The sequence below is a fragment of the Drosophila miranda genome, assembly GCF_003369915.1.
Source record: "Drosophila miranda strain MSH22 chromosome Y unlocalized genomic scaffold, D.miranda_PacBio2.1 Contig_Y2_pilon, whole genome shotgun sequence".
Classification (NCBI taxonomy): Eukaryota; Metazoa; Arthropoda; class Insecta; order Diptera; family Drosophilidae; genus Drosophila; species Drosophila miranda.
The window spans coordinates 8,467,437-8,611,007 of record NW_022881614.1 but is presented as its reverse complement, the minus strand read 5'-3'; the positions used below and the strand labels follow the sequence as shown (position 1 = coordinate 8,611,007).

The window sequence follows — 143,571 nt, the reverse complement described above, 5'->3', positions numbered from 1 at the left end:
CCCTCAGTAGAAACGCTGGTATCGCCCAGCCCAGCACAAGTGCAGACGATTGAGTTCTCCTAAGCTGAAGCTGCTGGGCGAACCTGGATGTGACGAGATGCAGCTGCGATCCTGAATCTAAGATGGCACGACAAGGAACTAAAACGCCAGACCGATTCTTTACGAGAACCACGGCTGTAGTCAGAAGCACGACATCAGAGTGAAGACCTTGGGCAGCAAGAGAGGTAGACGAAGGTAGAGACGAGCTGCTAGCAGAATTTTGAGCAACGGAAAGAGTGTCCGGTTGAACGGCCAGATCGGGAAGAGTAATACTTGGGCCGCCTTGTGTTGTGGGCTGCATACTATCGAAGTGCAACAAACTATGATGCCTACCGCCGCATACTCGACATTTTCCACTATTGTCCGGTGCCCCGGCTTTAGGCAATTGAAGCATAGGGAAAGCTTCTTCACTTCTTTGTGGCGCAGCAACGGTGAGAGATTTCCGAATATCTTGCACGAGTATATTCCATGGCCCGCTGAGTGGCAAAAGACGCATACAGACGGGTCGGCGGAAGAGTTGGAAGCTACAAACGTTTTCTTAACCTTCGTATAGGAATGGTTTTTTCCCACCTGATCGCTACTAGCTTGTGTCGCTGTAGCATATTCCAACCGCTCCATTTTCTGGCAGCGTTGCTGCAAGAACTCGAAGAATTCCTCTGCGGTAGGTATAGCATCCGACGATGTGTGCTCCTCCCATTTGGTTTGCGTCTTCGAATCCAACTTCTGCAGCAGCATGTTGATGACCATGAATCCTGAAATCTCCTCAGCAGTTCCCAATGTCTGCAACGCTCGCATGTGTAAATTGACTGCATCCGAAAACTCCCGAAGCCTTTTAGCAGAAGGCGAGTCTACCCTCTTTAGCCCAAGAATCTTCTTGATGTGTGCCTGGAAAACAAGTCTTTTTTTATTAAAGCGTTTATTAAGTATATCAAGAGCCGCACGATAATTGGCACTGGAGAGCTCTAACGATCGAACCGAATCCAAAGCCGTATCAGCGAGGCAAGAGCGAAGGTGCTGGAATTTCTCGATGTCACTGAGATCCGCATCCGCTTCAATCACCGATTTGAACATTGCCATAAAATCCGAGAACTCGACGTATCCACCAGAAAATTTAGGCACCTTCAGCTCAGGAAGTCGCTGCTTGTGGGCCATGATGATGGTACTATGTCCGGAATGGCTTGGCAGAGTCGTAGAATGGGCAGCGGCGTGTGACTGGCTTACTTCAACAGCAGCCAGCAACTCAGCTTTCAACGATATGAAAAGAGTATCGAAGATTTCGCGCAGCTCACTCCCAATCTCGTTTTGATCGAGAGCCTCCAACTCAGTATGGGCCTTATTAAATTCCTCTCGAATTTCTGCCAACATATCAAGGCGCACCTCGACTTCCGCGGCGGTCAGCTTATCGATTTTATTCCCCGCGAAGGATTCGCCAAGCCTGTGCAATCGATCATATAATGACTGACTTTTACGCTTATACAGATTCAGTCTGGAATCAGCCACCACAATATTTCCGACCGCGCCTGTATTCGGATCGTTGTCCATGTTAACCGTTGTGCAATTCGACACAATAACGGAAAATGAAATACCGCTTAAGCGACGATGTATAGACGCGAGAGCGAGAATGCAAGACACGAAAAGGCAAGAACCGCGGCTGCAGCTGCGCAGAGAATGAGAGATTCGACGCTTAAAGTACCGGAATTTGTCTATAAATATTCCAGCCGCACTCTCACTGAATTTGCACTTTAAACTGTTTTTCAACGTGCACCCAAATGTATTTGTTGGTAGTTAAACTACCCAACAAAATATTGTATAAATAATAAGTGTTTTAACGGAACGCGATTAAGCAATGGTTTTATATCACGTCGGGGGGTCACCAATGTTTGAGATGCCAAGCTTTTTTGGCACCTATGTGTTTCAAAAATGAAAAGAGATTTTGGGTTAAACTTTATAATTCGTATTTAATCTTGGTGGCTTAGCGGAAGCCGATTGCTTGCTATTGCCAGATAAACCTTATGCGAGATCGATATGCAACCAATGCGCAGAGGGGTTAGCATATAACTAAACTATAGACGACGGCGTTAGATCAAAGTGATTGCCGAAGTGGCGGCAGCAGATCAAAGTAGTTGCCGAAGTGGCGGCGGCAGAGAGCCCCTTAAGCGGGAGAGCGCAGCAGCTCTGCAGAACGTCAACGTTTTACAACATAGGCGGCTCTCTCTGCTCATACAATAATAATGTTAAAGTTACGGTTATTCTTCAGCGGCTGGCCCGAACAATGTGGATGCCACAGATTTTCGTCCTTCGTGGGGGCGGAAGTGGGCGGGGCAAAGTTTTGAAATATTTTTGAAGCAGTAACATATCACAGAAGTCTGGATCCAAAACATCGTTGCTCTAGGTCTTATAGTCTTTGAGCACTAGGCGCTGAAGGGGACGGACAGACGGACGGACGGACAGACGGACAGACGGACAGACAGACAGACAGACAGGGCTCAATCGACTCGGTTATTGATGCTGATAAAGAATATATATACTTTATGGGGTCGGAAACGATTCCTTCTGGACGTTACGCACATCCACTTTCAACACAAATCTAATATACCCCAATACTCATTTTGAGTATCGGGTATAACGAGGTGGAACGTTGTGAGTTGCTGCGGACACCGCAACTCTACAGTTATACCCGATACTAAGTCAGTATGGCTCTCTCCGGCAGACGCCGCTAATATTGAACGACAGGACAAAGAGTGCGTGCGAGAGAGACAGAAAATCAGTCTGAGCGTGACGTCGGGGGCTGCGTAGCCACTGCAAATTGATTTGTTCCTTTTGGCTACAAAAATGATCCGATCTGATCCAGATTCAGCAATCTGATAGATATGGTCGTTATCTATGATTCTGCTTTTTTAGTTTTCTCGAATGTGCAATATTGTGGATGCAACAGATTTTCGTCTTTTGTGGGGCGGAAGGGGGTGGGGCGAAATTCTGAGATAAACGTTTTATAGTGAGATCTAACAGAAGTGCGGATACGAAATTTGGTTACTCTAGCCTTAATTGTCTCTGAGATTTGTGGATGCCCCAGATTTTCGTCCTTTGCGTGGGCGGAAGGGGGTGTGGCGAAATTTTGACACGAAACGGTCAAGGTCCGATATCACAGAAGTGTGGATACCAAATTTGGTTGCTCTGGCTCTTATAGGTTCTGAGATCCTTGAACTCATATTTTGCAATTGGTAAAACCGACCATGAAACCTGTGTGTTAGAGAGAGACAGAGCGAGAAAGAATGAAATTGTTTTCTTGATTCTGGCTATAAAAATTATACGATCTGGTTCAGATTTTGCACTCTAGAAGATATAGTGATCTTCTACGATTCTGCGTTTTTGGTTTTATCGTATCTTTAAAAATGTAGATGCCACAGATTTTCGTTTTTTGTGGGGGCGGAAGTGGGCGGGGCGAAGTTTTGAAATATTTTTGTAGCAGTGACATATCACAGAAATCTGGATCCAAAACATCGTTGCTCTAGCTCTTATAGTCTTTGAGCACTAGGAGCTGAAGGGGACGGACGGACAGACAGACAGGGCTCAATCGACTCGGCTAGTGATGCTGATCAAGAATATATATACTTTATGGGGTCGGAAACGATTCCTTCTGGACGTTACACACATCCACTTTTACCACAAATCTAATATACCCCAATACTCATTTTGAGTATCGGGTATAATTATCTGATCTGGTCCAGATTCAGCAATCTGATAGATATGGTCGTTATCTATGATTCTGCGTTTTTAGTTTTCTCGAATGTGCAATATTGTGGATGCAACAGATTTTCGTTCTTTGTGAGGGCGGAAGGGGGTGAGGCGAAATTATGAGATATACGTTTTATAGTGAGATCTAACAGAAGTGCGGATACCAAATTTGGTTACTCTAGCCTTAATAGTCTCTGAGATTTGTGGATGCCCCAGATTTTCGTCCTTTGCGGGGGCGGAAGGGGGTGTGGCGAAATTTGGACACGAAACGGTCAAGGTCCGATATCACAGGAATGTGGATACCAAATTTGGTTGCTCTGGCTCTTATAGGTTCTGAGATCCTTGAACTCATATTTTGCAATTGGTAAAACCGACCATGAAACCTGTGTGTTAGAGAGAGACAGAGCGAGAAAGAATGAAATTGTTTTCTTGATTCTGGCTATAATAATTATACGATCTGGTTCAGATTTTGCACTCTAGAAGATATAGTCATCTTCTACGATTCTGCGTTTTTAGTTATATACTGTCTTTAAAAATGTAGATGCCACAGATTTTCGTCCTTTGTGGGGGCGGAAGTGGGCGGGGCGAAGTTTTGAAATATTTTTGTAGCAGCGACATATCACAGAAGTCTGGATCCAAAACATCGTTGCTCTAGCTCTTATAGTCTTTGAGCACTAGGCGCTGAAGGGGACGGACAGACGGACAGACGGACGGACGGACAGACGGACAGGCGGACAGACAGACATGGCTCAATCGACTCGGCTATTGATGCTGATCAAGAATATATATGCTTTATGGGGTCGGAAACGATTCCTTCTGGACGTTACACACATCCACTTTTACCACATATCTAATATACCCCAATACTCATTTTGAGTATCGGGTATAATTAATAAATGAAATTAATGCCGGCGACACTTCGCAAGGCATTGGCCAGCCAGCGCGGAAGCGAAGCTGAAGATGTTGCCAAGGCTTTCTTTGACTTGCCTCTGTTTACATCAAAAACATTTTCGTTTGAAATATTAAGCGCCTAAAAAGTCGATAATGCTTTTTTCTTGCCTGTGACAGCTGCGTCGCATGAATTTAATTACTGCCACCCCAAATTTCCCTACAGAGGCAACACTTTTTCTTGGCCACGAGTCCAAGTCCAAGTCTAACGCAATTAACCGCCCATCCCGGCCAAGACGAAAGTAAAAACTTTTACGAAAAAAAATCTCTGAAAATTCATCTTTGTCGTTGCCGGTGATTAATCACAAGCAGGAGCCGCGGTAAGAGCCGCGGAATACTGAAAGAGAACTACGTGCTCTGACCCATTGAACAGGTGTAATGTTGGAGAAGTGTGTGTGTGTGCTCCTTTAAACTGTCCCATTAAACTGTACACATTTTAAAACTTTTAGCTTAATATGCAAAAACAGGGCAAGCTTCGTGGCGGATTAAAAAGTTTTCCCAGCTTCTCCAAAAGCCTCCACCAGCAAATGGAGTAGGGCATTAAGCGCTCTAAGGCAAATTAGCGTGTGGCAAGGCTGAGCCGACTGTACCTCCGAAGACTGGTACACGCAAGAGTATTGGTTTGATTTGTGTGGAATATTCACGATTTAAAATTGGAAATTAAAAATAGGACTACTCCGATTTCTAACATACAGTATTTTATAATTTAATGCATTAAATACAATACTACAATACAAGAAGATGTTTGCCACGTCGGGAAGGAAGAGCCCCCGACCCTATGAAGTATCACTAATCACTAGAGCGGCTAAAAAGAATCCAAATCGGAGCACAATATCATATAGCATAGCATATGTACTATATTATTTCCATAAATCTTGACAAACTTAGTTTTCATTGGTATTTCAATATCAAGGATGATCTAAAATACTACCAGCAGGGTTTTTCGATGCAAATGGCGGCTCAAATATGGATGGACCGAGTCCCGCTGAGGGTGAGGGAAAAGAAATCGGATTAATAATAGTCCTTCCAGGCGGGAACATTTCATCAAAGGTAGCGGTATCCAGGATTTCGTTGGCCACATCCAAAAACTTTTTAGATAGACCACGCTCCAGACCAGGAATAATTTCATTCAGATATAATTCCTGATTGCTATTGATGAGGGTGTTTCCCACTTCTCCCAAAATACGATCGCCGTTGAAAAGGTTTTCTAAGTTCAACTTAAAGTCCTTAAATTGTATGCGCATGGTCATCTTGGTGAACTTTACGTACTCTTGCCCGTCTCGCAGATAGCGAGTGCCACGCATCCTGACAAAAGCCTTAGCGTTTTCTATTTGATGGGTATCGTTTATATTGTAACAGGGGTTCTTTCCGTTTACTGAATGTTCGAACTCACCGGCGTATCCATGCATGTTTCCTCTTCCCTTAATATCCAAAAGCAGCAGATTAAGATGCATAGAATACTTGCCCTTAAAGTCTATGCGCGGCAGAGTTATCCAAAGATCGTAGGATATCTGTGCTGGTTTGGCACTTCAAAGAGAAAATATATTAATTGATGGACTCTTGATTAGCCATTAGCTCTACCTACATAAGACGATCAATAATAAAGTTGCTGCCTCCACTAGCCTCGAGGTGTGTAAACACAGCCTGGAACTGACTACTTTGGCCGAGTTCTATGTTATCCAAAGAAAGAGGCTCCAATGGTGGCGTTTTATAACCGTCTCCCAGATCCCCATGCATAAGTCGCGGCTTTATCTGGTACACTGCATTAATGATGTATCGTTCTAGCTGAGGATCATCACGGGCACATCGTTTTATAGACGAAGCTGTGGACGATTTAATACAAAAACGAGGGGGAACGTTGTGAGTTGCTGCGGAGACCGCAACTCTACATTTATACCCGATACTTAGTCAGTATGGCTCTCCTCCGGCAGACGCCGCTAATATTAAACGACACGACAAAGAGTGCGTGCGAGAGAGACAGAAAATCAGTCTGAGCGTGACGTCGCCGCTGCGTGGCCACTGCAAATTGATTTCTTGCTTTTGGCCACAACAATGATCCGATCTCTTCCAGATTCAGCAATCTGATAGATATGGTCATTATCTATGATTCTGCGTTTCTCGAATGTGCAATATTGTGGATGCAACAGATTTTCGTCCTTTGTGGTGGCGGAAAGGGGTGGGGCGAAATTCTGAGATATACGTTTTATAGTGAGATCTAACAGAAGTGCGGATACCAAATTTGGTTACTCTAGCCTTAATAGTCTCTGAGATTTGTGGATGCCCCAGATTTTCGTCCTTTGCGGGGGCGGAAGGGGGTGTGGCGAAATTTGGACACGAAACGGTCAAGGTCCGATATCACAGGAGTGTGGATACCAAATTTGGTTGCTCTGGCTCTTATAGGTTCTGAGATCCTTGAACTCATATTTTGCAATTGGCAAAACCGACCATGAAACCTGTGAGTTAGAAAGAGACAGAGCGAGAAAAAATTACATTGTTTTCTTGATTCTGGCTATAAAAATTATACGATCTGGTTGAGATTTTACATTCTAGAACATATAGTCACCTTCTACGATTCTGCGTTTTTGGTTTTATCGTATCTTTAAAAATCTGGATGCCACAGATTTTCGTCCTTTGTGGGGGCTTTGTAGTCCTTTGTAGATAACGACCATATCTATCAGATTGCTGAATCTGGACCAGATCAGATAATTTGTATAGCCAAAAGGAACAAATCAATTTGCACTGGCTACGCAGCGCCCGACGTCACGCTCAGACTGATTTTCTGTCTCTCTCGCACGCACTCTTTGTCGTGTCGTTTAATATTAGCAGCGTCTGCCGGAGAAGAGCAATACTGACTTAGTATCGGGTATAACTGTAGAGTTGCGGTGTCCGCAGCAACTCACAACGTTCCCCCTCGTTTAATTAATGGAATAGTTTTAAATTAATTTTTTTGTTTTTTTGCTATAAATCAACTTTGTGGGTGTCAACAAACGGTAATTATATGCAAGTCAGGGGCTATCGACGCATTGCCCGACCAAACTGTTACGTGCGGCACAACAAAGACTTTTTCAAGGACATTGAATAAAATTTGTGACGTTAGTCGCTTCTATCGGAGAAGTACCCCAATCAAATCACACTTTCCGACCCAATCCGCACAGCTTGACACTTACGTAACTTGGCGCCAGTCCAAGGACACATGGCCAACGACATCAGCAGCAACAGCAAACTGTTGTAAGACCAACCGGAGATCATCTTGGGACGAGCTGCTATAAAGCACTGCGAGTAGATCTGGTAATTGAAAGAACCGTTATCGTTGCGCTCGACCGATCGACTAACTATTCGTCAAGTCTCACACTGTGCTTTTCATTGAATTAAGCGAGGTAAACTAAACTCTCTCTGGCCGGGCGACAGTCTCGGCGCTTTTAAGGGGCGGCCGGCGGAAAGAAGCCAGAGCCGCGCGTAAAGTCGTAGATATATTTGTATTTATTGGAAATTAAGTTCACATCCCACCAGCACAGGGGATCAGGGGCACGTGAGTTGTCGCCTCGCATGTAAAGTTGAATTTATGTAGTTTTAAGTGAATTAAAACAAAAAACTTAAGTTGCTGCTGTAATGCTTAATAATAAATTCATGCAAATCAGCTGCGGAAATTTGAATAATAAATTTGACTACCCTCCTCTGGGGGCGAAACACTTGACGCTCAACTTGTTAAATATGCGCAAATATAGCACAGAACTAGATTGAGAATCGCATCTACATCAATCACAAAAAATACAAAATGTTTATATTTTTCGATGCAAATGCTCAGTTTGCAAACGAAGCAAACAAGAGCAAGACAAAAGGTGCTGATGACGATGAGAGGAATCCTAAGGCTACATCCAACTACACTCTTTACACCCAGTAAAAAAATGATGAATACATGAACAGAGAGGTTGAACTTTATTTTTATACCCGATACTCAAACTGAGTATTGGGGTATATTAGATTTGTGGTAAAAGTGGATGTGTGTAACGTCCAGAATGAATCGTTTCCGACCCCATAAAGTATATATATTCTTGATCAGCATCAATAGCCGAGTCGATTGAGCCATGTCTATCTGTCCGTCCGTCCGTCTGTCCGTCTGTCCGTCCCCTTCAGCGCCTAGTGCTCAAAGACTATAAGAGCTAGAGCAACGATGTTTTGGATCCAGACTTCTGTGATATGTCACTGCTACAAAAATATTTCAAAACTTCGCCCCGCCCACTTCCGCCCCCACAAAGGACGAAAATCTGTGGCATCCACAATTTTAAAGATATGAGAAAACCAAAAACGTAGAATTGTAGAGAATGACCATATCTTTAAGACTGCGGAATGAATTGGATCGTACTATTATTATAGCCAGCATCAAGAAAACAATTTCATTTTTTCTCGCCCTGTCTCTCTCTAACACACACGTAGCATAGGCGGCTTTGCTTAGAGTAAAACATTAGCGCCTAGATCTCAGAGACTACAAAAGCTAGAGCAACCAAATTTGGTATCCACGCTCCTAATATATCGGACCGAGACGAGTTTGTTTCAAAATTGCGCCACACCCCCTTCCGCCCCCGCAAAGGACGAAAATCTGGGGATATTCAAAAATCTCAGAGACTATTAAGGCTAGAGTAACCAAATTTGGTATCCGCACTCCTGTTAGATCTTACTATAAAACGTGTATCTCAAAATTTCGCCCCACCCCTTTCCGCCCACACAAAGGACGAAAATCTGTTGCATCCACAATATTGCACATTCGAGAAAACTAAAAACGCAGAATCATAGATAATGACCATATCTATCAGATTGCTGAATCTGGATCAGATCAGATCATTTTTATAGCCAATAGGAACAAATCAATTTGCAGTGGCTACGCAGCGCTCGACGTCACGCTCAGACTGATTTTCTGTCTCTCTCGCACGCACTCTTTGTCGTGTCGTTTAATATTAGCGGCGTCTGCCGGAGGAGAGCCATACTGACTTAGTATCGGGTATAACCGTAGAGTTGCGGTGTTCGCAGCAACTCACAACGTTCTCCCTCGTTTTGTTTTGCACTTTGCTACAAACTAATAATACTAATAAATTAATAATAATAATGCTTCGAATGCATATTGAGTTTTAATATTGAAAGCAATAAAAGCTTAAATAAATATGTATCGGAATTTAAATTCAATGTATTTTTATTGGGAAGCCCATCAAATGGGCAAAACTAAATTAATTTCCTTCGGACATTCAAGCACAGGGAACCTTGGCACCCAGTGCTCGTCAGAACTGCTGGCACTATGAATGTATGTATGTTATGTATGTTTTCGAGTTCTTAAACTGCAATGTTAACGAGGGGGAACGTTGTGAGTTGCTGTGGAACCGCAACTCTACATTTATACCCGATACTTAGTCAGTATGGCTCTCCTCCGGCAGACGCCGCTAATATTAAACGACACGACAAAGAGTGCGTGCGAGAGAGACGGAAAATCAGTCTGAGCGTGACGTCGGGCGCTGCGTAGCCACTGCAAATTGATTTGTTCCTATTAGATAGATATGGTCATTATCTATGATTCTGCGTTTTTAGTTTTCTCGTATCCTTAATATTGTGGATGCAACAGATTTTCGTCCTTTGTTTGGGCGGAAGGGGGTGAGGCGAAATTTTGAGATATATGTTTTATAGTGAGATCTAACAGGAGTGCGGATAGTAAATTTGGTTACTCTAGCGTTAATAGTCTCTGAGATTTGTGGATGCCCCAGATTTTCGTTCTTTGCGGGGTCGGAAGGGGGTGTTTAAAAATCTTGACACGAAACGGTCAAGGTCCGATATCTTAGGAGTGTGGACACCAAATTTGGTTGCTCTAGCTCTTATGGGTTCTGAGATCCTTGAACTCATATTTTGCAATTGGCAAAACCGACCATGAAACCTGTGTGTTAGAGATAGACAGAGAGCGAGAAAGAATGAAATTGTTTTCTTGATTCTGGCTATAATAATTATACGATCCAATTCAGATTCTGCAGTCTAAAAGATGTGGTCATTCTCTACGATTCTGCGTTTTTGGTTTTATCGTATCTTTAAAATTGTGGATGCCACAGATTTTCGTCCTTTGTGGGGGCGGGGCAAAGTTTTGAAATATTTTTGTAGCAGTGACATATCACAGAAGTCTGGATCCAAAACATCGTTGCTCTAGCTTTTATAGTCTTTGAGCACTAGGCGCTGAAGGGGACGGACAGACGGACGGTCGGTCAGACGGACGGACGGACAGACAGACAGGGCTCAATCGACTCGGCTATTGATGCTGATCAAGAATATATATACTTTATGGGGTCGGAAACGATTCCTTCTGGACGTTACACACATCCATTTTCACCACAAATCTAATATACCCCAATACTCATTTTGAGTATCGGGTATAAAAATGAATGTAAACAGAAACTAAGAGCTTCGTTTAGTCGATAATCCGAGGGAAAGCCTACAGTAAGTGCGCACCCTCTCAGCTCAAATCAAAAGTTACCTGGTCATAAAACCTGCCACGCATTTCGATGATGGACCCATGGAAAAAAAAAAAGAAAACAGTTGGCAGACCATCAGAAAAAGCAGGTCCACCTACCATCCCCTATCATACAGCTTTTCTTTTATTTATGCCGTTTTCAAGAAAATAGAAACACACCAAATTTGTAACAAATTACATTTGATGCGTGTAATAAAAATCTCGCACAGCTGGCAAACGAAAATATTCTCTCTTGCACAGAAACAGGCGTTCACACCGCATTTTGGCCTAATTAAGTTTTCAAGTGCAATAAAATGATGGCTGGACCCTGCTATGATGTTGAGGGTGGGGTGAGTGGGCGGCAAAGTCTCTATTGCGTGCGGGCATCAAATTTGCGCACAAGTACATAAAACACAAGTTAAAAACTTAAATGGATTTACCTCAAAATGACGAAAAACAGTGATGAAGAATATGATGGTCACAGTACACGCGTTGAGAGTATCCTCTCATGTCATGATTCAGTCAGAAATCATTTATGTATTTCTTTCCAGAACGTAACAAACCGAGCCTACGCGGCTTTACCCCCGTATCGCGTTCCTGTGATTTACGCATGTCTTTTGTGCGCTGCTCGGTTGGACCTCTTTCCTCAGCTGACTCCTCCTCATTCGAAAGGCGAGTGGACTTTTTTGTTTGGCGCTTTTTATACCCGATACTCAAAATGAGTATTGGGGTATATTAGATTTGTGGTAAAAGTGGATGTGTGTAACGTCCAGAAGGAATCGTTTCCGACCCCATAAAGTATATATATTCTTGATCAGCATCAATAGCCGAGTCGATTGAGCCTTGTCTGTCTGTCCGTCTGTCCGTCCCCTTCAGCGCCTAGTGCTCAAAGACTATAAGAGCTAGAGCAACGATGTTTTGGATCCAGACTTCTGTGATATGTCACTGCTACAAAAATATTTCAAAACTTCGCCCCGCCCACTTCCGCCCCCACAAAGGACGAAAATCTGTGGCATCCACAATTTTAAAGATATGAGAAAACCAAAAACGTAGAATTGTAGAGAATGACCATATCTTTAAGACTGCGGAATCTCATTGGATCGTATTATTATTATAGCCAGCATCAAAAAAACAATTTCATTTTTTCTCGCCCTGTCTCTCTCTAACACACACGTAGCATAGGCGGCTTTGCTTAGAGTAAAACATTAGCGCCTAGATCTCAGAGACTACAAAAGCTAGAGCAACCAAATTTGGTATCCACACTCCTAATATATCGGACCGAGACGAGTTTGTTTCAAAATTTCGCCACACCCCCTTCCGCCCCCGCAAAGGACGAAAATCTGGGGATATTCAAAAATCTCAGAGACTATTAAGGCTAGAGTAACCAAATTTGGTATCCGCACTCCTGTTAGATCTTACTATAAAACGTGTATCTCAAAATTTCGCCCCACCCCTTTCCGCCCACACAAAGGACGAAAATCTGTACGAAAAACGTACCCCAATACTCATTCGAGCAAACAAGAGCAAGACAAAAGGTGCTGATGACGATGAGAGGAATCCTAAGGCTACATCCTACTACACTCTTTACACCCAGTAAAAAAATGATGAATACATGAACAGAGAGGTTGAACTTTATTTTTATACCCGATACTCAAAATGAGTATTGGGGTATATTAGATTTGTGGTAAAAGTGGATGTGTGTAACATCCAGAAGGAATCGTTTCCGACACCATAAAGTATATATATTCTTGATCAGCATCAATAGCCGAGTCGATTGAGCCATGTCTGTCTGTCCGTCCGTCCGTCTGTCCGTCTGTCCGTCCCCTTCAGCGCATAGTGCTCAAAGACTATAAGAGCTAGAGCAACGATGTTTTGGATCCAGACTTCTGTGATATGCCACTGCTACAAAAATATTTCAAAACTTCGCCCCGCCCACTTCCGCCCCCACAAAGGACGAAAATCTGTGGCATCCACAATTTTAAAGATATGAGAAAACCAAAAACGTAGAATTGTAGAGAATGACCATATCTTTAAGACTGCGGAATCTGAATTGGATCGTATTATTATTATAGCCAGCATCAAGAAAACAATTTCATTTTTTCTCGCCCTGTCTCTCTCTAACACACACGTAGCATAGGCGGCTTTGCTTAGAGTAAAACATTAGCGCCTAGATCTCAGAGACTCAAAGACTATAAGAGCTAGAGCAACGATGTTTTGGATCCAGACTTCTGTGATATGTCACTGCTACAAAAATATTTCAAAACTTTGCCCCGCCCACTTCCGCCCCCACAAAGGACGAAAATCTGTGGCATCCACAATTTTAAAGATATGAGAAAACCAAAAACGTAGAATTGTAGAGAATGACCATATCTTTAAGACTGCGGAATCTGATTGGATCGTATTATTATTATAGCCAGCATCAAGAAAACAATTTCATTTTAAACATTAGCGCCTAGATCTCAGAGACTACAAAAGCTAGAGCAACCAAATTTGGTATCCACACTCCTAATATATCGGACCGAGACGAGTTTGTTTCAAAATTTCGTCACACCCCCCTCCGCCCACGCAAAGGACGAAAATCTGGGGATATTCAAAAATCTCAGAGACTATTAAGGCTAGAGTAACCAAATTTGGTATCCGCACTCCTGTTAGATCTTACTATAAGACGTGTATCTCAAAATTTCGCCCCACCCCTTTCCGCCCACACAAAGGACGAAAATCTGTACGAAAAACGTACCCCAATACTCATTCGATCAAACAAGAGCAAGACAAAAGGTGCTGATGACGATGAGAGGAATCCTAAGGCTACATCCTACTACACTCTTTACACCCAGTAAAAAAATGATGAATACATGAACAGCGAGGTTGAACTTTATTTTTATACCCGATACTCAAAATGAGTATTGGGGTATATTAGATTTGTGGTAAAAGTGGATGTGTGTAACATCCAGAAGGAATCGTTTCCGACCCCATAAAGTATATATATTCTTGATCAGCATCAGTAGCCGAGTCGATTGAGCCATGTCTGTCTGTCCGTCCGTCCGTCTGTCCGTCCCCTTCAGCGCCTAGTGCTCAAAGACTATAAGAGCTAGAGCAACGATGTTTTGGATCCAGACTTCTGTGATATGTCACTGCTACAAAAATATTTCAAAACTTCGCCCCGCCCACTTCCGCCCCCACAAAGGACGAAAATCTGTGGCATCCCCAATTTTAAAGATATGAGAAAACCAAAAACGTAGAATTGTAGAGAATGACCATATCTTTAAGACTGCGGAATCTGAATTGGATCGTATTATTATTATAGCCAGCATCAAGAAAACAATTTCATTTTTTCTCGCCCTGTCTCTCTCTAACACACACGTAGCATAGGCGGCTTTGCTTAGAGTAAAACATTAGCGCCTAGATCTCAGAGACTACAAAAGCTAGAGCAACCAAATTTGGTATCCACACTCCTAATATATCGGACCGAGACGAATTTGTTTCAAAATTTCGCCACACCCCCTTCCGCCACCGCAAAGGACGAAAATCTGGGGATATTCAGAAATCTCAGAGACTATTAAGGCTAGAAGAACCAAATTTGGTATCCGCAGTCCTGTTAGATCTTACTATAAAACGTGTATCTCAAAATTTCGCCCCACCCCTTTCCGCCCACACAAAAGACGAAAATCTGTTGCATCCACAATATTGCACATTCGAGAAAACTAAAAACGCAGAATCATAGATAATGACCATATCTATTAGATTGCTGAATCTGGATCAGATCAGATCATTTTTATAGCCAATAGGAACAAATCAATTTGCAGTGGCTACGCAGCGCTCGACGTCACGCTCAGACTGATTTTCTGTCTCTCTCGCACGCGCTCTTTGTCGTGTCGTTTAATATTAGCGGAGTCTGCCGGAGGAGAGCCAAATTTGGTTGCTCTAGCTTTTGTAGTCTCTGAGATCTAGGCGGTAATGTTTTACTCTAAGCAAAGCCGCCTATGCTACGTGTGTGTTAGAGAGAGACAGGGCGAGAAAAAATGAAATTGTTTTCTTGATGCTGGCTATAATAATAATACGATCCAATTCAGATTCCGCAGTCTTAAAGATATGGTCATTCTCTACAATTCTACGTTTTTGGTTTTCTCATATCGTTAAAATTGTGGATGCCACAGATTTTCGTCCTTTGTGGGGGCGGAAGTGGGCGGGGCGAAGTTTTGAAATATTTTTGTAGCAGTGACATATCACAGAAGTCTGGATCCAAAACATCGTTGCTCTATCTCTTATAGTCTTTGAGCACTAGGCGCTGAAGGGGACGGACAGACGGACAGACGGACGGACGGACAGACGGACAGACGGACGGACAGACAGATAGACAGGGCTCAATCGACTCGGCTATTGATGCTGATCAAGAATATATATACTTTATGGGGTCGGAAACGATTCCTTCTGGACGTTACACACATCCACTTTTACCACAAATCTAATATACCCCAATACTCATTTTGAGTATCGGGTATAATAATAATAATGCTTCGAATGCATATTGAGTTCTAATATTGAAAGCAATAAAAGCTTAAATAAATATGTATCGGAATTTAAATTCAATGTATTTCTATTGGGAAGCCCATCAAATGGGCAAAACTAAATTAATTTCCTTCGGACATTCAAGCACAGGGAACCTTGGCACCCAGTGCTCGTCAAAACTGCTGGCACTATGAATGTATGTATACTATGTATGTATATACATAGTACATAAGACATAAGTACATAGACATAAGTATGTATACTTAGTCAGTATGGCTCTCCTCCGGCAGACGCCGCTAATATTAAACGACACGACAAAGAGTGCGTGCGAGAGAGACAGAAAATCAGTCTGAGCGTGACGTCGACCGCTGCGTAGCCACTGCAAATTGATTTGTTCCTATTGGCTATTAAAAAGATCTGATCTGATCCAGATTCAGCAGTCTGATAGATATGGTCATTATCTATGATTCTGCGTTTTTAGTTTTCTCGAATGTGCAATATTGTGGATGCAACAGATTCTCGTCCTTTGTGGGGGCGGAAGGGGGTGGGGCGAAATTCTAAGATATACGTTTTGTAGTAAGATCTAACAGAAGTGCGGATACCAAATTTGGTTACTCTAGCCTTAATAGTCTCTGAGATTTGTGGATGCCCCAGATTTTCGTCCTTTGCGGGGGCGGAAGGGGGTGTGGCGAAATTTGGACACGAAACGGTCAAGGTCCGATATACCAAATAATAATATACGATATAATAATTATACGATCTGGTTGAGATTTTACACTCTAGAGTATATAGTCATCCTCTACGATTCTGCGTTTTTGGTTTTATCGTATCTTTAAAAATGTAGTTGCCACAGATTTTCGTCCTTTGTGGGGGCGGAAGTGGGCGGGGCGAAGTCTTGAAATATTTTTGTAGCAGTGACATATCACAGAAGTCTGGATACAAAACATCGTAGCTCTAGCTCTTATAGTCTTTGAGCACTAGGCTATTGATGCTGATCAAGAATATATATACTTTATGGGGTCGGAAACGATTCCTTCTGGACGTTACACACATCCACTTTTACCACAAATCTAATATACCCCAATACTCATTTTGAGTATCGGGTATAAAAATAAAGTTCAACCACTCTGTTCATGTATTCATCATTTTTTTACTGGGTGTAAAGAGTGTAGTAGGATGTAGCCTTAGGATTCCTCTCATCGTCATCAGCACCGGAGGAGAACCATACTGACTTAGTATCGGGTATAACCGTAGAGTTGCGGTGTCCGCAGCAACTCACAACGTTCCCCCTCGTTTTGTTTTGCACTTTGCTACAAACTAATAATACTAATAAATTAATAATAATAATGCTTCGAATGCATATTGAGTTCTAATATTGAAAGCAATAAAAGCTTAAATAAATATGTATCGGAATTTAAATTCAATGTATTTTTATTGGGAAGCCCATCAAATGGGCAAAACTAAATTGTGGATTGTGGATTGTGGATGCAACAGATTTTCGTCCTTTGTGTGGGCGGAAAGGGGTGGGGCGAAATTTTGAGATACACGTTTTATAGTAAGATCTAACAGGAGTGCGGATACCAAATTTGGTTACTCTAGCCTTAATAGTCTCTGAGATTTGTGAATGCCCCAGATTTTCGTCCTTTGCGGGGGCGGAAGGGGGTGTGGCGAAATTTGGACACGAAACGGTGTGGATACCAAATTTGGTTGCTCTGGCTCTTATAGGTTCTGAGATCCTTGAACTCATATTTTACAATTGGCAAAACCGACTTTGAAACCTGTGTGTTAGAGAGAGACAGAGCGAGAAAGAATGAAACTGTTTTCTTGATTCTGGCTATAATAATTATACGATCTGGTTGAGATTTTACACTCTATAGTATATAGTCATCCTTTACGATTCTGCGTTTTTGGTTTTATCGTATCTTTAAAAATGTAGATGCCACAGATTTTCGTCCTTTGTGGGGGCGGAAGTGGGCGGGGCGAAGTTTTGAAATATTTTTGTAGCAGTGACATATCACAGAAGTCTGGATACAAAACATCGTTGCTCTAGCTCTTATAGTCTTTGAGCACTAGGCGCTGAAGGGGACGGACAGACGGACGGACGGACAGACAGACATGGCTCAATCGACTCGGCTATTGATGCTGATCAAGAATATATATACTTTATGGGGTCGGAAACGATTCCTTCTGGACGTTACACACATCCACTTTTACCACAAATCTAATATACCACAATACTCATTTTGAGTATCGGGTATAAAAATAAAGTTCAACCTCTCTGTTCATGTATTCATCATTTTTTTCAGTAATCTGATAGATATGGTCATTATCTATGATTCTGCGTTTTTAGTTTTCTCGAATGTGCAATATTGTGGATGCAACAGATTTTCGTTCTTTGTGGGGGCGGAAGGGGGTGGGGCGAAATTCTGAGATATACGTTTTGTAGTGAGATCTAACAGAAGTGCGGATACCAGATTTGGTTACTCTAGCCTTAATAGTCTCTGAGATTTGTGGATGGCCCAGATTTTCGTCCTTTGCGGGGGCGGAAGGGGGTGTGGCGAAATTTGGACACGAAACGGTCAAGGTCCGATACCACAGGAGTGTGGATACCAAATTTGGTTGCTCTGGCTCTTATAGGTTCTGAGATCCTTGAACTCATATTTTGCAATTGGCAAAACCGACTTTGAAACCTGTGTGTTAGAGAGAGACAGAGCGAGAAAGAATGAAATTGTTTTCTTGATTCTGGCTATAATAATTATACGATCTGGTTGAGATTTTACACTCTAGAGTATATAGTCTTCCTCTACGATTCTGCGTTTTTGGTTTTATCGTATCTTTAAAAATGTAGATGCCACAGATTTTCGTCCTTTGTGGGGGCGGAAGTGGGCGGGGCGAAGTTTTGAAATATTTTTGTAGCAGTGACATATCACAGAAGTCTGGATACAAAACATCGTTGCTCTAGCTCTTATAGTCTTTGAGCACTAGGCGCTGAAGGGGACGGACGGACGGACGGACGGGCAGACGGACAGACAGACAGGGCTCAATCGACTCGGCTATTGATGCTGATCAAGAATATATATACTTTATGGGGTCGGAAAATAATTCCTTCTGGACGTTACACACATCCACTTTTACCACAAATCTAATATACCCCAATACTCATTCGAAGCAAACAAGAGCAAGACAAAAGGTGCTGATGACGATGAGAGGAATCCTAAGGCTACATCCTACTACACTATTTACACCCAGTAAAAAAATGATGAATACATGAACAGAGAGGTTGAACTTCTTGATACTCAAAATGAGTGTTCGGAGCAGAACCCAGCCGATTAGCTGCTTGCCAAATAGCACCTAATCCTTGGCCCTCAGCCGCTTATTTTGTTTGTTACTTATGTCTATGTCACTCATTTGTTTGTTAAAGCTTTGCGCTTGCTTGCCCTGCTAAACGCTCTCTGCCAGCTCGCTCTTCGCTATCTCCGCTTTGCGTCTGCCTACCGACGTCGGCCGAGCGAAGCTGCGCTTAGCGATCGGAGCGGCAATGTAAAGGGCAGGCAAGCCACACTTGCAATTTGGATGTCACGCATTAAAGAACATATAGTAATTTTTATTCTGCGCCGAGTTTTGTTTAATTCGAAATAATTAGTCGGCCGATTGGGGATAAAAAACATTATCTCCACAATGAGTATTGGGGTATATTAGATTTGTGGTAAAAGTTGATGTGTGTAACGTCCAGAAGGAATCGTTTCCGACCCCATAAAGTATATATATTCTTGATCAGCATCAATAGCCGAGTCGATTGAGCCATGTCTGTCTGTCCGTCCGTCCGTCTGTCCGTCTGTCCGTCCCCTTCAGCGCCTAGTGCTCAAAGACTATAAGAGCTAGAGCAACGATGTTTTGGATCCAGACTTCTGTGATATGTCACTGCTACAAAAATATTTCAAAACTTCGCCCCGCCCACTTTCGCCCCCACAAAGGACCAAAATCTGTGGCATCCACAATTTTAAAGATATGAGAAAACCAAAAACGTAGAATTGTAGAGAATGACCATATCTTTAAGACTGCGGAATCTGAATTGGATCGTATTATTATTATAGCCAGCATCAAGAAAACAATTTCATTTTTTCTCGCCCTGTCTCTCTCTAACACACACGTAGCATAGGCGGCTTTGCTTAGAGTAAAACATTAGCGCCTAGATCTCAGAGACTACAAAAGGTAGAGCAACCAAATTTGGTGTCCACACTCCTAAGATATCGGACCTTGACCGTTTTGTGTCAAAATTTCGAAACACCCCCTTCCGCCCCCGCAAAGAACGAAAATCTGGGGCATCCACAAATCTCAGAGACTATTAACGCTAGAGTAACCAAATTTAGTATCCGCACTCCTGTTAGATCTCACTATAAAACGTATATCTCAAAATTCCGCCTCACCCCCTTCCGCCCAAACAAAGGACGAAAATCTGTTGCATCCACAATATTAAGGACACGAGAAAACTAAAAACGCAGAATCATAGATAATGACCATATCTATCTAAAGGAACAAATCAATTTGCAGTGGCTACGCAGCGCCCGACGTCACGCTCAGACTGATTTTCCGTCTCTCTCGCACGCACTCTTTGTCGTGTCGTTTAATATTAGCGGCGTCTGCCGGAGGAGAGCCATACTGACTAAGTATCGGGTATAAATGTAGAGTTGCGGTTCCACAGCAACTCACAACGTCCCCCCTCGTTAACATTGCAGTTTAAGAACTCGAACACATACATAACATCCGTCCGTCCGTCCGTCCGTCCGTCCGTCCGTCCGTCCGTCCGTCCGTCCGTCCGTCCGTCCGTCCCCTTCAGCGCCTAGTGCTCAAAGACTATAAGATCTAGAGCAACGATGTTTTGGATCCAGACTTCTGTGATATGTCACTGCTACAAAAATATTTTAAAACTTCGCCCCGCCCACTTCCGCCCCCACAAAGGACGAAAATCTGTGGCATCCACATTTTTAAAGATACGATAAAACCAAAAATCGTAGAGGATGACTATATGTTCTAGAGTGTAAAATCTCAACCAGATCGTATAATTATTATAGCCAGAATCAAGAAAACAATTTCATTCTTTCTCGCTCTGTCTCTCTCTAACACACAGGTTTCATGGTCTGTTTTGCCAATTGCAAAATATGAGTTCAAGGATCTCAGAACCTATAAGAGCCATAGCAACCAAATTTGGTATCCACACTCCTGTGATATCGGACCTTGACCGTTTCGTGTCCAAATTTCGCCACACCCCCTTCCGCCCCCGCAAAGGACGAAAATCTGTTGCATCCAGAATATTGCACATTTAAGAAAACTAAAAACGCAGAATCATAGATAATGACTATATCTATCAGATAGCTGAATCTGGATCAGATCGGATCATTTTTGTAGCCAAAAGCAAGATATCAATTTGCAGTGGCTACGCAGCGCCCGACGTCACGCTCAGACTGATTTTCTGTCTCTCTCGCACGCACTCTTTGTCGTGTCGTTTAATATTAGCGGCGTCTGCCGGAGAAGAGCCATACTGACTAAGTATCGGCAGCAACTCACAACGTTCCCCCCCGTTAGTTCTGTTACGCAGCTACGTTGTCTGAACGGTTTCCCGTTGCTCAACATTGCTTTCCTGCTCATCATTGCTTTGTGGTTTGGCACTCTGTACTTCTTTCGCTTTTCGACCCCGTCTACGCTTTGGTTGCGATTCCTCCGTATCACTGATAGGAGCTCGTCTCTGTCGTTGTCTCTTGTTAGGGGCTTGTATTATTTCCGTCTCTGCCTCTTCTTCCTCATCATTGCTTGGATCATTAGAGTGATCAATATCCTCCATATCCTCTGTCAGTCATCTTCAGCGACCTCATGGGTGTCCGTTAAACTACGTTCTATTGCCGCTTTGAGATCAGTTGATTTGATATCAAAGTCCCGCATGGTTCCAAGATGCAGATAATCTGTTAGTCTATTAAAGGTTTTGGTCTTCTTAGACAATAGAATTATGTGCTTGTTGAAGTCCTCAATAACCATTATTACTTTGGGAATAAGGCGAGTCTCTCTCAGAACTTTTGCGCGCTGTGCTTGTACGTTGCGTGTCTTCAGATGCTGATTGTCCTCATCGAGAGTATTAGCTTCTATGTAAGTAATAAGTTCATAGACATTGGCCGGCAGTTGCTTTCCTACTTCCCGTAGTAGCAGCTCGAATCTGTAAGGAGTGAATATAATAGTCGTACAATAATAAATATTTCCATACTGGACTTACTTGGTGCTTCGCATGTTAGCGTTCCTGACGTCTGATGTGCAGCAGGACAAATAGTGCCTTGTCAGTAGTGTTGGGTAATCATTGCTCATTTTGGGGAACATGTTCACTTGTTCTTTTTTAGTAAGTGAGTCAACTCACTCATATTGCTCACTTGTTCACCTAGATTGCTCAGTTGCTTATTGCTCACTAAGATTGCTCACTTGCTCACTTAGATTGCTCAGTTGCTCACTTGGTCGCTGTTCACGCACAGATCACTAAGCACCACAGATTTTGACACAAATAAAATACGTTACATTTCAGTTTTAATCAAACATTTAAAACTAAAACGAGGGGGAACGTTGTGAGTTGCTGCGGACACCGCAACTCTACAGTTATACCCGATACTAAGTCAGTATGGCTCTCCTCCGGCAGACGCCGCTAATATTAAACGACACGACAAAGAGTGTGTGCGAGAGAGACAGAAAATCAGTCTGAGCGTGACGTCGGGCGCTGCGTAGCCACTGCAAATTGATTTGTTCCTATTGGCTATAAAAATGATCTGATCTGATCCAGATTCAGCTATCTGATAGATATGGTCATTATCTATGATTCTGCGTTTTTAGTTTTCTCGAATGTGCAATATTGTGGATGCAACAGATTTTCGTCCTTTGTGTGGGCGGAAGGGGGGGGGCGAAATTTTGAGATACACGTTTTATAGTAAGATCTAACAGGAGTGCGGATACCAAATTTGGTTACTCTAGCCTTAATAGTCTCTGAGATTTTTTAATATCCCCAGATTTTCGTCCTTTGCGGGGGCGGAAGGGGGTGTGGCGAAATTTTGAAACAAACTCGTCTCGGTCCGATATATTAGGAGTGTGGATACCAAATTTGGTTGCTCTAGCTTTTGTAGTCTCTGAGATCTTGGCGCTAATGTTTTACTCTAAGCAAAGCCGCCTATGCTACGTGTGTTAGAGAGAGACAGGGCGAGAAAAAATGAAATTGTTTTCTTGATGCTGGCTATAATAATAATACGATCCAATTCAGATTCCGCAGTCTTAAAGATATGGTCATTCTCTACAATTCTACGTTTTTGGTTTTCTCATATCTTTAAAATTGTGGATGCCACAGATTTTCGTCCTTTGTGGGGGCGGAAGTGGGCGGGGCGAAGTTTTGAAATATTTTTGTAGCAGTGACATATCACAGAAGTCTGGATCCAAAACATCGTTGCTCTAGCTCTTATAGTCTTTGAGCACTAGGCGCTGAAGGGGACGGACAGACGGACAGACGGACGGACAGACGGACAGACGGACGGACGGACAAACAGACAGGGCTCAATCGACTCGGCTATTGATGCTGATCAAGAATATATATACTTTATGGGGTCGGAAACGATTCCTTCTGGACGTTACACACATCCACTTTTACAACAAATCTAATATACCCCAATACTCATTTTGAGTATCGGGTATAAAAAACGAGGGGGATCGTTGTGAGTTGTTGCGGACACCGCAACTCTACAGTTATACCCGATACTAAGTCAGTATGGCTCTCCTCCGGCAGACGCCGCTAATATTAAACGACACGACAAGGAGTGCGTGCGAGAGAGACAGAAAATCAGTCTGAGCGTGACGTCGGGTGCTGCGTAGCCAGTGCAAATTGATTTGTTCCTTTGTCTATAAAAATGATCTTATCTGATCCAGATTCAGCAATCTGATAGATATGGTCATTATCTATGATTCTGCGTTTTTAGTTTTCTCGTATCCTCAATATTGTGGATGCAACAGATTTTCGTCCTTTGTGGGGGCGGAAAGGGGTGGGGCGAAATTTTGAGATATACGTTTTATAGTGAGATCTAACAGGAGTGCGGATACTAAATTTGGTTACTCTAGCCTTAATAGTCTCTGAGATTTGTGCATATCCCCAGATTTTCATCCTTTGCGTGGGAGGAAGGGGGTGTGGCGAAATTTTGAAACAAACTCGTCTCGGTCCGATATATTAGGAGTGTGGATACCAAATATGGTTGCTCTAGCTTTTATAGTCTCTGAGATCTAGGCGCTAATGTTTTACTCTAAGCAAAGCCGGCTATGCTACGTGTGTGTTAGAGAGAGACAGGGCGAGAAAAAATTAAATTGTTTTCTTGATTCTGGCTATAATAATAATACGATCCAATTCAGATTCCGCAGTCTAAAAGATATGGTTATTCTCTACGATTCTTCATTTTTGGTTTTATCGTATCTTTAAAAATGTGGATGCCACAGATTTCCGTCCTTTGTGGGGGCGGAAGTGGGCGGGGCGAAGTTTTGAAATATTTTTGTAGCAGTGACATATCACAGAAGTCTGGATCCAAAACATCGTTGCTCTAGCTCTTATAGTCTTTGAGCACTAGGCGCTGAAGGGGACGGACAGACGGACAGACGGACGGACGGACAGACGGACAGACGGACAGACAGACAGACAGACAGGGCTCAATCGACTCGGTTATTGATGCTGATCAAGAATATATATACTTTATGGGGTCGGAAACGATTCCTTCTGGACGTTACACACATCGACTTTCACCACAAATCTAATATACCCCAATACTCATTTTGAGTATCGGGTATAAAAATTGCAATGATTCCAAATTTCACTATACTTTCGAAGTATCGAATATACTTCGAATTAGCGACATACTGAATTTTCAAAAGATTAAACAGTTTTGCCGGTAATACAAAAAGTGTGAAGTAAAAGCAAATATGAGCAACAACTGCCAGAACGCAAAATGCCCTTCGAGGAGCAAAATTGCGCAAAAAGTGAGTAGAGATCAAGTGAGCAAAAATGAACAAGTGAACAACAAAGAACAAGTGAGCAAAAAAGAACAAGTGAACATGTTCAGTTGCTCATTTAAGTGAACAACTCTTTTTTGTTCACTCACTCATGAGCAACACAACACTACTTGTCAGGTTCTTCAGGCATATATAGTGCTGTACCAACAATTTCATTAGTCCATCCATAGACGATCCCAGAGGAATGCAGACATTGGTGAGAGCCAGTAGCGTGCGCGTAATATGAATTATTTGAGTGCAAATAGAACGCTCCATGACATCTAGATTTCCATGCCAATAACTTTGATCTGATTCAGGCACTAGCTGACATTTGTAGCTTAAATTGTTGGCCTTTACGACGAAATATTCTACATTTAGGAGCTGCTTCTGGGCGGCAACATGGAGATGCTGCAAGCAACTCTCAGCGGTGATTGTGCTTATCGACTTTAGACCTGGATCTGGGAGATCTATTGATATGTCATCATTAAGAGCGCCAAGCACATGCACCAATTGTCTGGCATTGTTTTCAAAAAAGGGTCCCGAGTGCGTTTTCTGACGCTGTATAAATAGAAGGTTATGCACTAAGCCCATTTCGGGATTAACCAACTCGTGAGTACGACAAAAATTGAGGAGCCAAGTATAGGACCCAGTTGCCGCACGTTCTCCATAATCTATATGGTCAAAGACAATTTCCAATGACTCCAGAAGGTATACCGGCAATTTCGCGATAAAGGTATCTTTGTTGAGTGAGTCATCACTGGCATACTCTTTCATAAACTCGTCCACCACATCCTGGATAACGTACGTCACTGCTTTGCTTCTGTTCAGGGATGCCATATCTACGATTAATAAAACTTTATTAGTTTATAAGAGTTCTGTTTCAAAAATAGTTTTTTCATTTGACTTACCAAATCCCTTCACAAATTCTTTGAACTTCTTGCTATAGGTTTCGTGGGCTGTTCGTAGGCACTCAACAAAACATTGAGCTACCAGAGAGGATGTCTGCATGTCACAGTCTCGCCACAGCTCAGGCAACCGTCGAATGCAGCGCTCGTAAATAATCTTGGTGATGTCTGTTAACTGCTTAAAGGTACGTTTGCTGTAAGCTAGTTGCTTGTAATCAGGTTCAAGCCGAATGTTTTTCACTTTTTCGGCGGTAATCTAAACAACATAACGAACCAGGGACTCGTTGGACCGCAACTGAATGGTTTTCTCAGACGCGGCAAATGGAACGACGTCACTGAAAAGTAATTTTCAAAACATTTACATTGGAATCGGCGAAGTCGAAATGGCACTCACTCGAGGAGTAGATTAAGAAGCTTATCCAATATAGACAAGTCCCATATATTCTCAGGTTGTGTGCACATGCTCTTCATTTGGATACCATTTACAGTAAGATTGAAAATGGAAGTTGTGGTATTATTGCTGACAGTTTTCTTTGATTGTTTCTGTAGCTTCTTGGAGGAGCCAGCCAAAGTCTTAAGATCGACTAATAACTTGCAATGCTGCTTAAATAGGGGCAGAACTTGACATATGTCATCGTTGTTTGGCTTGGAGCTGAGCAATAAGTGGGAAACGATTCCTTCAATAAGATTGAGTTGTTGCAGAACTAGAGCGCATTTCAGGTGGGTGGCTGGAGGGGACTGGGAAAATGTGTATGTATGTATTAGTTGAATATATGAGTTATGAGACAACGCCCAAACTTACAACGTCGTCTATTGGCAATCTATCGGCCACCATTCGTTGCACGCATAAGGCCAGGAGACGACTTATCTCACGTGTGTCATAGCCCGACGGAGCACGCTCAAAGGTTACCAAGCAGTTAGCCACGAATTAAACCAACTTTCCCAGGTTATCTTTCAGCTGAATTTCCATATGTTGTTGATCGCTGGCAGTAACCAGCTGATCGTAGCGTATACGAAATACTGTGTCTAAATCGTCGCCAGCCTCCTCTGCAGAGGGAGTGTCAAAAAAGCTTCGAAAATGCCAATCAATTACTTGCAACACGTGAGGCACAAGCTTTGCATTTAGCTCCACGGCCCGTTGCAGATCTGTGAGAGGTACATTCCAAAATAATCAAAAGATTATCGGCTGTATGCACTTCGGTTACTTACTTTCATAAAGCGTACATCGTACATGTCGTACATGTCGAAATTGCGCTGCGGATTGCTTCGACTTCCTAGGCTATTTTGTGTCATCATTGAATACCCGGAAATGCTCTGCTGAGTACAGAAGCTGGTTGCACTGGAGGTCTGGAGGTCATCCGACGTTTTTGCATGCCGCTAGATATTATTAGGTTACAAATGACAAAGGCTATAAAATATATAACGATTTTTGATTGATTGGGTCTGGTACCCACCTAGAACCCATTGCTTTGCCCAGCACATCAATCAGGGCATCCCGAACTCGATTCGAAGTCTTCAGCAGGGGCAAAAGAAAGTTCATCATGCGCATGGCTTGTTCTACAGGCAGCTTTAACAAAATGAATAATTTGTTAATAGAAGAAAAAATATATACATGTATTTGAATGACTTGCCCATAGCATATGCTCCATAACTGTTTGGATGGTTTTAGTGCATTCTGAGACGGTGTACGTGTCAGCTACACTTAATAGTGTTAAACATTCTAGAAAAAATACATAGTTATTTAAGAATTATTATGGGGAATCCAATACCAACCCGAAAACTGGTTTTGATCTTGATGTACAATTATCCACTCAGAGAGGAGTCTAATGATGCCTTGCCCAAAGATGAAACGTTTGCGAATGAACTTTGTTAAAAAAAGTAATTGCTAGAGTATGCATTTTGGGCGAATGCGATTTAAGCAGAAAAAAAACTAGGTGGACTAGTCCTGGTGTGATCACATCTTTTCCATCTTTGTTCTGATCTATGAGCACCGTTAAGACCTGCTGCAAGTCGACTTGTTTGCGCTGTAACGAATCACGATACCAAACGGAATAGTCTGCCAAAGTTATCTCTTCTTCATTATTCTTTATGACATTTCGCAAGAATGGCAGCAAAATGGATCGAGAGATGCGCGCAGATTCTGGATCACGATTCACACTTGTCATCGAAATAATGGCGCTGAGCATGAATGGCGTGAGAATGACATCGGGCAAATGCGAGAAGTTCTGCAAATACAAACTAACATTAGAGTTCATTCAATTTAGGAGAGCCCATATTCACCCTCAACATTACAGCCAGATGTTTCTCAGTTGGCTTATACATAGTACAGTAATTCAAATGATGAAGTATAGTCTCTTCGGCCTCCCGCAGCTCTTTGTCCGAAAATGGATCTGATGGTAAAAATGAACAAATTATAGAAAGAGACACACAGTAAATTATTGAAATAATTAGGCGAACCTATGCTGTCGAAGTCTGTAGAATTGCTGCTCATGTCTGAGAACAAGCGCTTATAGTAATTGCGTTGAAAATACTTCTCTAATGCCAGCAGCGGTACAATCAGTTGTGAGGCATTTTGGCACATGGAAAAGAGCTGGAAGCACAGAGCTGGTAGCTCCATTGGCGATAGCTCCTGCAGAGCCCCGGAGAATTTATTTAATACGGTCAAAATTTCTCCGTTGCCGAGATTTATGGCCCTAAACAAATGGAAATTTTAGTAGAATTTTTTAGCATTTTATGGGCGCAACTTACTTGAACATGTCAGCAATAGGGGTCAGGATTAAAGACGGCCATCGCATGGTACATATGCTTTTCACTGTATTGTTTCTATACTCGGTTCCATCGGTTCCCACCCCAGTTAGTATAAAACGTGGAGTTGCCGAAAGCAGAGCCAGTGAATATGGCAACAAATCCTTCTAACCAACGCACTTGGCGTCTCCCTGTCGCATGCCATCCACACAGTGCTCAATAATCCAGGCCAGTTCATCAGCAGAGAAGGTGGGCAAGTCCTGGGCCAATCGTGTGATCAAATCGAAGGATTGTTTATAGTTCAGCTCTACACTACGCAGCCCATCCATAAAACATTGGACGAGCGCGAAACGTTTTTTCTTGGACTCCTCGCTCTCAGTGTCGCAGGCGAGCAGAAAGTAGTTCCAGAAATTGATACCTTCACTTCGGGATATCGTGGCATTCAGAGTGTCTGTTAACTGATGAAACAATATTAGTCGATGGGGAGCATGCCAGACGCGGTGCTGGTTAAATGCACGGAGGCAGCACAAACGTCTATGGTAAGGACGACTTGTTGATGCCTTGCACACACAATTTGAGACCTACCTGTTTTACTGAAGGGGGTGGGGCGAAATTCTGAGATATACGTTTTATAGTGAGATCTAACAGAAGTGCGGATACCAAATTTGGTTACTCTAGCCTTAATAGTCTCTGAGATTTGTGGATGCCCCAGGTTTTCGTCTTTTGCGGGGGCGGAAGGGGGTGTGGCGAAATTTGGACACGAAACGGTCAAGGTCCGATATCACAGGAGTGTAGATACCAAATTTGGTTGCTCTGGCTCTTATAGGTTCTGAGATCCTTGAACTCATACTTTGCAATTGGCAAAACCGACCATGAAACCTGTGTGTTAGAGAGAGACAGAGCGAGAAAGGATGAAATTGTTTTCTTGATTCTGGCTATAATAATTATACGATCTGGTTGAGATCTTACATTCTAAAACATATAGTCATCCTCTACGATTCTGCGTTCTTGGTTTTATCGTATCTTTAAAAATGTGGATGCCACAGATTTTCGTCCTTTGTGGGGGCGGAAGTGGGCGGGGCGAAGTTTTGAAATATTTTTGTAGCAGTGACATATCACAGAAGTCTGGATACAAAACATCGTTGCTCTAGCTCTTATAGTCTTTGAGCACTAGGCGCTGAAGGGGACGGACGGACGGACAGACGGACAGACGGACAGACAGACATGGCTCAATCGACTCGGCTATTGATGCTGATCAAGAATATATATACTTTATGGGGTCGGAAACGATTCCTTCTGGACGTTACACACATCCACTTTTACCACAAATCTAATATACCCCAATACTCATTTTGAGTATCGGGTATAAAAATGAAATCCGCGCCAGCGGGCTTGCTCAGAAATATACCGAAATACACTTCACAGTTTCAAAAAATACCAATAATATACCAAACCCATCATGCTCCTCGTTTTCTATATTCGGTTCAATATTACTAGCTAGCTGGGACCACCTTCCTTGGAAAAATAATTGTATCCGATTGATGAATCTACTCTCAACCAGATTGGTTAATTCTAAGGACACCTTTTATTTTATTGCTTATAAAATTAAAATTTGTACATTGCTGCATTGGACAAGAGGGTGACTCCAAAGCGCGTCTTGAAAAATACTGGAAAATACTACAAAAAGCATACAAATTTGCAAGGTGTGTGAGCTAGACATGGTGTTTAAAATAAATTATAGAATTAAATATATTTAAAAATAGTAAAATCGTGACATATAGAGGCTCATATTTATGTTAATGCGCTTAAATTATATATGTGCAACTATATATATATGAACTTTATTTCATTTTGCAAGCCTAACTAGCAATACTATAAAAGCAGCTTATTTAAGAATTGTATAGTTCATAGTCAGTAAAGCATAATTTTACCATTCATATGCTCATCAATAATTGTATTCGTGAGCCTCTGACCCGGAAACCGTTGAACGAAAGACCCAGAAACGATATTGGGATTAAAAAACAGTACACTACACAATTTTGACAAGAAAATTCAATTCAAAAGGTTCCCGCCAAAACCAACTGCGTGTCTGTTGAGTATCAAAATATTTGCCAAAGCAAACAAATTGTTTATTTTATCGTTTGTCCAATCGACGTTTCACATCTCTCAAAAATGCCCATGGTTCCCCATTATGCGCCTAGTTTACATTAATTATAATAATCTTAAATGTTTGAAAATGTGGACAGATCTTTCTTTCCTGTTCAAACATTAGGTCTTGAGGGACACTTTCAATATTTTCTTTAGCAAACCATAATTAAAATAGTGGAACTAGTTAGTCGGTTGTTTCGATTTTGAGAACAAATTTCTCCATTATAGCATTGACGCTTGCGCTCCTTGAGCTGTTGCTGCATTAGGTCTGAGATCTGTGTGCCTAGATCCAAAAGCGCGTCCGTATTGGCTTATGTGCGCCAAGCGCACATAAGCCATGTCCCGCATGTCAAGCGAGTTTGTCTATTCATGTCCCGCAGCTCCTTTAAATGTCCATTAGCATCGGCACCGTGCTCTCGTGTTCAATTTCCAATTCATTTACATCATTTTGAACCAGCTTGCGCTTTTTGGCAGATGGAGTTTGCGAAGTGCTAGTGCGCTCCAATTTCACGCCAGTTTGCGGCTTGATATTTTTGTCTTACCGTCATCTGTGGCTGTGACCTCGTCGTGGTCGGTCTTGATGTCCTGCAGTTGCAAACGGTTGGAAATTTCAGGACGTGCCTTTGGACGAGATTCGACTACTCTGTCGGGCTTATCATACAAGTCACAGATCACGACCACTGCATCCTCTAGAGCAGGGAGTGTATCCTGATACAGCGAGCCTTTGCCGCAGGCATTTGAATCTTCCAGCATGTTATTGTTAATCTTTTTACGAATGCAGCTTTTCCAGTCTTTCCATACCTATCAAGAGCCAAGTGAGATGACGGAACATAGCGCAATTGCTCGGCACTTACTCTTTTCCACTCACAAACTTCTTTGACAGGCGGACCCACGCTATTTAACTCCTTTGAAAGCCGCTTCCAGGCGGCTTCAGCTGCCAGCTTATCACCCTTGAGGTAGTTTTTGGCTATCATTGGGTGTCTCTCCATAAATGCGATGAATATGGCATCTTGCTGCGCAGTTCTGTGTTTGCCCCTGTATACAATGAGGTGGTAAGTATACATTTTTACGAACATTTTCAACATTATTTACATGTTCCGTGGTTTTTTGTTTGACTGATTGGTCAGTTTGGCCTTTGGATTCGTTGTCACAAATCTGTGTTTTTGTATCTATTAGCAGGAGTTGGACCCACTTTTACGCCCACTATCTCCACCACGCCAAGCAGCACAGCATGCAGCGCACGGGGAGAGGACAATCCGGCGTTCACTTCAGCAGTAGCAGGGACTTGAATCTCTCCAGATTTACATAAATCGGATCTATTAATTTATTTATTTACGAAATATTTATTTACCTTATCAGTGTTACCGTGAACTTATCGATCAAATATACGGTCGGACTCTTAGAAATATACCAAAATACACCGTCTCATTTTAAAAATATACCGTAAATATACTGACCTTTTATTAAGACCTTTATTATTAAGACCTTTTCTCAAATTGATATGTTTTTGACTTATTCATGTGTATTATTAGTATCTTGTATATATTTATCTCGATCCTGATACCTACTGAGCCTTGGAAGACAAACATATTCACAAATCTATAACATCCAATTTCCCCCAGGTTATGTGTGCATGGAATTAGCAGCATGTTTGTGTATGGAATGAGACTCATTATTCCAAAAGCGAAACTGCGGCAAATCGGGTATTGCCTATATTTCAAGCTATATAGATGCCCACTTAGCTTTATCCCATAGATAAATACATTTTTTACAAGATTGCCTCTTTTAATTACCTTAATGTATTTTATTTTGACTAAAATACGGTTTTCAAGGAAATGTTGCCGCAACAGTGTGTATGGAATAGGACTCATTGTTGCTAAAGCGAACTGTGGCGAACTCAAATTCGATTCAAAAAACGACCAGTTCTTTGTTCCGTTAAATAATACTATCTATATAGAACATTTAGCCATGCCCACTCAATTTTGTACGATTGATGAATCAATTCTATACATGATTGGCCTATTCGAAATACTTGCTTTTATTGGATTTCTGTATAGCATTGAAAATTAAATTAATAGATTGATGAAATTGACAAAAATACCATGGGAGCGCGACGAAAACCAGTATTTCTACAGTATGACCCTCAGAACAGCACCGAAATATACCGCCTCATTTTAAAAATATACCGTAAATATACTGACGAATTCAAGTTCTATTTTACATATTCCTCGTTTTTAATATTCCGACGAATATTACTAGCTATATAGAACATTTAGCCATGCCCACATAGTTTTATACGCTTTATCAATCAATTTTTTACTTAACTGGCTTATTTTTAATACTTGCTTTTATTGGATTTTGCGTAAAAAGAGGTTTTAGCGAAATAAGTCAAACAAAAAACAAGTAGCGAAATAGGTCTATCAAAACAAACGAAAAAAGAAATTGCTCAATTTTGATATTCCCTTGAATAATGCTGACTAACTAAATCTCTCAGCAATGCCCACATAGTTTTATCCTGTTGATGAATAAATTTTCTACAAGATTGGATAGTTTTTAATCCTTGCTTTTATTGTATTTATTGTAAAAAAAGGTTAAAACGAAAAAGTTCACCAAAAAAAAGAGTCGCTATATTGCGTGTAAGCCGTAGTATAGGCCTTTGTACACACTATTTTGTTAATTTTATATGAAAGTATAAATATTGATATGAAGATAAAACGTAACTAATAAAGACCTTTTCTCAAATTTACATTTTTTTAGACATATTCATGTATATGATGAGTGTTTTGTATATATATCTCGATCCTGATACCTATTCTTGTAGGGACCAAGAAGACAATAAGCTTTAAAATATCGTTGAAATATTGAAAATAATATTAAATAATATTGAATAATATTAAAATATATTGAAAATAAATTGTTTTTGCCTGGGATGACAAACATATTCACAATTCTAGAACATCCATTTCCCCAGGGTATCCAAAATGTTGCATGAGTCTGGCCCATACAAATTGAATGTTGGGACACTGTTGAGCTGAAAAAGGACATTGTGGCGAGGAATAAACCCATCAGAGGAAATCCCAAAAAAATCCCACCAAACTTAAGCGCCAAATAGAAATTGGTTTTTGGTTTTCTCGTATCTTTAAAATTGTGGATGCCGCAGATTTTCGTCCGTTGTGGGGGCGAAAGTGGGCGGGGCGAAGTTTTGAAATATTTTTGTAGCAGTGACATATCACAGAAGTCTGGATACAAAACATCGTTGCTCTAGCTCTTATAGTCTTTGAGCACTAGGCGCTGAAGGGGACGGACAGACGGACGGACGGACAGACGGACAGACAGACATGGCTCAATCGACTCGGCTATTGATGCTGATCAAGAATATATATACTTTATGGGGTCGGAAACGATTCCTTCTGGACGTTACACACATCCACTTTTACCACAAATCTAATATACCCCAATACTCATTTTGAGTATCGGGTATAAAAATGAAATCCGCGCCAGCTGGCTTGCTCAGAAATATACCGAAATACACTTCACAGTTTCAAAAAATACCAATAATATACCAAACCCATCATGCTCCTCGTTTTCTATATTCGGTTCAATATTACTAGCCAGCTGGGACCCCTTCCTTGGAAAAATAATTGTATCCGATTGATGAATCTACCCTCAACAAGATTGGTTAATTCTAAGGACACCTTTTATTTTATTGCTTATAAAATTAAAATTTGTACATTGCTGCATTGGACAAGAGGGTGACTCCAAAGCGCGTCTTGAAAAATACTGGAAAATACTACTAAAAGCATACAAATTTGCAAGGTGTGTGAGCTAGACATGGTGTTTAAAATAAATTATAGAATTAAATATATTTAAAAATAGTAAAATCGTGACATATAGAGGCTCATATTTATGTTAATGAGCTTAAATTATATATGTGCAACTATATATATATGAACTTTATTTCATTTTGCAAGCCTAACTAGCAATACTATAAAAGCAGCTTATTTAAGAATTGTATAGTTCATAGTCATTAATGTGTAAACTTTTAATAGCACGGTTTTATTATATGTTCTTCTTTCTTGATCGGCGTATTCGAATGAATGTGTGTTGGCATATCGATACTTGTCGAGGACAAGTATCGATATATCGAGTACATTGGTATTTCTTATAATACTATCGATGAGTAAATCTTAAACTAATATTCAAATCTTATAAACTAATATTCATATCTTACATTCGGGCAACCTGACTACAGATCGCCCACGATCTACACACTAAGGCATACAGCTGGTTAAACTTTTCTTATTCGGTATTGTCTTACTTAACATACTATTTCATCGATTAACAACATGAGACCATAGTTTTATCCTTGCACTCTACCCAGGGTTTAAGCCTTGCTGGTTCTAATATACTTCGGAATGGCATTTGCGTCAACTGACAGTCCTCAATGTCGACAACCTCATAACGATCATTATCCAATACTCTATTGATCCTGTACGGTCCTCGATACTTTGGTGCGAACTTCTTATTGATCCCCGGTGTTGTGTCCACATGCCGGACTGCTACATAGTCACCAGGTTCATACTTGAATGGGGCTCTATGTTTATGGGCATACATCTTCTCATTTCTTTTCTGCGACAACCGTATGTTCTCACTTGCTATTTCTCTTATAGTTTCCAACTCTCTAAGTTCTGACGCTAACTTCTCCTCTAGGTATTCGGTTAATTCATCTACAACGGGTCCTTTCTGGGGTATTCCAAATAACAATGTGCTAGGTGTCTTTTTCGTACTGCTGTTAACCGAGTTATTAATGGCGTGCTCTACCTTGCTCATCAACCTATACCAATCGGCTTGCTCAAGGGGCTCTGACAGTTTTCCTAACATAGGAGTAAGAACACGATTCACCCGCTCCACTTGGCCATTCGCCTGCGGTGCACCTGTAGCTACCTTAATGTGCTCTATCCCGCTCTCATGCAGAAAACTAGAGAACTCTAACGAGGTGAAACAGGTCCCACGATCTGATATTATCCTAGTAGGGCGACTATAGAAATCAAAATATTTACTTAAGGCATCCTTCGCTTCCCGCGTGCTGGTACTATTAACCGGGAACAATTTGACAAACTTAGTGAATGCATCTATTACCACAAGGAGGTGTTTTCGCTTAGATCTAATACTCGGCAACGGACCCAAATGATCAACATGTAGGGTATGAAAAGGAACACACGACTTTGGGATACTATGGAGCGTTCTGTTATGGATTGTTTTAGGCATCGCGAGTAGTATACACGGTAGACAGTTTCTGATGAAACTTGCCACTTTACTTCTCATTGACGGAAACCAGTAGGTCCTCAAAAGGGCACTCAAGCACTTCTCTGCGGCCAGATGTCCTAGTTTTTCGTGTGACCGCCTTATCAACTGCTCTTCCATACACATTGGTACATAGAAACATAGTTTGTTTTCACAACTCCTCTTGTAAACAATACCATCTATCATTTCAAAATCTACTTCAATTCCATCCTCTAGCATTTTTCGAATCCTAACTACTTCCTTGTCTCGCATCTGTTCTGTTTGCAATATCAAATCAACATCTTCTGGCGTTGCACCTACTACCCCAACTATCAATGATTTTAGTAATCTTACCTCCTGAAACTCTAACTTGTCCCTCTCTACTGTATCCTCAACACATTTTTTCTCTTTATCTGAATTCCTACTACTAATGTACTTTACTCCCCCCACCACATCGTTAACGCTTCCTCTACATTGGCTCAAATCTCTAATTTCAATCTTCCATCCATCCTTTTCCCTATATTCACTATTCTCTATGTTATCTCTACAATCACCACCAAGGTTCTCTCTATCTTCAGACTTCCACCTATTTCCCAATCTTTTTCCTACTGCACTTGATTCTCCACACTCAATCGCAGGGTTCTGTACGGTACTACTACGCTCTCTACTGATATTTAATTCTCTACACTTAATCAAAGGGTTCTCTACGGTACCTCTATGCTCACTACCAGTGTTGTCTCTACTTACACTATTCCTTGTATATTGCTTTCTACTCTCATCTTTTTCTAAATTAGACTTTTCTAAACCGTATTTGACTCTATAACCATCCTCTAACATATTCGTCACTTGATCTTGTCTGCTCAGCGCATCAACGTGCGCCATACTGGCCCCAGGTCTGTGCATAATGGAGTAATCATAGTTCTCTAACTCTAGGGACCACCGTGCTATCTTAGGACTAATTGACTTTCTGGTTAACGTCTGTACTAACGAATTACAATCCGTGATGATTTTGAAGGACCTATGCTCCAAATATGCTCTAAAACGCCTCAATGCATAAATTATAGCCAATGTCTCTAGTTCGAAACTATGATAACGTGATTCTCTTTCTGTTGTTTTGCCGGAATAATAGGACACAGGGTGCATCTTCCCATCATCTTGTCTTTGCATCAGTATTGCGCCATAACCGTATGAACTTGCGTCTGTATGTAATTCCGTTTCTCTATTTGGGCTAAAAATGGCTAATACCGGAGGATTTGCCAACGCATTCTTAAGAGTTTCAAACGTCTTCACCTGTTCTCTATTCATGGGAAACGGACCACCTTCTTTTAACAACTGCACCAAGGGCTTAGCTGTCGTCGCGAATGACAACATGAAACGTCGAAAATACGAAAAGAATCCCAAGCATGAGTGCAGTGCTTTTACATTTTGAGGGACTGGGTATTTTTTCAAGGCCTCAATATGGGAATCACTAGGAACTATTCCGTTTTGATTAACTTTATACCCCAGGAAATCGATGTTTCGATTGACAAACCTACACTTTTTTAGATTTATCTCTAAATTTTGCTCGCTAAACCGAATGCATAGTCTTTTTAATATATCCATGTGTTCTTCAACTGTTTTAGTCGCTACTAATATATCATCCATGTACACTACAATGCTTTTGTTCCTAATAAAGTCTCTCAAGAGCTCCGAAATAAATCTCTGAAAAATAGCGGATCCATTTTTTAACCCAAAGGGCATTCTCAAGTACTCATACTGTCCTTGCGGTGTCACAAACGATGTATACGGAACTGATTTTTCTTCTACGCCTATTTGATGATACCCACTTTTCAAATCCATAATGGAAAAACAGCACTTGTTTTCTAAAAACTCAAGACAGTCCTCAATAAGGGGCAATGGGAAATTATCTTTAACAATTCGTTTGTTCAGACCACGGTAATCGACACACATTCGAAGTTCTCCTGATTTTTTTTTTACTAGGACCAACGGGGAAGCATAAGGAGACTCACTATGACGGATTACTTTCTTTTCTAACAGATCATCTACTATTTCAGCTACTTTCTCTCTCTCATGGTAGGATAAACGACGCGGAGTACAATGAAATGGTGTTGTTTCTGTTACACGAATCTGCATCTGATACTTTGGTGGTGCTTTAAAGTCAAATTCTTTGTGTAAATAGTATGTCTTAATAACTTCCCTACACTTTTCTGCAAGAGTGAGGCCAAATTCGAAACCTACGTTAATATGTTCCTCTTCATCAATCTCTACCGACGCACAAAAGTTACTGAATTCGTCGCCTTGATTCATATTCTCGATGGCCATTTTGTCATTCCTTGAGTTTTCTTGTGTCTGATTTTTAAATGGATTAGAACGTTTGATTAGCTCGCTTCTTTCTGATTGATTACCATCTAACTTATCATATAGTCTTATGTTAATATTATTTTTACGTTCGGTGAATAAAGACGCGCAGGTTAAACTAATAGCTTTTTGCTTTAACGAACTTAATGATGTGTGTTGCTTCGCATTGATATTTTTCTTATGAACTAATTTTACTTCAATAACTTTAAGGGCATCGCGTCCCAACAATACCGGCAAAGGCAGCATGTTATCATCTACGATGTTTAATAAAACGATATATTTCTTTGTGCAAAATTCAATATGGCACTTAAATTTTCCCCATATGGGAATTGGTTGTCCTCCTAGTCCATAGTATTTCCTAACTTCATTATAGGCTTCAACTATAGCCGACTTCGGTATCAAAGACTTTTGAATAAAACTTACAGGGCTTCCTGTATCAAATAGACTAAAAATACTGACGCCTCTTTGTTCACCAAACGGAAGTCATAAAGTGATTAACTGGACAGCCGCTAAATCGTCGTTGTTTTTTTCTCCTGGTCGCTCCTCATCTTGAACTGCAGCTACCCTAGTGGCCATCTTTCGTTTCGGGCACTGCGAATATAGGTGGCTGGTACTCCAACAGTTAAAACATGCCCCATCCGGTCTCTTTGGCTGACTGCATTCCTTCATAACGTGCCCAAATTGCCGACAGTTGTAGCAACGCATTGCGCCACCACCTTGCTGCTGCCCAACTGCCATACTCACATTTAGTTTTCCCTTTGTCATACCTTCGCTACGAATTGCTACGACGCCAGGAGCTCTTCTGACCTTATCATAGGTGACCATCTTGTCACGCAACTCGTTGAGTGTGCTGCAATATAGCATGGATGCTGCCATGCCCGTCTTGTCCTGCAGTTCCTCTACGATGAATTTGACCACATCGCTCGTGGCCATGTCTGCTTGCGCCGCTATGCTGCACATTGCGACGAAATATTGCAATGCGCTTTCATTATTTGCAATTTTCTGTGCCTCCAGTCGCTTTCCAATGTCCCACGCTGTCACTTTCTGCTCAAAGACGTTGAGCAATTCTGCTCGCATCAATTGCCAAGTCAAAGGCGCCACATGGTCGATGTACGCCTTCGCCGATCCGCCTAGCAGCCGCTTCGCTAATATCCAGCATTTGGACTCGGATACACCACGGAAATTCATAATGTCCTCAAAGTTACTTATCCAACTGGTTACAGCCTGGTCGTCATCTCCAGAAAATGGACGCATCAACGCCTCAATGTGTGTCAAGTCGATGCAATCTCTCGGCGTTTCCAACTCCATAGCCTCTTTCTCCGTTTTCAATATGCTTAATTTGAGATCAGCTAAGCGCTTGCGAGAAACGTACAATTGTTCCAACTGCTGCAAACGGCGCGATTCTTCTTCGTGTTCATCTGATCGCATGGTCAATTTCGAACAAGCGTTGTCTTGTCGCGGCATGAATGCTTCTCGAGCCTTCTGCACATTTTCACCATATTCTTCTGGCGCCGCTTTTACTGCGTGTTGTGCACTACGGTTGTCTCTATCTATCTCGCGCTCAACCGGGACTGCAAAAATGTCTGCCTGCATAGTCTCGTCTGCGCTTGGCGCCGTATTTCCTAGCTCATGCGTGTCTTCCATGATTTTTTTCACTGCTGTACGTAATTGGTGTATGTTAGCATCTTGATCAAAATATACGTTATGTCGCTACGCAATATGTCGCTAAGTTCACTTTTGGTTTTCGCTCTTATGTCTGCATTGTTCATCGCAGAGTTTTTTTTTTTTTTTTTTTTTTTGGGCAAACCCCACACCTGATTTCTTGATCGGCGTATTCGAATGAATGTGTGTTGGCATATCGATACTTGTGGAGGACAAGTATCGATATATCGAGTACATTGGTATTTCTTATAATACTATCGATGAGTAAATCTTAAACTAATATTCAAATCTTATAAACTAATATTCATATCTTACAAATGCATAATTTTCCCATTCATATGCTCATCAATAATTGTATTCGTGAGCCTCTGACCCAGAAACGATATTGGGATTAAAAAACAGTAAACTACACAATTTTGACAAGAAAATTCAATTCAAAAGGTTCCCGCCAAAACCAACTGCGTGTCTGTTGAGTATCAAAATATTTGCCAAAGCAAACAAATTGTTTATTTTATCGTTTGTCCAATCGACGTTTCACATCTCTCAAAAATGCCCATGGTTCCCCATTATGCGCCTAGTTTACATTAATTATAATAATCTTAAATGTTTGAAAAAGTGGACAGATCTTTCTTTCCTGGTCAAACATTAGGTCTTGAGGGACACTTTCAATATTTTCTTTAGCAAACCATAATTAAAATAGTGGAACTAGTTAGTCGGTTGTTTCGATTTTGAGAAAAAATTTCTCCATTATAGCATTAAGACGCTTGCGCTCCTTGAGCTGTTGCTGCATTAGGTCTGAGATCTGTGTGCCTAGAGCCAAAAGCGCGTCCGTATTGGCTTCTGTGCGCTGGGCGTTCAAGCGAGTTTGTCTATTCATGTCCCGCATCTCCTTTGCAATGTCCATTAGCATCGGCACCGTGCTCTCGTGTTCAATTTCTAATTCATTTACATCATTTTGAACCAGCTTGCGTTTTTTGGCAGATGGAGTTTGCGAAGTGCTAGTGCGCTCCAATTTCACGCCCATATGTCTGTCATTGATCCGGCTGGAGCAGTCATCTTCTTCCTCATCATCTTTACATAAAAAAAAATAGTACATACATTTTTTGCGGCTTGATATTTTTGTCTTACCGTCATCTGTGGCTGTGACCTCGTCGTGGTCGGTCTTGATGTCCTGCAGTTGCAAACGGTTGGAAATTTCAGGACGTGCCTTTGGACGAGATTCGACTACTCTGTCGGGCTTATCATACAAGTCACAGATCACGGCCACTGCATCCTCTAGAGCAGGGAGTGTATCCTGATACAGCGAGCCTTTGCCGCAGGCATTTGAATCTTCCAGCCTGTTATTGTTAATCTTTTTACGAATGCAGCTTTTCCAGTCTTTCCATACCTATCAAGAGCCAAGTGAGATGACGGAACGCAATTGCTCGGCACTTACTCTTTTCCACTCACAAACTTCTTTGACAGGCGGACCCACGCTATTTAACTCCTTTGAAAGCCGCTTCCAGGCGGCTTCAGCTGCCAGCTTATCACCCTTGAGGTAGTTTTTGACTATCATTGGGTGTCTCTACATAAATGCGATGAATATGGCATCTTTCTGCGCAGTTCTGTGTTTGCCCCTGTATACAATGAGGTGGTAAGTATAAATTTTTACGAACATTTTCAACATTATTTACATGTTCCGTGGTTTTTTGTTTGACTGATTGGTCAGTTTGGTCTTTGGATTCGTTGTCACAAATCTGTGTTTTTGTATATATTAGCAGGAGTTGGACCCACTTTTACGCCCACTATCTCCACCACGCCAAGCAGCACAGCCTGCAGCGCACGGGGAGAGGACAATCCGGCGTTCACTTCAGCAGTAGCAGGGACTTGAATCTCTCCAGATTTACATAAATCGGATCTATTAATTTATTTATTTACGAAATATTTATTTACCTTATCAGTGTTACCGTGAACTTATCGATCAAATATACGGTCGGACTCTTAGAAATATACCAAAATACACCGTCTCATTTTAAAAATATACCGTAAATATACTGACGAATTCAAGTTCTATTTTATATATTCCTCGTTTTTGATATTCCGTCGAATATTACTAGCTATATAGAACATTTAGCCGTGCCCACATAATTTTAGCTCATTGATGAATACATTTTCTACACAATTGGTTAGTTTTTAGTCCTTGCTTTTATTGTATTTTGACTAAAACAAGGTTTAAACAAAATAGTTCAACAAAATAAACAGTCGCAATGTTGCTAGTATTTGAAGACATGATACGTGTATAGGCCTTTGTGCACCCTATTTCGTTGATTTTATATGTAGATCAACCGCAATTTATTAAGACCTTTTCTCAAATTTATATGTTTTTGACTTATTCATGTGTATTATTAGTATCTTGTATATATTTATCTCGATCCTGATACCTACTGAGCCTTGGAAGACAAACATATTCACAAATCTATAACATCCAATTTCCCCCAGGTTATGTGTGCATAGAATTAGCAGCATGTTTGTGTATGGAATGAGACTCATTATTGCAAAAGCGAAACTGCGGCGAATCGGGTATTGCCTATATTTCAAGCTATATAGATGCCCACTTAGCTTTATCCCATAGATAAATACATTTTTTATAAGATTGCTTCTTTTAATTACCTTAATGTATTTTATTTTGACTGAAATACGGTTTTCAAGGAAATGTTGCCGCAACAGTGTGTATGGAATAGGACTCATTGTTGCTAAAGCGAACTGTGGCGAACTCAAATTCGATTCAAAAAACGACCAGTTCTTTGTTCCGTTGAATAATACTATCTATATAGAACATTTAGCCATGCCCACTCAATTTTGTACGATTTATGAATCAATTCTATACATGATTGGCCTATTCGAAATACTTGCTTTTATTGGATTTCTATATAGCATTGAAAATTAAATTAATAGATTGATGAAATTGACAAAAATACCATGGGAGCGCGGCGAAAACCAGTATTTCTACAGTATGACCCTCAGAACAGCACCGAAATATACCGCCTCATTTTAAAAATATACCGTAAATATACCGACGAATTCAAGTTCTATTTTACATATTCCTCGTTTTTGATATTCCGACGAATATTACTAGCTATATAGAACATTTAGCCATGCCCACATAATTTTATACGCTTTATCAATAAATTTTTTACTTAACTGGCTAATTCTTAATACTTGCTTTTATTGGATTTTGCGAAAAAAGAGGTTTTAGCGATGTTCGGAGCAGAACCCAGCCGATTAGGTGCTTGCCAAATAGCACCTAATCTTGGCCCTCAGCCGCTTATTTTGTTTGTTACTTATGTCTATGTCACTCATTTGTTTGTTAAAGCTCTGCGCTTGCTTGCCCTGCTAAACGCTCTCTGCCAGCTCGCTCTTCGCTATCTCCGCTTTGCGTCTGCCTACCGACGTCGGCCAAGCGAAGCTGCGCTTAGCGATCGGAGCGGCAATGTAAAGGGCAGGCAAGCCACACTTGCAATTTGGATGTCACGCATTAAAGAACATATCGTAATTTTATTTCTGCGCCGAGTTTTATTTAATTCGAAATAATTAGTCGGCCGATTGGGGATAAAAAACATTATCTCCACAAGCGAAATAAGTCAAACAAAAAACAAGTAGCGAAATAGGTCTATCAAAACAAACGAAAAAGGAAATTGCTCAATTTTGATATTCCCTTGAATAATGCTGACTAACTAAATCTCTCAGCAATGCCCACATAGTTTTATCCTGTTGATAAATAAATTTTCTACAAGATTGGATAGTTTTTAATCCTTGCTTTTATTGTATTTATTGTAAAAAAAGGTTAAAACGAAAAAGTTCACCAAAAAAAAGAGTCGCTATATTGCGTGTAAGCCGTAGTATAGGCCTTTGTACACACTCTTTTGTTAATTTTATATGAAAGTATAAATATTGATATGAAGATAAAACGTAACTAATAAAGACCTTTTCTCAAATTTACATTTTTTTAGACATATTCATGTATATGATGAGTGTTTTGTATATATATCTCGATTCTGATACCTATTCTTGTAGGGACCAAGAAGACAATAAGCTTTAAAATATCGTTGAAATATTGAAAATAATATTAAATAATATTGAATAATATTAAAATATATTGAAAATAAATTGTTTTTGCCTGGGATGACAAACATATTCACAATTCTAGAACATCCATTTCCCCAGGGTATCCAAAATGTTGCATGAGTCTCGCCCATACAAATTGAATGTTGGGACACTGTTGAGCTGAAAAAGGACATTGTGGCGAGGAAAAATCCCATCAGAGGAAATCCCAAAAAAATCCCACCAAACTTAAGCGCCAAATAGAAATTGGTTTTTGGTTTTCTCGTATCTTTAAAATTGTGGATGCCACAGATTTTCGTCCTTTCTGGGGGCGGAAGTGGGCGGGGCAAAGTTTTGAAATATTCTTGTAGCAGTGACATATCACAGAAGTCTGGATCCAAAACATCGTTGCTCTAGCTTTTATAGTCTTTGAGCACTAGGCGCTGAAGGGGACGGACAGACGGACGGACGGACAGACAGGGCTCAATCGACTCGGCTATTGATGCTGATCAAGAATATATATACTTTATGGGGTCGGAAACGATTCCTTCTGGACGTTACACACATCCACTTTTACCACAAATCTAATATACCCCAATACTCATTCGAAGCAAACAAGAGCAAGACAAAAGGTGCTGATGACGATGAGAGGAATCCTAAGGCTACATCCTACTACACTCTTTACACCCAGTAAAAAAATGATGAATACATGAACAGAGAGGTTGAACTTTATTTTTATACCCGATACTCAAAATGAGTATTGGGGTATATTAGATTTGTGGTAAAAGTGGATGTGTGTAACGTCCAGAAGGAATCGTTTCCGACCCCATAAAGTATATATATTCTTGATCAGCATCAATAGCCGAGTCGATTGAGCCATGTCTGTCTGTCCGTCCGTCCGTCTGTCCGTCTGTCCGTCCCCTTCAGCGCCTAGTACTCAAAGACTATAAGAGCTAGAGCAACGATGTTTTGTATCCAGACTTCTGTGATATGTCACTGCTACAAAAATATTTCAAAACTTCGCCCCGCCCACTTCCGCCCCCACAAATGACGAAAATCTGTGGCATCTACATTTTTAAAGATACGATAAAACCAAAAACGCAGAATCGTAGAGGATGACTATATACTCTAGAGTGTAAAATCTCAACCAGATCGTATAATTATTATAGCCAGAATCAAGAAAACAATTTCATTCTTTCTCGCTCTGTCTCTCTCTAACATTCAGGTTTCCTTGTCGGTTTTGCCAATTGCAAAATAGGAGTTCAAGGATCTCAGAAACTATAAGAGCCAGAGCAACCAAATTTGGTATCCACACTCCTGTGATATCGGACCTTGACCGTTTCGTGTCCAAATTTCGCCACACCCCCTTCCGCCCCCGCAAAGGACGAAAATCTGGGGCATCCACAAATCTCAGAGACTATTAAGGCTAGAGTAACCAAATTTGGTATCCGCACTCCTGTTAGATCTCACTACAAAACGTATATATCAGAATTTCGCCCCACCCCCTTCCGCCCCCACAAAGGACCAAAATCTGTTGCATCCACAATATTGCACATTCGAGAAAACTAAAAACGCAGAATCATATATAATGACCATATCTATCAGATTGATGAATCTGGATCAGATCAGATCATTTTTATAGCCAATAGGAACAAATCAATTTGCAGTGGCTACGCAGCGCCCGACGTCACGCTCAGACTGATTTTCTGTCTCTCTCGCACGCACTCTTTGTCGTGTCGTTTAATATTAGCGGCGTCTGCCGGAGGAGAGCCATACTGACTAAGTATCGGGTATAAATGTAGAGTTGCGGTTCCACAGCAACTCACAACGTTCCCCCTCGTTAACATTGCAGTTTAAGAACTCGAACACATACATAACATACATACATTCATAGTGCCAGCAGTTCTGACGAGCACTGGGTGCCAAGGTTCCATGTGCTTGAATGTCCGAAGGAAATTAATTTAGTTTTGCCCATTTGATGGGCTTCCCAATAAAAATACATTGAATTTAAATTCCGATACATATTTATTTAAGCTTTTATTGCTTTCAATATTAGAACTCAATATGCTTTCGAAGCATTATTATTATTAATTTATTAGTATTATTAGTTTGTAGCAAAGTGCAAAACAAAACGAGGGGGAACGTTGTGAGTTGCTGCGGACACCGCAACGCTACATTTATACCCGATACTTAGTCAGTATGGCTCTTCTCCGGCAGACGCCGCTAATATTAAACGACACGACAAAGAGTGCGTGCGAGAGAGACAGAAAATCAGTCTGAGCGTGACGTCGGGCGCTGCGTAGCCACTGCAAATTGATATCTTGCTTTTGGCTACAAAAATGATCCGATCTGATCCAGGTTCAGCAATCTGATAGATATAGTCTATGATTCTGCGTTTTTAGTTTTCTCGAATGTGCAATATTGTGGATGCAACAGATTTTGGTCCTTTGTGTGGGCGGAAAGGGGTGGGGCGAAATTTTGAGATACGCGTTTTATAGTAAGATCTAACAGGAGTGCGGATACCAAACTTGGTTACTCTAGCCTTAATAGTCTCTGAGATTTGTGGATGCCCCAGATTTTCGTCCTTTGCGGGGGCGGAATGGGGTGTGGCGAAGCTTTGAAACAAACTCGTCTCGGTCCGATATATTAGGAGTGTGGATACCTAATTTGGTTGCTCTAGCTTTTGTAGTCTCTGAGATCTAGGCGGTAATGTTTTACTCTAAGCAAAGCCGCCTATGCTACGTGTGTGTTAGAGAGAGACAGGGCGAGAAAAAATGAAATTGTTTTCTTGATGCTGGCTATAATAAGAATACGATCCAATTCAGATTCCGCAGTCTTAAAGATATGGTCATTCTCTACAATTCTACGTTTTTGGTTTTCTCATATCTTTAAAATTGTGGATGCCACAGATTTTCGTCGTTTGTGGGGGCGGAAGTGGGCGGGGCGAAATTTTGAGATATACGTTTTATAGTGAGATCTAACAGGAGTGCGGATACTAAATTTGGTTACTCTAGCCTTAATAGTCTCTGAGATTTGTGCATATCCCCAGATTTTCATCTTTTGCGGGGGCGGAAGGGGGTGTGGCGAAATTTTGAAACAAACTCGTCTCGGTCCGATATATTAGGAGTGTGGATACCAAATTTGGTTGCTCTAGCTTTTATAGTCTCTGAGATCTAGGCGCTAATGTTTTATTCTAAGCAAAGCCGGCTATGCTACGTGTGTGTTAGAGAGAAACAGGGCGAGAAAAAATTTAATTGTTTTCTTGATTCTGGCTATAATAATTATACGATCTGGTTCAGATTTTGCACTCTAGAAGATATAGTTATCTTCTACGATTCTGCGTTTTTAGTTTTCTCGTATCCTCAATATTGTGGATGCAACAGATTTTCGTCCTTTGTGTGGGCGGAAGGGGGTGGGGCGAAATTTTGAGATATACGTTTTATAGCGAGATCTAACAGGAGTGCGGATACTAAATTTGGTTACTCTAGCCTTAATAGTCTCTGAGATTTGTGAATATCCCCAGATTTTCGTCCTTTGCGGGGGCCGAAGGGGGTGTGGCGAAATTTTGAAACAAACTCGTCTCGGTCCGATATATTAGGAGTGTGGATACCAAAATTGGTTGCTCTAGCTTTTATAGTCTCTGAGATCTAGGCGCTAATGTTTTACTCTAAGCAAAGCCGGCTATGCTACGTGTGTGTTAGAGAGAGACAGGGCGAGAAAAAATTAAATTGTTTTCTTGATTCTGGCTATAATAATTATACGATCTGGTTCAGATTTTGCACTCTAGAAGATATAGTTATCTTCTACGATTCTGCGGTTTTAGTTTTCTCGTATCCTCAATATTGTGGATGCAACAGATTTTCGTCCTTTGTGGGGGCGGAAGGGGGTGGGGCGAAATTTTGAGATATACGTTTTATAGCGAGATCTAACAGGAGTGCGGATACTAAATTTGGTTACTCTAGCCTTAATAGTCTCTGAGATTTGTGCATATCCCCAGATTTTCATCTTTTGCGGGGGCGGAAGGGGGTGGCGTGAAATGTGGCCGAAATTTTGAAACAAACTCGTCTCGGTCCGAATATATTAGGAGTGTGGAGATACCCAATTAATTGTTTCTTTTCTGCTTTTTATAGTCTTTGATTTTGTCTAGGTTTTTTTTTTTTTTTTTTTTTTTTTTTTGTATGCAGTTTTCTTTTGTGTCTCTTTTGAGATTCTAGGTCTCGTCTAATGTTATTTACTCTAAGCAAAGACACGGCTATTGCTACGTTCGTGTATTAGTGTGTATAGAGAGAGACTAGGAGACAGGGCGAGAGAGAAAAAATTAAATTGTTTTCTTAATTCTGGCTATAATAATTATACGATCTGGTTCAGATTTTGCTTTCTAGAAGATATAGTTATCTTCTACGATCTTCTACGAGGGGGAACGTTGTGAGTTGCTGCGGACACCGCAACTCTACATTTATACCCGATACTTAGTCAGTATGGCTCTTCTCCGGCAGACGCCGCTAATATTAAACGACACGACAAAGAGTGCGTGCGAGAGAGACAGAAAATCAGTCTGAGCGTGACGTCGGGCGCTGCGTAGCCACTGCAAATTGATATCTTGCTTTTGGCTACAAAAATGATCCGATCTGATCCAGATTCAGCAATCTGATAGATATAGTCTATGATTCTGCGTTTTTAGTTTTCTCGAATGTGCAATATTGTGGATACAACAGATTTTCGTCCCTTGTGGGGGCGGAAGGGGGTGAGGCGAAATTCTGATATATACGTTTTATAGTGAGATCTAACAGAAGTGCGGATACCAAATTTGGTTACTCTAGCCTTAATAGTCTCTGAGATTTGTGAATGCCCCAGATTTTCGTCCTTTGCGGGGGCGGAAGGGGGTGTGGCGAAATTTGGACACGAAACGGTCAAGGTCCGATATCACAGGAGTGTGGATACCAAATTTGGTTGCTATGGCTCTTATAGGTTCTGAGAACCTTGAACTCATATTTTGCAATTGGCAAAACAAACCATGAAACCTGTGTGTTAGAGAGAGACAGAGCGAGAAAGAATGAAATTGTTTTCTTGATTCTGGCTATAATAATTATACGATCTGGTTGAGATTTTACACTCTAGAACATATAGTCATCCTCTACGATTTTTGGTTTTATCGTATCTTTAAAAATGTGGATGCCACAGATTTTCGTCCTTTGTGGGGGCGGAAGTGGGCGGGGCGAAGTTTTGAAATATTTTTGTAGCAGTGACATATCACAGAACTCTGGATCCAAAACATCGTTGCTCTAGATCTTATAGTCTTTGAGCACTAGGCGCTGAAGGGGACGGACGGACGGACGGACGGATGTTATGTATGTGTTCGAGTTCTTAAACTGCAATGTTAACGAGGGGGAACGTTGTGAGTTGCTGTGGAACCGCAACTCTACATTTATACCCGATACTTAGTCAGTATGGCTCTACTCCGGCAGACGCCGCTAATATTAAACGACACGACAAAGAGTGCGTGCGAGAGAGACGGAAAATCAGTCTGAGCGTGACGTCGGGCGCTGCGTAGCCACTGCAAATTTATTTGTTCCTATTAGATAGATATGGTCATTATCTATGATTCTGCGTTTTTAGTTTTCTCGTATCCTTAATATTGTGGATGCAACAGATTTTCGTCCTTTGTTTGGGCGGAAGGGGGTGGGGCGAAATTTTGAGATATACGTTTTATAGTGAGATCTAACAGGAGTGCGGATACTAAATTTGGTTACTCTAGCGTTAATAGTCTCTGAGATTTGTGGATGCCCCAGATTTTCGTTCCTTGCGGGGGCGGAAGGAGGTGTTTCGAAATTTTGACACGAAAGGGTCAAGGTCCGATATCTTAGGAGTGTGGACACCAAATTTGGTTGCACTACCTTTTGTAGTCTCTAAGATCTAGGCGCTAATGTTTTACTCTAAGCAAAGCCGCCTATGCTACGTGTGTGTTAGAGAGAGACAGGGCGAGAAAAAATGAAATTGTTTTCTTGATGCTGGCTATAATAATAATACGATCCTATTCAGATTCCGCAGTCTAAAAGATATGGTTATTCTCTACGATTCTGCATTTTTGGTTTTATCGTATCTTTAAAAATGTGGATGCCACAGATTTCCGTCCTTTGTGGGGGCGGAAGTGGGCGGGGCGAAGTTTTGAAATATTTTTGTAGCAGTGACATATCACAGAAGTCTGGATCCAAAACATCGTTGCTCTAGCTCTTATGGCTATATCCCCATCCAATGGAGAACCTCGAGGGTTGTCTTCCTCCCTAAGGCAGGAAAGTGCAGCCACGTGAGTCCCAAGGATTACAGACCGATAAGCCTTACCTCCTTTCTACTAAAAACACTAGAAAAGCTGTTGGACTTACACATCAGGAATGAGGTAGGGGGACTGATGTCAATAAACCAACACGCCTACACCAAGGGGAAATCGGTGGAGACGGCACTACACTCGCTAGTAGCCACCATCGAGAGCGCCCTTCACAACAAAAAGTATGCTTTGGGAGCATTTGTGAACATCTCAGGAGCATTCAACAACGTGGCAACAACCGCAATAACAAGTCGCCTAGAAGCGAATAACATACACCCTGCAATCAACGTCTGGATCAAAAACCTCCTAAGTTGTAGACGGGTGCAATCGGAGTGGGGCACCGCTTCCATGGTAAAGGGGGCATACAGAGGCACACCTCAAGGTGGAGTCCTATCGCCACTACTGTAGAATTTGGTGGTCGACGACCTCATTAAGAGATTTGAAAGGAAGGCCCCAAAAATAACAGCCTATGCAGATGACATAAGCATACTTATTACGGGTGTATGTCCATCGACCCTCAGCTCACTAATGGAACGTACACTCAGGGAGATACGTGAGTGGGCGGAAGAGGTAGGACTCAGTATCAACGCGGACAAGACGGACCTCATTCTCTTTACCAAGAGGTACAAGGTACCGATATGGACCCCCCCGAAAATTTACCAAACTAGGCTGACTCAAAAATCACAGGTGAAATACCTAGGCACAGTACTAGACAGCAAGCTGGCATGGAGGCCCAATGTAATGGAAAGGGTGAAGAAGGCTACCATTGCGCTTTATGCATCCAAGAAGATGCTCAGCAGCAAATGGGGCCTGTCACCTGCTCTAATGCACTGGATCTACATCTCGGTGGTGCGACAAACTCTGCTGTATGGAGCCTTAGTGTGGTGGCAGGCTATTGAAAAGAAGACATACCATAAGCTTATGGAAAAGACTCAGCGACAGGCTCTGCTCTGTATTACAGGGGCGCTGAGGTCAACCCCAACAAAAGCACTCGAAACTATACTCGGAATCGACCCCCTGGACATTCACGCTCGCCTGATTGCGGGAAAGGCAGCACAACGCCTTATAGCATCAGGAAACCTATCCATACAAGGATACGGTCACAGTTCAATTGGCAGGGACATGACCAGATCAACTGATTACATGACCCCCCAAACTTGCCTTGACGTCAAAACAACCACATCTTTGGGACCTGAAGACTGGAAAATCGGAAGAGACCAAACTGAGCACCTCAATATATATACGGACGGCTCCAAGATGGAGGAGTGGGAGCGGGCCTATACTGTACAGACCCTGAGATAAGGCTGTCGTATAAGCTACCGGACCAATGCAGCATATTCCAGGCAGAAGTTTTTGCCATCGGGAAGGCAGCGGAGGTCGCTCTCCTAACAGAACGAGCACACGATGCGGTCAACCTATTCGTCGACAGCCAAGCGGCGATAAGATCCATGCAGTCGTCCGCGGTCAGTTCCAGAAGTGTCTTGGCGAGCAGGGAGGCATTAGACATCCTAAACACGACAAAGACAGTGCGGATCTATTGGGTTCCCAGCCACCAGGGCATCGAAGGAAACGAAGCGGCGGACGTACTAGCTAAGGAAGGCGTCGGGCTGGAGAATAGGAGAACCAAGTACTTGCCTGTCTCCCTCAGAACGCTGCAAGGCGATCTAGAGAAGCAGGCTAGAGCACAGACTGATAGCAGGTGGAGGAGTACCACCACCTGCAGAACCTCGAAGATAATGTGCAAGGAGCGCATCGAGAAACTTAGCCACTACCTACTGCACCTACCAAGAAAGGACTGTAGATTGCTAGTGGGGATACTAACAGGTCACTGTCTGGCTGCTGCACATGCAGCAAAGCTAGGCATCACCAACAGAGACAGTCGTAGGAAATGTGAGGAACCTGGGGCTATCGAAACCCTGGAACATCTCATCTGCAACTGTCCGGCTCTCTCAAGGGCAAGGAGGAGATACCTGGGCGCCCCAGTGTTGGCATCACTGGAAGATGCCTCCAAAAGGACGCCACAGGAACTGCTGGCCTATGCTAAAAACACCTCTATTCTCGGGGACTTTTAAAACCACATTAACACTCCCGCGACGGTTCATACACCCCCCCATCCGGATAACTAAGGGCCATATTGGCCTATGCGTGGCCCCGCTGAGGGCCGTCCGGGGTAACCTAACCTAACCTAGCTCTTATAGTCTTTGAGCACTAGGCGCTGAAGGGGACGGACAGACGGACAGACGGACGGACGGACAGACGGACAGACGGACAGACAGACAGACAGACAGGGCTCAATCGAATCGGTTATTGATGCTGATCAAGAATATATATACTTTATGGGGTCGGAAACGATTCCTTCTGGACGTTACACACATCCACTTTCACCACAAATCTAATATACCCCAATACTCATTTTGAGTATCGGGTATAAAAATTGCAATGATTCCAAATTTCACTATACTTTCGAAGTATCGAATATACTTCGAACTATCGACATACTGAATTTTCAAAAGATTAAACAGTTTTGCCGGTAATACAAAAAGTGTGAAGTAAAAGCAAATATGAGCAACAACTGCCAGAACGCAAAATGCCCTTCGAGGAGCAAAATTGCGCAAAAAGTGAGTAGAGAACAAGTGAGCAAAAATGAACAAGTGAACAACAAAGAACAAGTGAGCAAAAAAGAACAAGTGAACATGTTCAGTTGCTCATTTTAGTGAACAACTCTTTTTTGTTCACTCACTCATGAGCAACACAACACTAATTGTCAGGTTCTTCAGGCATATATAGTGCTGTACCAACAATTTCATTAGTCCATCCATAGACGATCCCAGAGGAATGCAGACATTGGTGAGAGCCAGTAGCGTGCGCGTAATATGAATTATTTGAGTGCATATAGAACGCTCCATGACATCTAGATTTCCCCGCCAATAACTTTGATCTGATTCAGGCACTAGCTGACATTTGTAGCTTAAATTGTTGGCCTTTACGACGAAATATTCTACATTTAGGAGCTGCTTCTGGACGGCAACATGGAGATACTGCAAGCAGCTCTCAGCGGTGATTGTGCTTATCGACTTTAGACCTGGATCTGGGAGATCTATTGATATGTCATCATTAAGAGCGCCAAGCACATGCCCCAATTGTCTGGCAATGTTTTCAAAAAAGGGTCCCGAGTGCGTTTTCTGACGCTGTATAAATAGAAGGTTATGCACTAAGCCCATTTCGGGATTAACCAACTCGTGAGTACGACAAAAATTGAGGAGCCAAGTATAGGACCCAGTTGCCGCACGTTCTCCATAATCTATATGGTCAAAGAGAATTTCCAATGACTCCAGAAGGTATACCGGCAATTTCGCGATAAAGGTATCTTTGTTGAGTGAGTCATCACTGGCATACTCTTTCATAAACTCGTCCACCACATCCTGGATAACGTACGTCACTGCTTTGCTTCTGTTCAGGGATGCCATATCTACGATTAATAAAACGTTATTAGTTTATAAGAGTTCTGTTTCAAAAATAGTTTTTTCATTTGACTTACCAAATCCCTTGACAAATTCTTTGAACTTCTTGCTATAGGTTTCGTGGGCTGTTCGTAGGCACTCAACAAAACATTGAGCCGCCAGAGAGGATGTCTGCATGTCACCGTCTCGCCACAGCTCAGGCACCCGTCGAATGCAGCGCTCGTAAATAATCTTGGTGATGTCTGTTAACTGCTTAAAGGTACGTTTGCTGTAAGCTAGTTGCTTGTAATCAGGTGCAAGCCGAATGTTTTTCACTTTTTCGGCGGTAATCTGCACAACATAACGAACCAGGGACTCGTTGGACCGCAACTGAATGGTTTTCTCAGACGCGGCAAATGGAACGACGTCACTGAAAACTAATTTTCAAAACATTTACATTGGAATCGGCGAAGTCGAAATGGCACTCACTCGAGGAGTAGATTAAGAAGCTTATCCAATATAGACAAGTCCCATATATTCTCAGGTTGTGTGCACATGCTCTTCATTTGGATACCATTTACAGTAAGATTGAAAATGGAAGTTGTGGTATTATTGCTGACAGTTTTCTTTGATTGTTTCTGTAGCTTCTTGGAGGAGCCAGCCAAAGTCTTAAGATCGACTAATAACTTGCAATGCTGCTTAAATTGGGGCAGAACTTGACATATGGCATCGTTGTTTGGCTTGGAGCTGAGCAATAAGTGGGAAACGATTCCTTCAATAAGATTGAGTTGTTGCAGAACTAGAGCGCATTTCAGGTGGGTGGCTGGAGGGGACTGGGAAAATATGTATGTATGTATTAGTTGAATATATGAGTTATGAGACAACGCCCAAACTTACAACGTCGTCTATTGGCAATCTGTTGGCCACCATTCGTTGCACGCATAAGGCCAGGAGACGACTTATCTCACGTGTGTCATAGCCCGACGGAGCACGCTCAAAGGTTACCAAGCAGTTAGCCACGAATTAAACCAACTTTCCCAGGTTATCTTTCAGCTGAATTTCCATATGTTGTTGATCGCTGGCAGTAACCAGCTGATCGTAGCGTATACGAAATACTGTGTCTAAATCGTCGCCAGCCTCCTCTGCAGAGGGAGTGTCAAAAAAGCTTCGTAAATGCCAATCAATTACTTGCAACACGTGAGGCACAAGCTTTGCATTTAGCTCCACGGCCCGTTGCAGATCTGTGAGAGGTACATTCCAAAATAATCAAAAGATTATCGGCTGTATGCACTTCGGTTACTTACTTTCATAAAGCGTACATCGTATGTCAAACTGCTGCTGCAAACAATTTCGCAACATTCCTATAATCTCCAGAGTAAGCATGTAAAAATTGCGCTGCGGATTGCTTCGACTTCCTAGGCTATTTTGTGTGATCATTGAATACCCGGAAATGCTCTGCTGAGTACAGAAGCTGGGTGGCCTGGAGGTCTGCCGCAGTGCGTTACTGTTGTTAAGCTGTTTAAGGATCATGCAAAATCCGTAAATGGCCATCCGACGTTTTTGCATGCCGCTAGATATTATTAGGTAACAAATGACAAAGGCTATAAAATATATAACGATTTTTGATTAATTGGGTCTGGTTGCTTTGCACAGCACATCAATCAGGGCATCCCGAACTCGATTCGAAGTCTTCAGCAGGGGCAAAAGAAAGTTCATCATGCGCATGGCTTGTTCTCCAGGCAGCTTTAACAAAATGAATAATTTGTTAATAGAAGAAAAAATATATACATGTATTTGAATGACTTGCCCATAGCATATGCTCCATAACTGTTTGGATGGTTTTAGTGCATTCTGAGACGGTGTACGTGTCAGCTACACTTAATAGTGTTAAATATTCTAGAAAAAATACATAGTTATTTAAGAATTATTATGGGGAATCCAATACCAACCCGAAAACTGGTTTTGATCTTGATGTACAATCATCCACTCAGAGAGGAGTCTAATGATGCCTTGCCCAAAGATGAAACGTTTGCGAATGAACTTTGTTAAAAAAAGTAATTGCTAGAGTATGCATTTTGGGCGAATGCGATTTAAGCAGAAAAAAACTAGGTGGACTAGTCCTGGAGTGATCACATCTTTTCCATCTTTGTTCTGATCTATGAGCACCGTTAAGACCTGCTGCAAGTCGACTTGTTTGCGCTGTAACGAATCACGATACCAAACGGAATAGTCTGCCAAAGTTATCTCTTCTTCATTATTCTTTATGACATTTCGCAAGAATGGCAGCAAAATGGATCAAGAGATGCGCGCAGATTCTGGATCACGATTCACACTTATCATCGAAATAATGGCGCTGAGCATGAATGGCGTGAGAATGACATCGGGCAAATGCGAGAAGTTCTGCAAATACAAACTAACATTAGAGTTCATTCAATTTAGGAGAGCCCATATTCACCCTCAACATTACAGCCAGATGTTTCTCAGTTGGCTTATACATAGTACAGTAATTCAAATGATGAAGTATAGTCTCTTCGGCCTCCCGCAGCTCTTTGTCCGAAAATGGATCTGATGGTAAAAATGAACAAATTATAGAAAGAGACACACAGTAAATTATTGAAATAATTAGGCGAACCTATGCTGTCGAAGTCTGTAGAATTGCTGCTCATGTCTGAGAACAAGCGCTTATAGTAATTGCGTTGAAAATACTACTCTAATGCCAGCAGCGGTAAAATCAGTTGTGAGGCATTTTGGCACATGGAAAAGAGCTGGAAGCACAGAGCTGGTAGCTCCATTGGCGATAGCTCCTGCAGAGCCCCGGAGAATTTATTTAATACGGTCAAAATTTCTCCGTTGCCGAGATTTATGGCCCTAAACAAATGGAAATTTTAGTAGAATTTTTTAGCATTTTATGGGCGCAACTTACTTGAACATGTCAGCAATAGGGGTCAGGATTGAAGACGGCCATCGCATGGTACATATACTTTTCACTGTATTGTTTCTATACTCGGTTCCATCGGTTCCCACCCCAGTTAGTATAAAACGTGGAGTTGCCGAAAGCAGAGCCAGTGAATCTGGCAACAAATCCTTCTAACCAACGCACTTGGCGTCTCCCTGTCGCATGCCATCCACACAGTGCTCAATAATCCAGGCCAGTTCATCAGCAGAGAAGGTGGGCAAGTCCCGGGCCAATCGTGTGATCAAATCGAAGGATTGTTTATAGTTCAGCTCTACACTACGCAGCCCATCCATAAAACATTGGACGAGCGCGAAACGTTTCTTCTTGGACTCCTCGCTCTCAGTGTCGCAGGCGAGCAGAAAGTAGTTCCAGAAATTGATACATTCACTTCGGGATATCGTGGCATTCAGAGTGTCTGTTAACTGATGATCATTATCTATGATTCTGCGTTTTTAGTTTTCTCGAATGTGCAATATTGTGGATGCAACAGCTTTTCGTCCTTTGTGTGAGCGGAAGGGGGTGGGGCGAAATTTTGAGATACACGTTTTATAGTAAGATCTAACAGGAGTGCGGATACCAAATTTGGTTACTCTAGCCTTAATAGTCTCTGAGATTTTTGAATATCCCCAGATTTTCGTCCTTTGCGGGGGCGGAAGAGGGTGTGGCGAAATTTTGAAACAAACTCGTCTCGGTCCGATATATTAGGAGTGTGGATACCAAATTTGGTTGCTCTAGCTTTTATAGTCTCTGAGATCTAGGCGCTAATGTTTTACTCTAAGCAAAGCCGGCTATGCTACGTGTGTGTTAGAGAGAAACAGGGCGAGAAAAAATTAAATTGTTTTCTTGATTCTGGCTATAATAATTATACGATCTGGTTCAGATTTTGCACTCTAGAAGATATAGTTATCTTCTACGATTCTGCGTTTTTAGTTTTCTCGTATCCTCAATATTGTGGATGCAACAGATTTTCGTTCTTTGTGGGGGCGGAAGGGGGTGGGGCGAAATTTTGGGATATACGTTTTATAGTGAGATCTAACAGGAGTGCGGATAATAAATTTGGTTACTCTAGCCTTAATAGTCTCTGAGATTTGTGCATATCCCCAGATTTTCATCTATTGCGTGGGCGGAAGTGGGTGTGGCGAAATTTTGAAACAAACTCGTCTCGGTCCGATATATTAGGAGTGTGGATACCAAATTTGGTTGCTCTAGCTTTTGTAGTCTCTGAGATCTAGGCGCTAATGTTTTACTCTAAGCAAAGCCGGCTATGCTACGTGTGTGTTAGAGAGAGACAGGGCGAGAAAAAATTAAATTGTTTTCTTAATTCTGGCTATAATAATTAAACGATCTGGTTCAGATTTTGCACTCTATAAGATATAGTCATCTTCTACGATTCTGCGTTCTTAGTTTTCTCGTATCCTCAATATTGTGGATGCCACAGATTTTCGCCCTTTGGGGGGGGGGCGGAAGGGGGTGGGGCGAAATTTCGAGATATACGTTTTATAGTGAGATCTGACAGGAGTGCGGATACTAAATTTGGTTACTCTAGCCTTAATAGTCTCTGAGATTTGTGAATATCCCCAGATTTGCATCCTTAGCGGTGGCGGAAGGGGGTGTGGCGAAATTTTGAAACAAACTCGTCTCGGTCCGATATATTAGGAGTGTGGATACCAAATTTGGTTGCTCTAGCTTTTATAGTCTCTGAGATCTAGGCGCTAATGTTTTACTCTAAGCAAAGCCGGCTATGCTACGTGTGTGTTAGAGAGAGACAGGGCGAGAAAAAATTAAATTGTTTTCTTGATTCTGGCTATAATAATAATACGATCCAAATCAGATTCCGCAGTCTAAAAGATATGGTTATTCTCTACGATTCTGCATTTTTGGTTTTATCGTATCTTTAAAAATGTGGATGCCACAGATTTCCGTCCTTTGTGGGGGCGGAAGTGGGCGGGGCGAAGTTTTGAAATATTTTTGTAGCAGTGACATATCACAGAAGTCTGGATACAAAACATCGTTGCTCTAGCTCTTATAGTCTTTGAGCACTAGGCGCTGAAGGGGACGGACAGACGGACGGACGGACAGACGGACAGACGGACAGACAGACAGACAGACAGGGCTCAATCGACTCGGTTATTGATGCTGATCAAGAATATATATACTTTATGGGGTCGGAAACGATTCCTTCTGGACGTTACACACATCCACTTTCACCACAAATCTAATATACCCCAATACTCATTTTGAGTATCGGGTATAAAAATTGCAATGATTCCAAATTTCACTATACTTTCGAAGTATCGAATATACTTCGAATTAACGACATACTGAATTTTCAAAAGATTAAACAGTTTTGCCGGTAATACAAAAAGTGTGAAGTAAAAGCAAATATGAGCAACAACTGCCAGAACGCAAAATGCCCTTCGAGGAGCAAAATTGCGCAAAAAGTGAGTAGAGAACAAGTGAGCAAAAATGAACAAGTGAACAACAAAGAACAAGTGAGCAAAAAAGAACAAGTGAACATGTTCTTCAGTTGCTCATTTAAGTGAACAACTCTTTTTTGTTCACTCACTCATGAGCAACACAACACTACTTGTCAGGTTCTTCAGGCATATATAGTGCTGTACCAACAATTTCATTAGTCCATCCATAGACGATCCCAGAGGAATGCAGAAATTGGTGAGAGCCAGTAGCGTGCGCGTAATATGAATTATTTGAGTGCAAATAGAACGCTCCATGACATCTAGATTTCCCCGCCAATAACTTTGATCTGATTCAGGCACTAGCTGACATTTGTAGCTTAAATTGTTGGCCTTTACGACGAAATATTCTACATTTAGGAGCTGCTTCTGGACGGCAACATGGAGATGCTGCAAGCAGCTCTCAGCGGTGATTGTGCTTATCGACTTTAGACCTGGATCTGGGAGATCTATTGATATGTCATCATTAAGAGCGCCAAGCACATGCCCCAATTGTCTGGCAATGTTTTCAAAAAAGGGTCCCGAGTGCGTTTTCTGACGCTGTATAAATAGAAGGTTATGCACTAAGCCCATTTCGGCCAAGTATAGGACCCAGTTGCCGCACGTTCTCCATAATCTATATGGTCAAAGAGAACTTCCAATGACTCCAGAAGGTATACCGGCAATTTCGCGATAAAGGTATCTTTGTTGAGTGAGTCATCACTGGCATACTCTTTCATAAACTCGTCCACCACATCCTGGATAACGTACGTCACTGCTTTGCTTCTGTTCAGGGATGCCATATCTACGATTAATAAAACGTTATTAGTTTATAAGAGTTCTGTTTCAAAAATAGTTTTTTCATTTGACTTACCAAATCCCTTGACAAATTCTTTGAACTTCTTGCTATAGGTTTCGTGGGCTGTTCGTAGGCACTCAACAAAACATGTAGGGGCCGAATTAAGGGAACGAGTGTAGAACATCACGGATAAGCATAGTTTTCTTTTGGTAATGCTTAAAAGTGCAGAGACATAGTAACTCCGAAAGTGGATCGTAAGCTGCAAGCTTTCCGAAAAGCTTTCTAAAGAGAGTCGGCGCGCAGCGCACGCATTTAAGCGAAAGACGTCACGTTTACCTTGACCCAAGAGAGTAGCGTAGCGTAGGGAGAGCATAGATTAAAAGCTTGCCCAAAAGTTCGCTCAAATGGGCGAAAGATCATCCGATTATGCAGTTTAAATTCCCAACATCATCCGATTATGCAGTTAAAGTTCCTAAGATCATCCGATTATGCAGTTAAAATTCCCCAAATATCATCCGATCTTCGAGCTTTTGGTTCGGTACCGCTTGGCTGAACTTGCAGAAGTTGGGCTGGAGTATTGACAAAGAATCGATTGATTAAAGCGGACGTGTTTGTGCTATACTCGGGAATAAATAAATATATATATATATATATTTAGCCAACGAACAGTTCTGGCAACTACGCCATACCTCGTGAACCGAGTTCAATAAAGACCCAGAATCAGGAGTAATTAACCAGAAAAGCAGTGTAAAGAAAAGAAAACATAGCTGGACGGCGGCCCGTAGCCACGGTACCGCTCGTGCGATCATCAGTCGCATAGGAGTGCATATACGGTGTGGTCTATGAGAGGAGTGTTGCCGGTGGATTGATAAGACGAGTAGTAAACCCGCGGGAGGCACCGAGCAGCGAAACCTGCAGCTTGACGTTGTCCGTCGAAAGCCTCAACAACCGTGTGGATGCACGGCGAAAACCAGGAGGCGCCTCCGGACCCTTATTTTTGGCGCCGTTGACGCCACCCGTTTATCGAGCCTCCAATGAGAGTGTAGTCCGCAGACCGACGTCAAATTTGATCGGCAACCTGAAGCCCAGCTAAGGAGTTAATTTACCCCATCTTCAAGTGATTTAGCTGCGCCAGCGACACCCAATAATGAACTCGAATTGATTGCATTATTGTTGGATTCTTCCGGAGGCGCAGTCCTACTCAGCCTGGCTGACATGTCTCTCGATCACGGCAATAGAGGACCATAGTTACTCGTGGATGTAACACAAGCCCCTTTTTCCTCTAGATTTCATGTGCCAGGCTAAAAACCATTCTCTTTCGTCACACGATGTATACAGTTTTATAGTTAGTTATGTAACACAGCCAACATAATGGTTTTTGGAAACTAATGGGTATGAGAGCAACATTAATTTTCCTTGAGATTACAAAGCAGTACACTCTAGTACGCTCATGTGCACATATACTCGTATTAAATATCTTTTCCTTTCCTTAGAATTATGCACCAACGTCATCATTGAGCTCAACGATCACGAATGGAAAAAGCGGTACTAGCCTACCAAAAGCGCTGTGAGTTTGTAAATAAGAACAAGTACATATATGCACTGAGCTGGGAAGTAACCTGCGTGTTACATGTAATTTTCTATTGATATTCCCTTTATAAATCAGTAACCATAATGTATTGGTACCTCTCACCCCTTTAGAATCTGTTACCCATATATGATGGTCATTTTTAAATCTTTATTTTTCTTAATATTTCTTCGCAATTCCTTACTAATATATTAAGCTATCGAGACACAACAAAAATGGATTTAATTATAAGTTAAGAAAACCCCCCCCAAGAATTTAGTTATATGATTAGGGATTTATTGAAATATATATATATAATGATATTGATTTTGAAGTACAACCCTAATATGTTCTAAATTCAGTACTCCGCCCTCAGAAAGGCATGATCGAAGTGGTGGGATGATAACTGTTTAACGTTATTCAAGGGTCTATACGGTCAGGTTACCTGTATAGCATAGGTCGGGAGGGTAGAGAAGATAGAGATACTCACTAACACCGGAGTTTCTCATCATTTGAGTAGAGTAATTGATAAGTATGTCCACACTTTCCACAACCAACTTGTTAGTCCCATAACCAATTCCTGGCTCCGGTTAAACCTGGATTCTGTTGTTAGTTTTATGTTTGGTTCTTCTTTTTTTTTATTATTATTTTATTATTTTTAAATGTGCACCTAAAACATTATGCGAGTGTGTGTCAGTATGTGATAGGAGAGAGTAGAACGAACCCCGACAATCCGGCGAGCTTAGTCAGAGCATAGCTAGAGGTGCACACGAAATCTCTTCATACTAGTATGGGTAAACGACAGCTATCCCACACCTGCACGCTACATAATTGGCGCCCAACGTGGGGCCCGAAGGGACATGATCTCTCGTAAAGTTGGTACTTAACTTTAGTACCCATGGCATGTCATTCTGGGGCTAGGCTCCACCATAGCTCTATATTCCATCCAAAACAATAATTCTCTGGTAATACTATACTGATAGATCTCTTCGGGTGGGAGTACGACAGCTGTTGCATACGGAACCTACGACTATTTTTCATGGTTGGAAAAGTCGACCTGTGTATAATCTGTTGTCTCTTCCTCCGGATGGACTAGCTTATATAGGTAGTTACAATATACTGATATCACGATATAGGACTCCACCAACGAGATAACTAAAGATGTTGATTTAGGGAACTGCGGGAGTTATTCAAAAGACGGATACCCCGACTCAAAGTTATATTCATTAAATTATCTTGAGCTTGGCTGTAGAGATTCCTTTATCAAATTCTAGTTGGGTTAGGAAAAAGTCGCAGATTTTAGGAATCACGATCTTCTACTTATGATAAGTAGAGACTGTCCATTATCCGGACTTATACCTTCAAAACTGGTAATAGAACTGGCCAACATACACAACTTAATTACTCAACTATTCAAATCGAAACGTACAGTTAGTGGTAGACCACCTAGATCATGCCTGGAGAGGGCGAACATATTAAGTAAATTCCATATTCGTTAACTCATATTTGCATATTAGTTTCATAATTTTATTTTCATTATTATTTTTTTTATTAAGAAATTCATACAAATCATGGCGGTCCACCGAAGTAATGAAAATTTAGCTTCGGCGTTGATCAATCCAGACTCGCTTTGCATTATTTGCCAGGGAAATTTGCGGCAAGATCAGTTAATAGCTACCACGCCTTGTCACCACCGATTTCATAATACGTGCGTATGCGAACATTTGAAAAGCGAAAAGTCTTGTCCAGTGTGCAAGTCGGAATGCGAACCTGGTAGACTGCGTTACGAAAATAATACTCTAGCAGCAGAATTACACCTAAGCTCTGGCTCCATACCACCTAATGTTCGGGGAAACGAAGACAATGGGACGGTACAACTAGATCCAACCTTATTACGTAGAAAAGGGAGAACAAACAGCCGAGGTCGAGGGCGAGGAGCAACCCCTAAACGAGGAATGCAAACAAGGTATCAAGCTAGTTTAGATCAATATTTATCCGAGAGTCGACAGTCGATTAGTAGCAACGGAAATAGGTCACTTAGTAACGCTCAACCTGAAAACCTTACGAATTACATCCATTCGGTCATGCAAAATCAGGAGAAATCTATGATGGAAAACCTTAGTTCGTTCATAAAAACTTCCATCGAACAAACTATACAGGCCCAGTTTTCCAATATGAATTTAGCCGCAGCGGCTGCTACGGGTAACGGAGGTCCCTCAGAGTCACACAGTAATGTTAGACGAGACGTAGACAATGATAGTTACATGGTTAGAGGCGATTCCCAAGGAAGAACTCCTAGGAGTAGTCAAACAGCCGGAAATGTAGCACCGGCAAAAGCGGCAAATATCCTACTAAGCTGGCGTCTTAAATTTGATGGTTCTCGAGACGCAATGCACGTAGAAGAATTTCTATATCGCGTTCGTGCTCTTACAGGACAGACTCTGGGGAATGATGACCAGTTACTTTGCGACAATCTGCATCTGCTTTTCACAGGTAAAGCCAGCGATTGGTTCTGGGATTTTCATCGAAGAAACCACCAATACTCCTGGTCATCGTTCTGTACAGCGTTTAGGCAAAGATTCGACGATCAGAAAGATGATTTTGACCTTTGGGAAATGATACGGAAACGTCAACAGAAGGACAACGAATCCTTCGAAGATTTTCAGTCAGACATTGAGAAGTTAGTGGCACGACTTTCACACGAGATAAGCGAACTCAAGCTGATCGATATTCTTAAGCGGAATGCGAAAAGTGCTCTGCGATATGAGCTTTTGCATTTAAAAATACAGAATAGAAGTGAGTTGAGGGAGGAAGTTAAAAAGCATGAACACTTCTGTAAAGATGCTGGCAACTTTTTACAGAGAAACAGGGTAACTAGACCTCACGTATCAGAAATTCAGAGTGAGGAAGAAGAACTCGAAGAAGAGAGTATCTCCGAGCTACGCCGCAAGCGGTTTGTTTGCTGGAATTGCGACAAAACAGGTCATCGGTTTGAAGATTGCGTAGCAGAACGCCGAGTCTTCTGTTATGGCTGCGGGGCGAAAAATACTTTTAAGCCAAAGTGCGAAAGATGTAACTCATCGGAAAACCGCAAGCGGGATGCGCAATCCAACACCATTCTGACGCATCCGGCAATGATGACAGAATGAAAGAGCAAACTTTCCAAGAAAACACCTCCAACCCGGATTGTCCAAAAATTCGATCTAATAGGTCTCTTGTAGAGGCACAAACCCAGACGGAGGAGATAGATATAGATGGTGAAAGTTCCCGTTCAGATAAGCTAGAATTAAAGTATCAACCAAAACGCTCGACCATACGATTAAGGCAATTCTGGACCAAGGTAAAGAAGGTGCGAAAAAGACTTGTCTCGTCGGTCCTTTTGAGCTCCGATAACAGATTATTTATAGAACTAAGCATAGAAGAACAAAACTTCATGGCCTTGCTAGATTCGGGGGCGACGATAAGCTGTCTTGGAAGTGAAGCCGCTAAGTCGTTCGCGCAACACGCCAAGGCAAAGAAATGCTCCGGAAATATTCGAACGGCCAATAATGAATCTTGTAAGGTAGTAGCGAAAATTACAGTTCCCATAACTTTTCGCGATCATACTAAGGAGATAGAATTTTTCATAATACCCGCCTTGAAACAAAATGTGTATTTAGGGATTGATTTCTGGATAGAATTCGGTCTTGTAGCAAGACTTTTAACGGATAGATCGGTGGTACAAGAATTAGACGTCGGAAATGAAACCAGGGCTTCGGAATCCCCGCCAGTACACGATCTAAGCAAAGACCAAAAGGTTAGACTAGAATCCGTGATCCATTCGTTTCCTTCGTTTGAAAGGGAAGGATTAGGACGTACGAAAGCTATCCAACACACGATCGAAATGGTACCCGATAGACCAGTCAAACAACGCCATTGGCCGATTTCACCCGCGAAGGAAAAGTTAATGTTTGACGAAGTGGAGAAAATGCTGGCATTAGACGTGATCGAGGAATCGAATAGCTCCTGGAGTAGCAATTGCGTTTTAGTTAAGAAAGGTACGAAAAATCGATTATGTTTAGATTCTCGAGAAATTAATAAGAACACTCGCAAAGATGCCTACCCTTTACCACATATTGATGGCATTCTTAGTAGATTACCACCAGCCAAATACATAACGGGACTTGACATGAAACACGCATACTGGCAGATTCCTTTGGAAGAAAAATCTCGGCACTATACAGCTTTTACCATTCCCAATAGGCCGCTTTACCAGTATAAGGTAATGCCGTTTGGCTTAACTAATGCCGCTCAAACGTTGTGCCGACTTATGGATCAGGTGATACCTGCACACCTCAGGAATCGGGTTTTTGTCTATTTGGACGATTTACTGGTGCTCTCAGATGACTTTGATTCACACTTGGTGCTGTTACAAGAGGTAGCGATGCATTTGCGTAAGGCAAATCTCACGATTAATATAGCCAAGTCAAACTTTTGTATACGGGAGATTAAATATCTGGGGTTCATAATAGGTTATGGTCAGTTAAAGACAGATCCGGGGAAAATAAAATCCATAATGGAGTTCCCGATCCCAAAAACGGTGAAACAGATAAGGAGATTTCTAGGACTTGCTGGATGGTACAGACGCTTTGTCGATAACTATGCCACCGTCAGCTACCCCTTAACGGAACTACTAAAAAAGCATCAACCACTTAAGTGGAACGCATCAGCTGAAGAAGCTTTCAATAAACTCAAATCCTGCTTAACATCTGCTCCAATCCTAGCCACCCCCGATTTTAAGAAACCCTTTTTGTTAATATGTGACGCAAGCACCTTTGGTTTGGGCTGCGTACTAGCTCAATTAAACGAGGAAGGGATAGAATTACCTATAGCGTTTATGTCCGAGAAACTTTCCAAGGCGCAACGAAACTATTCGGTCACTGAACTCGAGTGCTTGGCAGTGATTAAAGGAATAAAGAAGTTTAGAGCTTACGTAGAAGGACAGGATTTCCAAGTTATAACGGACCATGCGTCCCTACAATGGCTTATGAGGCAAAAAGATTTGTCAGGTCGCTTGGCCCGCTGGGCTATAAAATTACAGGGATTTAATTTTCAAATATCACATCGAAAAGGGTCCGAAAACGTAGTGGCCGACGCGTTGTCACGCCAAGATGAACCCGAGGTAAGAGAGCTGAACGGCAACGGACCCATAGTCGACCTTACTTCTACAGAGTTTAAATCGAACGAATACATGGATCTAATAGAACACATAAGGCTTAATCAACTTAAGTTACCCGATTTGAAAATTGACGATAATTTGGTGTATAAAAGAACCGAACCATCTTCAGGGGACGAGATAGCAGATAAACAAACTTGGAAGCTTTGGATTCCATCAGGCCTTACCAGCGATATAATTTCCAGGGCTCATGACCCCCAGACGCTTCCCACAGTGGTATTGGGAAAACCGTTGAAAAGGTGAAAAGGTACTTGTTTTGGCCAAAAATGGTTACACAAATACGAGCCTATGTATCAAAATGCGACGTTTGTCGCCAGACCAAAAGTGCTAATGTCGTGCTAAGACCACCAATGGGTAAGCCAATGATTTCAGAAAGACCTTTTCAAAAGCTTTATCTAGATTTGTTGGGCCCGTATCCGCGTTCCAAGCAAGGGAATATTGGTATCTTAATAATTGTAGATCACAACACCAAATTTCATTTCTTATGTCCGCTCAAAAAGTTTACCTCAAGTAAAGTGTGTGACTTCCTAGAAAATATGTTATTTAGTACTTTCGGGGTCCCTGAGACTATACTTACCGATAATGGTTCGCAGTTTGTCTCTGGGAATTTCAAGTCATTTCTTACCAGATTCGGGGTAACTCACCGCTGCACTGCCATATATTCACCGCAAGCCAATGCCAGTGAACGGTTAAACCGATCCGTGTTAGCGGCTATAAGAGCGTACGTCGGCAAAGATCATACTAATTGGGACAACAAGTTACCTGAAATTAGTGCAGCGTTACGAGCCAATATCCATAGAAGCACAGGGTATTCGCCATATTTTCTTGCTTTTGGGCAGAATATGATTCTTAACGGAAAGGATTATGAACTACTTAGACGACTAAATCTCCTATCGGATGACACCAGAGTCGAATATCCAAATGTAGTACAAGTATGTCGACAAGCCGCCCAACAAAAGGTAGCTGAATCACACGAGCAGAATGCGAGGACATACAACTTACGTAGCCGGGTCCGTCAACTTAAAGTCGGAGACGTCGTGTATGCCCGGAATTTTTGTCAGAGCAACGCTTTAAAAAAGTTCAGCGCTAAGCTGGCGCCTGTGTTTATATCAGCCAAGGTTATTCGCCGAGTGGGGACAATGTATTACCAATTAGCTAGCGAAGATAAGAAAAACTTAGGAGTCTATCACTTGAAAGATATTCAGCTTAAACCTTAGTAAATGGCCTTCTTCAGTTTAAGTCTCATTGTGAGAACAATTACGTCTTCAACTGTGGTGTAGGGGCCGAATTAAGGGAACGAGTGTAGAACATCACGGATAAGCATAGTTTTCTTTTGGTAATGCTTAAAAGTGCAGAGACATAGTAACTCCGAAAGTGGATCGTAAGCTGCAAGCTTTCCGAAAAGCTTTCTAAAGAGAGTCGGCGCGCAGCGCACGCATTTAAGCGAAAGACGTCACGTTTACCTTGACCCAAGAGAGTAGCGTAGCGTAGGGAGAGCATAGATTAAAAGCTTGCCCAAAAGTTCGCTCAAATGGGCGAAAGATCATCCGATTATGCAGTTTAAATTCCCAACATCATCCGATTATGCAGTTAAAGTTCCTAAGATCATCCGATTATGCAGTTAAAATTCCCCAAATATCATCCGATCTTCGAGCTTTTGGTTCGGTACCGCTTGGCTGAACTTGCAGAAGTTGGGCTGGAGTATTGACAAAGAATCGATTGATTAAAGCGGACGTGTTTGTGCTATACTCGGGAATAAATAAATATATATATATATATATTTAGCCAACGAACAGTTCTGGCAACTACGCCATACCTCGTGAACCGAGTTCAATAAAGACCCAGAATCAGGAGTAATTAACCAGGAAAGCAGTGTAAAGAAAAGAAAACATAGCTGGACGGCGGCCCGTAGCCACGGTACCGCTCGTGCGATCATCAGTCGCATAGGAGTGCATATACGGTGTGGTCTATGAGAGGAGTGTTGCCGGTGGATTGATAAGACAAGTAGTAAACCCGCGGGAGGCACCGAGCAGCGAAACCTGCAGCTTGACGTTGTCCGTCGAAAGCCTCAACAACCGTGTGGATGCACGGCGAAAACCAGGAGGCGCCTCCGGACCCTTATTTTTGGCGCCGTTGACGCCACCCGTTTATCGAGCCTCCAATGAGAGTGTAGTCCGCAGACCGACGTCAAATTTGATCGGCAACCTGAAGCCCAGCTAAGGAGTTAATTTACCCCATCTTCAAGTGATTTAGCTGCGCCAGCGACACCCAATAATGAACTCGAATTGATTGCATTATTGTTGGATTCTTCCGGAGGCGCAGTCCTACTCAGCCTGGCTGACATGTCTCTCGATCACGGCAATAGAGGACCATAGTTACTCGTGGATGTAACACAAGCCCCTTTTTCCTCTAGATTTCATGTGCCAGGCTAAAAACCATTCTCTTTCGTCACACGATGTATACAGTTTTATAGTTAGTTATGTAACACAGCCAACATAATGGTTTTTGGAAACTAATGGGTATGAGAGCAACATTAATTTTCCTTGAGATTACAAAGCAGTACACTCTAGTACGCTCATGTGCACATATACTCGTATTAAATATCTTTTCCTTTCCTTAGAATTATGCACCAACGTCATCATTGAGCTCAACGATCACGAATGGAAAAAGCGGTACTAGCCTACCAAAAGCGCTGTGAGTTTGTAAATAAGAACAAGTACATATATGCACTGAGCTGGGAAGTAACCTGCGTGTTACATGTAATTTTCTATTGATATTCCCTTTATAAATCCGTAACCATAATGTATTGGTACCTCTCACCCCTTTAGAATCTGTTACCCATATATGATGGTCATTTTTAAATCTTTATTTTTCTTAATATTTCTTCGCAATTCCTTACTAATATATTAAGCTATCGAGACACAACAAAAATGGATTTAATTATAAGTTAAGAAAACCCCCCCCAAGAATTTAGTTATATGATTAGGGATTTATTGAAATATATATATATAATGATATTGATTTTGAAGTACAACCCTAATATGTTCTAAATTCAGTGGGCCGCCCTCAGAAAGGCATGATCGAAGTGGTGGGATGATAACTGTTTAACGTTATTCAAGGGTCTATACGGTCAGGTTACCTGTATAGCATAGGTCGGGAGGGAGGAGAAGATAGAGATACTCACTAACACCGGAGTTTCTCATCATTTGAGTAGAGTAATTGATAAGTATGTCCACACTTTCCACAACCAACTTGTTAGTCCCATAACCAATTCCTGGCTCCGGTTAAACCTGGATTCTGTTGTTAGTTTTATGTTTGGTTCTTCTTTTTTTTTATTATTATTTTATTATTTTTAAATGTGCACCTAAAACATTATGCGAGTGTGTGTCAGTATGTGATAGGAGAGAGTAGAACGAACCCCGACAATCCGGCGAGCTTAGTCAGAGCATAGCTAGAGGTGCACACGAAATCTCTTCATACTAGTATGGGTAAACGACAGCTATCCCACACCTGCACGCTACAAACATTGAGCCGCCAGAGAGGATGTCTGCATGTCACAGTCTCGCCACAGCTCAGGCAACCGTCGAATGCAGCGCTCGTAAATAATCTTGGTGATGTCTGTTAACTGCTTAAAGGTACGTTTGCTGTAAGCTAGTTGCTTGTAATCAGGTTCAAGCCGAATGTTTTTCACTTTTTCGGCGGTAATCTGCACAACATAACGAACCAGGGACTCGTTGGACCGCAACTGAATGGTTTTCTCAGACGCGGCAAATGGAACGACGTCACTGAAAACTAATTTTCAAAACATTTACATTGGAATCGGCGAAGTCGAAATGGCACTCACTCGAGGAGTAGATTAAGAAGCTTATCCAATATAGACAAGTCCCATATATTCTCAGGTTGTGTGCACATGCTCTTCATTTGGATACCATTTACAGTAAGATTGAAAATGGAAGTTGTGGTATTATTGCTGACAGTTTTCTTTGATTGTTTCTGTAGCTTCTTGGAGGAGCCAGCCAAAGTCTTAAGATCGACTAATAACTTGCGATGCTGCTTAAATAGGGGCAGAACTTGACATATGGCATCGTTGTTTGGCTTGGAGCTGAGCAATAAGTGGGAAACGATTCCTTCAATAAGATTGAGTTGTTGCAGAACTAGAGCGCATTTCAGGTGGGTGGCTGGAGGGGACTGGGAAAATATGTATGTATGGATAAGTTGAATATATGAGTTATGAGACAACGCCCAAACTTACAACGTCGTCTATTGGCAATCTGTTGGCCACCATTCGTTGCACGCATAAGGCCAGGAGACGACTTATCTCACGTGTGTCATAGCCCGACGGAGCACGCTCAAAGGTTACCAAGCAGTTAGCCACGAATTAAACCAACTTTCCCAGGTTATCTTTCAGCTGAATTTCCATATGTTGTTGATCGCTGGCAGTAACCAGCTGATCGTAGCGTATACGAAATACTGTGTCTAAATCGTCGCCAGCCTCCTCTGCAGAGGGAGTGTCAAAAAAGCTTCGAAAATGCCAATCAATTACTTGCAACACGTGAGGCACAAGCTTTGCATTTAGCTCCACGGCCCGTTGCAGATCTGTGAGAGGTACATTCCAAAATAATCAAAAGATTATCGGCTGTATGCACTTCGGTTACTTACTTTCATAAAGCGTACATCGTATGTCAAACTGCTGCTGCAAACAATTTCGCAACATTCCTATAATCTCCAGAGTAAGCATGTAAAAATTGCGCTGCGGATTGCTTCGACTTCCTAGGCTATTTTGTGTCATCATTGAATACCCGGAAATGCTCTGCTGAGTACAGAAGCTGGTTGCACTGGAGGTCTGCCGCAGTGCGTTACTGTTGTTAAGCTGTTTAAGGATCATGCAAAATCCGTAAATGGCCATCCGACGTTTTTGCATGCCGCTAGATATTATTAGGTAACAAATGACAAAGGCTATAAAATATATAGCGATTTTTGATTAATTGGGTCTGGTACCCACCTAGAACCCATTGCTTTGCACAGCACATCAATCAGGGCATCCCGAACTCGATTTGAAGTCTTCAGCAGGGGCAAAAGAAAGTTCATCATGCGCATGGCTTGTTCTCCAGGCAGCTTTAACAAAATGAATAATTTGTTAATAGAAGAAAAAATATATACATGTATTTGAATGACTTGCCCATAGCATATGCTCCATAACTGTTTGGATGGTTTTAGTGCATTCTGAGACGGTGTACGTGTCAGCTACACTTAATAGTGTTAAACATTCTAGAAAAAATACATAGTTATTTAAGAATTATTATGGGGAATCCAATACCAACCCGAAAACTGGTTTTGATCTTGATGTACAATCATCCACTCAGAGAGGAGTCTAATGATGCCTTGCCCAAAGATGAAACGTTTGCGAATGAACTTTGTTAAAAAAAGTAATTGCTAGAGTATGCATTTTGGGCGAATGCGATTTAAGCAGAAAAAAAACTAGGTGGACTAGTCCTGGAGTGATCACATCTTTTCCATCTTTGTTCTGATCTATGAGCACCGTTAAGACCTGCTGCAAGTCGACTTGTTTGCGCTGTAACGAATCACGATACCAAACGGAATAGTCTGCCAAAGTTATCTCTTCTTCATTATTCTTTATGACATTTCGCAAGAATGGCAGCAAAATGGATCAAGAGATGCGCGCAGATTCTGGATCACGATTCACACTTGTCATCGAAATAATGGCGCTGAGCATGAATGGCGTGAGAATGACATCGGGCAAATGCGAGAAGTTCTGCAAATACAAACTAACATTAGAGTTCATTCAATTTAGGAGAGCCCATATTCACCCTCAACATTACAGCCAGATGTTTCTCAGTTGGCTTATACATAGTACAGTAATTCAAATGATGAAGTATAGTCTCTTCGGCCTCCCGCAGCTCTTTGTCCGAAAATGGATCTGATGGTAAAAATGAACAAATTATAGAAAGAGACACACAGTAAATTATTGAAATAATTAGGCGAACCTATGCTGTCGAAGTCTGTAGAATTGCTGCTCATGTCTGAGAACAAGCGCTTATAGTAATTGCGTTGAAAATACTACTCTAATGCCAGCAGCGGTAAAATCAGTTGTGAGGCATTTTGGCACATGGAAAAGAGCTGGAAGCACAGAGCTGGTAGCTCCATTGGCGATAGCTCCTGCAGAGCCCCGGAGAATTTATTTAATACGGTCAAAATTTCTCCGTTGCCGAGATTTATGGCCCTAAACAAATGGAAATTTTAGTAGAATTTTTTAGCATTTTATGGGCGCAACTTACTTGAACATGTCAGCAATAGGGGTCAGGATTGAAGACGGCCATCGCATGGTACATATACTTTTCACTGTATTGTTTCTATACTCGGTTCCATCGGTTCCCACCCCAGTTAGTATAAAACGTGGAATCAGTCTGAGCGTGACGTCGGGGGCTGCGTAGCCACTGCAAATTGATTTGCTCCTTTTGGCTACAAAAATGATCCGATCTGATCCAGATTCAGTAATCTGATAGATATGGTCATTATCTATGATTCTGCGTTTTTAGTTTTCTCGAATTTGCAATATTGTGGATGCAACAGATTTTCGTCTTTTGTGGGGGCGGAAGGGGGTGCGGCGAAATTCTGAGATATACGTTTTATAGTGAGATCTAACAGAAGTGCGGATACTAAATTTGGTTACTCTAGCCTTAATAGTCTCTGAGATTTGTGAATATCCCCAGATTTTCATCCTTTGCGGGGGCGGAAGGGGGTGTGGCGAAGTTTTGAAATATTTTTGTAGCAGTGACATATCACAGAAGTCTGGATACAAAACATCCTTGCTCTAGCGCTTATAGTCTTTGAGCACTAGGCGCTGAAGGGGACGGACAGACGGACAGACGGACAGACAGACATGGCTCAATCGACTGGGCTATTGATGCTGATCAAGAATATATATACTTTATGGGGTCGGAAACGATTCCTTCTGGACGTTACACACATCCACTTTTACCACAAATCTAATATCCCCCAATACTCATTTTGAGTATCGGGTATAAAAATGAAATCCGCGCCAGTTGGCTTGCTCAGAAATATACCGAAATACACTTCACAGTTTCAAAAAATACCAATAATATACCAAACTCCATCATACTCCTCGTTTTCTATATTCGGTTCAATATTACTAGCTAGCTGGGACCCCCTTCCTTGGAAAAATAATTGTATCCGATTGATGAATCTACTCTCAACAAGATTGGTTTATTCTAAGGACACCTTTTATTTTATTGCTTATAAAATTAAAATGTGTACATTGCTGCATTGGACAAGAGGGTGACTCCAAAGCGCGTCTTGAAAAATACTGGAAAATTTTACAAAAAGCATACAAATTTGCAAGGTGTGTGAGCTAGACATGGTGTTTAAAATAAATTATAGAATTAAATATATTTAAAAATAGTAAAATCGTGACATATAGAGGCTCATATTTATGTTAATGCGCTTAAATTATATATGTGCAACTATATATATATGAACTTTATTTCATTTTGCAAGCCTAACTAGCAATACTATAAAAGCAGCTTATTTAAGAATTGTATAGTTCATAGTCATTAATGCATAATTTTCCCATTCATATGCTCATCAATAATTGTATTCGTGAGCCTCTGACCCGGAAACCGTTGAACGAAAGACCCAGAAACGATATTGGGATTAAAAACCAGTACACTACACAATTTTGACAAGAAAATTCAATTCAAAAGGTTACCGCCAAAACCAACTGCGTGTCTGTTGAGTATCAAAATATTTGCCAAAGCAAACAAATTGTTTATTTTATCGTTTGTCCAATCGACGTTTCACATCTCTCAAAAATGCCCATGGTTCCCCATTATGCGCCTAGTTTACATTAATTATAATAATCTTAAATGTTTGAAAAAGTGGACAGATCTTTCTTTCCTGGTCAAACATTAGGTCTTGAGGGACACTTTCAATATTTTCTTTAGCAAACCATAATTAAAATAGTGGAACTAGTTAGTCGGTTGTTTCGATTTTGAGAACAAATTTCTCCATTATAGCATTAAGACGCTTGCGCTCCTTGAGCTGTTGCTGCATTAGGTCTGAGATCTGTGTGCCTAGAGCCAAAAGCGCGTCCGTATTGGCTTCTGTGCGCTGGGCGTTTAAGCGAGTTTGTCTATTCATGTCCCGCAGCTCCTTTGCAATGTCCATTAGCATCGGCACCGTGCTCTCGTGTTCAATTTCTAATTCATTTACATCATTTTGAACCAGCTTGCGCTTTTTGGCAGATGGAGTTTGCGAAGTGCTAGTGCGCTCCAATTTCACGCCCATATGTCTGTCATTGATCCGGCTGGAGCAGTCATCTTCTTCCTCATCATCTTTACATAAAAAAAAATAGTACATACATTTTTTGCGGCTTGATATTTTTGTCTTACCGTCATCTGTGGCTGTGACCTCGTCGTGGTCGGTCTTGATGTCCTGCAGTTCCAAACGGTTGGAAATTTCAGGACGTGCCTTTGGACGAGATTCGACTACTCTGTCGGGCTTATACAAGTCACAGATCCCGGCCACTGCATCCTCTAGAGCAGGGAGTGAATCCTGATACAGCGAGCCTTTGCCGCAGGCATTTGAATCTTCCAGCCTGTTATTGTTAATCTTTTTACGAATGCAGCTTTTCCAGTCTTTCCATACCTATCAAGAGCCAAGTGAGATGACGGAACATAGCGCAATTGCTCGGCACTTACTCTTTTCCACTCACAAACTTCTTTGACAGGCGGACCCACGCTATTTAACTCCTTTGAAAGCCGCTTCCAGGCGGCTTCAGCTGCCAGCTTATCACCCTTGAGGTAGTTTTTGACTATCATTGGGTGTCTCTACATAAATGCGATGAATATGGCATCTTTCTGCGCAGTTCTGTGTTTGCCCCTGTATACAATGAGGTGGTAAGTATAAATTTTTACGAACATTTTCAACATTATTTACATGTTCCGTGGTTTTTTGTTTGACTGATTGGTCAGTTTGGCCTTTGATTCGTTGTCACAAATCTGTGTTTTTGTATCTATTAGCAGGAGTTGGACCCACTTTTACGCCCACTATCTCCACCACGCCAAGCAGCACAGCCTGCAGCGCACGGGGAGAGGACAATCCGGCGTTCACTTCAGCAGTAGCAGGGACTTGAATCTCTCCAGATTTACATAAATCGGATCTATTAATTTATTTTTTTACGAAATATTTATTTACCTTGTCAGTGTTACCGTGAACTTATCGATCAAATATACGGTCGGACTCTTAGAAATATACCAAAATACACCGTCTCATTTTAAAAATATACCGTAAATATACTGACGAATTCAAGTTCTATTTTATATATTCCTCGTCTTTGATATTCCGTCAAATATTACCAGCTATATAGAACATTTAGCCGTGCCCACACAATTTTAGCTCATTGATGAATAAATTTTCTACACAATTGGTTAGTTTTTAGTCCTTGCTTTTATTGTATTTTGACTAAAACAAGGTTTAAACAAAATAGTTCAACAAAAAAAACAGTCGCAAAAACAAACATTAAAGCAGATATCCGCACCACCTCTGATACTCCAGTTTATTCACGATGTTACCCCCTACCAGTGGGATCCAAAACATAAGTAGAGAAACAAATAAAAGAACTACTAGATGACGGGATAATTAGACCATCTAGGTCCCCGTCCAATTCCCCCGTATGGCTGGTTCCGAAAAAAATGGATGCCTCTCAAAAGAAAAAATTCAGAGTAGTTATCGACTACAGGAAACTAAATTTAGTTACTGTTGCCGATAAATATCCCATTCCAAATATAAATGAAGTTTTAGCACAACTAGGAAACAACAAGTTCTTTTCAGTACTAGATCTTAAAAGTGGTTTCCATCAAATTCTATTAATAAAATCAGATATCGAAAGAACTGCATTCTCCATCAACAACGGTAAATACGAATTCACACGTCTCCCCTTTGGACTAAAAAATGCACCGGCAATATTCCAACGCACCCTTGACGATATCCTACGACCACATATTGGTGAAATCTGCTATATTTATATTGACGACATAATTATTTTTGGAAAAGATGAAAAAACACATGCTAACAATCTCGCGACCATACTCGATACCCTTGAACAAGCCAATATTAAATGCCAACTCGACAAATGCGAGTTCTTTAAAAATAAAGTAGAATTTTTAGGATTTATTATTTCCGATAGAGGCATAGAAACCAATCCTGCAAAGGTGGAAGCCATTTCCAAGTATCCTTGTCCGAAAACATTAATGGATCTCAGATCCTTCCTAGGATTGTCCGGTTACTATAGAAGATTCATAAATAACTATGCAATGCTAGCCAAACCACTTACCTCATTATTAAGAGGGGAAGATGGTCGCGTATCTAAAAACAATTCGAGCAAAAAAATCATTCACCTTGACCCAGAGGCAATGAAAGCTTTCAAAAAACTCAAGAACACCCTCATTTCGACAGAAGTCATTTTACAATACCCAGATTTCAATAAAGAGTTTCAACTCACAACAGATGCCTCAAATTTCGCATTAGGAGCAGTTCTTGCTCAAAATGACAAACCAATATCCTTCATTTCCCGAACCCTTTCGAAAGCCGAAGAAAATTATGCAGCAAACGAAAAAGAAATGCTAGCAATAATATGGTCATTGAAGTCTTTGAGAAATTATCTCTATGGGGGAGCAAAGGTAAAAATTTACACCGACCATCAACCCTTAACCCATTCCATGAGCGATTGGAATGGAAACGCGAGAATAAAACGATGGAGAACATTTTTGGAAGAGTACGACTATCAGCTAATCTACAAACTAGGAAAAGCCAATGTAGTAGCTGACTCTTTGTCCAGAATCAAGGAAATAAACTCCATCACGACACAACATAGTAACCAAAGTTCCTCCGAAAGGTTAATTCATTGTATGGAAATACCAATAAATGCTTTTAAAAACCAAATCTTTATAATTCCAGGAAACGAAAATAATTACAAATTTAGTATACCATTTCCAACATTTCATCGACATGAAATTACACAAAACACATTCACAAATATTAAAACAATACCTTAACCCCTCCGTTATTAATGGAATTCAAACAACCGAACATATTATGGGACAAATCCAAAAAATATACCCATCAAATTTCTTCCAATACAAAGTTAGATTCACACAAAGTAGAGTAGAAGATCTAAGTAACGAAAGCCAACAAGAAGAAGAGATCTTAAAAGATCACAACAGGGCCCACAGGAATGCCGTAGAAAATCAAAAACAACTCATCGAAAAATTCTATTTTTCAAAAATGAAACAGAAAATTTCCACTATAGTAAAGCAGTGTCAGATTTGTAAGGAAGTAAAATACGACAGACACCCCACTAATCCCGAAATCGTGGAAACACCAATACCACAATATCCAGGTCACACTATTCACATTGATATTTATTCCACAGAAAGAAATTTAGTTTTGACAGCAATAGACAAATTTTCCAAATTAGCCCAAGGAAGAATCATCAAATCCAAATCCATCGAAGATATAAAACCATCCCTGCATGATATTCTGTTTTATTTCGGCGTACCAAAAAATGTAGTAATTGACAATGAAAAATCCTTAAAATCAGCTTCCATACCGTTTATGATGAAAGACCAATTGGGAATTCAGATATTTACAGCTCCACCCTACAAAAGCTCAGTAAATGGACAGGTAGAAAGATTCCATTCAACCCTCTCAGAAATAATGCGGTGTTTAAAAAGTAAAGGAATCTATAGCACATTTCAAGAATTACTGAATCAGGCCATTTACGAGTACAATTTCTCGATACACTCAGTAACCAACAGAAAACCGTTAGAAGTATTCTTTGGTAGAAACGTAACAACAAATCCTGACCAATACGAAATAAGCCGACAAAATAATATTGACAAACTTAAAAACAAACAGGACTCGGATTTGAAAAATCACAACAAGAAAAAAAAACCGATAATACTATACTCACCAGGTCAAGAAATATTCGTAAAAATAAACACACGGTTAGGATCAAAATTGTCTCCAAGATTTAAAAAAGAAATAGTAAAAGAAGACAATAACACTACAATTAAAACTGTGTCAGGAAAAATTGTTCACAAAAGTAACATAAAAAGTTAATAACTGTCCGATATTCATAGGTCCATGTCCATGTCCGTATTAAAATGACTAAAGGTTATATTATATGAAATAACTACACCCAAAACTAAAAGATTTATCCGATTGCGGGTTCCATCCGATTATAGCACCACGAATCGGAAAATACAATTTTTTTACGATATTCTTCATTCTCTTCCAGATTGATAACATCATTACTCCTCCTACAATTAGTAGCTGGATCTATCGAAATAACCAACTATACCGATAGCCATGTTTTAACCATTCATACTAAAACAGGCAAACTAACCTCAGAACATACAAAACTAATTCATGTCATAGATTTAACACTAATAAAACAAACTCTAGACCAAACTCTTTGGTACATAGAAAAAGACCTAAAAAATAATGAATTTTATAATACCTTGGACCATGAAATAAACCAAACTTGCCTTATATTAAATACACTTACACCCACTCGACACAGTAGATCTATAGATATGATCGGCACGGCATGGAAATATATAGCCGGAAGTCCCGATCATGATGACCTAAATATGATCCAAAATAATCTTAATGAAATAATTTCAAATTATAATAAGCAAATAGTAATAAATACACAATTTGAGAAACGAATAAACAAACTCACAGAAATAAACAATAGACTCTTGAATACAATAAAAAAAGACAATTCATTCAGCAACGAATTGAGCTAGACATGGTGTTTAAAATAAATTATAGAATTAAATATATTTAAAAATAGTAAAATCGTGACATATAGAGGCTCATATTTATGTTAATGCGCTTAAATTATATATGTGCAACTATATATATATGAACTTTATTTCATTTTGCAAGCCTAACTAGCAATACTATAAAAGCAGCTTATTTAAGAATTGTATAGTTCATAGTCATTAATGCATAATTTTCCCATTCATATGCTCATCAATAATTGTATTCGTGAGCCTCTGACCCGGAAACCGTTGAACGAAAGACCCAGAAACGATATTGGGATTAAAAAACAGTACACTACACAATTTTGACAAGAAAATTCAATTCAAAAGGTTCCCGCCAAAACCAACTGCGTGTCTGTTGAGTATCAAAATATTTGCCAAAGCAAACAAATTGTTTATTTTATCGTTTGTCCAATCGACGTTTCACATCTCTCAAAAATGCCCATGGTTCCCCATTATGCGCCTAGTTTACATTAATTATAATAATCTTAAATGTTTGAAAAAGTGGACAGATCTTTCTTTCCTGGTCAAACATTAGGTCTTGAGGGACACTTTCAATATTTTCTTTAGCAAACCATAATTAAAATAGTGGAACTAGTTAGTCGGTTGTTTCGATTTTGAGAACAAATTTCTCCATTATAGCATTAAGACGCTTGCGCTCCTTGAGCTGTTGCTGCATTAGGTCTGAGATCTGTGTGCCTAGAGCCAAAAGCGCGTCCGTATTGGCTTCTGTGCGCTGGGCGTTTAAGCGAGTTTGTCTATTCATGTCCCGCAGCTCCTTTGCAATGTCCATTAGCATCGGCACCGTGCTCTCGTGTTCAATTTCTAATTCATTTACATCATTTTGAACCAGCTTGCGCTTTTTGGCAGATGGAGTTTGCGAAGTGCTAGTGCGCTCCAATTTCACGCCCATATGTCTGTCATTGATCCGGCTGGAGCAGTCATCTTCTTCATCATCATCTTTACATAAAAAAAAATAGTACATACATTTTTTGCGGCTTGATATTTTTGTCTTACCGTCATCTGTGGCTGTGACCTCGTCGTGGTCGGTCTTGATGTCCTGCAGTTCCAAACGGTTGGAAATTTCAGGACGTGCCTTTGGACGAGATTCGACTACTCTGTCGGGCTTATACAAGTCACAGATCACGGCCACTGCATCCTCTAGAGCAGGGAGTGAATCCTGATACAGCGAGCCTTTGCCGCAGGCATTTGAATCTTCCAGCCTGTTATTGTTAATCTTTTTACGAATGCAGCTTTTCCAGTCTTTCCATACCTATCAAGAGCCAAGTGAGATGACGGAACATAGCGCAATTGCTCGGCACTTACTCTTTTCCACTCACAAACTTCTTTGACAGGCGGACCCACGCTATTTAACTCCTTTGAAAGCCGCTTCCAGGCGGCTTCAGCTGCCAGCTTATCACCCTTGAGGTAGTTTTTGACTATCATTGGGTGTCTCTACATAAATGCGATGAATATGGCATCTTTCTGCGCAGTTCTGTGTTTGCCCCTGTATACAATGAGGTGGTAAGTATAAATTTTTACGAACATTTTCAACATTATTTACATGTTCCGTGGTTTTTTGTTTGACTGATTGGTCAGTTTGGCCTTTGATTCGTTGTCACAAATCTGTGTTTTTGTATCTATTAGCAGGAGTTGGACCCACTTTTACGCCCACTATCTCCACCACGCCAAGCAGCACAGCCTGCAGCGCACGGGGAGAGGACAATCCGGCGTTCACTTCAGCAGTAGCAGGGACTTGAATCTCTCCAGATTTACATAAATCGGATCTATTAATTTATTTTTTTACGAAATATTTATTTACCTTGTCAGTGTTACCGTGAACTTATCGATCAAATATACGGTCGGACTCTTAGAAATATACCAAAATACACCGTCTCATTTTAAAAATATACCGTAAATATACTGACGAATTCAAGTTCTATTTTATATATTCCTCGTCTTTGATATTCCGTCAAATATTACCAGCTATATAGAACATTTAGCCGTGCCCACACAATTTTAGCTCATTGATGAATAAATTTTCTACACAATTGGTTAGTTTTTAGTCCTTGCTTTTATTGTATTTTGACTAAAACAAGGTTTAAACAAAATAGTTCAACAAAAAAAACAGTCGCAAAAACAAACATTAAAGCAGATATCCGCACCACCTCTGATACTCCAGTTTATTCACGATGTTACCCCCTACCAGTGGGATCCAAAACATAAGTAGAGAAACAAATAAAAGAACTACTAGATGACGGGATAATTAGACCATCTAGGTCCCCGTCCAATTCCCCCGTATGGCTGGTTCCGAAAAAAATGGATGCCTCTCAAAAGAAAAAATTCAGAGTAGTTATCGACTACAGGAAACTAAATTTAGTTACTGTTGCCGATAAATATCCCATTCCAAATATAAATGAAGTTTTAGCACAACTAGGAAACAACAAGTTCTTTTCAGTACTAGATCTTAAAAGTGGTTTCCATCAAATTCTATTAATAAAATCAGATATCGAAAGAACTGCATTCTCCATCAACAACGGTAAATACGAATTCACACGTCTCCCCTTTGGACTAAAAAATGCACCGGCAATATTCCAACGCACCCTTGACGATATCCTACGACCACATATTGGTGAAATCTGCTATATTTATATTGACGACATAATTATTTTTGGAAAAGATGAAAAAACACATGCTAACAATCTCGCGACCATACTCGATACCCTTGAACAAGCCAATATTAAATGCCAACTCGACAAATGCGAGTTCTTTAAAAATAAAGTAGAATTTTTAGGATTTATTATTTCCGATAGAGGCATAGAAACCAATCCTGCAAAGGTGGAAGCCATTTCCAAGTATCCTTGTCCGAAAACATTAATGGATCTCAGATCCTTCCTAGGATTGTCCGGTTACTATAGAAGATTCATAAATAACTATGCAATGCTAGCCAAACCACTTACCTCATTATTAAGAGGGGAAGATGGTCGCGTATCTAAAAACAATTCGAGCAAAAAAATCATTCACCTTGACCCAGAGGCAATGAAAGCTTTCAAAAAACTCAAGAACACCCTCATTTCGACAGAAGTCATTTTACAATACCCAGATTTCAATAAAGAGTTTCAACTCACAACAGATGCCTCAAATTTCGCATTAGGAGCAGTTCTTGCTCAAAATGACATACCAATATCCTTCATTTCCCGAACCCTTTCGAAAGCCGAAGAAAATTATGCAGCAAACGAAAAAGAAATGCTAGCAATAATATGGTCATTGAAGTCTTTGAGAAATTATCTCTATGGGGGAGCAAAGGTAAAAATTTACACCGACCATCAACCCTTAACCCATTCCATGAGCGATTGGAATGGAAACGCGAGAATAAAACGATGGAGAACATTTTTGGAAGAGTACGACTATCAGCTAATCTACAAACTAGGAAAAGCCAATGTAGTAGCTGACTCTTTGTCCAGAATCAAGGAAATAAACTCCATCACGACACAACATAGTAACCAAAGTTCCTCCGAAAGGTTAATTCATAGTATGGAAATACCAATAAATGCTTTTAAAAACCAAATCTTTATAATTCCAGGAAACGAAAATAATTACAAATTTAGTATACCATTTCCAACATTTCATCGACATGAAATTACACAAAACACATTCACAAATATTAAAACAATACCTTAACCCCTCCGTTATTAATGGAATTCAAACAACCGAACATATTATGGGACAAATGCAAAAAATATACCCATCAAATTTCTTCCAATACAAAGTTAGATTCACACAAAGTAGAGTAGAAGATCTAAGTAACGAAAGCCAACAAGAAGAAGAGATCTTAAAAGATCACAACAGGGCCCACAGGAATGCCGTAGAAAATCAAAAACAACTCATCGAAAAATTCTATTTTTCAAAAATGAAACAGAAAATTTCCACTATAGTAAAGCAGTGTCAGATTTGTAAGGAAGTAAAATACGACAGACACCCCACTAATCCCGAAATCGTGGAAACACCAATACCACAATATCCAGGTCACACTATTCACATTGATATTTATTCCACAGAAAGAAATTTAGTTTTGACAGCAATAGACAAATTTTCCAAATTAGCCCAAGGAAGAATCATCAAATCCAAATCCATCGAAGATATAAAACCATCCCTGCATGATATTCTGTTTTATTTCGGCGTACCAAAAAATGTAGTAATTGACAATGAAAAATCCTTAAAATCAGCTTCCATACCGTTTATGATGAAAGACCAATTGGGAATTCAGATATTTACAGCTCCACCCTACAAAAGCTCAGTAAATGGACAGGTAGAAAGATTCCATTCAACCCTCTCAGAAATAATGCGGTGTTTAAAAAGTAAAGGAATCTATAGCACATTTCAAGAATTACTGAATCAGGCCATTTACGAGTACAATTTCTCGATACACTCAGTAACCAACAGAAAACCGTTAGAAGTATTCTTTGGTAGAAACGTAACAACAAATCCTGACCAATACGAAATAAGCCGACAAAATAATATTGACAAACTTAAAAACAAACAGGACTCGGATTTGAAAAATCACAACAAGAAAAAAAAACCGATAATACTATACTCACCAGGTCAAGAAATATTCGTAAAAATAAACACACGGTTAGGATCAAAATTGTCTCCAAGATTTAAAAAAGAAATAGTAAAAGAAGACAATAACACTACAATTAAAACTGTGTCAGGAAAAATTGTTCACAAAAGTAACATAAAAAGTTAATAACTGTCCGATATTCATAGGTCCATGTCCATGTCCGTATTAAAATGACTAAAGGTTATATTATATGAAATAACTACACCCAAAACTAAAAGATTTATCCGATTGCGGGTTCCATCCGATTATAGCACCACGAATCGGAAAATACAATTTTTTTACGATATTCTTCATTCTCTTCCAGATTGATAACATCATTACTCCTCCTACAATTAGTAGCTGGATCTATCGAAATAACCAACTATACCGATAGCCATGTTTTAACCATTCATACTAAAACAGGCAAACTAACCTCAGAACATACAAAACTAATTCATGTTATAGATTTAACACTAATAAAACAAACTCTAGACCAAACTCTTTGGTACATAGAAAAAGACCTAAAAAATAATGAATTTTATAATACCTTGGACCATGAAATAAACCAAACTTGCCTTATATTAAATACACTTACACCCACTCGACACAGTAGATCTATAGATATGATCGGCACGGCATGGAAATATATAGCCGGAAGTCCCGATCATGATGACCTAAATATGATCCAAAATAATCTTAATGAAATAATTTCAAATTATAATAAGCAAATAGTAATAAATACACAATTTGAGAAACGAATAAACAAACTCACAGAAATAAACAATAGACTCTTGAATACAATAAAAAAAGACAATTCATTCAGCAACGAAATAGCCATTAGTCTACAAATTCAAACCCGACTTATAAAAGAAGAACTAATCAATGTAAAATATGCAATTCAATGGGCAAAAATAAATATAGTAAACACATTCCTTTTTAACGAAAACGAAATAGAGACAATTAAAGAAAACTTTAAGGAAATACTAACCCCACTCAATTCAATAGAAGAAATGCTTGAGTTTGCAGACGTCTCAATTTTATATAATAAAAACACATTACTCTATATTATTAAGATCCCTAAGTTAGAAAAAGAAACCTATAAAGATATCATTATTCGACCGGTCGTCCGAAAAAACCTCATTGTTAATTTACCTTTCCAAGAAATATTTATTAATGAATTGAACACTTACGGAATTAGTAAACCATGTAAAGACTACAATAACGTAAAAATTTGCAAAACAAATAATGTAATCAACTTAAACCACGATAACTGTATTAGTAGATTATTGATAGGGAAAGATTCCTCGTGTAACTACAGCAATACAGAACACATCGAACCTATAGAAGAAATAGATTCCGACTCACTCCTCCTAAATAACTTCAACGGAACAATAAAATGGCAAAACGGCTATGAAAAACTAAGGGGCACGTACATACTAAAGTACTGGAACGATACAATAAACATTAGCGAAAAGAAATTTACAAGCATTCACAAAACTATAACCAAACCACAAACTCCAATCGTACAAGTAGGCCCATTGCAAGAAAAACCCATAAAAATACTTTCTCTCAAAGCACTCGATGAACTTCACATCAACAATACGAAACACTTAAACTTCCTTCAAACTCACTCCTCAATAAATAGTATGACTCTTATTACGCTATTTATAACTGCAATAATACTGATCATAATATCACATGTGTGTCGAAAACCACAAAAAGTGATACTCAACATTCCTCCAGAAATACCAGACATCAAAATCAAAACCGATACAAAGATACCAACAAACACAAACCAAAATCTTGAATTTAATAACATACCATATTTCTAAAAATTCATTTGAGGACAAATGAAATAAGAGGGGAAGAGTTAACACCCTAAGAGTTCAATACTCTTATTTCCAATTAAAACAGAAAAAAGTATAAAAATTCTTGCCCAATAGTTTATTACCCAATTGTAATAACAATGCGCAAGAATTCTGTCACAATTTACACAAAAAGTAAAAACCATTTCCTGCCTAAAACAAGAACCGAAACATTGTATTTCTGGAAGTGCTTATGCGCTCCACTTCAAGTCAGCACTTCACGAGAAACCATCGCCCCCACCCCGCCTTCGACGTCGCGACTGCGATAATGTCGACAATGCATTTCTGATGACTCCGCTGTTCTTCACCCCCAACATCGACCAGCAACATTGACTTCCTATTGCCGGTCAATAACTGCAACTCCGCTGTCGCCACTGACGCCGCCGCCTACAATAATTCTGAAGACCCCAACAATTCGGCCTCTGCCGAAGTTCCTCTGCCGCGTTCATCGATAGGTTTCTTTAAGAATTATAATTCTAGATTTAAGCAGTCACATTCTGATATTCAATAAAAGCACTTCGCTAATGTGAACAGAATCAAAATAATCTTTTATTTTGTCCTTCGAATAAGGATAAAATTAACTTATATGAACTTTATTTCATTTTGCAAGCCTAACTAGCAATACTATAAAAGCAGCTTATTTAAGAATTGTATAGTTCATAGTCATTAATGCATAATTTTCCCATTCATATGCTCATCAATAATTGTATTCGTGAGCCTCTGACCCGGAAACCGTTGAACGAAAGACCCAGAAACGATATTGGGATTAAAAAACAGTACACCACACAATTTTGACAAGAAAATTCAATTCAAAAGGTTCCCGCCAAAACCAACTGCGTGTCTGTTGAGTATAAAAATATTTGCCAAAGCAAACAAATTGTTTATTTTATCGTTTGTCCAATCGACGTTTCACATCTCTCAAAAATGCCCATGGTTCCCCATTATGCGCCTAGTTTACATTAATTATAATAATCTTAAATGTTTGAAAAAGTGGACAGATCTTTCTTTCCTGGTCAAACATTAGGTCTTGAGGGACACTTTCAATATTTTCTTTAGCAAACCATAATTAAAATAGTGGAACTAGTTAGTCGGTTGTTTCGATTTTGAGAACAAATTTCTCCATTATAGCATTAAGACGCTTGCGCTCCTTGAGCTGTTGCTGCATTAGGTCTGAGATCTGTGTGCCTAGAGCCAAAAGCGCGTCCGTATTGGCTTCTGTGCGCTGGGCGTTCAAGCGAGTTTGTCTATTCATGTCCTAGTGCTAGTGCACTCCAATTTCACGCCCATATGTCTGTCATTGATCCGGCTGGATCAGTCATCTTCTTCCTCATCATCTTTACATAAAAAAAAATAGTATACATTTTTTGCGGCTTGATATTTTTGTCTTACCGTCATCTGTGGCTGTGACCTCGTCGTGGTCGGTCTTGATGTCCTGCAGTTGCAAACGGTTGGAAATTTCAGGACGTGCCTTTGGACGAGATTCGACTACTCTGTCGGGCTTATCATACAAGTCACAGATCACGGCCACTGCATCCTCTAGAGCAGGGAGTGTATCCTGATACAGCGAGCCTTTGCCGCAGGCATTTGAATCTTCCAGCCTGTTATTGTTAATCTTTTTACGAATGCAGCTTTTCCAGTCTTTCCATACCTATCAAGAGCCAAGTGAGATGACGGAACATAGCGCAATTGCTCGGCACTTACTCTTTTCCACTCACAAACTTCTTTGACAGGCGGACCCACGCTATTTAACTCCTTTGAAAGCCGCTTCCAGGCGGCTTCAGCTGCCAGCTTATCACCCTTGAGGTAGTTTTTGGCTATCATTGGGTGTCTCTCCATAAATGCGATGAATATGGCATCTTGCTGCGCAGTTCTGTGTTTGCCCCTGTATACAATGAGGTGGTAAGTATAAATTTTTACGAACATTTTCAACATTATTTACATGTTCCGTGGTTTTTTGTTTGACTGATTGGTCAGTTTGGCCTTTGGATTCGTTGTCACAAATCTGTGTTTATTAGTTTATTATCTATTAGCAGCAGTTGGACCCACTTTTACGCCCACTATTTCCACCACGCCAAGCAGCACAGCCTGCAGCGCACGGGGAGAGGACAATCCGGCGTTCACTTCAGCAGTAGCAGGGACTTGAATCTCTCCAGATTTACATAAATCGGATCTATTAATTTATTTATTTACGAAATATTTATTTACCTTATCAGTGTTACCGTGAACTTATCGATCAAATATACGGTCGGACTCTTAGAAATATACCAAAATACACCGTCTCATTTTAAAAATATACCGTAAATATACTGACGAATTCAAGTTCTATTTTATATATTCCTCGTAATATTCGAATATTACCAGCTATATAGAACATTTAGCCGTGCCCACATAATTTTAGCTCATTGATGAATACATTTTCTACACAATTGGTTAGTTTTTAGTCCTTGCTTTTATTGTATTTTGACTAAAACAAGGTTTAAACAAAATAGTTCAACAAAAAAAACAGTCGCAATGTTGCTAGTATTTGAAGACATGATACGTGTATAGGCCTTTGTGCACCCTATTTCGTTAATTTTATATGTAGATCAACCGCAATTTATTAAGACCTTTTCTCAAATTGATATGTTTTTGACTTATTCATGTGTATTATTAGTATCTTGTATATATTTATCTCGATCCTGATACCTACTGAGCCTTGGAAGACAAACATATTCACAAATCTATAACATCCAATTTCCCCCAGGTTATGTGTGCATGGAATTAGCAACATGTTTGTGTATGGAATGAGACTCATTATTGCAAAAGCGAAACTGCGGCGAATCGGGTGTTGCCTATATTTCAAGCTATATAGATGCCCACTTAGCTTTATCCCATAGATAAATACATTTTTTACAAGATTGCTTCTTTTAATTACCTTAATGTATTTTATTATGACTAAAATACAGTTTTCAAGGAAATGGTGCCGCAACAGTGTGTATGGAATAGGACTCATTGTTGCTAAAACGAACTGTGGCGAACTCAAAAACGATTCAAAAAAAACGACCAGTTCTTTGTTCCGTTGAATAATACTATCTATACAGAACATTTAGCCATGCCCACTCAATTTTGTACGATTGATGAATCAATTCTATACATGATTGGCCTATTCGAAATACTTGCTTTTATTGGATTTCTATATAGCATTGAAAATTAAATTAATAGATTGATGAAATTGACAAAAATACCATGGGAGCGCGGCGAAAACCAGTATTTCTACAGTATGACCCTCAGAACAGCACCGAAATATACCGCCTCATTTTAAAAATATACCGTAAATAAACTGACGAATTCAAGTTCTATTTTACATATTCCTCGTTTTTGATATTCCGACGAATATTACTAGCTATATAGAACATTTAGCCAGGCCCACATAATTTTATACGCTTTATCAATCAATTTTTTACTTAACTGGCTTATTCTTAATACTTGGTTTTAGCGAAATAAGTCAAACAAAAAACAAGTAGCGAAATAGGTCTATCAAAACAAACGAAAAAGGAAATTGCTCAATTTTGATATCCCTTGAATAATGCTGACTAACTAAATCTCTCAGCAATGCCCACATAGTTTTATCCTGTTGATGAATAAATTTTCTACAAGATTGGATAGTTTTTAATCCTTGCTTTTATTGTATTTATTGTAAAAAAAGGTTAAAACGAAAAAGTTCACCAAAAAAAAGAGTCGCTATATTGCGTGTAAGCCGTAGTATAGGCCTTTGTACACACTATTTTGTTAATTTTATATGAAAGTATAAATATTGATTTGAAGATAAAACGTAACTAATAAAGACCTTTTCTCAAATTTACATTTTTTTTGACATATTCATGTATATGATGAGTGTTTTGTATATATATCTCGATCCTGATACCTATTCTTGTAGGGACCAAGAAGACAATAAGCTTTAAAATATCGTTGAAATATTGAAAATAATATTAAATAATATTGAATAATATTAAAATATATTGAAAATAAATTGTTTTTGCCTGGGATGACAAACATATTAACAATTCTAGAACATCCATTTCCCCAGGGTATCCAAAATGTTGCATGAGTCTGGCCCATACAAATTGAATGTTGGGACACTGTTGAGCTGAAAAAGGACATTGTGGCGAGGAAAAATCCCATCAGAGGAAATCCCAAAAACATCCCACCAAACTTAAGCGCCAAATAGAAATTGGTTTTTGGTTTTCTCGTATCTTTAAAATTGTGGATGCCACAGATTTTCGTCCTTTGTGGGGGCGGAAGTGGGCGGGGCGAAGTTTTGAAATATTTTTGTAGCAGTGACATATCACAGAAGTCTGGATACAAAACATCGTTGCTCTAGCTCTTATAGTCTTTGAGCACTAGGCGCTGAAGGGGACGGACAGACGGACAGACGGACGGACGGACAGACAGACATGGCTCAATCGACTCAGCTATTGATGCTGATCAAGAATATATATACTTTATGGGGTCGGAAACGATTCCTTCTGGACGTTACACACTTCCCCTTTTACCACAAATCTAATATACCCCAATACTCATTTTGAGTATCGGGTATAAAAATGAAATCCGCGCCAGCTGGCTTGCTCAGAAATATACCGAAATACACTTCACAGTTTCAAAAAATACCAATAATATACCAAACTCCATCATACTCCTCGTTCCCCCTTCCATGGAAAAATAATTGTATCCGATTGATGAATCTACTCTCAACAAGATTGGTTAATTCTAAGGACACCTTTTATTTTATTGCTTATAAAATTAAAATTTGTACATTGCTGCATTGGACAAGAGGGTGACTCCAAAGCGCGTCTTGAAAAATACTGGAAAATTCTACAAAAAGCATACAAATTTGCAAGGTGTGTGAGCTAGACATGGTGTTTAAAATAAATTATAGAATTAAATATATTTAAAAATAGTAAAATCGTGACATATAGAGGCTCATATTTATGTTAATGCGCTTAAATTATATATGTGCAACTATATATATATGAACTTTATTTCATTTTGCAAGCCTAACTAGCAATACTATAAAAGCAGCTTATTTAAGAATTGTATAGTTCATAGTCATTAATGCATAATTTCCCATTCATATGCTCATCAATAATTGTATTCGTGAGCCTCTGACCCGGAAACCGTTGAACGAAAGACCCAGAAACGATATTGGGATTTAAAAATAGTACACTACACAATTTTGACAAGAAAATTCAATTCAAAAGGTTCCCGCCAAAACCAACTGCGTGTCTGTTGAGTATCAAAATATTTTCCAAAGCAGACAAATTGTTTATTTTATCGTTTGGCCAATCGACGTTTCACATCTCTCAAAAATGCCCATGGTTCCCCATTATGCGCCTAGTTTACATTAATTATAATAATCTTAAATGTTTGAAAAAGTGGACAGATCTTTCTTTCCTGGTCAAACATTGGGTCTTGAGGGACACTTTCAATATTTTCTTTAGCAAACCATAATTAAAATAGTGAAACTAGTTAGTCGGTTGTTTCGATTTTGAGAACAAATTTCTCCATTATAGCATTAAGACGCTTGCGCTCCTTGAGCTGTTGCTGCATTAGGTCTGAGATCTGTGTGCCTAGAGCCAAAAGCGCGTCCGTATTGGCTTCTGTGCGCTGGGCGTTCAAGCGAGTTTGTCTATTCATGTCCCGCAGCTCCTTTGCAATGTCCATTAGCATCGGCACCGTGCTCTCGTGTTCAATTTCTAATTCATTTACATAATTTTGAACCAGCTTGCGCTTTTTGGCAGATGGAGTTTGCGAAGTGCTAGTGCGCTTCAATTTCACGCCCATATGTCTGTCATTGATCCGGCTGGAGCAGTCATCTTCTTCCTCATCATCTTTACATAAAAAAAAATAGTATACATTTTTTGCGGCTTGATATTTTTGTCTTACCGTCATCTGTGGCTGTGACCTCGTCGTGGTCGGTCTTGATGTCCTGCAGTTGCAAACGGTTGGAAATTTCAGGACGTGCCTTTGGACGAGATTCGACTACTCTGTCGGGCTTATCATACAAGTCACAGATCACGGCCACTGCATCCTCTAGAGCAGGGAGTGTATCCTGATACAGCGAGCCTTTGCCGCAGGCATTTGAATCTTCCAGCCTGTTATTGTTAATCTTTTTACGAATGCAGCTTTTCCAGTCTTTCCATACCTATCAAGAGCCAAGTGAGATGACGGAACATAGCGCAATTGCTCGGCACTTACTCTTTTCCACTCACAAACTTCTTTGACAGGCGGACCCACGCTATTTAACTCCTTTGAAAGCCGCTTCCAGGCGGCTTCAGCTGCCAGCTTATCACCCTTGAGGTAGTTTTTGGCTATCATTGGGTGTCTCTCCATAAATGCGATGAATATGGCATCTTGCTGCGCAGTTCTGTGTTTGCCCCTGTATACAATGAGGTGGTAAGTATAAATTTTTACGAACATTTTCAATATTATTTACATGTTCCGTGGTTTTTTGTTTGACTGATTGGTCAGTTTGGCCTTTGGATTCGTTGTCACAAATCTGTGTTTTTGTATCTATTAGCAGGAGTTGGACCCACTTTTACGCCCACTATTTCCACCACGCCAAGCAGCACAGCCTGCAGCGCACGGGGAGAGGACAATCCGGCGTTCACTTCAGCAGTAGCAGGGACTTGAATCTCTCCAGATTTACATAAATCGGATCTATTAATTTATTTATTTACGAAATATTTATTTACCTTATCAGTGTTACCGTGAACCTATCGATCAAATATACGGTCGGACTCTTAGAAATATACCAAAATACACCGTCTCATTTTAAAAATATACCGTAAATATACTGACGAATTCAAGTTCTATTTTATATATTCCTCGTTTTTGATATTCCGTCGAATATTACCAGCTATATAGAACATTTAGCCGTGCCCACATAATTTTAGCTCATTGATGAATACATTTTCTACACAATTGGTTAGTTTTTAGTCCTTGCTTTTATTGTATTTTGACTAAAACAAGGTTTAAACAAAATAGTTCAACAAAAAAAACAGTCGCAATGTTGCTAGTATTTGAAGACATGATACGTGTATAGGCCGTTGTGCACCCTATTTCGTTAATTTTATATGTAGATCAACCGCAATTTATTAAGACCTTTTCTCAAATTGATATGTTTTTGACTTATTCATGTGTATTATTAGTATCTTGTATATATTTATCTCGATCCTGATACCTACTGAGCCTTGGAAGACAAACATATTCACAAATCTATAACATCCAACTTCCCCCAGGTTATGTGTGCATGGAATTAGCAACATGTTTGTGTATGGAATGAGACTCATTATTGCAAAAGCGAAACTGCGGCGAATCGGGTGTTGCCTATATTTCAAGCTATATAGATGCCCACTTAGCTTTATCCCATAGATAAATACATTTTTTACAAGATTGCTTCTTTTAATTACATTAATGTATTTTATTTTGACTAAAATACAGTTTTCAAGGAAATGGTTCCGCAACAGTGTGTATGGAATAGGACTCATTGTTGCTAAAGCGAACTGTGGCGAACTCAAAATCGATTCAAAAAAACGACCAGTTCTTTGTTTCGTTGAATAATACTATCTATACAGAACATTTAGCCATGCCCACTCAATTTTGTACGATTGATGAATCAATTCTATACATGATTGGCCTATTCGAAATACTTGCTTTTATTGGATTTCTATATAGCATTGAAAATTAAATTAATAGATTGATGAAATTGACAAAAATACCATGGGAGCGCGGCGAAAACCAGTATTTCTACAGTATGACCCTCAGAACAGCACCGAAATATACCGCCTCATTTTAAAAATATACCGTAAATAAACTGACGAATTCAAGTTCTATTTTACATATTCCTCGTTTTTGATATTCCGACAAATATTACTAGCTATATAGAACATTTAGCCAGGCCCACATAATTTTATACGCTTTATCAATCAATTTTTTACTTAACTGGCTTATTCTTAATACTTGCTTTTATTGGATTTTGCGTAAAAACAGGTTTTAGCGAAATAAGTCAAACAAAAAACAAGTAGCGAAATAGGTCTATCAAAACAAACGAAAAAGGAAATTGCTCAATTTTGATATCCCTTGAATAATGCTGACTAACTAAATCTCTCAGCAATGCCCACATAGTTTTATCCTGTTGATGAATAAATTTTCTACAAGATTGGATAGTTTTTAATCCTGGCTTTTATTGTATTTATTGTAAAAAAAGGTTAAAACGAAAAAGTTCACCAAAAAAAAGAGTCGCTATATTGCGTGTAAGCCGTAGTATAGGCCTTTGTACACACTATTTTGTTAATTTTATATGAAAGTATAAATATTGATATGAAGATAAAACGTAACTAATAAAGACCTTTTCTCAAATTTACATTTTTTTAGACATATTCATGTATATGATGAGTGTTTTGTATATATATCTCGATCCTGATACCTATTCTTGTAGGGACCAAGAAGACAATAAGCTTTAAAATATCGTTGAAATATTGAAAATAATATTAAATAATATTGAATAATATTAAAATATATTGAAAATAAATTTTTTTTGCCTGGGATGACAAACATATTAACAATTCTAGAACATCCATTTCCCCAGGGTATCCAAAATGTTGCATGAGTCTGGCTCATACAAATTGAATGTTGGGACACTGTTGAGCTGAAAAAGGACATTGTGGCGAGGAAAAATCCCATCAGAGGAAATCCCAAAAAAATCCCACCAAACTTAAGCGCCAAATAGAAATTGGTTTTTGGTTTTCTCGTATCTTTAAAATTGTGGATGCCACAGATTTACGTCCTTTGTGGGGGCGGTAGCGGGCGGGGCGAAGTTTTGAAATATTTTTGTAGCAGTGACATATCACAGAAGTCTGGATACAAAACATCGTTGCTCTAGCTCTTATAGTCTTTGAGAACTAGGCGCTGAAGGGGACGGACAGACGGACAGACGGACAGACAGACATGGCTCAATCGACTCGGCTATTGATGCTGATCAAGAATATATATACTTTATGGGGTCGGAAACGATTCCTTCTGGACGTTACACACATCCACTTTTACCACAAATCTAATATACCCCAATACTCATTTTGAGTATCGGGTATAAAAATGAAATCCGCGCCAGCTGGCTTGCTCAGAAATATACCGAAATACACTTCACAGTTTCAAAAAATACCAATAATATACCAAACTCCATCATACTCCTCGTTTTCTATATTCGGTTCAATATTACTAGCTAGCTGGGACCCCCTTCCTTGGAAAAATAATTGTATCCGATTGATGAATCTACTCTCAACAAGATTGGTTAATTCTAAGGACACCTTTTATTTTATTGCTTATAAAATTAAAATTTGTACATTGCTGCATTGGACAAGAGGGTGACTCCAAAGCGCGTCTTGAAAAATACTGGAAAATACTACAAAAAGCATACAAATTTGCAAGGTGTGTGAGATAGACATGGTGTTTAAAATAAATTATAGAATTAAATATATTTAAAAATAGTAAAATCGTGACATATAGAGGCTCATATTTATGTTAATGCGCTTAAATTATATATGTGCAACTATATATATATGAACTTTATTTCATTTTGCAAGCCTAACTAGCAATACTATAAAAGCAGCTTATTTAAGAATTGTATAGTTCATAGTCATTAATGCATAATTTTCCCATTCATATGCTCATCAATAATTGTATTCGTGAGCCTCTGACCCGGAAACCGTTGAACGAAAGACCCAGAAACGATATTGGGATTAAAAAACAGTACACTACACAATTTTGACAAGAAAATTCAATTCAAAAGGTTCCCGCCAAAACCAACTGCGTGTCTGTTGAGTATCAAAATATTTTCCAAAGCAGACAAATTGTTTATTTTATCGTTTGGCCAATCGACGTTTCACATCTCTCAAAAATGCCCATGGTTCCCCATTATGCGCCTAGTTTACATTAATTATAATAATCTTAAATGTTTGAAAAAGTGGACAGATCTTTCTTTCCTGGTCAAACATTGGGTCTTGAGGGACACTTTCAATATTTTCTTTAGCAAACCATAATTAAAATAGTGAAACTAGTTAGTCGGTTGTTTCGATTTTGAGAACAAATTTCTCCATTATAGCATTAAGACGCTTGCGCTCCTTGAGCTGTTGCTGCATTAGGTCTGAGATCTGTGTGCCTAGAGCCAAAAGCGCGTCCGTATTGGCTTCTGTGCGCTGGGCGTTCAAGCGAGTTTGTCTATTCATGTCCCGCAGCTCCTTTGCAATGTCCATTAGCATCGGCACCGTGCTCTCGTTTTCAATTTCTAATTCATTTACATCATTTTGAACCAGCTTGCGCTTTTTGGCAGATGGAGTTTGCGAAGTGCTAGTGCGCTCCAATTTCACGCCCATATGTCTGTCATTGATCCGGCTGGAGCAGTCATCTTCTTCCTCATCATCTTTACATAAAAAAAAATAGTACATACATTTTTTGCGGCTTGATATTTTTGTCTTACCGTCATCTGTGGCTGTGACCTCGTCGTGGTCGGTCTTGATGTCCTGCAGTTGCAAACGGTTGGAAATTTCAGGACGTGCCTTTGGACGAGATTCGACTACTCTGTCGGGCTTATCATACAAGTCACAGATCACGGCCACTGCATCCTCTAGAGCAGGGAGTGTATCCTGATACAGCGAGCCTTTGCCGCAGGCATTTGAATCTTCCAGCCTGTTATTGTTAATCTTTTTACGAATGCAGCTTTTCCAGTCTTTCCATACCTATCAAGAGCCAAGTGAGATGACGGAACATAGCGCAATTGCTCGGCACTTACTCTTTTCCACTCACAAACTTCTTTGACAGGCGGACCCACGCTATTTAACTCCTTTGAAAGCCGCTTCCAGGCGGCTTCAGCTGCCAGCTTATCACCCTTGAGGTAGTTTTTGGCTATCATTGGGTGTCTCTCCATAAATGCGATGAATATGGCATCTTGCTGCGCAGTTCTGTGTTTGCCCCTGTATACAATGAGGTGGTAAGTATAAATTTTTACGAACATTTTCAACATTATTTACATGTTCCGTGGTTTTTTGTTTGACTGATTGGTCAGTTTGGCCTTTGGATTCGTTCTCACAAATCTGTGTTTTTGTATCTATTAGCAGGAGTTGGACCCACTTTTACGCCCACTATCTCCACCACGCCAAGCAGCACAGCCTGCAGCGCACGGGAAGAGGACAATCCGGCGTTCACTTCAGCAGTAGCAGGGACTTGAATCTCTCCAGATTTACATAAATCGGATCTATTAATTTATTTATTTACGAAATATTTATTTACCTTATCAGTGTTACCGTGAACTTATCGATCAAATATACGGTCGGACTCTTAGAAATATACCAAAATACACCGTCTCATTTTAAAAATATACCGTAAATATACTGACGAATTCAAGTTCTATTTTATATATTCCTCGTTTTTGATATTCCGTCGAATATTACCAGCTATATAGAACATTTAGCCGTGCCCACATAATTTTAGCTCATTGATGAATACATTTTCTACACAATTGGTTAGTTTTTAGTTCTTGCTTTTATTGTATTTTGACTAAAACAAGGTTTAAACAAAATAGTTCAACAAAAAAAACAGTCGCAATGTTGCTAGTATTTGAAGACATGATACGTGTATAGGCCGTTGTGCACCCTATTTCGTTAATTTTATATGTAGATCAACCGCAATTTATTAAGACCTTTTCTCAAATTGATATGTTTTTGACTTATTCATGTGTATTATTAGTATCTTGTATATATTTATCTCGATCCTGATACCTACTGAGCCTTGGAAGACAAACATATTCACAAATCTATAACATCCAATTTCCCCCAGGTTATGTGTGCATGGAATTAGCAACATGTTTGTGTATGGAATGAGACTCATTATTGCAAAAGCGAAACTGCGGCGAATCGGGTATTGCCTATATTTCAAGCTATATAGATGCCCACTTAGCTTTATCCCATAGATAAATACATTTTTTACAAGATTGCTTCTTTTAATTACCTTAATGTATTTTATTTTGACTAAAATACGGTTTTCAAGGAAATGTTGCCGCAACAGTGTGTATGGAATAGGACTCATTGTTGCTAAAGCGAACTGTGGCGAACTCAAATTCGATTCAAAAACCGACCAGTTCTTTGTTCCGTTGAATAATACTATCTATATAGAACATTTAGCCATGCCCACTCAATTTTGTACGATTGATGAATCAATTCTATACATGATTGGCCTATTCGAAATACTTGCTTTTATTGGATTTCTATATAGCATTGAAAATTAAATTAATAGATTGATGAAATTGACAAAAATACCATGGGAGCGCGGCGAAAACCAGTATTTCTACAGTATGACCCTCAGAACAGCACCGAAATATACCGCCTCATTTTAAAAATATACCGTAAATAAACTGACGAATTCAAGTTATATTTTACATATTCCTCGTTTTTGATATTCCGACGAATATTACTAGCTATATAGAACATTTAGCCAGGCCCACATAATTTTATACGCTTTATCAATCAATTTTTTACTTAACTGGCTTATTCTTAATACTTGCTTTTATTGGATTTTGCGTAAAAAGAGGTTTTAGCGAAATAAGTCAAACAAAAAACAAGTAGCGAAATAGGTCTATCAAAACAAACGAAAAAGGAAATTGCTCAATTTTGATATCCCTTGAATAATGCTGACTAACTAAATCTCTCAGCAATGCCCACATAGTTTTATCCTGTTGATGAATAAATTTTCTACAAGATTGGATAGTTTTTAATCCTTGCTTTTATTGTATTTATTGTAAAAAAAGGTTAAAACGAAAAAGTTCACCAAAAAAAGGAGTCGCTATATTGCGTGTAAGCCGTAGTATAGGTCTTTGTACACACTATTTTGTTAATTTTAGATGAAAGTATAAATATTGATATGAAGATAAAACGTAACTAATAAAGACCTTTTCTCAAATTTACATTTTTTTAGACATATTCATGTATATGATGAGTGTTTTGTATATATATCTCGATCCTGATACCTATTCTTGTAGGGACCAAGAAGACAATAAGCTTTAAAATATCGTTGAAATATTGAAAATAATATTAAATAATATTGAATAATATTAAAATATATTGAAAATAAATTGTTTTTGCCTGGGATGACAAACATATTAACAATTCTAGAACATCCATTTCCCCAGGGTATCCAAAATGTTGCATGAGTCTGGCCCATACAAATTGAATGTTGGGACACTGTTGAGCTGAAAAAGGACATTGTGGCGAGGAAAAATCCCATCAGAGGAAATCCCAAAAAAATCCCACCAAACTTAAGCGCCAAATAGAAATTGGTTTTTGGTTTTCTCGTATCTTTAAAATTGTGGATGCCACAGATTTTCGTCCTTTGTGGGGGCGGAAGTGGGCGGGGCGAAGTTTTGAAATATTTTTGTAGCAGTGACATATCACAGAAGTCTGGATACAAAACATCGTTGCTCTAGCTCTTATAGTCTTTGAGCACTAGGCGCTGAAGGGGACGGACAGACGGACAGACGGACGGACGGACAGACAGACATGGCTCAATCGACTCGGCTATTGATGCTGATCAAGAATATATATACTTTATGGGGTCGGAAACGATTCCTTCTGGACGTTACACACATCCACTTTTACCACAAATCTAATATACCCCAATACTCATTTTGAGTATCGGGTATAAAAATGAAATCCGCGCCAGCTGGCTTGCTCAGAAATATACCGAAATACACTTCACAGTTTCAAAAAATACCAATAATATACCAAACTCCATCATACTCCTCGTTTTCTATATTCGGTTCAATATTACTAGCTAGCTGGGACCCCCTTCCTTGGAAAAATAATTGTATCCGATTGATGAATCTACTCTCAACAAGATTGGTTAATTCTAAGGACACCTTTTATTTTATTGCTTATAAAATTAAAATTTGTACATTGCTGCATTGGACAAGAGGGTGACTCCAAAGCGCGTCTTGAAAAATACTGGAAAATTCTACAAAAAGCATACAAATTTGCAAGGTGTGTGAGCTAGACATGGTGTTTAAAATAAATTATAGAATTAAATATATTTAAAAATAGTAAAATCGTGACATATAGAGGCTCATATTTATGTTAATGCGCTTAAATTATATATGTGCAACTATATATATATGAACTTTATTTCATTTTGCAAGCCTAACTAGCAATACTATAAAAGCAGCTTATTTAAGAATTGTATAGTTCATAGTCATTAATGCATAATTTCCCATTCATATGCTCATCAATAATTGCATTCGTGAGCCTCTGACCCGGAAACCGATGAACGAAAGACCCAGAAACGATATTGGGATTAAAAAACAGTACACTACACAATTTTGACAAGAAAATTCAAGTCAAAAGGTTCCCGCCAAAACCAACTGCGTGTCTGTTGAGTATCAAAATATTTGCCAAAGCAGACAAATTGTTTATTTTATCGTTTGGCCAATCGACGTTTCACATCTCTCAAAAATGCCCATGGTTCCCCATTATGCGCCTAGTTTACATTAATTATAATAATCTTAAATGTTTGAAAAAGTGGACAGATCTTTCTTTCCTGGTCAAACATTGGGTCTTGAGGGACACTTTCAATATTTTCTTTAGCAAACCATAATTAAAATAGTGGAACTAGTTAGTCGGTTGTTTCGATTTTGAGAACAAATTTCTCCATTATAGCATTAAGACGCTTGCGCTCCTTGAGCTGTTGCTGCATTAGGTCTGAGATCTGTGTGCCTAGAGCCAAAAGCGCGTCCGTATTGGCTTCTGTGCGCTGGGCGTTCAAGCGAGTTTGTCTATTCATGTCCCGCAGCTCCTTTGCAATGTCCATTAGCATCGGCACCGTGCTCTCGTGTTCAATTTCTAATTCATTTACATCATTTTGAACCAGCTTGCGCTTTTTGGCAGATGGAGTTTGCGAAGTGCTAGTGCGCTCCAATTTCACGTCCATATGTCTGTCATTGATCCGGCTGGAGCAGTCATCTTCTTCCTCATCATCTTTACATAAAAAAAAATAGTATACATTTTTTGCGGCTTGATATTTTTGTCTTACCGTCATCTGTGGCTGTGACCTCGTCGTGCTCGGTCTTGATGTCCTGCAGTTGCAAACGGTTGGAAATTTCAGGACGTGCCTTTGGACGAGATTCGACTACTCTGTCGAGCTTATCATACAAGTCACAGATCACGGCCACTGCATCCTCTAGAGCAGGGAGTGTATCCTGATACAGCGAGCCTTTGCCGCAGGCATTTGAATCTTCCAGCCTGTTATTGTTAATCTTTTTACGAATGCAGCTTTTCCAGTCTTTCCATACCTATCAAGAGCCAAGTGAGATGACGGAACATAGCGCAATTGCTCGGCACTTACTCTTTTCCACTCACAAACTTCTTTGACAGGCGGACCCACGCTATTTAACTCCTTTGAAAGCCGCTTCCAGGCGGCTTCAGCTGCCAGCTTATCACCCTTGAGGTAGTTTTTGGCTATCATTGGGTGTCTCTCCATAAATGCGATGAATATGGCATCTTGCTGCGCAGTTCTGTGTTTGCCCCTGTATACAATGAGGTGGTAAGTATAAATTTTTACGAACATTTTCAACATTATTTACATGTTCCGTGGTTTTTTGTTTGACTGATTGGTCAGTTTGGCCTTTGGATTCGTTGTCACAAATCTGTGTTTTTGTATCTATTAGCAGGAGTTGGACCCACTTTTACGCCCACTATCTCCACCACGCCAAGCAGCACAGCCTGCAGCGCACGGGGAGAGGACAATCCGGCGTTCACTTCAGCAGTAGCAGGGACTTGAACCTCTCCAGATTTACATAAATCGGATCTATTAATTTATTTATTTACGAAATATTTATTTACCTTATCAGTGTTACCGTGAACCTATCGATCAAATATACGGTCGGACTCTTAGAAATATACCAAAATACACCGTCTCATTTTAAAAATATACCGTAAATATACTGACGAATTCAAGTTCTATTTTATATATTCCTCGTTTTTGATATTCCGTCGAATATTACCAGCTATATAGAACATTTAGCCGTGCCCACATAATTTTAGCTCATTGATGAATACATTTTCTACACAATTGGTTAGTTTTTAGTCCTTGCTTTTATTGTATTTTGACTAAAACAAGGTTTAAACAAAATAGTTCAACAAAAAAAACAGTCGCAATGTTGCTAGTATTTGAAGACATGATACGTGTATAAGCCTTTGTGCACCCTATTTCGTTAATTTTATATGTAGATCAACCGCAATTTATTAAGACCTTTTCTCAAATTGATATGTTTTTGACTTATTCATGTGTATTATTAGTATCTTGTATATATTTATCTCGATCCTGATACCTACTGAGCCTTGGAAGACAAACATATTCACAAATCTATAACATCCAATTTCCCCCAGGTTATGTGTGCATGGAATTAGCAACATGTTTGTGTATGGAATGAGACTCATTATTGCAAAAGCGAAACTGCGGCGAATCGGGTGTTGCCTATATTTCAAGCTATATAGATGCCCACTTAGCTTTATCCCATAGATAAATACATTTTTTACAAGATTGCTTCTTTTAATTACCTTAATGTATTTTATTTTGACTAAAATACAGTTTTCAAGGAAATGGTGCCGCAACAGTGTGTATGGAATAGGACTCATTGTTGCTAAAGCGAACTGTGGCGAACTCAAAATCGATTCAAAAAACGACCAGTTCTTTGATCCGTTGAATAATACTATCTATACAGAACATTTAGCCATGCCCACTCAATTTTGTACGATTGATGACCAGTTCTTTGTTCCGTTGAATAATACTATCTATACAGAACATTTAGCCATGCCCACTCAATTTTGTACGATTGATGAATCAATTTTATACATGATTGGCCTATTCGAAATACTTGCTTTTATTGGATTTCTATATAGCATTGAAAATTAAATTAATAGATTGATGAAATTGACAAAAATACCATGGGAGCGCGGCGAAAACCAGTATTTCTACAGTATGACCCTCAGAACAGCACCGAAATATACCGCCTCATTTTAAAAATATACCGTAAATATACTGACGAATTCAAGTTCTATTTTACATATTCCTCGTTTTTGATATTCCGACGAATATTACTAGCTATATAGAACATTTAGCCAGGCCCACATAATTTTATACGCTTTATCAATCAATTTTTTACTTAACTGGCTTATTCTTAATACTTGCTTTAATTGGATTTTGCGTAAAAAAAGGTTTTAGCAAAATAAGTCAAATAAAAAACAAGTAGCGAAATAGGTCTATCAAAACAAACGAAAAAGGAAAATGCTCAATTTTGATATCCCTTGAATAATGCTGACTAACTAAATCTCTCAGCAACATAGTTGCCCACATAGTTTTATCCTGTTGATGAATAAATTTTCTACAAGATTGGATAGTTTTTAATCCTTGCTTTTATTGTATTTATTGTAAAAAAAGGTTAAAACGAAAAAGTTCACCAAAAAAAAGAGTCGCTATATTGCGTGTAAGCCGTAGTATAGGCCTTTGTACACACTATTTTGTTAATTTTATATGAAAGTATAAATATTGATATGAAGATAAAACGTGACTAATAAAGACCTTTTCTCAAATTTACATTTTTTTTAGACATATTCATGTATATGATGAGTGTTTTGTATATATATCTCGATCCTGATACCTATTCTTGTAGGGACCAAGAAGACAATAAGCTTTAAAATATCGTTGAAATATTGAAAATAATATTAAATAATATTGAATAATATTAAAATATATTGAAAATAAATTGTTTTTGCCTGGGATGACAAACATATTAACAATTCTAGAACATCCATTTCCCCAGGGTATCCAAAATGTTGCATGAGTCTGGCCCATACAAATTGAATGTTGGGACACTATTGAGCTGAAAAAGGACATTGTGGCGAGGAAAAATCCCATCAGAGGAAATCCCAAAAAAATCCCACCAAACTTAAGCGCCAAATAGAAATTGGTTTTTGGTTTTCTCGTATCTTTAAAATTGTGGATGCCACAGATTTTCGTCCTTTGTGGGGGCGGAAGTGGGCGGGGCGAAGTTTTGAAATATTTTTGTAGCAGTGACATATCACAGAAGTCTGGATACAAAACATCGTTGCTCTAGCTCTTATAGTCTTTGAGCACTAGGCGCTGAAGGGGACGGACAAACGGACAGACGGACGGACGGACAGACAGACATGGCTCAATCGACTCGGCTATTGATGCTGATCAAGAATATATATACTTTATGGGGTCGGAAACGATTCCTTCTGGACGTTACACACATCCACTTTTACCACAAATCTAATATACCCCAATACTCATTTTGAGTATCGGGTATAAAAATGAAATCCGCGCCAGCTGGCTTGCTCAGAAATATACCGAAATACACTTCACAGTTTCAAAAAATACCAATAATATACCAAACTCCATCATACTCCTCGTTTTCTATATTCGGTTCAATATTACTAGCTAGCTGGGACCCCCTTCCTTGGAAAAATAATTGTATCCGATTGATGAATCTACTCTCAACAAGATTGGTTAATTCTAAGGACACCTTTTATTTTATTGCTTATAAAATTAAAATTTGTACATTGCTGCATTGGACAAGAGGGTGACTCCAAAGCGCGTCTTGAAAAATACTGGAAAATTCTACAAAAAGCATACAAATTTGCAAGGTGTGTGAGCTAGACATGGTGTTTAAAATAAATTATAGAATTAAATATATTTAAAAATAGTAAAATCGTGACATATAGAGGCTCATATTTATGTTAATGCGCTTAAATTATATATGTGCAACTATATATATATGAACTTTATTTCATTTTGCAAGCCTAACTAGCAATACTATAAAAGCAGCTTATTTAAGAATTGTATAGTTCATAGTCATTAATTCATAATTTCCCATTCATATGCTCATCAATAATTGTATTCGTGAGCCTCTGACCCGGAAACCGTTGAACGAAAGACCCAGAAACGATATTGGGATTAAAAAACAGTACACTACACAATTTTGACAAGAAAATTCAATTCAAAAGGTTCCCGCCAAAACCAACTGCGTGTCTGTTGGCAAATATTTTGCCAAAGCAGACAAATTGTTTATTTTATCGTTTGGCCAATCGACGTTTCACATCTCTCAAAAATGCCCATGGTTCCCCAATATGCGCCTAGTTTACATTAATTATAATAATCTTAAATGTTTGAAAAAGTGGACAGATCTTTCTTTCCTGGTCAAACATTGGGTCTTGAGGGACACTTTCAATATTTTCTTTAGCAAACCATAATTAAAATAGTGGAACTAGTTAGTCGGTTGTTTCGATTTTGAGAACAAATTTCTCCATTATAGCATTAAGACGCTTGCGCTCCTTGAGCTGTTGCTGCATTAGGTCTGAGATCTGTGTGCCTAGAGCCAAAAGCGCGTCCGTATTGGCTTCTGTGCGCTGGGCGTTCAAGCGAGTTTGTCTATTCATGTCCCGCAGCTCCTTTGCAATGTCCATTAGCATCGGCACCGTGCTCTCGTGTTCAATTTCTAATTCATTTACATCATTTTGAACCAGCTTGCGCTTTTTGGCAGATGGAGTTTGCGAAGTGCTAGTGCGCTCCAATTTCACGCCCATATGTCTGTCATTGATCCGGCTGGAGCAGTCATCTTCTTCCTCATCATCTTTACATAAAAAAAAATAGTATACATTTTTTGCGGCTTGATATTTTTGTCTTACCGTCATCTGTGGCTGTGACCTCGTCGTGGTCGGTCTTGATGTCCTGCAGTTGCAAACGGTTGGAAATTTCAGGCCGTGCCTTTGGACGAGATTCGACTACTCTGTCGGGCTTATCATACAAGTCACAGATCACGGCCACTGCATCCTCTAGAGCAGGGAGTGTATCCTGATACAGCGAGCCTTTGCCGCAGGCATTTGAATCTTCCAGCCTGTTATTGTTAATCTTTTGACGAATGCAGCTTTTCCAGTCTTTCCATACCTATCAAGAGCCAAGTGAGATGACGGAACATAGCGCAATTGCTCGGCACTTACTCTTTTCCACTCACAAACTTCTTTGACAGGCGGACCCACGCTATTTAACTCCTTTGAAAGCCGCTTCCAGGCGGCTTCAGCTGCCAGCTTATCACCCTTGAGGTAGTTTTTGGCTATCATTGGGTGTCTCTCCATAAATGCGATGAATATGGCATCTTGCTGCGCAGTTCTGTGTTTGCCCCTGTATACAATGAGGTGGTAAGTATAAATTTTTACGAACATTTTCAACATTATTTACATGTTCCGTGGTTTTTTGTTTGACTGATTGGTCAGTTTGGCCTTTGGATTCGTTGTCACAAATCTGTGTTTTTGTATCTATTAGCAGGAGTTGGACCCACTTTTACGCCCACTATCACCACCACGCCAAGCAGCACAGCCTGCAGCGCACGGGGAGAGGACAATCCGGCGTTCACTTCAGCAGTAGCAGGGACTTGAATCTCTCCAGATTTACATAAATCGGATCTATTAATTTATTTATTTACGAAATATTTATTTACCTTATCAGTGTTACCGTGAACCTATCGATCAAATATACGGTCGGACTCTTAGAAATATACCAAAATACACCGTCTCATTTTAAAAATATACCGTAAATATACTGACGAATTCAAGTTCTATTTTATATATTCCTCGTTTTTGATATTCCGTCGAATATTACCAGCTATATAGAACATTTAGCCGTGCCCACATAATTTTAGCTCATTGATGAATACATTTTCTACACAATTGGTTAGTTTTTAGTCCTTGCTTTTATTGTATTTTGACTAAAACAAGGTTTAAACAAAATAGTTCAACAAAAAAAACAGTCGCAATGTTGCTAGTATTTGAAGACATGATACGTGTATAGGCCTTTGTGCACCCTATTTCGTTAATTTTATATGTAGATCAACCGCAATTTATTAAGACCTTTTCTCAAATTGATATGTTTTTGACTTATTCATGTGTATTATTAGTATCTTGTATATATTTATCTCGATCCTGATACCTACTGAGCCTTGGAAGACAAACATATTCACAAATCTATAACATCCAATTTCCCCCAGGTTATGTGTGCATGGAATTAGCAACATGTTTGTGTATGGAATGAGACTCATTATTGCAAAAGCGAAACTGCGGCGAATCGGGTGTTGCCTATATTTCAAGCTATATAGATGCCCACTTAGCTTTATCCCATAGATAAATACATTTTTTACAAGATTGCTTCTTTTAATTACCTTAATGTATTTTATTTTGACTAAAATACGGTATCCAAGGAAATGTTGCCGCAACAGTGTGTATGGAATAGGACTCATTGTTGCTAAAGCGAACTGTGGCGAACTCAAATTCAATTCAAAAAACGACCAGTTCTTTGTTCCGTTGAATAATACTATCTATATAGAACATTTAGCCATGCCCACTCAATTTTGTACGATTGATGAATCAATTCTATACATGATTGGCCTATTCGAAATACTTGCTTTTATTGGATTTCTATATAGCATTGAAAATTAAATTAATAGATTGATGAAATTGACAAAAATACCATGGGAGCGCGGCGAAAACCAGTATTTCTACAGTATGACCCTCAGAACAGCACCGAAATATACCGCCTCATTTTAAAAATATACCGTAAATAAACTGACGAATTCAAGTTCTATTTTACATATTCCTCGTTTTTGATATTCCGACAAATATTACTAGCTATATAGAACATTTAGCCAGGCCCACATAATTTTATACGCTTTATCAATCAATTTTTTACTTAACTGGCTTATTCTTAATACTTGCTTTTATTGGATTTTGCGTAAAAACAGGTTTTAGCGAAATAAGTCAAACAAAAAACAAGTAGCGAAATAGGTATGTCAAAACAAACGAAAAAGGAAATTGCTCAATTTTGATATTCCCTTGAATACTGCTGACTAACTAAATCTCTCAGCAATGCCCACATAGTTTTATCCTGTTGATGAATAAATTTTCTACAAGATTGGATAGTTTTTAATCCTTGCTTTTATTGTATTTATTGTAAAAAAGGTTAAAATGAAAAAGTTCACAAAAAAAAAGAGTCGCTATATTGCGTGTAAGCCGTAGTATAGGCCTTTGTACACACTATTTTGTTAATTTTATATGAAAGTATAAATATTGATATGAAGATAAAACGTAACTAATAAAGACCTTTTCTCAAATTTACATTTTTTTAGACATATTCATGTATATGATGAGTGTTTTGTATATATATCTCGATCCTGATACCTATTCTTGTAGGGACCAAGAAGACAATAAGCTTTAAAATATCGTTGAAATATTGAAAATAATATTAAATAATATTGAATAATAATAAAATATATTAAAAATAAATTGTTTTTGCCTGGGATGACAAACATATTAACAATTCTAGAACATCCATTTCCCCAGGGTATCCAAAATGTTGCATGAGTCTGGCCCATACAAATTGAATGTTGGGACACTGTTGAGCTGAAAAAGGACATTGTGGCGAGGAAAAATCCCATCAGAGGAAATCCCAAAAAAATCCCACCAAACTTAAGCGCCAAATAGAAATTGGTTTTTGGTTTTCTCGTATCTTTAAAATTGTGGATGCCACAGATTTTCGTCCTTTGTGGGGGCGGAAGTGGGCGGGGCGAAGTTTTGAAATATTTTTGTAGCAGTGACATATCACAGAAGTCTGGATACAAAACATCGTTGCTCTAGCTCTTATAGTCTTTGAGCACTAGGCGCTGAATGAGACGGACAGACGGACGGACAGACGGACGGACAGACAGACATGGCTCAATCGACTCGGCTATTGATGCTGATCAAGAATATATATACTTTATGGGGTCGGAAACTATTCCTTCTGGACGTTACACACATCCACTTTTACCACAAATCTAATATACCCCAATACTCATTTTGAGTATCGGGTATAAAAATGAAATCTGCGCCAGCTGGCTTGCTCAGAAATATACCGAAATACACTTCACAGTTTCAAAAAATACCAATAATATACCAAACTCCATCATACTCCTCGTTTTCTATATTCGGTTCAATATTACTAGCCAGCTGGGACCCCCTTCCTTGGAAAAATAATTGTATCCGATTGATGAATCTACTCTCAACAAGATTGGTTAATTCTAAGGACACCTTTTATTTTATTGCTTATAAAATTAAATTTGTACATTGCTGCATTGGACAAGAGGGTGACTCCAAAGCGCGTCTTGAAAAATACTGGAAAATTCTACAAAAAGCATACAAATTTGCAAGGTGTGTGAGCTAGACATGGTGTTTAAAATAAATTATAGAATTAAATATATTTAAAAATAGTAAAATCGTGACATATAGAGGCTCATATTTATGTTAATGCGCTTAAATTATATATGTGCAACTATATATATATGAACTTTATTTCATTTTGCAAGCCTAACTAGCAATACTATAAAAGCAGCTTATTTAAGAATTGTATAGTTCATAGTCATTAATGCATAATTTTCCCATTCATATGCTCATCAATAATTGTATTCGTGAGCCTCTGACCCGGAAACCGTTGAACGAAAGACCCAGAAACGATATTGGGATTAAAAAACAGTACACTACACAATTTTGACAAGAAAATTCAATTCAAAAGGTTCCCGCCAAAACCAACTGCGTGTCTGTTGAGTATCAAAATATTTGCCAAAGCAGACAAATTGTTTATTTTATCGTTTGTCCAATCGACGTTTCACATCTCTCAAAAATGCCCATGGTTCCCCATTATGCGCCTAGTTTACATTAATTATAATAATCTTAAATGTTTGAAAAAGTGGACAGATCTTTCTTTCCTGGTCAAACATTAGGTCTTGAGGGACACTTTCAATATTTTCTTTAGCAAACCATAATTAAAATAGTGGAACTAGTTAGTCGGTTGTTTCGATTTTGAGAACAAATTTCTCCATTATAGCATTAAGACGCTTGCGCTCCTTGAGCTGTTGCTGCATTAGGTCTGAGATCTGTGTGCCTAGAGCCAAAAGCGCGTCCGTATTGGCTTCTGTGCGCTGGGCGTTCAAGCGAGTTTGTCTATTCATGTCCCGCAGCTCCTTTGCAATGTCCATTAGCATCGGCACCGTGCTCTCGTGTTCAATTTCTAATTCATTTACATCATTTTGAACCAGCTTGCGCTTTTTGGCAGATGGAGTTTGCGAAGTGCTAGTGCGCTCCAATTTCACGCCCATATGTCTGTCATTGATCCGGCTGGAGCAGTCATCTTCTTCCTCATCATCTTTACATAAAAAAAAATAGTACATACATTTTTTGCGGCTTGATATTTTTGTCTTACCGTCATCTGTGGCTGTGACCTCGTCGTGGTCGGTCTTGATGTCCTGCAGTTGCAAACGGTTGGAAATTTCAGGACGTGCCTTTGGACGAGATTCGACTACTCTGTCGGGCTTATCATACAAGTCACAGATCACGGCCACTGCATCCTCTAGAGCAGGGAGTGTATCCTGATACAGCGAGCCTTTGCCGCAGGCATTTGAATCTTCCAGCCTGTTATTGTTAATCTTTTTACGAATGCAGCTTTTCCAGTCTTTCCATACCTATCAAGAGCCACTCACAAACTTCTTTGACAGGCGGACCCACGCTATTTAACTCCTTTGAAAGCCGCTTCCAGGCGGCTTCAGCTGCCAGCTTATCACCCTTGAGGTAGTTTTTGGCTATCATTGGGTGTCTCTCCATAAATGCGATGAATATGGCATCTTGCTGCGCAGTTCTGTGTTTGCCCCTGTATACAATGAGGTGGTAAGTATAAATTTTTACGAACATTTTCAACATTATTTACATGTTCCGTGGTTTTTTGTTTGACTGATTGGTCAGTTTGGCCTTTGGATTCGTTGTCACAAATCTGTGTTTATTAGTTTATTATCTATTAGCAGCAGTTGGACCCACTTTTACGCCCACTATCTCCACCACGCCAAGCAGCACAGCCTGCAGCGCACGGGGAGAGGACAATCCGGCGTTCACTTCAGCAGTAGCAGGGACTTGAATCTCTCCAGATTTACATAAATCGGATCTATTAATTTATTTATTTACGAAATATTTATTTACCTTATCAGTGTTACCGTGAACTTATCGATCAAATATACGGTCGGACTCTTAGAAATATACCAAAATACACCGTCTCATTTTAAAAATATACCGTAAATATACTGACGAATTCAAGTTCTATTTTATATATTCCTCGTGTTTGATATTCCGTCGAATATTACCAGCTATATAGAACATTTAGCCGTGCCCACATAATTTTAGCTCATTGATGAATACATTTTCTACACAATTGGTTAGTTTTTAGTCCTTGCTTTTATTGTATTTTGACTAAAACAAGGTTTAAACAAAATAGTTCAACAAAAAAAACAGTCGCAATGTTGCTAGTATTTGAAGACATGATACGTGTATAGGCCTTTGTGCACCCTACTTCGTTAATTTTATATGTAGATCAACCGCAATTTATTAAGACCTTTTCTCAAATTGATATGTTTTTGACTTATTCATGTGTATTATTAGTATCTTGTATATATTTATCTCGATCCTGATACCTACTGAGCCTTGGAAGACAAACATATTCACAAATCTATAACATCCAATTTCCCCCAGGTTATGTGTGCATGGAATTAGCAACATGTTTGTGTATGGAATGAGACTCATTATTGCAAAAGCGAAACTGCGGCGAATCGGGTGTTGCCTATATTTCAAGCTATATAGATGCCCACTTAGCTTTATCCCATAGATAAATACATTTTTTACAAGATTGCTTCTTTTAATTACCTTAATGTATTTTATTTTGACTAAAATACAGTTTTCAAGGAAATGGTGCCGCAACAGTGTGTATGGAATAGGACTCATTGTTGCTAAAGCGAACTGTGGCGAACTCAAAATCGATTCAAAAAACGACCAGTTCTTTGTTCCGTTGAATAATACTATCTATACAGAACATTTAGCCATGCCCACTCAATTTTGTACGATTGATGAATCAATTCTATACATGATTGGCCTATTCGAAATACTTGCTTTTATTGGATTTCTATATAGCATTGAAAATTAAATTAATAGATTGATGAAATTGACAAAAATACCATGGGAGCGCGGCGAAAACCAGTATTTCTACAGTATGACCCTCAGAACAGCACCGAAATATACCGCCTCATTTTAAAAATATACCGTAAATATACTGACGAATTCAAGTTCTATTTTACATATTCCTCGTTTTTGATATTCCGACGAATATTACTAGCTATATAGAACATTGAGCCATGCCCACATAATTTTATACGCTTTATCAATCAATTTTTTACTTAACTGGCTTATTCTTAATACTTGCTTTTATTGGATTTTGCGTAAAAAGAGGTTTTAGCGAAATAAGTCAAACAAAAAACAAGTAGCGAAATAGGTCTATCAAAACAAACGAAAAAGGAAATTGCTCAATTTTGATATCCCTTGAATAATGCTGACTAACTAAATCTCTCAGCAATGCCCACATAGTTTTATCCTGTTGATGAATAAATTTTCTACAAGATTGGATAGTTTTTAATCATTGCTTTTATTGTATTTATTGTAAAAAAAGGTTAAAACGAAAAAGTTCACCAAAAAAAAGAGTCGCTATATTGCGTGTAAGCCGTAGTATAGGCCTTTGTACACACTATTTTGTTAATTTTATATGAAAGTATAAATATTGATTTGAAGATAAAACGTAACTAATAAAGACCTTTTCTCAAATTTACATTTTTTTAGACATATTCATGTATATGATGAGTGTTTTGTATATATATCTCGATCCTGATACCTATTCTTGTAGGGACCAAGAAGACAATAAGCTTTAAAATATCGTTGAAATATTGAAAATAATATTAAATAATATTGAATAATAATAAAATATATTAAAAATAAATTGTTTTTGCCTGGGATGACAAACATATTAACAATTCTAGAACATCCATTTCCCCAGGGTATCCAAAATGTTGCATGAGTCTGGCCCATACAAATTGAATGTTGGGACACTGTTGAGCTGAAAAAGGACATTGTGGCGAGGAAAAATCCCATCAGAGGAAATCCCAAAAAAATCCCACCAAACTTAAGCGCCAAATAGAAATTGGTTTTTGGTTTTCTCGTATCTTTAAAATTGTGGATGCCACAGATTTTCGTCCTTTGTGGGGGCGGAAGTGGGCGGGGCGAAGTTTTGAAATATTTTTGTAGCAGTGACATATCACAGAAGTCTGGATACAAAACATCGTTGCTCTAGCTCTTATAGTCTTTGAGCACTAGGCGCTGAAGGAGACGGACAGACGGACGGACAGACGGACGGACAGACAGACATGGCTCAATCGACTCGGCTATTGATGCTGATCAAGAATATATATACTTTATGGGGTCGGAAACTATCCTTCTGGACGTTACACACATCCACTTTTACCACAAATCTAATATACCCCAATACTCATTTTGAGTATCGGGTATAAAAATGAAATCTGCGCCAGCTGGCTTGCTCAGAAATATACCGAAATACACTTCACAGTTTCAAAAAATACCAATAATATACCAAACTCCATCATACTCCTCGTTTTCTATATTCGGTTCAATATTACTAGCCAGCTGGGACCCCCTTCCTTGGAAAAATAATTGTATCCGATTGATGAATCTACTCTCAACAAGATTGGTTAATTCTAAGGACACCTTTTATTTTATTGCTTATAAAATTAAATTTGTACATTGCTGCATTGGACAAGAGGGTGACTCCAAAGCGCGTCTTGAAAAATACTGGAAAATTCTACAAAAAGCATACAAATTTGCAAGGTGTGTGAGCTAGACATGGTGTTTAAAATAAATTATAGAATTAAATATATTTAAAAATAGTAAAATCGTGACATATAGAGGCTCATATTTATGTTAATGCGCTTAAATTATATATGTGCAACTATATATATATGAACTTTATTTCATTTTGCAAGCCTAACTAGCAATACTATAAAAGCAGCTTATTTAAGAATTGTATAGTTCATAGTCATTAATGCATAATTTTCCCATTCATATGCTCATCAATAATTGTATTCGTGAGCCTCTGACCCGGAAACCGTTGAACGAAAGACCCAGAAACGATATTGGGATTAAAAAACAGTACACTACACAATTTTGACAAGAAAATTCAATTCAAAAGGTTCCCGCCAAAACCAACTGCGTGTCTGTTGAGTATCAAAATATTTGCCAAAGCAGACAAATTGTTTATTTTATCGTTTGTCCAATCGACGTTTCACATCTCTCAAAAATGCCCATGGTTCCCCATTATGCGCCTAGTTTACATTAATTATAATAATCTTAAATGTTTGAAAAAGTGGACAGATCTTTCTTTCCTGGTCAAACATTAGGTCTTGAGGGACACTTTCAATATTTTCTTTAGCAAACCATAATTAAAATAGTGGAACTAGTTAGTCGGTTGTTTCGATTTTGAGAACAAATTTCTCCATTATAGCATTAAGACGCTTGCGCTCCTTGAGCTGTTGCTGCATTAGGTCTGAGATCTGTGTGCCTAGAGCCAAAAGCGCGTCCGTATTGGCTTCTGTGCGCTGGGCGTTCAAGCGAGTTTGTCTATTCATGTCCCGCAGCTCCTTTGCAATGTCCATTAGCATCGGCACCGTGCTCTCGTGTTCAATTTCTAATTCATTTACATCATTTTGAACCAGCTTGCGCTTTTTGGCAGATGGAGTTTGCGAAGTGCTAGTGCGCTCCAATTTCACGCCCATATGTCTGTCATTGATCCGGCTGGAGCAGTCATCTTCTTCCTCATCATCTTTACATAAAAAAAAATAGTACATACATTTTTTGCGGCTTGATATTTTTGTCTTACCGTCATCTGTGGCTGTGACCTCGTCGTGGTCGGTCTTGATGTCCTGCAGTTGCAAACGGTTGGAAATTTCAGGACGTGCCTTTGGACGAGATTCGACTACTCTGTCGGGCTTATCATACAAGTCACAGATCACGGCCACTGCATCCTCTAGAGCAGGGAGTGTATCCTGATACAGCGAGCCTTTGCCGCAGGCATTTGAATCTTCCAGCCTGTTATTGTTAATCTTTTTACGAATGCAGCTTTTCCAGTCTTTCCATACCTATCAAGAGCCACTCACAAACTTCTTTGACAGGCGGACCCACGCTATTTAACTCCTTTGAAAGCCGCTTCCAGGCGGCTTCAGCTGCCAGCTTATCACCCTTGAGGTAGTTTTTGGCTATCATTGGGTGTCTCTCCATAAATGCGATGAATATGGCATCTTGCTGCGCAGTTCTGTGTTTGCCCCTGTATACAATGAGGTGGTAAGTATAAATTTTTACGAACATTTTCAACATTATTTACATGTTCCGTGGTTTTTTGTTTGACTGATTGGTCAGTTTGGCCTTTGGATTCGTTGTCACAAATCTGTGTTTATTAGTTTATTATCTATTAGCAGCAGTTGGACCCACTTTTACGCCCACTATCTCCACCACGCCAAGCAGCACAGCCTGCAGCGCACGGGGAGAGGACAATCCGGCGTTCACTTCAGCAGTAGCAGGGACTTGAATCTCTCCAGATTTACATAAATCGGATCTATTAATTTATTTATTTACGAAATATTTATTTACCTTATCAGTGTTACCGTGAACTTATCGATCAAATATACGGTCGGACTCTTAGAAATATACCAAAATACACCGTCTCATTTTAAAAATATACCGTAAATATACTGACGAATTCAAGTTCTATTTTATATATTCCTCGTGTTTGATATTCCGTCGAATATTACCAGCTATATAGAACATTTAGCCGTGCCCACATAATTTTAGCTCATTGATGAATACATTTTCTACACAATTGGTTAGTTTTTAGTCCTTGCTTTTATTGTATTTTGACTAAAACAAGGTTTAAACAAAATAGTTCAACAAAAAAAACAGTCGCAATGTTGCTAGTATTTGAAGACATGATACGTGTATAGGCCTTTGTGCACCCTACTTCGTTAATTTTATATGTAGATCAACCGCAATTTATTAAGACCTTTTCTCAAATTGATATGTTTTTGACTTATTCATGTGTATTATTAGTATCTTGTATATATTTATCTCGATCCTGATACCTACTGAGCCTTGGAAGACAAACATATTCACAAATCTATAACATCCAATTTCCCCCAGGTTATGTGTGCATGGAATTAGCAACATGTTTGTGTATGGAATGAGACTCATTATTGCAAAAGCGAAACTGCGGCGAATCGGGTGTTGCCTATATTTCAAGCTATATAGATGCCCACTTAGCTTTATCCCATAGATAAATACATTTTTTACAAGATTGCTTCTTTTAATTACCTTAATGTATTTTATTTTGACTAAAATACAGTTTTCAAGGAAATGGTGCCGCAACAGTGTGTATGGAATAGGACTCATTGTTGCTAAAGCGAACTGTGGCGAACTCAAAATCGATTCAAAAAACGACCAGTTCTTTGTTCCGTTGAATAATACTATCTATACAGAACATTTAGCCATGCCCACTCAATTTTGTACGATTGATGAATCAATTCTATACATGATTGGCCTATTCGAAATACTTGCTTTTATTGGATTTCTATATAGCATTGAAAATTAAATTAATAGATTGATGAAATTGACAAAAATACCATGGGAGCGCGGCGAAAACCAGTATTTCTACAGTATGACCCTCAGAACAGCACCGAAATATACCGCCTCATTTTAAAAATATACCGTAAATATACTGACGAATTCAAGTTCTATTTTACATATTCCTCGTTTTTGATATTCCGACGAATATTACTAGCTATATAGAACATTGAGCCATGCCCACATAATTTTATACGCTTTATCAATCAATTTTTTACTTAACTGGCTTATTCTTAATACTTGCTTTTATTGGATTTTGCGTAAAAAGAGGTTTTAGCGAAATAAGTCAAACAAAAAACAAGTAGCGAAATAGGTCTATCAAAACAAACGAAAAAGGAAATTGCTCAATTTTGATATCCCTTGAATAATGCTGACTAACTAAATCTCTCAGCAATGCCCACATAGTTTTATCCTGTTGATGAATAAATTTTCTACAAGATTGGATAGTTTTTAATCATTGCTTTTATTGTATTTATTGTAAAAAAAGGTTAAAACGAAAAAGTTCACCAAAAAAAAGAGTCGCTATATTGCGTGTAAGCCGTAGTATAGGCCTTTGTACACACTATTTTGTTAATTTTATATGAAAGTATAAATATTGATATGAAGATAAAACGTGGGATGACAAACATATTAACAATTCTAGAACATCCATTTCCCCAGGGTATCCAAAATGTTGCATGAGTCTGGCCCATACAAATTGAATGTTGGGACACTGTTGAGCTGAAAAAGGACATTGTGGAGAGGAAAAATCCCATCAGAGGAAATACCAAAAAAATCCCACCAAACTTAAGCGCCAAATAGAAATTGGTTTTTGGTTTTCTCGTATCTTTAAAATTGTGGATGCCACAGATTTTCGTCCTTTGTGGGGGCGGAAGTGGGCGGGGCGAAGTTTTGAAATATTTTTGTAGCAGTGACATATCACAGAAGTCTGGATACAAAACATCGTTGCTCTAGCTCTTATAGTCTTTGAGCACTAGGCGCTGAAGGGGACGGACAGACGGACAGACGGACGGACGGACAGACAGACATGGCTCAATCGACTCGGCTATTGATGCTGATCAAGAATATATATACTTTATGGGGTCGGAAACGATTCCTTCTGGACGTTACACACATCCACTTTTACCACAAATCTAATATACCCCAATACTCATTTTGAGTATCGGGTATAAAAATGAAATCCGCGCCAGCTGGCTTGCTCAGAAATATACCGAAATAAACTTTACAGTTTCAAAAAATACCAATAATATACCAAACTCCATCATACTCCTCGTTTTCTATATTCGGTTCAATATTACTAGCTAGCTGGGACCCCCTTCCTTGGAAAAATAATTGTATCCGATTTGTACATTGCTGCATTGGACAAGAGGGTGACTCCAAAGCGCGTCTTGAAAAATACTGGAAAATTCTACAAAAAGCATACAAATTTGCAAGGTGTGTGAGCTAGACATGGTGTTTAAAATAAATTATAGAATTAAATATATTTAAAAATAGTAAAATCGTGACATATAGAGGCTCATATTTATGTTAATGCGCTTAAATTATATATGTGCAACTATATATATATGAACTTTATTTCATTTTGCAAGCCTAACTAGCAATACTATAAAAGCAGCTTATTTAAGAATTGTATAGTTCATAGTCATTAATGCATAATTTTCCCATTCATATGCTCATCAATAATTGTATTCGTGAGCCTCTGACCCGAAAACCGTTGAACGAAAGACCCAGAAACGATATTGGGATTAAAAAACAGTACACTACACAATTTTGACAAGAAAATTCAATTCAAAAGGTTCCCGCCAAAACCAAAATATTTGCCAAAGCAGACAAATTGTTTATTTTATCGTTTGGCCAATCGACGTTTCACATCTCTCAAAAATGCCCATGGTTCCCCATTATGCGCCTAGTTTACATTAATTATAATAATCTTAAATGTTTGAAAAAGTGGACAGATCTTTCTTTCCTGGTCAAACATTAGGTCTTGAGGGACACTTTTAATATTTTCTTTAGCAAACCATAATTAAAATAGTGGAACTAGTTAGTCGGTTGTTTCGATTTTGAGAACAAATTTCTCCATTATAGCATTAAGACGCTTGCGCTCCTTGAGCTGTTGCTGCATTAGGTCTGAGATCTGTGTGCCTAGAGCCAAAAGCGCGTCCGTATTGGCTTCTGTGCGCTGGGCGTTCAAGCGAGTTTGTCTATTCATGTCCCGCAGCTCCTTTGCAATGTCCATTAGCATCGGCACCGTGCTCTCGTGTTCAATTTCTAATTCATTTACATCATTTTGAACCAGCTTGCGCTTTTTGGCAGATGGAGTTTGCGAAGTGCTAGTGCGCTCCAATTTCACGCCCATATGTCTGTCATTGATCCGGCTGGAGCAGTCATCTTCTTCCTCATCATCTTTACATAAAAAAAAATAGTACATACATTTTTTGCGGCTTGATATTTTTGTCTTACCGTCATCTGTGGCTGTGACCTCGTCGTGGTCGGTCTTGATGTCCTGCAGTTGCAAACGGTTGGAAATTTCAGGACGTGCCTTTGGACGAGATTCGACTACTCTGTCGGGCTTATCATACAAGTCACAGATCACGGCCACTGCATCCTCTAGAGCAGGGAGTGTATCCTGATACAGCGAGCCTTTGCCGCAGGCATTTGAATCTTCCAGCCTGTTATTGTTAATCTTTTTACGAATGCAGCTTTTCCAGTCTTTCCATACCTATCAAGAGCCAAGTGAGATGACGGAACATAGCGCAATTGCTCGGCACTTACTCTTTTCCACTCACAAACTTCTTTGACAGGCGGACCCACGCTATTTAACTCCTTTGAAAGCCGCTTCCAGGCGGCTTCAGCTGCCAGCTTATCACCCTTGAGGTAGTTTTTGGCTATCATTGGGTGTCTCTCCATAAATGCGATGAATATGGCATCTTGCTGCGCAGTTCTGTGTTTGCCCCTGTATACAATGAGGTGGTAAGTATAAATTTTTACGAACATTTTCAACATTATTTACATGTTCCGTGGTTTTTTGTTTGACTGATTGGTCAGTTTGGCCTTTGGATTCGTTGTCACAAATCTGTGTTTATTAGTTTATTATCTATTAGCAGCAGTTGGACCCACTTTTACGCCCACTATCTCCACCACGCCAAGCAGCACAGCCTGCAGCGCACGGGGAGAGGACAATCCGGCGTTCACTTCAGCAGTAGCAGGAACTTGAATCTCTCCAGATTTACATAAATCGGATCTATTAATTTATTTATTTACGAAATATTTATTTACCTTATCAGTGTTACCGTGAACTTATCGATCAAATATACGGTCGGACTCTTAGAAATATACCAAAATACACCGTCTCATTTTAAAAATATACCGTAAATATACTGACGAATTCAAGTTCTATTTTATATATTCCTCGTTTTTGATATTCCGTCGAATATTACCAGCTATATAGAACATTTAGCCGTGCCCACATAATTTTAGCTCATTGATGAATACATTTTCTACACAATTGGTTAGTTTTTAGTCCTTGCTTTTATTGTATTTTGACTAAAACAAGGTTTAAACAAAATAGTTCAACAAAAAAAACAGTCGCAATGTTGCTAGTATTTGAAGACATGATACGTGTATAGGCCTTTGTGCACCCTACTTCGTTAATTTTATATGTAGATCAACCGCAATTTATTAAGACCTTTTCTCAAATTGATATGTTTTTGACTTATTCATGTGTATTATTAGTATCTTGTATATATTTATCTCGATCCTGATACCTACTGAGCCTTGGAAGACAAACATATTCACAAATCTATAACATCCAATTTCCCCCAGGTTATGTGTGCATGGAATTAGCAACATGTTTGTGTATGGAATGAGACTCATTATTGCAAAAGCGAAACTGCGGCGAATCGGGTGTTGCCTATATTTCAAGCTATATAGATGCCCACTTAGCTTTATCCCATAGATAAATACATTTTTTACAAGATTGCTTCTTTTAATTACCTTAATGTATTTTATTTTGACTAAAATACAGTTTTCAAGGAAATGGTGCCGCAACAGTGTGTATGGAATAGGACTCATTGTTGCTAAAGCGAACTGTGGCGAACTCAAAATCGATTCAAAAAACGACCAGTTCTTTGTTCCGTTGAATAATACTATCTATACAGAACATTTAGCCATGCCCACTCAATTTTCTACGATTGATGAATCAATTTTATACATGATTGGCCTATTCGAAATACTTGCTTTTATTGGATTTCTATATAGCATTGAAAATTAAATTAATAGATTGATGAAATTGACAAAAATACCATGGGAGCGCGGCGAAAACCAGTATTTCTACAGTATGACCCTCAGAACAGCACCGAAATATACCGCCTCATTTTAAAAATATACCGTAAATATACTGACGAATTCAAGTTCTATTTTACATATTCCTCGTTTTTGATATTCCGACGAATATTACTAGCTATATAGAACATTTAGCCAGGCCCACATAATTTTATACGCTTTATCAATCAATTTGTTACTTAACTGGCTTATTCTTAATACTTGCTTTAATTGGATTTTGCGTAAAAAGAGGTTTTAGCGAAATAAGTCAAACAAAAAACAAGTAGCGAAATAGGTCTATCAAAACAAACGAAAAAGGAAATTGCTCAATTTTGATATCCCTTGAATAATGCTGACTAACTAAATCTCTCAGCAATGCCCACATAGTTTTATCCTGTTGATGAATAAATTTTCTACAAGATTGGATAGTTTTTAATCCTTGCTTTTATTGTATTTATTGTAAAAAAAGGTTAAAACGAAAAAGTTCACCAAAAAAAAGAGTCGCTATATTGCGTGTAAGCCGTAGTATAGGCCTTTGTACACACTATTTTGTTAATTTTATATGAAAGTATAAATATTGATATGAAAATAAAACGTGGGATGACAAACATATTAACAATTCTAGAACATCCATTTCCCCAGGGTATCCAAAATGTTGCATGAGTCTGGCCCATACAAATTGAATGTTGGGACACTGTTGAGCTGAAAAAGGACATTGTGGCGAGGAAAAATCCCATCAGAGGAAATCCCAAAAAAATCCCACCAAACTTAAGCGCCAAATAGAAATTGGTTTTTGGTTTTCTCGTATCTTTAAAATTGTGGATGCCACAGATTTTCGTCCTTTGTGGGGGCGGAAGTGGGCGGGGCGAAGTTTTGAAATATTTTTGTAGCAGTGACATATCACAGAAGTCTGGATACAAAACATCGTTGCTCTAGCTCTTATAGTCTTTGAGCACTAGGCGCTGAAGGGACGGACAGACGGACAGACGGACGGACGGACAGACAGACATGGCTCAATCGACTCGGCTATTGATGCTGATCAAGAATATATATACTTTATGGGGTCGGAAACGATTCCTTCTGGACGTTACACACATCCACTTTTACCACAAATCTAATATACCCCAATACTCATTTTGAGTATCGGGTATAAAAATGAAATCCGCGCCAGCTGGCTTGCTCAGAAATATACCGAAATACACTTCACAGTTTCAAAAAATACCAATAATATACCAAACTCCATCATACTCCTCGTTTTCTATATTCGGTTCAATATTACTAGCTAGCTGGGACCCCCTTCCTTGGAAAAATAATTGTATCCGATTGATGAATCTACTCTCAACAAGATTGGTTAATTCTAAGGACACCTTTTATTTTATTGCTTATAAAATTAAAATTTATACATTGCTGCATTGGACAAGAGGGTGACTCCAAAGCGCGTCTTGAAAAATACTGGAAAATTCTACAAAAAGCATACAAATTTGCAAGGTGTGTGAGCTAGACATGGTGTTTAAAATAAATTATAGAATTAAATATATTTAAAAATAGTAAAATCGTGACATATAGAGGCTCATATTTATGTTAATGCGCTTAAATTATATATGTGCAACTATATATATATGAACTTTATTTCATTTTGCAAGCCTAACTAGCAATACTATAAAAGCAGCTTATTTAAGAATTGTATAGTTCATAGTCATTAATGCATAATTTTCCCATTCATATGCTCATCAATAATTGTATTCGTGAGCCTCTGACCCGGAAACCGTTGAACGAAAGACCCAGAAACGATATTGGGATTAAAAAACAGTACACTACACAATTTTGACAAGAAAATTCAATTCAAAAGGTTCCCGCCAAAACCAACTGCGTGTTTGTTGAGTATCAAAATATTTGCCAAAGCAGACAAATTGTTTATTTTATCGTTTGGCCAATCGACGTTTCACATCTCTCAAAAATGCCCATGGTTCCCCATTATGCGCCTAGTTTACATTAATTATAATAATCTTAAATGTTTGAAAAAGTGGACAGATCTTTCTTTCCTGGTCAAACATTAGGTCTTGAGGGACACTTTCAATATTTTCTTTAGCAAACCATAATTAAAATAGTGGAACTAGTTAGTCGGTTGTTTCGATTTTGAGAACAAATTTCTCCATTATAGCATTAAGACGCTTGCGCTCCTTGAGCTGTTGCTGCATTAGGTCTGAGATCTGTGTGCCTAGAGCCAAAAGCGCGTCCGTATTGGCTTCTGTGCGCTGGGCGTTCAAGCGAGTTTGTCTATTCATGTCCCGCAGCTCCTTTGCAATGTCCATTAGCATCGGCACCGTGCTCTCGTGTTCAATTTCTAATTCATTTACATCATTTTGAACCAGCTTGCGCTTTTTGGCAGATGGAGTTTGCGAAGTGCTAGTGCGCTCCAATTTCACGCCCATATGTCTGTCATTGATCCGGCTGTAGCAGTCATCTTCTTCCTCATCATCTTTACATAAAAAAAAATAGTACATACATTTTTTGTGGCTTGATATTTTTGTCTTACCGTCATCTGTGGCTGTGACCTCGTCGTGGTCGGTCTTGATGTCCTGCAGTTGCAAACGGTTGGAAATTTCAGGACGTGCCTTTGGACGAGATTCGACTACTCTGTCGGGCTTATCATACAAGTCACAGATCACGGCCACTGCATCCTCTAGAGCAGGGAGTGTATCCTGATACAGCGAGCCTTTGCCGCAGGCATTTGAATCTTCCAGCCTGTTATTGTTAATCTTTTTACGAATGCAGCTTTTCCAGTCTTTCCATACCTATCAAGAGCCAAGTGAGATGACGGAACATAGCGCAATTGCTCGGCACTTACTCTTTTCCACTCACAAACTTCTTTGACAGGCGGACCCACGCTATTTAACTCCTTTGAAAGCCGCTTCCAGGCGGCTTCAGCTGCCAGCTTATCACCCTTGAGGTAGTTTTTGGCTATCATTGGGTGTCTCTCCATAAATGCGATGAATATGGCATCTTGCTGCGCAGTTCTGTGTTTGCCCCTGTATACAATGAGGTGGTAAGTATAAATTTTTACGAACATTTTCAACATTATTTACATGTTCCGTGGTTTTTTGTTTGACTGATTGGTCAGTTTGGCCTTTGGATTCGTTGTCACAAATCTGTGTTTATTAGTTTATTATCTATTAGCAGCAGTTGGACCCACTTTTACGCCCACTATCTCCACCACGCCAAGCAGCACAGCCTGCAGCGCACGGGGAGAGGACAATCCGGCGTTCACTTCAGCAGTAGCAGGGACTTGAATCTCTCCAGATTTACATAAATCGGATCTATTAATTTATTTATTTACGAAATATTAATTTACCTTATCAGTGTTACCGTGAACTTATCGATCAAATATACGGTCGGACTCTTAGAAATATACCAAAATACACCGTCTCATTTTAAAAATATACCGTAAATATACTGACGAATTCAAGTTCTATTTTATATATTCCTCGTTTTTGATATTCCGTCGAATATTACCAGCTATATAGAACATTTAGCCGTGCCCACATAATTTTAGCTCATTGATGAATACATTTTCTACACAATTGGTTAGTTTTTAGTCCTTGCTTTTATTGTATTTTGACTAAAACAAGGTTTAAACAAAATAGTTCAACAAAAAAAACAGTCGCAATGTTGCTAGTATTTGAAGACATGATACGTGTATAGGCCTTTGTGCACCCTATTTCGTTAATTTTATATGTAGATCAACCGCAATTTATTAAGACCTTTTCTCAAATTGATATGTTTTTGACTTATTCATGTGTATTATTAGTATCTTGTATATATTTATCTCGATCCTGATACCTACTGAGCCTTGGAAGACAAACATATTCACAAATCTATAACATCCAATTTCCCCCAGGTTATGTGTGCATGGAATTAGCAACATGTTTGTGTATGGAATGAGACTCATTATTGCAAAAGCGAAACTGCGGCGAATCGGGTGTTGCCTATATTTCAAGCTATATAGATGCCCACTTAGCTTTATCCCATAGATAAATACATTTTTTACAAGATTGCTTCTTTTAATTACCTTAATGTATTTTATTTTGACTAAAAGACAGTTTTCAAGGAAATGGTGCCGCAACAGTGTGTATGGAATAGGACTCATTGTTGCTAAAGCGAACTGTGGCGAACTCAAAATCGATTCAAAAAACGACCAGTTCTTTGTTCCGTTGAATAATACTATCTATACAGAACATTTAGCCATGCCCACTCAATTTTGTACGATTGATGAATCTGGGGCATCCACAAATATCAGAGAATATTAACGCTAGAGTAACCAAATTTAGTATCCGCACTTCTGTTAGATCTCACTATAAAACGTATATCTCAGAATTTCGCCCCACCCCCTTCCGCCCACACAAAGGACGAAAATCTGTTGCATCCACAATATTACAGATTCGAGAAAACTAAAAACGCAGAATCATAGATAATGACCATATCTATCAGATTGCTGAATCTGGTTTAGACCAGATAATTTTTATAGCCAAAAGGAACAAATCAATTTGCACTGGCTACGCAGCGCCCGACGTCACGCTCAGACTGATTTTCTGTCTCTCTCGCACGCACTCTTTGTCGTGTCGTTTAATTAGCGGCGTCTGCCGGAGGAGAGCCATACTGACTTAGTATCGGGTATAACCGTAGAGTTGCGGTGTCCGCAGCAACTCACAACGTTCCCCCTCGTTATACCCGATACTCAAAATGAGTATTGGGGTATATTAGATTTGTGGTAAAAGTGGATGTGTGTAACGTCCAGAAGGAATCGTTTCCGACCCCATAAAGTATATATATTCTTGATCAGCATCAATATCCGAGTCGATTGAGCCCTGTCTGTCTGTCCGTCCGTCCGTCTGTCCGTCTGTCCGTCCCCTTCAGCGCCTAGTGCTCAAAGACTATAAGAGCTAGAGCAACGATGTTTTGGATCCAGACTTCTGTGATATGTCACTGCTACAAAAATATTTCAAAACTTCGCCCCTCCCACTTCCGCCCCCACAAAGGACGAAAATCTGTGGCATCCACAATTTTAAAGATATGAGAAAACCAAAAACGTAGAATTGTAGAGAATGACCATATCTTTAAGACTGCGGAATCTGAATTGGATCGTTTAATTATTATAGCCAGCATCAAGAAAACAATTTCATTTTTTCTCGCCCTGTCTCTCTCTAACACACACGTAGCATAGGCGGCTTTGCTTAGAGTAAAACATTAGCGCCTAGATCTCAGAGACTACAAAAGCTAGAGCAACCAAATTTGGTATCCACACTCCTAATATATCGGACCGAGACGAGTTTGTTTCAAAATTTCGCCACACCCCCTTCCGCCCCCGCAAAGGACGAAAATCTTGGGATATTCAAAAATCTCATAGACTATTAAGGCTAGAGTAACCAAATTTGGTATCCGCACTCCTGTTAGATCTAACTATAAAACGTGTATCTCAAAATTTCGCCCCACCCCTTTCCGCCCACACAAAAGACGAAAATCTATTGCATCCACAATATTGCACCTGCGAGAAAACTAAAAACGCAGAATCATAGATAATGACCATATCTATCAGATTGCTGAATCTGGATCAGATCAGATCATTTTTATAGCCAATAGGAACAAATCAATTTGCAGTGGCTACGCAGCGCTCGACGTTTCCGACCCCATAATGTATATATATTCTTGATCAGCATCAATAGCCGAGTCGATTGAGCCCTGTCTGTCTGTCCGTCCGTCCGTCCGTCCGTCCGTCCGTCCGTCCGTCCGTCCGTCCCCTTCAGCGCCTAGTGCTCAAAGACTATAAGAGCTAGAGCAACGATGTTTTGGCTCCAGACTTCTGTGATATGTCACTGCTACAAAAATATTTCAAAACTTCGCCCCGCCCACTTCCGCCCCCACAAAGGACGAAAATCTGTGGCATCCACATTTTTACGATACGATAAAACAAAAAACGCAGAATCGGTGAGGATGACCATATCTTCTACAGTGCAAAATCTGAACCAGATCGTATAATGATTATAGCCAGAATCAAAAAAACAATTTCATTCTTTCTCGCTCTGTCTCTCTCTAACACACAGGTTTCATGGTCGGTTTTGCCAGTTGCAAAATGAGTTCAAGGATCTCAGAACCCATAAAAGCCAGAGCAACCAAATTTGGTATCCACACTCCTGTGATATCGGACCTTGACCGTTTCGTGTCCAAATTTCGCCACACCCCCTTCCGCCCCCGCAAAGGACGAAAATCTGGGGCATCCACAAATCTCAGAGACTATTAAGGCTAGAGTAACCAAATTTGGTATCCGCACTTCTGTTAGATCTCACTATAAAACGTATATCTCAGAATTTCGCCCCACCCTTTTCCGCCTCCACAAAGGACGAAAATCTGTTGCATCCACAATATTGCACATCCGAGAAAACTAAAAACGCAGAATCATAGATAATGACCATATCTATCAGATTGCTGAATCTGGATCAGATCAGATCATTTTTATAGCCAATAGGAACAAATCAATTTGCAGTGGCTACGCAGCGCTCGACGTCACGCTCAGACTGATTTTCTGTCTCTCTCGCACGCACTCTTTGTTGTGTCGTTTAATATTAGCGGCGTCTGCCGGAGGAGAGCCATACTGACTTAGTATCGGGTATAACCGTAGAGTTGCGGTGTCCGCAGCAACTCACAACGTTCCCCCTCGTTATACCCGATACTCAAAATGAGTATTGGGGTATATTAGATTTGTGGTAAAAGTGGATGTGTGTAACGTCCAGAAGGAATCGTTTCCGACCCCATAAAGTATATATATTCTTGATCAGCATCAATAGCCGAGTCGATTGAGCCATGTCTGTCTGTCCGTCCGTCCGTCTGTCCGTCTGTCCGTCCCCTTCAGCGCCTAGTGCTCAAAGACTATAAGAGCTAGAGCAACGATGTTTTGGATCCAGACTTCTGTGATATGTCACTGCTACAAAATTATTTCAAAACTTCGCCCCGTCCACTTCCGCCCCCACAAAGGACGAAAATCTGTGGCATCCACAATTTCGACGATACGAGAAAACTAAAAACGCAGAATCGTAGAAGATGACTATATCTTCTAGAGTGCAAAATCTGAACCAGATCGTATAATTATTATAGCCAGAATCAAGAAAACAATTTCATTTTTTCTCGCCCTGTCTCTCTCTAACACACACGTAGCATAGGCGGCTTTGCTTAGAGTAAAACATTAGCGCCTAGATCTCAGAGACTACAAAAGCTAGAGCAACCAAATTTGGTATCCACACTCCTAATATATCGGACCGAGACGAGTTTGTTTCAAAATTTCGCCACACCCCCTTCCGCCCCGCAAAGGACGAAAATCTGGGGATATTCAAAAATCTCAGAGACTATTAAGGCTAGAGTAACCAAATTTGATAGCCGCACTCCTGTTAGATTTTACTATAAAACGTGTATCTCAAAATTTCGCCCCACCCTTTTCCACCTACACAAAGGACGAAAATCTGTTGCATCCACAATATTTCACATTCGAGAAAACTAAAAACGCAGAATCATAGATAATGACCATATCTATCAGATTGCTGAATCTGGATCAGATCGGATCAATTTTGTAGCCAATAGGAACAAATCAATTTGCAGTGGCTACGCAGCGCTCGACGTCACGCTCAGACTGATTTTCTGTCTCTCTCGCACGCACTCTTTGTCGTGTCGTTTAATATTAGCGGCGTCTGCCGGAGGAGAGCCATACTGACTTAGTATCGGATATAACCGTAGAGTTGCGGTGTCCGCAGCAACTCACAACGTTCCCCCTCGTTTTGTTTTGCACTTTGCTACAAACTAATAATACTAATAAATTATCAATAACGCTGGCACTATAAATGTATGTATGTTATGTATGTGTTCGAGTTCTTAAACTGCAATGTTAACGAGGAGGAACGTTGTGAGTTGCTGTGGAACCGCAACTCTACATTTATACCCGATACTTAGTCAGTATGGCTCTCCTCCGGCAGACGCCGCTAATATTAAACGACACGACAAAGAGTGCGTGCGAGAGAGACAGAAAATCAGTCTGAGCGTGACGTCGAGCGCTGCGTAGCCACTGCAAATTGATTTGTTCCTATTGGCTATAAAAATGATCTGATCTGATCCAGATTCAGCAATCTGATAGATATGGGCATTATCTATGATTCTGCGTTTTTAGTTTTCTCGAATGTGCAATATTGTGGATGCAACAGATTTTCGTTCTTTGTGGGGGCGGAAGGGGGTGGGGCGAAATTCTGAGATATACGTTTTGTAGTGAGATCTAACAGAAGTGCGGATACCAAATTTGGTTACTCTAGCCTTAATAGTCTCTGAGATTTGTGGATGCTCCAGATTTTCGTCCTTTGCGGGGCGGAAGGGGGTGTGGCGAAATTTGGACACGAAACGGTCAAGGTCCGATATCACAGGAGTGTGGATACCAAATTTGGTTGCTCTGGCTCTTATAGGTTCTGAGATCCTTGAACTCATATTTTGCAATTGGCAAAACCGACTTTGAAACCTGTGTGTTAGAGAGAGACAGAGCGAGAAAGAATGAAATTGTTTTCTTGATTCTGGCTATAATAATTATACGATCTGGTTGAGATTTTACACTCTAGAGTATATAGTCATCCTCTACGATTCTGCGTCTTTGGTTTTATCGTATCTTTAAAAATGTAGATGCCACAGATTTTCGTCCTTTGTGGGGGCGGAAGTGGGCGGGGCGAAGTTTTGAAATATTTTTGTAGCAGTGACATATCACAGAAGTCTGGATACAAAACATCGTTGCTCTAGCTCTTATAGTCTTTGAGCACTAGGCGCTGAAGGGGACGGACGGACGGACGGACAGACGGACAGACAGACAGGGCTCAATCGACTCGGCTATTGATGCTGATCAAGAATATATATACTTTATGGGGTCGGAAACGATTCCTTCTGGACGTTACACACATCCACTTTTACCACAAATCTAATATACCCCAATACTCATTTTGAGTATCGGGTATAAAAATTGCAATGATTCCAAATTTCACTATACTTTCGAAGTATCGAATATACTTCGAATTAGCGACATACTGAATTTTCAAAAGATTAAACAGTTTTGCCGGTAATACAAAAAGTGTGAAGTAAAAGCAAATATGAGCAACAACTGCCAGAACGCAAAATGCCCTTCGAGGAGCAAAATTGCGCAAAAAGTGAGTAGAGAACAAGTGAGCAAAAATGAACAAGTGAACAACAAAGAACAAGTGAGCAAAAAAGAACAAGTGAACATGTTCAGTTGCTCATTTAAGTGAACAACTCTTTTTTGTTCACTCACTCATGAGCAACACAACACTACTTGTCAGGTTCTTCAGGCATATATAGTGCTGTACCAACAATTTCATTAGTCCATCCATAGACGATCCCAGAGGAATGCAGACATTGGTGAGAGCCAGTAGCGTGCGCGTAATATGAATTATTTGAGTGCAAATAGAACGCTCCATGACATCTAGATTTCCCCGCCAATAACTTTGATCTGATTCAGGCACTAGCTGACATTTGTAGCTTAAATTGTTGGCCTTTACGACGAAATATTCTACATTTAGGAGCTGCTTCTGGACGGCAACATGGAGATGCTGCAAGCAGCTCTCAGCGGTGATTGTGCTTATCGACTTTAGACCTGGATCTGGGAGATCTATTGATATGTCATCATTAAGAGCGCCAAGCACATGCCCTAATTGTCTGGCAATGTTTTCAAAAAAGGGTCCCGAGTGCGTTTTCTGACGCTGTATAAATAGAAGGTTATGCACTAAGCCCATTTCGGGATTAACCAACTCGTGAGTACGACAAAAATTGAGGAGCCAAGTATAGGACCCAGTTGCCGCACGTTCTCCATAATCTATATGGTCAAAGAGAATTTCCAATGACTCCAGAAGGTATACCGGCAATTTCGCGATAAAGGTATCTTTGTTGAGTGAGTCATCACTGGCATACTCTTTCATAAACTCGTCCACCACATCCTGGATAACGTACGTCACTGCTTTCCTTCTGTTCAGGGATGCCATATCTACGATTAATAAAACGTTATTAGTTTATAAGAGTTCTGTTTCAAAAATAGTTTTTTCATTTGACTTACCAAATCCCTTGACAAATTCTTTGAACTTCTTGCTATAGGTTTCGTGGGCTGTTCGTAGGCACTCAACAAAACATTGAGCCGCCAGAGAGGATGTCTGCATGTCACAGTCTCGCCACAGCTCAGGCAACCGTCGAATGCAGCGCTCGTAAATAATCTTGGTGATGTCTGTTAACTGCTTAAAGGTACGTTTGCTGTAAGCTAGTTGCTTGTAATCAGGTTCAAGCCGAATGTTTTTCACTTTTTCGGCGGTAATCTGCACAACATAACGAACCAGGGACTCGTTGGACCGCAACTGAATGGTTTTCTCAGACGCGGCAAATGGAACGACGTCACTGAAAAGTAATTTTCAAAACATTTACATTGGAATCGGCGAAGTCGAAATGGCACTCACTCGAGGAGTAGATTAAGAAGCTTATCCAATATAGACAAGTCCCATATATTCTCAGGTTGTGTGCACATGCTCTTCATTTGGATACCATTTACAGTAAGATTGAAAATGGAAGTTGTGGTATTATTGCTGACAGTTTTCTTTGATTGTTTCTGTAGCTTCTTGGAGGAGCCAGCCAAAGTCTTAAGATCGACTAATAACTTGCAATGCTGCTTAAATAGGGGCAGAACTTGACATATGTCATCGTGGTTTGGCTTGGAGCTGAGCAATAAGTGGGAAACGATTCCTTCAATAAGATTGAGTTGTTGCAGAACTAGAGCGCATTTCAGGTGGGTGGCTGGAGGGGACTGGGAAAATATGTATGTATGTATTAGTTGAATATATGAGTTATGAGACAACGCCCAAACTTACAACGTCGTCTATTGGCAATCTGTTGGCCACCATTCGTTGCACGCATAAGGCCAGGAGACGACTTATCTCACGTGTGTCATAGCCCGACGGAGCAGGCTCAAAGGTTACCAAGCAGTTAGCCACGAATTAAACCAACTTTCCCAGGTTATCTTTCAGCTGAATTTCCATATGTTGTTGATCGCTGGCAGTAACCAGCTGATCGTAGCGTATACGAAATACTGTGTCTAAATCGTCGCCAGCCTCCTCTGCAGAGGGAGTGTCAAAAAAGCTTCGAAAATGCCAATCAATTACTTGCAACACGTGAGGCACAAGCTTTGCATTTAGCTCCACGGCCCTTTGCAGATCTGTGAGAGGTACATTCCAAAATAATCAAAAGATTATCGGCTGTATGCACTTCGGTTACTTACTTTCATAAAGCGTACATCGTATGTCAAACTGCTGCTGCAAACAATTTCGCAACATTCCTATAATCTCCAGAGTAAGCATGTCGAAATTGCGCTGCGGATTGCTTCGACTTCCTAGGCTATTTTGTGTCATCATTGAATACCCGGAAATGCTCTGCTGAGTACAGAAGCTGGTTGCACTGGAGGTCTGCCGCAGTGCGTTACTGTTGTTAAGCTGTTTAAGGATCATGCAAAATCCGTAAATGGCCATCCGACGTTTTTGCATGCCGCTAGATATTATTAGGTAACAAATGACAAAGGCTATAAAATATATAACGATTTTTGATTAATTGGGTCTGGTTGCTTTGCACAGCACATCAATCAGGGCATCCCGAACTCGATTCGAAGTCTTCAGCAGGGGCAAAAGAAAGTTCATCATGCGCATGGCTTGTTCTCCAGGCAGCTTTAACAAAATGAATAATTTGTTAATAGAAGAAAAAATATATACATGTATTTGAATGACTTGCCCATAGCATATGCTCCATAACTGTTTGGATGGTTTTAGTGCATTCTGAGACGGTGTACGTGTCAGCTACACTTAATAGTGTTAAACATTCTAGAAAAAATACATAGTTATTTAAGAATTATTATGGGGAATCCAATACCAACCCGAAAACTGGTTTTGATCTTGATGTACAATCATCCACTCAGAGAGGAGTCTAATGATGCCTTGCCCAAAGATGAAACGTTTGCGAATGAACTTTGTTAAAAAAAGTAATTGCTAGAGTATGCATTTTGGGCGAATGCGATTTAAGCAGAAAAAAAAACTAGGTGGACTAGTCCTGGTGTGATCACATCTTTTCCATCTTTGTTCTGATCTATGAGCACCGTTAAGACCTGCTGCAAGTCGACTTGTTTGCGCTGTAACGAATCACGATACCAAACGGAATAGTCTGCCAAAGTTATCTCTTCTTCATTATTCTTTATGACATTTCGCAAGAATGGCAGCAAAATGGATCGAGAGATGCGCGCAGATTCTGGATCACGATTCACACTTGTCATCGAAATAATGGCGCTGAGCATGAATGGAGTGAGAATGACATCGGGCAAATGCGAGAAGTTCTGCAAATACAAACTAACATTAGAGTTCATTCAATTTAGGAGAGCCCATATTCACCCTCAACATTACAGCCAGATGTTTCTCAGTTGGCTTATACATAGTACAGTAATTCAAATGATGAAGTATAGTCTCTTCGGCCTCCCGCAGCTCTTTGCCCGAAAATAGATCTGATGGTAAAAATGAACAAATTATAGAAAGAGACACACAGTAAATTATTGAAATAATTAGGCGAACCTATGCTGTCGAAGTCTGTTGAATTGCTGCTCATGTCTGAGAACAAGCGCTTATAGTAATTGCGTTGAAAATACTACTCTAATGCCAGCAGCGGTAAAATCAGTTGTGAGGCATTTTGGCACATGGAAAAGAGCTGGAAGCACAGAGCTGGTAGCTCCATTGGCGATAGCTCCTGCAGAGCCCCGGAGAATTTATTTAATACGGTCAAAATTTCTCCGTTGCCGAGATTTATGGCCCTAAACAAATGGAAATTTCAGTAGAATTTTTTAGCATTTTATGGGCGGAACTTACTTGAACATGTCAGCAATAGGGGTCAGGATTGAAGACGGCCATCGCATGGTACATATACTTTTCACTGTATTGTTTCTATACTCGGTTCCATCGGTTCCCACCCCAGTTAGTATAAAACGTGGAGTTGCCGAAAGCAGAGCCAGTGAATCTGGCAACAAATCCTTCTAACCAACGCACTTGGCGTCTCCCTGTCGCATGCCATCCACACAGTGCTCAATAATCCAGGCCAGTTCATCAGCAGAGAAGGTGGGCAAGTCCTGGGCCAATCGTGTGATCAAATCGAAGGATTGTTTATAGTTCAGCTCTACACTACGCAGCCCATCCATAAAACATTGGACGAGCGCGAAACGTTTCTTCTTGGACTCCTCGCTCTCAGTGTCGCAGGCGAGCAGAAAGTAGTTCCAGAAATTGATACCTTCACTTCGGGATATCGTGGCATTCAGAGTGTCTGTTAACTGATGAAACAATATTAGTCGACGGGGAGCATGCCAGACGCGGTGCTGGTGAAATGCACGGAGGCAGCACAAGCGTCTATGGTAAGGACGACTTGTTGATGCCTTGCTCACACAATTTGAGACCTACCTGTTTTACTGAAGTATTTTTAATAAGCAACTCCAGTTCCGCTAATATTGAACGACACGACAAAGAGTGCGTGCGAGAGAGACAGAAAATCAGTCTGAGAGTGACGTCGGGGGCTGCGTAGCCACTGCAAATTGATTTGTTCCTTTTGGCTACAAAAATGATCCGATCTGATACAGATTCAGAAATCTGATAGATATGGTCATTATCTATGATTCTGCGTTTTTAGTTTTCTCGAATGTGCAATATTGTGGATGCAACAGATTTTTGTCTTTTGTGGGGGCGGAAGGGGGTGGGGCGAAATTCTGAGATATACGTTTTATAGTGAGATCTAACAGAAGTGCGGATACCAAATTTGGTTACTCTAGCCTTAACAGTCTCTGAGATTTGTGGATGCCCCAGATTTTCGTCCTTTGCGGTCAAGGTCCGATATCACAGGAGTGTGGATACCAAATTTGGTTGCTCTGGCTCTTATAGGTTCTGAGATCCTTGAACTCATACTTTGCAATTGGCAAAACCGACCATGAAACCTGTGTGTTAGAGAGAGACAGAGCGAGAAAGGATGAAATTGTTTTCTTGATTCTGGCTATAAGAATTATACGATCTGGTTGAGATCTTACATTCTAAAACATATAGTCATCCTCTACGATTCTGCGTTTTTGGTTTTATCGTATCTTTAAAAATGTGGATGCCACAGATTTTCGTCCTTTGTGGGGCGGAAGGGGTGTGGCGAAGTTTTGAAATATTTTTGTAGCAGTGACATATCACAGAAGTCTGGATACAAAACATCGTTGCTCTAGCTCTTATAGTCTTTGAGCACTAGGCGCTGAAGGGGACGGACAGACGGACGGACGGACAGACGGACAGACAGACATGGCTCAATCGACTCGGCTATTGATGCTGATCAAGAATATATATACTTTATGGGGTCGGAAACGATTCCTTCTGGACGTTACACACATCCACTTTTACCACAAATCTAATATACCCCAATACTCATTTTGAGTATCGGGTATAAAAACGAAATCCGCGCCAGCTGGCTTGCTCAGAAATATACCGAAATACACTTCACAGTTTCAAAAAATACCAATAATATACCAAACTCCATCATACTCCTCGTTTTCTATATTCGGTTCAATATTACTAGCCAGCTGGGACCCCTTTCCTTGGAAAAATAATTGTAACCGATTGATAAATCTACTCTCAACAAGATTGGTTAATTCTAAGGACACCTTTTATTTTATTGCTTATAAAACTAAAATTTGTACATTGCTGCATTGGACAAGAGGGTGACTCCAAAGCGCGTCTTGAAAAATACTGGAAAATACTACAAAAAGCATACAAATTTGCAAGGTGTGTGAGCTAGACATGGTGTTTAAAATAAATTATAGAATTAAATATATTTAAAAATAGTAAAATCGTGACATATAGAGGCTCATATTTATGTTAATGCGCTTAAATTATATATGTGCAACTATATATATATGAACTTTATTTCATTTTGCAAGCCTAACTAGCAATACTATAAAAGCAGCTTATTTAAGAATTGTATAGTTCATAGTCATTAATGCATAATTTTCCCATTCATATGCTCATCAATAATTGTATTCGTGAGCCTCTGACCCGGAAACCGTTGAACGAAAGACCCAGAAACGATATTGGGATTAAAAAACAGTACACTACACAATTTTGACAAGAAAATTCAATTCAAAAGGTTCCCGCCAAAACCAACTGCGTGTCTGTTGAGTATCAAAATATTTGCCAAAGCAAACAAATTGTTTATTTTATCGTTTGTCCAATCGACGTTTCACATCTCTCAAAAATGCCCATGGTTCCCCATTATGCGCCTAGTTTACATTAATTATAATAATCTTAAATGTTTGAAAAAGTGGACAGATCTTTCTTTCCTGGTCAAACATTAGGTCTTGAGGGACACTTTCAATATTTTCTTTAGCAAACCATAATTAAAATAGTGGAACTAGTTAGTCGGTTGTTTCGATTTTGAGAACAAATTTCTCCATTATAGCATTAAGACGCTTGCGCTCCTTGAGCTGTTGCTGCATTAGGTCTGAGATCTGTGTGCCTAGAGCCAAAAGCGCGTCCGTATTGGCTTCTGTGCGCTGGGCGTTCAAGCGAGTTTGTCTATTCATGTCCCGCATCTCCTTTGCAATGTCCATTAGCATCGGCACCGTGCTCTCGTGTTCAATTTCTAATTCATTTACATCATTTTGAACCAGCTTGCGCTTTTTGGCAGATGGAGATTGCGAAGTGCTAGTGCGCTCCAATTTCACGCCCATATGTCTGTCATTGATCCGGCTGGAGCAGTCATCTTCTTCCTCATCATCTTTACATAAAGAAAAATAGTACTGTAAACTTTTAATAGCACGGTTTTATTATATGTTCTTCTTTCTTGATCGTCGTATTCGAATGAATGTGTGTTCGCATATCGATGTCGAGGACAAGTATCGATATATCGAGTACATTGGTATTTCTTATAATATTATCGATGAGTAAATCTTAAACTAATATTCAAATCTTATAAACTAATATTCATATCTTACATTCGGGCAACCTGACTACAGTTGGTTAAACATTTCTTATTCGGTATTGTCTTACTTAACATACTATTTCATCGATTAACAACATGAGACCATGGTTTTAACCTTACACTCTACCCAGGGTTTAAGCCTTGCTGGTTCTAATATACTTCGGAATGGCATTTGCGTCAACTGACAGTCCTCAATGTCGACAACCTCATAACGATCATTATCCAATACTCTATTGATCCTGTACGATCCTCGATACTTTGGTGCGAACTTCTTATTGATCCCCAGTGTTGTGTCCACATTCCGGACTGCTACATATTCACCAGGTTCATACTTTAATGGGGCTCTATGTTTATGGGCATACATCTTCTCATTTCTTTTCTGCGACAACCGTATGTTCTCACTTGCTATTTCTCTTATAGTTTCCAACTCTCTAAGTTCTGACGCTAACTTCTCCTCTAGGTATTTGGTTAATTCATCTACAACGGGTCCTTTCTCGGGTATTCCAAATAACAATGTGCTAGGTGTCTTTTTCGTACTGCTGTTAACGGAGTTATTAATGGCGTGCTCTACCTTGCTCATCAACCTATACCAATCGGCTTGCTCAAGGGGCTCTGACAGTTTTCCTAACATAGGAGTAAGAACACGATTCACCCGCTCCACTTGGCCATTCGCCTGCGGTGCACCTGTAGCTACCTTAATGTGCTCTATCCCTCTCTCCTGCAGAAAACTAGAGAACTCTAACGAGGTGAAACAGGTCCCACGATCTGATATTATCCTAGTAGGGCGACTATAGAAATCAAAATATTTACTTAAGGCATCCTTCGCTTCCCGCGTGCTGCTACTATTAACCGGGAACAATTTGACAAACTTAGTGAATGAATCTATTACCACAAGGAGGTGTTTTCGCTTAGATCTAATACTCGGCAACGGACCCAAATGATCAACATGTAGGGTATGAAAAGGAACACACGACTTTGTGATACTATGGAGCGTTCTGTTATGTCTTGTTTTAGGAATCGAAAGTATTATAAAAGGTAGACAGTTTCTGATGAACCTTGCCACTTTACTTCTAATTGACGGAAACCAGTAGGTCCTCAAAAGGTCACTCACGCACTTCTCTGCGGCCAGATGTCCTAGTTTTTCGTGTGACCGCCTTATCAACTGCTCTTCCATACACATTGGTACATAGAAACATAGTTTGTTTTCACAACTCCTCTTGTAAACAATACCATCTATCATTTCAAAATCTACTTCAATTCCATCCTCTAGCATTTTTCGAATCCTAACTACTTCCTTGTCTCGCATCTGTTCTGTTTGCAATATCAAATCAACATCTTCTGGCGTTGCACCTACTACCCCAACTATCAATGATTTTAGTAATCTTTCCTCCTGAAACTCTAACTTGTCCCTCTCTACTGTATCCTCAACACATTTTTTCTCTTTATCTGAATTCCTATTACTAATGTACTTTACTCCCCCCACCACATCGTTAACGCTTCTTCTACATTGGCTCAAATCTCTAATTTCAATCTTCGATCCATCCTCTTCCCTATATTCACTATTCTCTATGTTATCTCTACAATCACTACCAAGGTTCTCTCTATCATCAGACTTCCACCTATTTCCCAATCTACTTCCTACTGCACTTGATTCTCCACACTCAATCGCAGGGTTCTGTACGGTACTACTACGCTCTCTACTGATATTTAATTCTCTACACTTAATCACAGGGTTCTCTACGGTACCTCTATGCTCACTACCAGGGTTGTCTCTACTTACACTATTCCTTGTATATTGCTTTCTACTCTCATCTTTTTCTAAATTAGACTTTTCTAAACCGTATTTGACTCTATAACCATCCTCTAACATATTCGTCACTTGATCTTGTCTGCTCAGCGCATCAACGTGCGCCATACTGGCTCCAGGTCTGTGCATAATGGAGTAATCATAGTTCTCTAACTCTAGGGACCACCGTGCTATCTTAGGACTAATTGACTTTCTGGTTAACGTCTGTACTAACGAATTACAATCCGTGATTATTTTGAAGGACCTATGCTCCAAATATGCTCTAAAACGCCTCAATGCATAAATTATAGCCAATGTCTCTAGTTCGAAACTATGATAACGTGATTCTCTTTCTGTTGTTTTGCCGGAATAATAGGACACAGGGTGCATCTTCCCATCATCTTGTCTTTGCATCAGTATTGCGCCATAACCGTATGAACTTGCGTCTGTATGTAATTCCGTTTCTCTATTTGGGCTAAAAATGGCTAATACCGGAGGATTTGCCAACGCATTCTTAAGAGTTTCAAACGTCTTCACCTGTTCTCTATTCATGGGAAACGGACCACCTTCTTTTAACAACTGCACCAAGGGCTTAGCTGTCGTCGCAAATGACAACATGAAACGTCGAAAATACGAAAAGAATCCCAAGCATGAGTGCAGTGCTTTTACATTTTGAGGGACTGGGTATTTTTTCAAGGCCTCAATATGGGAATCACTAGGAACTATTCCGTTTTGATTAACTTTATACCCCAGGAAATCGATGTTTCGATTGACAAACCTACACTTTTTTAGATTTATCTCTAAATTTTGCTCGCTAAACCGAATGCATAGTCTTTTTAATATATCCATGTGTTCTTCAACTGTTTTAGTCGCTACTAATATATCATCCATGTACACTACAATGCTTTTGTTCCTAATAAAGTCTCTCAAGAGCTCCGAAATAAATCTCTGAAAAATAGCGGATCCATTTTTTAACCCAAAGGGCATTCTCAAGTACTCATACTGTCCTTGCGGTGTCACAAACGATGTATACGGAACTGATTTTTCTTCTACGCCTATTTGATGATACCCACTTTTCAAATCTATAATGGAAAAACAGCACTTGTTTTCTAAAAACTCAAGACAGTCCTCAATAAGGGGCAATGGGAAATTATCTTTAACAATTCGTTTGTTCAGACCACGGTAATCGACACACATTCGAAGTTCTCCTGATTTTTTTTTTACTAGGACCAACGGGGAAGCATAAGGAGACTCACTATGACGGATTACTTTCTTTTCTAACAGATCATCTACTATTTCAGCTACTTTCTCTCTCTCATGGTAGGATAAACGATGCGGAGTACAATGAAATGGTGTTGTTTCTGTTACACGAATCTGCATCTGATACTTTGGTGGTGCTTTAAAGTCAAATTCTTTGTGTAAATAGTATGTCTTAATAACTTCCCTACACTTTTCTGCAAGAGTGAGGCCAAATTCGAAACCTACGTTAATATGTTCCTCTTCATCAATCTCTACCGACGCACAAAAGTTACTGAATTCGTCGCCTTGATTCATATTCTCGATGGCCATTTTGTCATTCCTTGAGTTTTCTTGTGTCTGATTTTTAAATGGATTAGAACGTTTGATTAGCTCGCTTCTTTCTGATTGATTACCATCTAACTTATCATATAGTCTTATGTTAATATTATTTTTACGTTCGGTGAATAAAGACGCGCAGGTTAAACTAATAGCTTTTTGCTTTAACGAGCTTAATGGTGTGTGTTGCTTGATATTTTTCTTATGAACTAATTTTACTTCAATAACTTTAAGGGCATTGCGTCCCAACAATACCGGCATAGGCAGCATGTTATCATCTACGATGTTTAATTAAACGATATATTTCTTTGTGCAAAATTCAATATGGCACTTAAATTTTCCCCATATGGGAATTGGTTGTCCTCCTAGTCCATAGTATTTCCTAACTTCATTATAGGCTTCAACTATAGCCGACTTCGGTATCAAAGACTTTTGAATAAAACTTACAGGGCTTCCTGTATCAAATAGACTAAAAATACTGACAGCCGCTAAATCGTCGTTGTTTTTTTCTCCTGGTCGCTCCTCATCTTGAACTGCAGCTACCCTAGTGGCCATCTTTCGTTTCGGGCACTGCGAATATAGGTGGCTGGTACTCCAACAGTTAAAACATGCCCCATCCGGTCTCTTTGGCTGACTGCATTCCTTCATAACGTGCCCAAATTGCCGACAGTTGTAGCAACGCATTGCGCCACCACCTCGCTGCTGCCCAACTGCCATACTCACATTTAGTTTTCCCTTTGTCATACCTTCGCTACGAATTGCTACGACACCAGGAGCTCTTCTGACCTTATCATAGGTGACCATCTTGTCACGCAACTCGTTGAGTGTGCTGCAATATAGCATGGATGCTGCCATGCCCGTCTTGTCCTGCAGTCCCTCTACGATGAATTTGACCACATCGCTCGTGGCCATGTCTGCTTGCGACGCTATGCTGCACATTGCGACGAAATATTGCAATGCGCTTTCATTATTTGCAATTTTCCGTGCCTCCAGTCGCTTTCCAATGTCCCACGCTGTCACTTTCTGCTCAAAGACGTTGAGCAATTCTGCTCGCATCAATTGCCAAGTCAAAGGCGCCACATGGTCGATGTACGCCTTCGCCGATCCGCATAGCAGCCGCTTCGGTAATATCCAGCATTTGTACTCGGATACACCATGGAAATTCATAATGTCCTCAAAGTTACTTATCCAACTGGTTACAGCCTGGTCGTCATCTCCAGAAAATGGACGCATCAACGCCTCAATGTGTGTCAAGTCGATGCAATCTCTCGGCGTTTCCAACTCCATAGCCTCTTTCTCCGTTTTCAATATGCTTAATTTGAGATCAGCTAAGCGCTTGCGAGAAACGTACAATTGTTCCAACTGCTGCAAACGGCGCGATTCTTCTTCGTATTCATCTGATCGCATGGTCAATTTCGAACAAGCGTTGTCTTGTCGCGGCATGAATGCTTCTCGAGCCTTCTGCACATTTTCACCATATTCTTCTGGCGCCGCTTTTACTGCGTGTTGTGCACTACGGTTGTCTCTATCTATCTCGCGCTCAACCGGGACTGCAAAAATGTCTGCCTGCATAGTCTCGTCTGCGCTTGGCGCCGTATTTCCTAGCTCATGCGTGTCTTCCATGATTTTTTTTACTGCTGTACGTAATTGGTGTTTGTTGGCATCTTGATCAATATATACGTTTTGCCTACGCAATATGTCGCTAAGTTCACTTTTGGTTTTCGCTCTTATGTCTGCATAGTTCATCACAGAGTTTTTTTTGGTGCAAACCCCACACCTGATATGTAAACTTTTAATAGCACGGTTTTATTATATGTTCTTCTTTCTTGATCGTCGTATTCGAATGAATGTGTGTTCGCATATCGATACTTGTCGAGGACAAGTATCGACATATCGAGTACATTGGTATTTCTTATAATATTATCGATGAGTAAATCTTAAACTAATATTCAAATCTTATAAACTAATATTCATATCTTACAGAACATACATTTTTTGCGGCTTGATATTTTTGTTTTACCGTCATCTGTGGCTGTGACCTCGTCGTGGTCGGTCTTGATGTCCTGCAGTTGCAAACGGTTGGAAATTTCAGGACGTGCCTTTGGACGAGATTCGACTACTCTGTCGGGCTTATCATACAAGTCACAGATCACGGCCACTGCATCCTCTAGAGCAGGGAGTGTATCCTGATACAGCGAGCCTTTGCCGCAGGGATTTGAATCTTCCAGCCTGTTATTGCTAATCTTTTTACGAATGCAGCTTTTCCAGTCTTTCCATACCTATCAAGAGACAAGTGAGATGACGGAACATAGCGCAATTGCTCGGCACTTACTCTTTTCCACTCACAAACTTCTTTGACAGGCGGACCCACGCTATTTAACTCCTTTGAAAGCCGCTTCCAGGCGGCTTCAGCTGCCAGCTTATCACCCTTGAGGTAGTTATTGGCTATCATTGGGTGTCTCTCCATAAATGCGATGAATATGGCATCTTGCTGCGCAGTTCTGTGTTTGCCCCTGTATACAATGAGGTGGTAAGTATAAATTTTTACGAACATTTTCAACATTATTTACATGTTCCGTGGTTTTTTGTTTGACTGATTGGTCAGTTTGGCCTTTGGATTCGTTGTCACAAATCTGTGTTTTTGTATCTATTAGCAGGAGTTGGACCCACTTTTACGCCCACTATCTCCACCACGCCAAGCAGCACAGCCTGCAGCGCACGGGGAGAGGACAATCCGGCGTTCACTTCAGCAGTAGCAGGGACTTGAATCTCTCCAGATTTACATAAATCGGATCTATTAATTTATTTATTTACGAAATATTTATCGATCAAATATACGGTCGGACTCTTAGAAATATACCAAAATACACCGTCTCATTTTAAAAAAATACCGTAAATATACTGACGAATTCAAGTTCTATTTTATATATTCCTCGTTTTCGATATTCCGTCGAATATTACCAGCTATATAGAACATTTAGCCGTGCCCACATAATTTTAGCTCATTGATGAATACATTTTCTACACAATTGGTTAGTTTTTAGTCCTTGCT

General features: G+C 39.8%; 14 protein-coding genes and 4 pseudogenes across 17 annotated transcripts; all 18 read right to left on the bottom strand.

The window, feature by feature from the left end:
* Nucleotides 1–5,584: 5,584 nt before the first annotated feature.
* On the bottom strand, nt 5,585–7,989 carry LOC117193531 (protein takeout-like). The gene is made up of 4 exons (XM_033398278.1): nt 7,890–7,989; nt 6,308–6,545; nt 6,116–6,249; nt 5,585–6,049 (listed from the first exon to the last, which is right to left on the bottom strand). The coding sequence occupies exons 1-4, from the start codon at nt 7,969–7,971 to the stop codon at nt 5,631–5,633; spliced, it is 873 nt and encodes a 290-aa protein (XP_033254169.1). The 5' UTR covers nt 7,972–7,989; the 3' UTR covers nt 5,585–5,630.
* Nucleotides 7,990–21,265: 13,276 nt separating this feature from the next.
* Nucleotides 21,266–29,859, bottom strand: LOC117192995 (annotated as a pseudogene).
* Nucleotides 29,860–30,493: 634 nt separating this feature from the next.
* LOC117192672 lies at nt 30,494–41,854 on the bottom strand. 3 transcript variants are annotated; one of them, XM_033397392.1, is made up of 6 exons: nt 41,785–41,854; nt 41,526–41,726; nt 41,288–41,468; nt 40,981–41,239; nt 40,663–40,923; nt 30,494–30,832 (listed from the first exon to the last, which is right to left on the bottom strand). In XM_033397392.1, exons 3-6 carry the CDS (start codon nt 41,405–41,407, stop codon nt 30,702–30,704), a joined length of 771 nt encoding a protein of 256 aa, XP_033253283.1. In that variant the 5' UTR covers nt 41,408–41,468; nt 41,526–41,726; nt 41,785–41,854; the 3' UTR covers nt 30,494–30,701. The 3 variants fall into 3 exon arrangements, with proteins under 3 accessions (XP_033253283.1, XP_033253285.1, XP_033253284.1); XM_033397394.1 differs by lacking the exon at nt 30,494–30,832 and adding an exon at nt 30,920–31,055 and having other exon boundaries at nt 40,866–40,923; nt 41,526–41,817; XM_033397393.1 differs by lacking the exon at nt 30,494–30,832 and having other exon boundaries at nt 40,322–40,923; nt 41,526–41,817.
* An 11,132-nt stretch (nt 41,855–52,986) lies between these two features.
* Nucleotides 52,987–57,090, bottom strand: LOC117192994 (annotated as a pseudogene).
* Nucleotides 57,091–59,178: 2,088 nt separating this feature from the next.
* On the bottom strand, nt 59,179–73,120 carry LOC117192993 (annotated as a pseudogene).
* Nucleotides 73,121–74,454: 1,334 nt separating this feature from the next.
* Nucleotides 74,455–75,900, bottom strand: LOC117193499. Its single transcript, XM_033398249.1, has 4 exons — nt 75,661–75,900; nt 75,423–75,603; nt 75,114–75,369; nt 74,455–75,056 (listed from the first exon to the last, which is right to left on the bottom strand). The coding sequence occupies exons 2-4, from the start codon at nt 75,540–75,542 to the stop codon at nt 74,695–74,697; spliced, it is 738 nt and encodes a 245-aa protein (XP_033254140.1). The 5' UTR covers nt 75,543–75,603; nt 75,661–75,900; the 3' UTR covers nt 74,455–74,694.
* A 4,011-nt stretch (nt 75,901–79,911) lies between these two features.
* Nucleotides 79,912–81,358, bottom strand: LOC117192704. Its single transcript, XM_033397441.1, has 4 exons — nt 81,118–81,358; nt 80,880–81,060; nt 80,571–80,826; nt 79,912–80,513 (listed from the first exon to the last, which is right to left on the bottom strand). Exons 2-4 carry the CDS (start codon nt 80,997–80,999, stop codon nt 80,152–80,154), a joined length of 738 nt encoding a protein of 245 aa, XP_033253332.1. The 5' UTR covers nt 81,000–81,060; nt 81,118–81,358; the 3' UTR covers nt 79,912–80,151.
* Nucleotides 81,359–87,045: 5,687 nt separating this feature from the next.
* Nucleotides 87,046–92,763, bottom strand: LOC117192703. Of its 2 annotated transcripts, XM_033397439.1 has the most exons (5): nt 92,491–92,763; nt 92,253–92,433; nt 91,941–92,199; nt 91,692–91,885; nt 87,046–87,270 (listed from the first exon to the last, which is right to left on the bottom strand). In XM_033397439.1, coding segments are annotated over exons 1-5 (804 nt in total). In that variant the 5' UTR covers nt 92,493–92,763; the 3' UTR covers nt 87,046–87,102. The 2 variants fall into 2 exon arrangements, with proteins under 2 accessions (XP_033253330.1, XP_033253331.1); XM_033397440.1 differs by lacking the exon at nt 87,046–87,270 and having other exon boundaries at nt 91,243–91,885.
* On the bottom strand, nt 87,260–88,248 carry LOC117192705. Its single transcript, XM_033397442.1, has 4 exons — nt 87,958–88,248; nt 87,720–87,900; nt 87,408–87,666; nt 87,260–87,352 (listed from the first exon to the last, which is right to left on the bottom strand). Coding segments are annotated over exons 1-4 (465 nt in total). The 5' UTR covers nt 87,960–88,248; the 3' UTR covers nt 87,260–87,329.
* Nucleotides 92,764–95,925: 3,162 nt separating the features above from the next.
* On the bottom strand, nt 95,926–97,368 carry LOC117193516. The gene is made up of 4 exons (XM_033398261.1): nt 97,082–97,368; nt 96,844–97,024; nt 96,532–96,790; nt 95,926–96,474 (listed from the first exon to the last, which is right to left on the bottom strand). Coding segments are annotated over exons 1-4 (804 nt in total). The 5' UTR covers nt 97,084–97,368; the 3' UTR covers nt 95,926–96,112.
* A 3,097-nt stretch (nt 97,369–100,465) lies between these two features.
* Nucleotides 100,466–101,877, bottom strand: LOC117193569. Its single transcript, XM_033398315.1, has 4 exons — nt 101,677–101,877; nt 101,439–101,619; nt 101,127–101,385; nt 100,466–101,071 (listed from the first exon to the last, which is right to left on the bottom strand). Coding segments are annotated over exons 1-4 (804 nt in total). The 5' UTR covers nt 101,679–101,877; the 3' UTR covers nt 100,466–100,709.
* A 3,451-nt stretch (nt 101,878–105,328) lies between these two features.
* On the bottom strand, nt 105,329–106,627 carry LOC117194065. The gene is made up of 4 exons (XM_033398709.1): nt 106,353–106,627; nt 106,115–106,295; nt 105,803–106,061; nt 105,329–105,747 (listed from the first exon to the last, which is right to left on the bottom strand). Coding segments are annotated over exons 1-4 (804 nt in total). The 5' UTR covers nt 106,355–106,627; the 3' UTR covers nt 105,329–105,385.
* Nucleotides 106,628–109,475: 2,848 nt separating this feature from the next.
* LOC117194062 lies at nt 109,476–111,185 on the bottom strand. Its single transcript, XM_033398705.1, is given in 5 exon segments — nt 109,476–110,342; nt 110,400–110,661; nt 110,663–110,843; nt 110,901–111,108; nt 111,167–111,185. Coding segments are annotated over 4 exon segments (807 nt in total). The 5' UTR covers nt 110,903–111,108; nt 111,167–111,185; the 3' UTR covers nt 109,476–109,980.
* A 2,844-nt stretch (nt 111,186–114,029) lies between these two features.
* On the bottom strand, nt 114,030–115,739 carry LOC117194061. The gene is given in 5 exon segments (XM_033398704.1): nt 114,030–114,896; nt 114,954–115,215; nt 115,217–115,397; nt 115,455–115,662; nt 115,721–115,739. Coding segments are annotated over 4 exon segments (807 nt in total). The 5' UTR covers nt 115,457–115,662; nt 115,721–115,739; the 3' UTR covers nt 114,030–114,534.
* A 2,861-nt stretch (nt 115,740–118,600) lies between these two features.
* Nucleotides 118,601–119,957, bottom strand: LOC108158055. The gene is made up of 4 exons (XM_017290203.2): nt 119,757–119,957; nt 119,519–119,699; nt 119,207–119,465; nt 118,601–119,149 (listed from the first exon to the last, which is right to left on the bottom strand). Coding segments are annotated over exons 1-4 (804 nt in total). The 5' UTR covers nt 119,759–119,957; the 3' UTR covers nt 118,601–118,787.
* Nucleotides 119,958–122,678: 2,721 nt separating this feature from the next.
* On the bottom strand, nt 122,679–124,436 carry LOC117194064. The gene is made up of 5 exons (XM_033398708.1): nt 124,419–124,436; nt 124,153–124,360; nt 123,915–124,095; nt 123,603–123,861; nt 122,679–123,545 (listed from the first exon to the last, which is right to left on the bottom strand). Coding segments are annotated over exons 2-5 (804 nt in total). The 5' UTR covers nt 124,155–124,360; nt 124,419–124,436; the 3' UTR covers nt 122,679–123,183.
* A 5,652-nt stretch (nt 124,437–130,088) lies between these two features.
* Nucleotides 130,089–134,697, bottom strand: LOC117194068 (annotated as a pseudogene).
* A 1,655-nt stretch (nt 134,698–136,352) lies between these two features.
* Nucleotides 136,353–143,333, bottom strand: LOC117194066. Its single transcript, XM_033398710.1, has 4 exons — nt 143,090–143,333; nt 142,852–143,032; nt 142,540–142,798; nt 136,353–136,954 (listed from the first exon to the last, which is right to left on the bottom strand). Coding segments are annotated over exons 1-4 (804 nt in total). The 5' UTR covers nt 143,092–143,333; the 3' UTR covers nt 136,353–136,592.
* Nucleotides 143,334–143,571: the final 238 nt, after the last annotated feature.

Excerpts from the sequence above, each read along its gene's own strand:
- LOC117193531 (XM_033398278.1), bottom strand. The coding sequence starts at position 7,971 with ATGATCTCCGGTTGGTCTTACAACAGTTTGCTGTTGCTGCTGATGTCG. Across the intron at positions 6,250-6,307 it reads TTTATTATTGATCGTCTTAT|TGCCAAACCAGCACAGATAT; the intron begins GTAGGTAGAGCT and ends TTCTCTTTGAAG. Across the intron at positions 6,050-6,115 it reads AAACATGCATGGATACGCCG|AAAACGCTAAGGCTTTTGTC; the intron begins GTGAGTTCGAAC and ends CCCATCAAATAG.
- LOC117192672 (XM_033397392.1), bottom strand. The coding sequence starts at position 41,407 with ATGATAGTCAAAAACTACCTCAAGGGTGATAAGCTGGCAGCTGAAGCC. Across the intron at positions 41,240-41,287 it reads AAGTTTGTGAGTGGAAAAGA|GTATGGAAAGACTGGAAAAG; the intron begins GTAAGTGCCGAG and ends GGCTCTTGATAG. Across the intron at positions 30,833-40,662 it reads GGACGCGCTTTTGGCTCTAG|GCACACAGATCTCAGACCTA; the intron begins GCACACAGATCT and ends TTTTGGATCTAG.
- LOC117193499 (XM_033398249.1), bottom strand. The coding sequence starts at position 75,542 with ATGATAGTCAAAAACTACCTCAAGGGTGATAAGCTGGCAGCTGAAGCC. Across the intron at positions 75,370-75,422 it reads AAGTTTGTGAGTGGAAAAGA|GTATGGAAAGACTGGAAAAG; the intron begins GTAAGTGCCGAG and ends GGCTCTTGATAG. Across the intron at positions 75,057-75,113 it reads GGTCACAGCCACAGATGACG|ATGATGAGGAAGAAGATGAC; the intron begins GTAAGACAAAAA and ends TTTTATGTAAAG.
- LOC117192704 (XM_033397441.1), bottom strand. The coding sequence starts at position 80,999 with ATGATAGTCAAAAACTACCTCAAGGGTGATAAGCTGGCAGCTGAAGCC. Across the intron at positions 80,827-80,879 it reads AAGTTTGTGAGTGGAAAAGA|GTATGGAAAGACTGGAAAAG; the intron begins GTAAGTGCCGAG and ends GGCTCTTGATAG. Across the intron at positions 80,514-80,570 it reads GGTCACAGCCACAGATGACG|ATGATGATGAAGAAGATGAC; the intron begins GTAAGACAAAAA and ends TTTTATGTAAAG.
- LOC117192705 (XM_033397442.1), bottom strand. Across the intron at positions 87,667-87,719 it reads AAGTTTGTGAGTGGAAAAGA|GTATGGAAAGACTGGAAAAG; the intron begins GTAAGTGCCGAG and ends GGCTCTTGATAG. Across the intron at positions 87,353-87,407 it reads GGTCACAGCCACAGATGACG|ATGATGAGGAAGAAGATGAC; the intron begins GTAAGACAAAAA and ends TTTTATGTAAAG.
- LOC117192703 (XM_033397439.1), bottom strand. Across the intron at positions 92,200-92,252 it reads AAGTTTGTGAGTGGAAAAGA|GTATGGAAAGACTGGAAAAG; the intron begins GTAAGTGCCGAG and ends GGCTCTTGATAG. Across the intron at positions 91,886-91,940 it reads GGTCACAGCCACAGATGACG|ATGATGAGGAAGAAGATGAC; the intron begins GTAAGACAAAAA and ends TTTTATGTAAAG.
- LOC117193516 (XM_033398261.1), bottom strand. Across the intron at positions 96,791-96,843 it reads AAGTTTGTGAGTGGAAAAGA|GTATGGAAAGACTGGAAAAG; the intron begins GTAAGTGCCGAG and ends GGCTCTTGATAG. Across the intron at positions 96,475-96,531 it reads GGTCACAGCCACAGATGACG|ATGATGAGGAAGAAGATGAC; the intron begins GTAAGACAAAAA and ends TTTTATGTAAAG.
- LOC117193569 (XM_033398315.1), bottom strand. Across the intron at positions 101,386-101,438 it reads AAGTTTGTGAGTGGAAAAGA|GTATGGAAAGACTGGAAAAG; the intron begins GTAAGTGCCGAG and ends GGCTCTTGATAG. Across the intron at positions 101,072-101,126 it reads GGTCACAGCCACAGATGACG|ATGATGAGGAAGAAGATGAC; the intron begins GTAAGACAAAAA and ends TTTTATGTAAAG.
- LOC117194065 (XM_033398709.1), bottom strand. Across the intron at positions 106,062-106,114 it reads AAGTTTGTGAGTGGAAAAGA|GTATGGAAAGACTGGAAAAG; the intron begins GTAAGTGCCGAG and ends GGCTCTTGATAG. Across the intron at positions 105,748-105,802 it reads GGTCACAGCCACAGATGACG|ATGATGAGGAAGAAGATGAC; the intron begins GTAAGACAAAAA and ends TTTTATGTAAAG.
- LOC108158055 (XM_017290203.2), bottom strand. Across the intron at positions 119,466-119,518 it reads AAGTTTGTGAGTGGAAAAGA|GTATGGAAAGACTGGAAAAG; the intron begins GTAAGTGCCGAG and ends GGCTCTTGATAG. Across the intron at positions 119,150-119,206 it reads GGTCACAGCCACAGATGACG|ATGATGAGGAAGAAGATGAC; the intron begins GTAAGACAAAAA and ends TTTTATGTAAAG.
- LOC117194064 (XM_033398708.1), bottom strand. Across the intron at positions 123,862-123,914 it reads AAGTTTGTGAGTGGAAAAGA|GTATGGAAAGACTGGAAAAG; the intron begins GTAAGTGCCGAG and ends GGCTCTTGATAG. Across the intron at positions 123,546-123,602 it reads GGTCACAGCCACAGATGACG|ATGATGAGGAAGAAGATGAC; the intron begins GTAAGACAAAAA and ends TTTTATGTAAAG.
- LOC117194066 (XM_033398710.1), bottom strand. Across the intron at positions 142,799-142,851 it reads AAGTTTGTGAGTGGAAAAGA|GTATGGAAAGACTGGAAAAG; the intron begins GTAAGTGCCGAG and ends GTCTCTTGATAG. Across the intron at positions 136,955-142,539 it reads GGTCACAGCCACAGATGACG|ATGATGAGGAAGAAGATGAC; the intron begins GTAAAACAAAAA and ends CTTTATGTAAAG.